Consider the following 144,179-nt stretch of genomic DNA (forward strand, 5'->3'; position numbering starts at 1 on the left):
CCTTTTAAAATTGAGGTAAAATATACCAATAACAGTTTGTTAAAGATCTGTTTTTTTGTGAAGCTGCCTTCACTCGAGTGATCACTTCATGCTTTAAGCCTGAGAAATCACCCCGTAAATGCACACGTTTAATTGCACATCTGTTAATATGTATGCTTACACAGTATTAAAAGACACTCAACAATTACACAATATTAAAAGACACTCAACAATTAACGTCACTTACCTTCGTTCCCGCGTTTGACTCGTGCTGTAAATCTCTTCCTTGTTTTCACTTCACGTGATTACGTAGGAGGCGTAATACGTGATGACGCGATACGTGACTCCGCCTCCTCCATTAGAGTATATGGACAAAAAACAGGTTCCAGTTATGACCATTACGCGTAGAATTTCGAAATGAAACCTGCCTAACTTTTGTAAGTAAGCTGTAAGGAATGAGCCTGCCAAATTTCAGCCTTCTACCTACACGGGAAGTTGGACAATTAGTGATGAGTGAGTCAGTCAGTCAGTGAGTCAGTCAGTCAGTGAGGGCTTTGCCTTTTGGTTGCTACAACCATTAGCACTTCTCTAGGAATCCATATTTTATTATTGATTTGCTTTTCCCCCAAAGCAATAACTTTATTTTAGTAGCAGTTGATACATTCTCATGCACAGTTTACCATCCAGTAAATCTGTTCCACCTTGGGAATAAAATCCATGGTAACAAGTACTTGACTTCTGAATATCATGAGAAGGAAAGGGTCAAACTGAAAGAACAACCAAGGAGGTGAAATGATACTTATGTTGTTTAGTTAGTGAATCTCAGTCTAACTGCAACACTTTACTTCAGTTGGCAGAATTTTCTCATAATGCCTGTAGATATAGTTACAGTACCTATAAAAATATTCACTCTCTCAGATGTTTTTGGATTCTGTTATTATACAATATTGAATTTAGGTGGATTTAATTTAGCTTTTTGACAGTGATCTAAAGAAAATGACTCTTTAATGCTAAAGTGAAAACAAATCTCTGCACAGTAAATGTATTACAAATTGTCACACATGTGTGCTTGAGAGGCAAGCTAAGGGCTTAACCAAGTGCAAAACCTAAAGGCAGGGATTGACGAAGTGCACTAACCTCTCTTCTCCCTCTTCTACAGATTACCTGAACAGAAGCCTGCTTAATCCTTGATCAGTTCCTGCATTCCCTTCCTAACCACACCCTCCTTCTGACCAAACTTTGGCTTGAACCCTTACGGAACCATCTCTACCTCTCCTACAACTATACAGCCAATCACCTTCCCTTACCACCCAGACACTTCTCTGGAGCTATTTAGTTTTCTTTTGCTGTTGTACGCAATATAAGGGGTGGATGCCCAACTCTTTCTCTGTTTATTGTCTCTTGTTTTACAAAATATAAAACACAAAATAATTCATCACATAAACATTCACCACCTTCAAGTGAGTATTTAGTAGCTGCACCTTTCACAGCAGTTATAACTTGGATATGTCTCTTTCAACTTTACACATCTGAATGCAGCTGTTTTTCGCATTCTTCTTTGCAAAACTGCTCAAACTTTGCCAAACTGAATGGGGGTTGTGAATGAACAGCCTCAAATTTTCAATTGGATTGATATCTGAACTTTGACTCTGCCACTGAAGGACGTTAACATTTTTGTATTAGCCATTGGGGTAGTCGTCTTGCTGGAAAACAAATCTTCTTCTAAGGCACATGTTTCTTATAGAGTGCATCAGGTTTTTCTACAGGATTTGCCTGTATTTTGTTGCATTCATTTAACCTTCTACCTCCACAAACCTTCCAGGGAAGTATCATCTGTGTTAGATAGATAGATACTTTATTAATCCCAAGGGGAAATTCACATACTCCAGCAGCAGCATACTGATAAAAACAATATTAAATTAAAGAGTAATAAAAATGCAGGTAAAAACAGACAATAACTTTGAATAATGTTAACGTTTAATCCCCCCGGGGTGGCCTTGAAGAGTCGCATAGTGTGGGGGAGGAATGATCTCCTCAGTCTGTCACTGAAGCTGCTCCTCTGTCTGGAGGTTATACTGTTTAGTGGATGTAGTGGATTCTCCATAATTGATAGGAGCCTGCTGAGCGCCCGTTTATGTACTGTAATAAAGAGACTCCATCATGGTGAAAGCACTTAAAATAGGAAGTGCATCTGTTTATATTACATATCTTATCATCTATGCAAAATATGCTTCTCCTTCTAGCTCTTCCCACCATTACCTAATGTCAATGCCCACCATTACCTAATGTTGTGATGTGAGATTTTACATATAACTTGATAAATGTTTTGTATGTCTTTTATTTCTAATTTGGGGAAAGCAATGTAATTTAGTGTTTACTCCCCCAAGGGGATGGGTCTGTTTGAATTTTACGACAGGATTTGGGGGATGTGTGTTTTAAACCAGTTTGGCAAGTGTTTCTTTGCTAAAGTCATTTCTACCCCCGCAAATGGGCTAAGGTGTACTTTAACATATGGTTTGGGGGCAGGTGTTAAGATGTTCTATTTCCCCCATTGGTCTGAAGTATGGCTGTTTAGAATGGGCTTGGTTCAGAAGCCTTTAAGTACTACATCACCCTATTGGCTGTAGGGGTTGGACAGAAAATCTATATATTTACTTGTTTAACCTCACACTCTCTCTCTTACTAACCAACATCTGAAGGAAGCATCTCTTGCTAACCTGTGATGATGAAGACAAAACAATGGAGAGCACAGCTCAGCAGCCATTTTGAACAGACATGTGGCTGAAAGCTGAGCACCTGCCTTAACTAGAGACATTTAAGTAACCACAAGTCTATGTGCTGCCTGAACTACATATCACCATTTAATCAGGTTGTATGGTTGCCAATATTCAAATGTACTTTGCATTTTGTTATTATTTATGAATATTATCAGTAATACATCATTTTATGTGTAACTTAACTTCTGCTTGTCTTTTTACTACATCTAATTGCCTGAGGTTATAGATATAGAAGGGAAGGTGGGGATAAGTTATATACAATAATACCTTATAAACAGTGGTAAGTCTGTGAGATTAGGCATTCTGACAAAGGCTACATGTTAATAATACAATAGGGGAAAGTAGAGCAATATATTACTCTACCAAGACAAAACACCTAATGTCCACCACCTGACTGAAATTGGCCATCATTACTTCATACCCTGTGCAGGCGTCTGAAACTTATGTACTGATCATTTCCCACCATTAGAGTTGAGATTAGGAGGTAAAGTTTTCTTAAGTGTTCTTATATTACACACTGTCTTTGACTTATCATCACTTCATGCTAATGTTCGGTCCAAACAAGCTGGCAAACAAGCCTTTAATAATTAACTCTTATATAACCTAAAGCTAGCTAATAAAACAGATTTGGTTTAACATGATTGAGAATGCATTGATACATAAGTTTAAATTCTCCATACAGGCTGCTTATCCAATACTAATAGATTCTAATCATCAATACTAAATTCAATCAATTAGGCTGATTCCGCACTCTACAACATGATGCGGTCACCATAATGCTTCATGATGGGGATAGTGCATTTTTGATGGTGTGCTGTGTTTAGTTTACACCAAACACTGTGTTTAGTCTAATGGCCAAAAAGCTACAGTTGTGGTCTAATAAGACAATAGAACCTTCTTCTAGCTGATTTCAGAGCCTATCATGTGGACTGTCTAGCATACTCTAGCCATGAAGTCATGTGCTTTTTAAAGAGGTGTTTTCTCTTGCCACTCTCCTGTAAAGTTGTGACTAGTTAAGAACATTTTGTATTCAAAATCTCTTCAGACTTACCCATTGTAGCTTGCAACTCTGTTTGAGATATCGTATGTTTAATGGTGGCTTCCCCCACTATAGACTTCTTCTTGCATGATTACACAGTTTTTGTGGAAATAGATTTATGGCTTTGACATACTCTTTCCATTTTTTAATGGTTGTTTTAACTGTACTCCAAGTGATGAGTTGCTTGGAGTGTTTTTTTATCTTCATTGTGTAGATTACGCCATGATACTGACTCAGCACAAGCTGGACCTACCAGATACAGATACGTTTACACTCCGATCAGTTGAAACCCCATGACCAATGTTCCCTCTAAGATGAGTGCATTAGCGATCACTCACACATTTTAAGAGTGGTGCTCACAGTTTTCTGGCATGGTCGCTCACAAAAGGACTCAACTTTCAAACAAAATTAAAGTATTAAAAGTTAAGTAAAATTATTTAAACCAAATTAATTACCAACACAATTTAAATGAGTTTCAAACATACAGTAATTGTGCTAAATGAAACAGTCAGGGGTGGCCAAATCCAATCTAGGACAGCCGCAGTGGCTGCAGGTTTTTCTTCCAACCCAGTTGCTTAATTAGAAGCCACTCCTCAACAATAACAGATCTTATTTATTTTCATGGCTTTTTAGTGTTTAAACATAGATTTTTTTTCCTTTCTAATGATACATGTGTCATCCAAGTGATTTGAAGCCTAAAACAGATGAGTAATTTTAAGTTCTTCACTTTCTCTTTAGTTTCCTTCCGAGTACTTAAATATTATTTTAGTTTAGTTTAAACAATGAATACTGCTGTTTAAGACTAAATAAACAATTAAGGGTTCAAAATCTTAACAACCAAGATAACTAACATGAAGCAGAAAAATGTCACTTGAGCAAAATGTGCTTCATCAGCAGCAAATGATTTCTCATGAAGCAATTGGGTTGGAACAAAAATCTGAAACCACTGCGGCCCCCCAGGACTGATGTTGCTGAGCCCCGATTTAAAGGGTTTGAGTCTTAAATAGCAAATGTTTTAAATGAAGTTAAGCAGTTATAATGAAAACCTGTAGCCACTGTGGCCCTCCAGGATCGGAGTTGGCCACCTCTGGTCTATATTGTCGTTTCTTTGTCTGTTGAACCATGTCTAAGCAAAAACCCAAAGAGAGTTCAAGTGGTACTTTCATGTTTGAAACAGAAAAACTGGCGGCGGAATGTTTTGTTAAAATGGACTTCTCACCAGGCAGCACCTGCTTCTAGGTGAACGTTTTAACTGCTTGGAGACCGATGGTGTCATTTGTAAAATATGTTTGAATGCAGGATCTTTTAACAAATGGACCTTAGTGAAAAAATGATGTGACAGGAAACCGGGCAATCTTAATTTGAACCAGAAATTGGAACTGTAAAGACATTTTCAGATATCGTTACATTTACTATATAACAGGATAACTTCAATGACTTATTTTCACTTTTGGACAATTGTGGCACATTCCAGGCCTCGATTTCTGACTGTGAAAAAGGTTTAGTCTAATAAACAATATTTAAAAAATCTAGAAATCACTTAGATGCCAAGCATTTGGAAAACATGATGAGAATTAAACTTTTTTGAAATTCTGCACAGACTGTTATTATTCATAGAGTTTATAACTTATGAAAGATAGAAAATATCAGAAGAGAAATGTTTTGAATATTCAGTAAAATTTTGAGTAGAAATAAACTTTTTATAATAAACACATATCAGTTCAATTTATGTTTCAATATTTAGCATTAAATTTGTGCTGTATACAGAAATTCATTGCTAATACTGGTGCTCAAATGGAAAATATTTGCATACACCAGGCCAGGCTTTTTAGAGGAACATTGCCCATGATTACAATCAGGTTACCTCCATTTAACTAATTATGTGATTTCTAAAACCAGTTTTCTGCAGCAGAGATGATGTGGGTGTGTCATACGTATGCAATGCATTATTTTTTGTTAAAATGTGTGATTAATTTAAACCAATTTGCAGAGATCTGTTTTCACTTTGTCATTGAAGATTCTTTTTGTGTTGATCAGTGGAAAATAGTCAAAATAAATCCACTGTAATTCAGTGTTGTATAAAAGTAAAATGAAAAGGATAAAATTAAAAATACAAGTGGGTGAATACTTTTAATAGGCACTGTAGGACATCTTATTTTGAATACCAGCTTAGTTTTAAAACACACCTGTTGAACCTTGCAAGTCCAGGTACTTCTGTACTTAGTGTGATTCATTTTTTGAAATGTTTAAAATCTGTTTTGGGTTAAAACTCATAGGAATATTTTAGTGTCACATTTGGAAATTAATATTTTGTAGCTTTTTTCTATGAGTGCCTTTTGAAGTCAAAAGTGGTGAAGGTGTGTGGTTACTCCACCAAGATAATAAAACATATTGATCTTATTGTGATGGTTTAACTATGGTTCTGTCCCTGAGCTCTGCTTTCTTTAATTAAGTTTGCTTATTTTGTTAAATTTATGATTACTTTAGGTTATTTCTCTATGTTAATATTTTGTTTATTCCTTTAGTCTGTCATTGATGTATCTTCCCATAGGAAAATTTTACTACTCAGATGCTGATCTTTAATGGCTCTTGAGACTTATAAAAGATTCTCATGTATGTTTCGTTTAAGAATCAGCTTTATCACAGATGTTTCTCAAAAGGGAAACATGAGATACAACTGATGTAAAAGGAGTCAAAATTGAGAATTTGGTTTAAAAAACATGTTATATTTTGCAGGATCTCTTTATAGCTTTGATTAACTCTCTTTCAGGACTTCATATTTTTTATTTGTTATTGCATAATGCCTTTAGCTAAGGTGTCTTACAACATTTCAGATAGGATTCGTTATATTTTATTTTTACAATTGGAGCATGGGCAGATGAAGTGACTTGCTCATGGTCACACAGTGGTGTCATCAGTGGGATTTGAATTCACATCCTCAGGATTTAAGTCCAAAGTCTTAACCCCTATGCCACAATGCATGCCTTTTCTTCCAGAATGAGTATGGTCTAATTGGAGCATAGGAATATAAATTAGAGCAACTAATAGTATTCAGAAGCAAGGACTACAGTTTTGTAATTATTATATCATTATATTATTTACTAGCAAAATACCCGCGCTTCGCAGCGGAGAAGTAGTGTGTTAAAGAGGTTATGAAAAAGTAAAGGAAACATTTTAAAAAGAACGTAACATGATTGTCAATGTAATTGTGTTGTCATTGTTATGAGTGTTGCTGTCATATATATATATACATATACACATATACACACACATATACAGATATATTATATATACATATATACATATATTTTTTTATTATATATATTTTTATATATATATATATATATATAGTACACACATACATACATACGATACATACATATACACACATAGATGCACTTACAATAACATAGAAATCAATATAAACAACATTAACATCATTATCATATGAGAATATGAAGTAATATATAAGAAGCACATTCATATAAATATAAATTATTAAACAGTAAAATCTTCTTCTATAAATTTGCTACCGTGGCTTTTCGTTGGTCTGTCCAGGATTTTAATCACCTGTAGCTTGCAAACCGTTTCACCTATTGACTTGAAATGTGGTACACATATAATACGTCACGTCTGCTAGCCGCTTTATGGGTGATGATTGTATTACTCTTTTTATGTTTATTTTATTTTAGAATCAACTCCTATCTGCGCACACCAGGGCGGCCGTGGGCAGATGCGTATGGTGTATTCACTCCATGTCATCGTGCATTGCGCTGTCACTGGTATTTTGATATAAGAATTTGAACAATATATAAGAAGCGTATAAATTATTAAACAGTAAAACATTAACATTTATGAAGTAAAGTAACATTGAGTACTACTGCAGTGCCTTCGGGTATACCTCATTTTTTCTTTGCCCATTACATGCTTAAATGTATAAATTTTTTGGTGTACCTACCCGAGAACACGCGACATATAACCGACCGTGGGAGAAGCATGGATTTTAAAACACGCGTTGAGTTCATCTGCTGGTCTCCCCTCGTGGAATAACTGGTAATGTTTGACTAAAATCTACAGCGAGTAAAACGACATTACCTCCTTTTTTTTTTTACGATCTCTGAGATCTTGCTTTTTTCGGTTCAAGGCTTCATAAGCTCTTTTATGTTCCATGGTGTACTTAATAAGTACTAATTATCCCAAACCATCATTTTGAATGTTGCAAGACTTTCGCCTTGTATGTAGATCGGGGTAATTATATTCATTGCATTCCTAGTGTGAATCACAATCTGATTGTATGGGTGGTTACCTGCACTGTAGGGTTGCCACCCGTCCTTTAAAATACGGAATCGTGCCGCGTTTGAGAATGAAATTGCGCGTCCGTTTTGAATCAATACTGGACGGATTTATCCCGTATTTTTTTATCATTTTTTTTTAAAGCAGCGTGTCATGCAAATCATCCCACACGCATTTTTATGAAGATGCCTCCTTTCCTACGTTTGATTGGGTAATACTTGATGTCATCGTTAGTTTGATTGGTCTTTTTAACTGTCCAGTGAGGAGGGCGTGTCTTTAAGTACAGTCTGCAAAGTGTTGGCACTGAGATGTGACGTCAGCGCCATAGTTGAAGCCCCTAACGTTGCGGTCAGCAAGTCGGCTAACATCCGCCATGTGCCGTCTTTCAGTTGCGAGAAGCAGATCATAGAATGGTTGAAACTGTTGCCCCTAACGTTGCGCCACGGCATGTGGTTCGTTTATACCTCGTGTCTTCTCATTAAACTTTTATCTCGCGAATATGTTATTGCAATCCGCAGCGGGAGCGTTTCTATAAACTTAATTTAAACTTACGTTTTACACCGTGCTTTGTTTCCCTTATGAACATGCTTGTATGCTTCACTCGCTCCGTTCTCAATTGTTTAATTAATTTTTTGCTCTTCGCTGTTTGCGGCTCTTCCTCCATTTCCCCCTACTTCGTTGTTTTATCTCACGAATATGTTATTGCAATCCTTAACGGGAGCGTTTCAATAAACTGATTGAAAATAGTTTTGCATTTACCTTTTTAGTAAAAGGCGAGCTTTTAAGCCTGAGAAATCACCCCGTAAATGCACACGTATAATTGCACATGTGGTTAATATGTATGCTTACACAGTATTAAAAGACAGTGAACAACGTCAGTTACCTTTGTTCCCGCGTTTGATAAAAGGTGAGCTTTTAAGCCTGAGAAATCACCCCGTAAATGCACACGTTTAATTGCACATGTGTTAATATGTATGCTTACACAGTATTAAAAGACAGTCAAAAATTAACGTCATTTACCTTTGTTCCGCGTGTGACTCGTGCTTGTAAATCTCTTCCTTGATTTTAGTTCACGTGATTACGTAGGAGGCGTGATGACGCGATACGTGACTCCGCCTCCTCCATTACAGTGTATGGACAAAAAATATGTTCCAGTTATGACTATTACGCTTTGAATTTCGAAATGAAACCTGCCTAACTTTTGTAAGTAAGCTGTAAGGAATGAGCCTGCCAAATTTCAGCCTTCCACCTACACGGGAAGTTGGAGAATTAGTGATGAGTGAGTCAGTCAGTGAGTGAGTGAGTGAGTGAGTGAGTGAGTGAGTGAGTGAGTGAGTGAGTGAGTGAGTGAGTGAGTGAGTGAGTGAGTGAGTCAGTGAGGGCTTTGCCTTTTATTAGTATAGATTACATCCAAACATTTTACCATATATTACTGAGCACAAAATCCAAATATTTTGAAACTACAAAAAAAAAAAAATATCAGCAAACACTACTTGGAAAATCTGAGCCCTTTGTGTGACTTTGCTGAGATCTCTGCTGAAAGTCAAGAGGAGACACTGGTGAGATTACCAAGGTAAAGTATTCAGCAGAAAATTCTGAGAAGCAGGAAACAAAAGAAATGTTTCCATCTTATTTCTTTTTGATCTCATTATTATCTAGGAGAAACCAAAAAGAGATATCTTTTTTGATTTTTCATTCCTATGGGTTTGGTTTTACAGTAGTTCCTATGGGTTTGGTTTTACAGTAGTTATCAATAAGATATTTATCATACTAACTATTATCTTTATATTGAGTGTAAACTATTGTTTTTCGGCTCTTCTTTGTATTTATGTTGTTTTTTTTTTCCATCTGTTTTGAGTTTTTGTTCTTTTTACTGGTTTTTGATCCCAGCTTTGTTCAACTTTTGTTTTGCATCTTTAGGCTACCTTTACATTCCCATTTGCTCTTACTTGATTTTTCTTGAACCCCTTGCTGTACCATGGCATTTTAAAAGTGAGGCCTACACTTCTTTTTTTTCTCACTTCTCCCCCTCCTGTCATCACTGCAAAAGGTGTCTGCAGATTATTCAAAAACCAATATATTAAAAAAGCTGCAGGCTTGGACCTTATTCCTCCTTGCACACTCAGGTACCATGCAGACCATTTGTCTACAGTATTTTCTGACGTTTTCCACCAATTCTTGGATTTGTGCACTGTTCCTACCTGCTTCAAGACCTCCATCATCAGTCTATCAGCAACTAAATCAAAGGACACTGGCCTGATTGACTACAGACCAGTAGCTGTAACCTCTGTGGTAATGAAGACCTTTGAATGCCTTACTCAAATTTCTTTAACGAATTTCCTCAAAAATTCTACAAAAGACTTCCTGGACCCATTTCTGTTTGCATACAGAGCCAACTGGCCTCTGTGGATGACACAACGAATTTAGGTCTGAGCATTATTTACCATCACCTTGATAAGCCAGGGGCATATGTGAGGATCAATACAATTATCCCAGAGCTCCTAGATATGAAATTCACTCAGTTCAACCTGCCCAGTTCAATTAACATTTGGATCACAGATTTTCAAGAACATGAAAATTAAGCAAGATTGTTGTTGTTGGAAAGGGTAATACAAGAGATTCAAAACTAAATTAACAAAATTATAATCCCTTTAATAGCTGAACTACCCTTATAAAAACTTGACAATATTGGGTACTTCTTGGGAAGAGGCATTCTCATGGAGTTACCAGCTCTTGTGTGGGATTCAGAATGACCTGGACACCTCTGTCAGTAGAATGGGTCCCCTTGCTCTGTGTCCCAGTTTCCTTCCCCACCCTGGCCTACACCATCTCAATAGTTGTCTCCCTAATGTGGCATTAAGGTGTGGCTAATTTCAATCATAAACTGAACAGCTGTAGGAACCCAAGCTGCTTGATTCCCTTCACTTATATCAGGGACCTCTTCAACTTTGTGTTCCTATATGATTTAATGTACAGTACTGGTGCTATCCGTCTGTCCAACCAAATCAGTTTTTCTCAGAACTCCAATGTCAACTCATCTTTGGGGGTGTCCACTGCTTCTATGGGTAATTTTGCAGTCTTTTCTATTACTTGAACAGTATTTTTCCATGTCTCCGGTTGAACTATCAGCAGATCTAGGTATTTTCCTGAAGTGGCCAGCATTTAACCTGAGGAAGGAGGGCTTTTGCACTTTTCATCTATTTTCTCTAAGTTGGAGGTCCGATCTCTTCTCTGGCCAATGCCTTTGGAGTGCATCAGAAAATTCTGGAACTTGAAGTCTGGGTGGTCATTATCAAGTCCGGCCTGGGTTGAAGGCTTTGGTTGACAGGTGAATATTAGACACAGTTCCCAGTCCAGCTTACTACTGGAACAATGGCAATGGCTGGAAGAAAAAGTATCACTCGCCACTTAGCATTTGAAATTTGCAGGTCAGGTCTTGGGTTGCCATACTGGCTTTCCCATTGAGTTTTGCAACTCTCCAGGTGACTTTTCTTGGCAAATGAACATTACTTCCAATCAGACCCTCCATTGTATCACAGCCATCTTGCCTTGGTATACAGACAAACACAACAACCCTTTTCTCTGTATTGTCTTGAAAAAGAGCCAATCGGCAGTTATAGTTGTCTGCTGAGTCTTGACCCCTTGTAAGGTGACATCAGGAGAAACCTTACAGGAGAAACTCCTCCGCAACAAACTCCAAACATTCTGGCTGGGGATGATATCCGGGATTTGTTTGTTTCCTGGGAACTTTTTATTCCTTTTGGAGTTCCTTCTTCCCATCTTCACCGTTTATTTATATGCAATTCTAAAATTTTTGCCACAATAAATTTTAAAATACAGATCTATCCCAAACTGATGGGCAGGAAATTCTGCCAACTATGCCAGTTGTGGCCACTAGAGCACCAAATCGCCAGACACAACTACACACAGATAGTTCGGGTACAAGTGAACATACATTTTGTAGAAAAAGTACCACAGGTCTTGTTTCCCCAATCACAATAATACAATCCTTCCTTCCTTCCTTTTTTACCCCTTTTTTACTTCTCCAGGAGAGTGTTGATTCCTTCCTCCAAACTCTGATTCCCAGTGTGAATGGAGGTGGTTCCTTTTATGCCGGACCCAGGAACACTTCTGGTGTGAGGACACTACAAACAGGAAGCACTACTGAGTCAGGTGGAGACCTCAAAAAGTAGAGACAACCCTTCCTTTCTGCTCTCTCTGGCTGCCTATGGAAGCCAGAAGGGCTGCCCTTTGCAAGTCCCTGCATAGATACATATATATATAAGTCACAACTTGGAAGCAGTTCAATCTCCCATACATTAGGTGGCAGTGGTACTCTCATGGGAAACTAGTTGGGCCACCCGAAGAGCTGCTTGGGAAATGGAGTCTGGAAGTGCAGCCCTGTTGGGGTCTCTACATTCCTATAGAGGGTACTGTCAGGTAAGGACCTTCTTACTTTCCTTATGACCTAGAAGTGCTTACCAGAAGATGCAGCGTGGACCCGGAAGCATTTTCAGGTCCGGCATTAAAGGAAGCATGCTACCACACATGGACGAATTAGGCAGCAGGCAACACTCAACTGGAGGAGAGAAGGAAGAAGAATTGTGCTTTATTATTCATTTATTGTATTATTGTGTCTTACTACTGGAAAGAGTATTGGGAAGAAGTGCCTGGAGAGAATAAAAAGTCTTCATTTGATCCTAATAATGTGTGGTGTTTCACTATCTATGGTTTGGGGCTCTCTGGTGTTCCCTTGTGGTTACAATAAATATTTGTGTGTGTGTGTGTGTGTGTGTGTGTGTGTGTATATGTGTATTGAGACACTGGACAAAAATGAATAACACAAATCATAAGTCTAATTTTTCCCTTCTGTAGAAAAAACAAAACTTATTAATTTTGTTCTCTTAATACTTATCTAAATAATTGATCCAGGAGGCATTCATATTCATAACGTTCCAGCTTTTAAATGTTGTTGTCATTAGCTCTTTATGAGGTTACTCTACACCTGCTCTTTGATCCTTCACAACTCAGCAATACTCATTCATACCCTCCACATACCTCCTCTGTGAGGATATGTGTGTGTGTGTGTTACACACTGAAACTCCTGTGTGTCTGAGGCTACTTTGAATTAATGGAAGGTTAAGTTAGTTTTACTATTGAATTTAGAAAGAGAAACCTACAGCAGGTAAAGATCTTCATACAGGTTATTTCTTTTTTTTTAGTACTACCAAGAAAATACATGCATTAAAACTTTTGCTTACTTTAATCTAGTCTTTAGGATACTTTCTCCTGATTGTTCCGGGGTTCTCACAAAGGTTCTCTGGTACACACGGAAGGGTGTCCAGTACACTTTCCTTTCTTTATCCCGATACTTTTCTTTCTATTGGCTTTTTGCTCCTGTTGTTGCTGGTTGGACTACAGTTAGAACCATTTTGAGTTTTCACATACAATGGTCCTTTTTTTAGTAAACAAAAATATTGCTACTGGTACGTCACTGATCAGTCCTCTCCTTACTGTAGCAAGACAGATATGTTGCTTCTGCATGTGGTCTCTATTACTTGTGAACCTTGCAGTCTTTTAGCAAGGACCTAATGTGGCACCCATGTTTGACTATGTTATGGACAATTTTCCATTCTTATTCCCTAGCACCAGATTACCGTTTGGACTAGAAAAGTTACTCCAGATTTTGTTACGGCCATATCCTAGACCATACAGGGGTCCTGCTACAGAACAAATGTTATAGTCAAGCAGTGAGTGGGCAGAGAGTGCAGAACTAATGTTTGCAATAGTTTATAAATGAAGGAGTGGACAATTTACTATTGGTTTCTTGTGTGCATATAAATCCAGCCCTTTGAATAATAATTTGTTCTAAATATTGTCCATCAAAATTGGCAAAAATCTGAGTTATGATCTTTGTTCACTGCGGTAAATAATGTAACACTCAGACATCTCTGAGGCAGTACCAGTGTCACTGCAATTGGCTGATGCAGTCTTGTTAGATAGTAGACTGAGAAAGCACACTCCAAAGATGGGCCCAGTACAGAATCTGTTACTCTTTCATTTTATCTGAACTAATGTTTGATGTTAAACGTCAGTTAAGAGACAGCTGTAAATGCAAATATCTCATGTAGTATGCTAAGGTAAAATGGGAAATGCTATTCTGTCTTGCATTGCTAAGTGATGTGTGTATTGCAAATTAAGCATTTTATACCAACCTGGTAACACCACACAAACTGCAATGACGCAAGGATGCTTCTTGGAATTGAAAAAAAAATAAAAAAAATAATGAGAAATAATTTATATAGCATACATGTGGTAGAAAACCAGTAACTGTTGAAGAAGTTTACCTTTGAATAGAAAATGATGTATAACAATACTGAAGTGACTTAAGCGTAGAAAAAAGATGTTGCTGAGTGTTCTGATGTAAATCCCACTGAAAAGGTTTAACAAGACCTCATTTACTTTTAGATGCTGACCTGGAAAGCCTACCCAAACTGTGAGGAGTAAAAACATCAATTAACCTACAACATTGTTCCATTGCAGTCACTACATAACAAGACAATTTCAACATATCAGTCAGCTTAACTGAGTAACTTTATAGTGTTGAAAATATTCCCAGAAGGAACCCCTGCCCAGAATGAAATCAAAATTGAATATCCATGCTCCAGTTTACCAGGTGATTAAGCAATTTTAGTTAACAGAACCTTATCAACCATTACATTAATATGTATATTTCTTTAACTTATTTTTTATCTGTGATTTTAACATTTATTAGAAATTCAATTCAATAAATGGAGAAGGAGCTGACAACCACTGTCTGTTTAAAGGTGGTTAGGGGATAAGTTGTTTTATTGTTGCACAGTGAAATATCCAGGGTACCAGCCTTATAATAATAATAATAATAATAATAATATATTTTATTTATATAGAGCCTTGGCCTTTGACTGTCATTTATTGTTACTTTTTCCTAATACTGTAACATTTTATTTTTATGTGTTATATTATATATTTGTAGACCAGACATTCTCTGCTGTTTTGTTTTCAATCCCTATTTTGTTTTTTCAGCTTGCACTTTTAAAAATTGCTTTATTAAAAAAAAAGGCACATCCCAAACATCCACATCCAGTTATGAACTGTACAACTCTAATGTCTCAAATTAACACTCAATTATTCACTGGTTTGAACAGTTTGAATTTTTCAAATTCAACAATGCCACATTTATAAACTCTACCACAATTATACATTTTTCAAGTAAACACACGTAGATACAAAATCTCAAACACCATCTGCCGATAAATGTAAATATACAGTAATTTAAACTTCAAATAGACAGCATAGTAGCATGAATACCGTCTCAGAATGTATCACAGGCATTAACCTAGTGGTTAGAAACACAATACTATGTGATTTTCTAGGTCAAAGTGTCTGAGACTTAGAAAGGTCACAATTTAAATCTGAATGATTCCAGATCCCATTTAAAGAAGATTACAACTAGAACCTTTGGGAAAAAGAATTAAAGAGACATTCACTGTAGCTCATTGTTGTATTCAAAACTGCACCACTAATTTACAAATTAAAGTCCCATACAAATAAACAAATATAATGTGGTTAACAGAGAGCTCAAAATAAAATCAGTGAAGTACAAAACACTACATAGATTAAACCAGTAGCATACAGTATGTGCATCTATTGACTTTTTATAAATTTACTTTTTGATGTAATCAAGTAGAATAAAAACTATAGTAGTAAATTAATTAAGTTTATTTATTTTTTAGTAAACTAATACTAGTATGTGATGTTCAGTTTGTCTTCAGTAATGCTAATATCTTTAGCATAATATGACTTACATCCTTCCTTCCATATACTATACCCAAAAAAATCTGAATTTTCTGATGTAAGGACTTGGATACTGAATAAGTAGCAAAAGGAATAAGGCAAGGAACAGCCCTGTCTGGAAGATGCCAGTGAATTGCAGGCTATTTATTCTAGTCAAATATTTATCAACCCATTTTCTGCAATTTATGATTTTAACTCAAAGTAGCCAAAACCCATTTAAAATAATGTATTTTTAAATGGTATGCTTCAACATCAGTGTGATGTATATGTTGATTGTAAAATCATGCAATTACAATAAAACAAAAAAATAACTGAACCAGTCATTTGGTATTTTAACATGCTTATTCCTAATCTGGATTACAGAGAACACCAAATTAAATTAAAATAAAAAATCTTTGCAATGTGTGCTTTGATATCACTACATACCATTTAAGTTCCCATGGAATTAAAAACAGCAAATGCTGGCTCATTACACACAAAAAAATAAAACCTTATCGAGACAACAGAAGAAAAAAGGAAGGACTGTGAACCAGCTGTTCAGTGTTTTAGCTGATTGTCAACATTAATGGGAGTTTGAGAACAGGGTGGGGTAACATTTACTAGTAGGATGGCACATTGCCAAGCTCCACCAGTCATGGGTTTGAATCCTGGCCAAGATAATTGAACGTTAGAACATTAGAACAATCTAGATGAGAACAGGCCATTCAACCCCACAAAGCTTGGTGTTCCTATACAATTCATTCTTCCAAAATAAAATCAAGTTGGGTTTTGAAAGTCCTACTGTCTACCACTCTACTTGGTAGCTTATTCCATTGTGTTTATGGTTCTCTGTTCAAAGAAAATGTTCCTAATGTGTGTGTGAAATTCATCCTTAACAAGTGTCCAACTGGGTCCCTGTGTTCTTGATGAACTCATTTTAAAATAACAGTCTGGATCCACTGTACCAATTCCCTTCATAATTTTAAACACTTCAGTCATGTCTCCTCCTAATTGTCTTTTGGTTAAACTGAAAAGGCTCCACTCTTTTAATCTTTCCTCAAAATTTATCCTCTGTAGGAATCCCCTGTAATCAGCCTAGTCACTCTTCTCTAGACCTTTTCTAGCGCTGCTATGTCCTTTTTGTAACCTGGAGAGCAAAACTGCACACAGTACTCCAGATGAGGCCTCATCAGTGTATTATAAAGCTTGAGTATAACCTCCTTGGTCTTATACTCTATCGTGCTACAGTGGTGTGAAAAACTATTTGCCCCCTTCCTGATTTCTTATTCTTTTGCATGTTTGTCACACAAAATGTTTCTGATCATCAAACACATTTAACCATTAGTCAAATATAACACAAGTAAACACAAAATGCAGTTTTTAAATGATGGTTTTTATTATTTAGGGAGAAAAAAAATCCAAACCTACATGGCCCTGTGTGAAAAAGTAATTGCCCCCTTGTTAAAAAATAACCTAACTGTGGTGTATCACACCGGAGTTCAATTTCCGTAGCCACCCCCAGGCCTGATTACTGCCACACCTGTTTCAATCAAGAAATCACTTAAATAGGAGCTGCCTGACACAGAGAAGTAGACCAAAAGCACCTCAAAAGCTAGACATCATGCCAAGATCCAAAGAAATTCAGGAACAAATGAGAACAGAAGTAATTGAGATCTATCAGTCTGGTAAAGGTTATAAAGCCACTTCTAAAGCTTTGGGACTCCAGCGAACCACAGTGAGAGCCATTATCCACAAATGGCAAAAACATGGAACAGTGGTGAACCTTCCCAGGAATGGCCAGCCGACCAAAATTACCCCAAGAGCGCAGAGACGACTCATCCGAGAGGTCACAAAAGACCCCAGGACAACGTCTAAAGAACTGCAGGCCTCACTTGCCTCAATTAAGGTCAGTGTTCACGACTCCACCACAAGAAAGAGACTGGGCAAAAACGGCCTGCATGGCAGATTTCCAAGACGCAAACCACTGTTAAGCAAAAAGAACATTAGGGCTCGTCTCAGTTTTGCTAAGAAACATCTCAATGATTGCCAAGACTTTTGGGAAAATACCTTGTGGACTGATGAGTCAAAAGTTGAACTTTTTGGAAGGCAAATGTCCCGTTACATCTGGCGTAAAAGGAACACAGCATTTCAGAAAAAGAACATCATACCAACAGTAAAATATGGTGGTGGTAGTGTGATGGTCTGGGGTTGTTTTGCTGCTTCAGGACCTGGAAGGCTTGCTGTGATAGATGGAACCATGAATTCTACTGTCTACCAAAAAATCTTGAAGGAGAATGTCCGGCCATCTGTTCGTCAACTCAAGCTGAAGCGATCTTGGGTGCTGCAACAGGACAATGACCCAAAACACACCAGCAAATCCACCTCTGAATGGCTGAAGAAAAACAAAATGAAGACTTTGGAGTGGCCTAGTCAAAGTCCTGACCTGAATCCAATTGAGATTCTATGGCATGACCTTAAAAAGGCGGTTCATGCTAGAAAACCCTCAAATAAAGCTGAATTACAACAATTTTGCAAAGATGAGTGGGCCAAAATTCCTCCAGAGCGCTGTAATAGACTCATTGCAAGTTATCGCAAACGCTTGATTGCAGTTATTGCTGCTAAGGGTGGCCCAACCAGTTATTAGGTTCAGGGGGCAATTACTTTTTCACACAGGGCCATGTGGGTTTGGATTTTTTTTTCTCCCTAAATAATAAAAACCACCATTTACAAACTGCATTTTGTGTTTACTTGTGTTATATTTGACTAATGGTTAAATGTGTTTGATGATCAGAAACATTTTGTGTGACAAACATGCAAAAGAATAAGAAATCAGGAAGGGGGCAAATAGTTTTTCACACCACTGTATATACAGTAATCTAACATTCTGTTAGCCTTCTTAATGGCTTCTGATTGCTATCTGGAAGTTGACAGCATCAAGTCCACTATGACTCCTAAATCCTTCTCATAAGGTGTATTTTCGATTTTCAGACTCTCATTGTATATTCAAACCTAACATTTTTATTTCCTACATATAATACTTTACATTTACTTACATTAAATTTCATCCGCCATAAATCTGCCTTAGCCTGCATGCTGTCCAAGTCCCTTTGTAATATTGGTAGCATGCAAATTGAATATTTTCTCTGTGTCTTTGTTTTATCCTCTGGATACTCCAGTTCTCCTCTCACATCGCAAAGATATTCAAGTTATGTTAAATAGCAACTCTAAACTGCCCCTGTGTGGTTGTGTGTTTAGCTCAATTACAGAATTTACAGTTTTTTATATGGGTGCTTAAAATTTTTAAAGGCACCAGTAAAATCACAACTTCATTTGCATTTTTTTCACACATGAATTAATAGTAATACATACCATCTTTCATAGTGGAGTCTGTCACAAAGAACTTTATGGTAACAATTCCCCTTGATAGTTCACTGTTAGTTTTGCATTGAAGCATTTATCAGATTATTTTAAATTAGGGTTGGGAGGAAATTAGCTAATAGGGAGTGGAAAAGCTTTCTCAGAAGGTAAAATGAAAAGCATCCCGGCATCTTCATTTTGTTTAGGACTCAAGAGGAAGGCTATAAACTATGTTTAAAAATACAGCTCCAATTATAAATCATTGTTATTAAAATAAAGTGATTACATCTGTTAAGATGTGTATGTGTTGTAATACACATATAAGGAATTTTTAAATACAAATGTCCCACATTCTAAATGCTTTCAGGTTAGGCTGATTTGCCGTTGTAAATTAACCCTCTCAAAATGTGTGTGCCTTGTGAGTGATCTGGCGCTCCGAACAGTAATGGTTAAGACCTCTCGCTAAGGCTCCCGGTACTGGCTTCGGCACTGTGTGACCTTGAAACAGAGTGACAGGATTAAAAAAACAATTCAGATACTATGATAGCTAAATGCTTTCAATACTGAAGGCACTCTGTTTAACGTGGGAAAAAATCCCTTCCAGATCCCTAGCCGTGCCAGCAAACCCGTTATCCTCGCTGCCCTGAACTGGATTTGAAAGAAGATCAACGGATGGGTGTGAACACGTGACATTCAGCATCAGGAGACATAAAATAAACCTTGATAGCTAAAGCTGACTTGTTTATGCAAAGTGCTATGGGGGTGTAGCCATATACAGTAAAATTTCAAGCAAATGTGTTCTCATTTTACGTACGTCCTATGAGCGAAGAGGTTGGGAAAGTCGTAAATGACAGCATACAGACTGATGAATTGAAAGCATAGTTATCATCAATATAATATGAAGAGATTACTTATGCGCAATGCGATACAAAAGGTTATTTCATCATTTTCAGGGTCGCGTACTGTACTGTAAAGTTTGGCTAACGGTGAAGGAAAATAGTGTCGCATTGGAAGTAAAAACAAAAAGCGTACCGTCATTTTAGCCTTAAAACTTGCCAAACATTAAATTGAGAGCAAATTCTGCTCATGAATTCTCCGGGAAGGTGAAAATAAAGTTTCTTTTGCGAAGCAGGGCGGCTCCATACACGCAGCCGACGAGAGAGAGAGAGAGAGAGAGAGAGAGAGAGACACCCAGAGGCTACCGATAGAAGAGCTGACGAGTACAGTTTCTTTGAGAAGGGGTGGGGACTGTTGACATGGGCTCATTAAGACTTTATACCGCTTTTCCCGTCAGAAACTCGATTGTTCTTAAGGGTCTGTAGAAAGACGGGCGGAAGAGCGGAATGGCAATCCAGACTACTGGGCCTCTTTTACAGAGTGGCCGTCTCTGGACTTAACAGGAATATGTTTTTATTTACTATTAGTTGGGCTTTTTAACAAGATTTTTCTTTATTTGAGAGTCGTCCCAGCGTGATGGAGGCCACAAGACGCTGTCTGGGCCACTGGAGACGGGAGTGGCAGGATAACACTCCCTAACTTTTTATTTTTAATTTATGTTGTATTTTACCATGTTTTTATTTTACTGTTTTAACTCATTTTGTTGGAAATCCCGGAAAATCATCATTTTCTTCAATCTGGTAATTTAGCATCTCATCACCTCACCTGCCCAGGTAAGGCAAAAACCAATGCGACGTTTGCTTCTCCTTTTTTCCTGTGTCTTATCTTGGCCATTGGTTTCATTGCTTTGTACTACGTTTTTCTTTTAAAAGACGGAGGCATTCTTCAAACAGGTTATCGAAAGTACACTTTTCTTTCGAATTTAACGCTACCGCACCTTTCATCTCGGCTCACTATGGCCAGTAACTGTTGACAAGCAGTCATTTTTTTACGCAATAGTGACTAATAATCTAATATTAATATTTTAATTAGCGTCGTGTGAACATTTTGGTTCACGTCACATCACCGTCAGTCATTCTGTAACATAGTACTCTAGTAGGTTAATAGTGTCAGACTTTTCAAACTTTAGTACGCAACGTTTTCGTTATTTGTCGACCTGACACGCATTAGTTACCTTACCGATTTTTTTATTTAGCAATACGGAGAATATTATGCGAGCAGTTAAGTCTAGAAAGTACAAGCGACCATGTAAATCGGTTTCGAATCTTCCTCGATGCCCTTTTGAAATTTCTTTATTTATTTTTGAAATGGTTCGCCGGAATAACAAGCACCTGGGCGGATCTTGCACGCGCTCATCCACAGATAATGAGATCAGCTTGGAATTGCAGTGTCACCCTAGTGGCTGCGCATTTTAAACACCGGCTCGACTGGAGACGTTTTCTTGGCCTGTGTTATTTTAAAGTTCTCTTTGCAGTACGACGCAACTTAAGTCTGTGAAAATAAACTAATAATTACAGATTTTCATATTAACCATAGGATCCACTAAATAGGCTGCATAGGATGTAGGATTATCCATTGTTATGTTGAATTATATTTTTTCCATCCTCCTAATCTCCGAGTCTTTCTTTGACATTTTCCAAACTATAGCGGAGTAAGTCTTTCAGGTGTGCTCCATTTCAACCAGTGATAAGCTGATTTAGTTAAACTTGTATCTCTTTGCATTTTGGGAGCCTTTACTTTTTTCAGTATTCTAACAATCAGTAGATTTTCTGTTTATTATCAGTTCTTATTTTTCTGTTCAATTGCCAGGTAGTTTTCTGCACCCAGTCCTTAAATACTTGCGTTGCGTATAAATGAGCATATAATAGCTACAACATGGTGACAGGAATCAGATCTGAATATACTGGGCACCACTCTAAAGATACGTGCACTCCATTATTAGTGGCCTTTTAAAATGGTCTTGTACGAGCGTGAGGGTGGAAGGGCTGGTACCACATCCAGTGTTGTTTCCTGTTTTGTGCAAGTTGTAGCTGAGATGAGTTTAATTCTCAGTCACCCTCTGTTGAATAAATAAGTGCACATAGAAAGGCTATGAGTGGCATTTAAAGTTAAACACTTATTGAATATATAATAGTAAACTGAGTTTGGACCAGCATCAATAAAGGAAGAACGTGTAAACTGAATCAAACCATTTCTTGGTAAAGGCAATCTATAACATAAACATTTGAGGAGTAGGTACTATTATGAATTGTAAAGAACAAGTCTGTGTTTTGAATATCAATAAAGAAGCTGACAAATTTGTTCCTAGTTGCAGTGAAGAAAACAACTACTTCATGCTGGTGCAGATTCCAAGTTTGCTCACCACTGCTCTAAAGAGAACGTTTCTTATGCCATCTTACTTACTGTACATTGCTTTTTCTTCAAAGTACTTGCAGACATCAAAATTATATATAAAACACATGACTAGTTATGTCTAAAAATAACTCGAGGAAAATTACAGCCCTTTTGTTTCTTGTAAAATCTGTATTATGCAATGCAATGCTCTTTCATTAACTTGCTAATAACATGTCTGTTCTTTGTCCTGGCATGCTTACTGAAATAAGCAGGTGGGTGGAGATATAAGAAGTATTTGAATATAGCAGCATTCAGGGTACCAAACAGCAGAATAACTGACCTTTGTCTTGTTGAGAATTTGGCTGCTTCAGTAAAATTGTGTTCATGAGAATTACTTATGAATGCTTTGAAATCACTTCACTTCAATAACACATTTCAAACATAAGGATGTGGGGTATCGTTTTAGACAATTTCAAGGTCGGTGATTACCAATATGGTATTTTTGATCCTTTATTAGGGTTCTAGCCCTGTATTGACTTCTATAAGAGGGTGAGAAATTACCATTTTCTTTTACAGTCAAGGATATACGACTTTAAACATTTAAATTGAAGCACAAAGTTTAATATTTCAAATATATGATGCAATTATTCTTGGTTATTATGTACCTTTTGTAGCAGTAGGTGTTCATGAGGATAGCAAGGCCTGGAGAAATGTAAAAGGGAGTGTTGGAATTTATAAACATGTAGTACAATAGCGATTGTCAACGCTGGTATTTGCAAAGCCTAAGTCTGGTGTGCACTTTTCAATAAAATTGGAGTAAGTCAAGGGATTGATGGCTTGAAAACTTCATAATATGAAAAGCATCAGTTTTTAGAACTTCATCTGTACATTTACTAAATCAATATATTGCAGTTGTAGTGGGTTTAAATAAGCTGAAATCCATTCTGGTGCTATTGCTGGGTGCAAGTCATAAACCATCCTTTGAGACACCATTTCCACCAAAATCACAATCACTCGGAAATCCAGTTTCAAATTGGCAGTCATCCTAACTTGTACTACTTTAGGACATAGGGCTAGAGACCATGCAGATCCTTTGAGAAGAGGAAGTGCTATCCAAACAGTAATCAACCTTAAATTTGAGCTCGGCCTTCTGAAGCTGCTGTTTTTTTCCCCACTTATTTATCACTTGTGAGTGCACTAAAGTAAAATAATGATTCAATATACAGGTTAACAGCTAATCTGTTAAAAGCATTTGCTAGCTTTATTTCAGGCATAATTGTATACTCGCCCATTGCCAGATATTTTTTGCCAGGGCTGGCAACTTGTGACTGCTTAACTGTCACCTTGTAGATCCGAAAGAAAACTTCAAATTGGCTGTAATGAAGTTCTAATATGTTTATACAGTATAGTGTTTTAAGTTATTTTCAGTCCAGGGATTAAAGTTAAACCAATCACATTCAATAAACAATTAGGCTTCCTCACAAGATATGTTTTTAAATCTAATGCTGTTGTCACAGCTGATACAAACCTGAAAGAAAGTTTGTGGTAGAACGGCTGCTGGAATCCTGGCTCTTTTAAAAAGAAACACAGTTTTCATATCAGTTTAAATTAGATCATCTGCACAGACCGCATGGCTCGATGAAATCCTGGAAGAGCAACCCAAGGATTTATACTGAATGCCACCTATGAAATGTTGCAACATGCAAAAATATTTTCACTCTTTACCCCCTCCCCTTATAAAAGTGAACATTTTTTTTAGCTGAAGATTTGTTCTGATTAAAGTAATTTCTGTTTCGTACAGAATCTCTTTTCACTACAATAGCAAATAACAGGATTTGTGTCAGTTCAGTAATGTTCGTGTTACATTGATGTTGTAAGCTACATTTTAAATTATCTGGTAAGCTAGTTTTTCAAAAAAGGGTCATTGCATAAGCATATCGATATTAAAGATGAAGTAACCCATTTAAGCACATACTGTACAGTGTATCAGCACTGTTTTGTTTAGTTTTTATATTTAATATGTATCAAGAAATTGTCAGACAGCAAGAAAACAAATTTAGAGAACAGTTCTGTGAAGAAACAACAAATAGAAGTTAGCAAGAAAACACTTGATAATTGCCTGGAATTGCTAGACAAGGGGACTAGGAATGCTACATTGTAGAGCTATAAATTTTGCTTCTACTGAGGCTTTTAAAGGCAATACATTCGGTGTTGTATTTATTTATTTTTTCTTAATTTGAATCTATAGGAAAAAATTAAATCGTGGAAGGCCTAGGACATCAGAGCTCGGTACCCACTGAGAGTTTGTAATATCCATGCAGTCCTGATACATCAAATTGCCTATTGCTGTTGTGCATCAGGGTCCCATTCATTCTGAAACATGCAGAGTTTTGTCAGCAATACAGTATATAATTATATGTACATAACATTATCAAACCTGCATAATTCAATTCAGAGTTTTAGGACTTGTAGTCTGTACCTGCAGCTCCATGTTCAAGTTCAGAAATGGCTTTGGACAGGGAACCTTTCCTGTGTGCACCCACACTCAAGTTCATCTAAGGCCAAGATGAGTCGTCATTTAAACTAACATCCACAACTTTACGATTGTGAAAGGAAAACTGGAATGACTGGAGGAAACACCATGGAAATGCCTTGAGAAATTTGAAGCTGCACGTGGACAAATACTTTTTAGCAGTCTGTCCATGTTATTCAGAAGACCTGCAGTTTAGTTGCTCTCCACCTGTGCTCTAGTTTTTGACATTCTAATTTAAGAGTGCAAGTAAACTCATTAAACCAGGTTGAGTTTCTATGTGCAGTAATTACTTTTGTTTTTAAAGGGAGCTACTGTATACAAGGCCTCTTTTAAAGTTCTCATTATATAATTTGATGTTAGTTGATCTAAATTGTTTTCTGCATTTATGCTTCCGTTTCTTAAAATATCTACACATTTTTGATGCAGAGGTACAATCTAAATGTTGCTCTGTCCTTATTTTAATCTGTGAGTATATTGGTAACAAATCAAGTGTAATTAATAGTGAAATCAGAAATAATTTAATGAAGTAATATTTAATTTTGAATCTCAACTGTAAGTAATAATTGGATCTAATGTGTAAATTTGACTGAGTTGGGTCATTGAATATCTGATAAAATCATACTGAGTTTAACAAATGCATAAAACAATGCAACTGAATTACACATCTGAAAATAACATTTGAAATCTGAGACTAGTAAGTCAGAAAAAGATAACCAGGTTTTGTTTTATATAGTTGTTTGTTTTGTGATAGGTACATTACTCTACCTTTGATTAAGACATTGTAAAAATGATTAAAGAATGTTTTAAACATTGTAGTCTTCTTACCTTTTTTCTGTTTTTAGATTTTTTTTTTTTTTGATGAAATGCACTATTATCATGTTTACTGTGAAAGTTACTATAAAATAAAAAATAACTATCATGTATTAAGTCATTCACCACCAGACCTCTGTCATCCCCAGTTACTTCCTATACCTTCATTACCTCCTTTTCCATTTTTAACTTTTAAACATGATTTAGCTTTAATCGTCATAATGTTCACTCAACAGATGTTGTTTTTTTTCCCCCCAAATTTGTATGTTTATTTTTAAGAAAGTCATGACTGTTGGATAAATAGAGCTTAATTTATTGCAGGTGGCACTGCAATGGCAGATATATCCTTAAGGGTAATGAGTGACTAAGTTTTAATCATTTACTTTGTGGTAACTGTTTTTACATTTTTTCCCTAATTTGTTTTTACCTTCAGTGCCTGACAAGAACATTTTAAGGGAGTGACAGAGAGCAAGTGAGTCTGGGGCAGCATATTTAAACGAAGGAATACAAGGAAAACATTTCTGGAGCACCGATGATAAAGATACAATAAATATTTTCACATGAGATGCAACCTATTCTTCTAATTGTGTGTTTTTGATTTGCCCAACATGGCAGATCAATGCAACATCCAGTCAGCAGCTTCAAAAAGCATCCGACCTTTTAAATCAAGTGAGGAGTATCTTTATGCTATGAAGGAGGACCTGGCTGAGTGGCTTAATACATTGTATGACCTGGATATCCAAGTGGATAACTTCCTAGAAGCTCTTGAGACTGGCTGTGCCCTTTGCCGCCATGCTAACAATGTGAACCGTGCAGCCCGTGACTTTGAGCTTGAATACCCAGAGGCTGCCCAGTTGAAAAAGCTGCCCCGGAGAGAAGTGCTATCTCAGTCTCGTAATGTTGTGCCAGGTTCCTTTGTGGCACGGGACAATGTGTCCAACTTTATTGCCTGGTGTCGACAGGAGCTGGGAATCCAGGATGTTCTAATGTTTGAGACCAATGACTTGGTGTTAAAAAGAAATGAGAAAAATGTTGTTCTTTGTCTGCTAGAGGTTGCCCGCAGAGGGGCAAAATTTGGCATGCTGGCCCCTATGCTTATTCAGCTGGAGGAAGAAATTGAAGAAGAGATTCGTGATCAAGAGAACCAGGAACGTTTTGAATTTCAACTGAACAGCCGAGAAGAGGCATATTCTTACAAAAATGACTACCCCAACAGGCTTCAGAAGAGGGTATTTTGTGATATGCGTAATTTGGATGAGTTGGTAAGTTTTTTTTTTTTTTTTTTTTTTTAAATAATGTTACTCATGTGTTAATGTTTTTTATTTTGCTTGATCAGCAGCTCATCTAGGTCTTAATAGTTCTGCCACATTGTATATTTACAAGTTCTGAATCTTGCAAATGTGCAACGCAAAAATGTCAGTTGCTTTAAACATGGTATTGATTTTTTCAAAAAAGGTAAGAAATGTTGTTGGTGTCCTAGTGCTTTAAAATGGCTTTCATGTTTTGTTTGCTACCTTTGCCTTAAATCCTTGAGGAAAATCAAATAATTTGCAAAGCATTTATTCAAATCCCTGACCTCTCCCCTTGATTAATTGACACAAAAGCTGTCTCCCCACTCTTAACAATCTGAATTAGATTAAAAGTACTTTACATTTTTTAAGAGAAACTGAACAGAAATGTGAATCTACCATTTCTTTTCTTTTAGTCCAAAAATGACCAACAGATGTAAACTGTCCAGATATTTGCTGATTTTTATGAAGTAATGAATTTGAACTAAGTTTATGCTTAGCTGTTACCCTTAACTATCCTGGGGACCTCATGTAGTGACAGGGTTTTGTTTTAACCAGTTTCACAATCTGTGAGCCCTTTTATCTTGAAATGATCCAATTTAATTAGATTTTTTTATTTCTGTTTGTTGTGTATTCACAAAGGCATAAAAGTGGAATTTTTACATTTAAAATACAGTTGAATTGTTTGTACATTTTCTATAGCTTTAAACGCTTAACTCTTTTGTTGTTGTCACATTTAATTTAACTTTTTTTTCTGTGTAGTTTGTGCCATTAATTGTCATGGGTGGAGTTGTGACATTTTCCACAGATACTTAATTGCCAGTTGTCTCAAACCTTGGGCTGCATATTTTAAATCTTTTTATCTATAATTTTGTTTCATCATCAGTTCTGCCATGACTTGTAACAAATGTTGCTCTGCATAAAAGCAGAGATGGGGTGATATATCTGCAACCATACTGTTATTGACCAGCATTGTTCCGATGTGTAGATATTGGCCAGTACTGTCAGCTGATGATTAAGGTTTTGCTAACATTACAGTTTGCTGAATAATTGTTATGCATTTTTCTATTAGGCAGACATTGAAAAATTGACATTAAGTTTAAGCCACTGCAGAAAAACACACACTATAAACAAAGGGGTTTCCCAGTTTTTATTCATTAGGCAGCTATCATTACTAAAGCAGCATGTCCGCCTGTGTGGTCATAGTTCTCTGTAAAAAAGGTTGACAACAGAGTTGATATCTGCTCTACCTGCAAAAGTTCGATAATATGAGGAGACTGCAGAAATGACTCATTCAACACCACACATTTAATTACCTATCTGAAGAACCACTGTAACGAATTATAAATTGAATTTCTAGCTGCTAGTACTCCCAAAATGAAAGATGACATTTGTTTTTTATAGTAAAGACATAACCACACATTCATCTGCAACTGTCTGGTTTTTTTTTCCCCCTGTTTTGAAGCACTCAAACTTATACTTGGCAAGAGTTGCAAGACAAATTGCAGAGTTCACTTTTCTAGGTTGTCATAAAATGACTCTGTGGCGGATTTTCAGAGCCACTACTGTATACCATCTATTTACTGTCCTTGATCCAAGTAATACATACAGTACTGTGCAAAAAGTTTTAGGCAGGTGTGAAAAAATGCTGTAAACAAGGAATGCTTTTCAAAAGTGGAAATGTTAATCATTTATTTTCATCAATCAACAAAATGCAGTGAATGAACATAAGAGAAATCTAAATCAAATAAATATTTGGTGTGACCACCCCTTTGCCTTCAAAACAGCATCAATTTCTTCTAGGTACACTTGCACACAGTTTTTGAAGGAACTCGGCTGGTAGGTTGTTCCAAACATCTTGGAGAACTAACCACAGATCTTCTGTGGATGTAGGCTTTCTCGCATCCTTCTGTCTCTTCATGTAATCCCAGACACAGTCTCGATGTTGAGATCAGGGCTCTGTGGGGGCCATACCATCACTTCCAGACTTCTTGTTCTTCTTTACACTGAAGATAGTTCTTGATGACTTTGGCTGTATGTTTGGGGTCGTTGTCCTGCTGCAGAATAAATTTGGGGCCAATCATACGCCTCCCTGATAGTATTGCATGATGGATAAGTATCTTCCTGTATTTCTCAGCATTGAGAACACCATTAATCCTGACCAAATCTCCAACTCCATTTGCAGAAATGCAGCCCCAAACGTTCAAGGAACCTCCACCATGCTTCACTGTTGCCTGCAGACACTCATTATTATACCACTCTCCAGCCCTTCGACGACCAAACTGCATTCTGCTACAGCCAAATATTTCAAATTTTGACTCCTCAGTCAGAGCACCTGCTGCCATTTTTCTGCACCCCAGTTCCTATGTTTTCGTGCATACTTGAGTCGCTTGGCCTTGTTTCCATGTCGGAGGTATGGCTTTTTGGCTGCAACTCCTCCATGAAGACCACTTCTGGCCAGACTTCTCCGGACAGTAGATGGGTGTACCTGGGTCTCACTGGTTTTTGCCAGTTCTGAGCTGATGGCACTGCTGGACATCTTCCGATTTCACAGGGTAATAAGCTTGATGTGTCTTTCATCTGCTGCACTAAGTTTCCTTGGCCAACCACTGCGTCTATGATCCTCAACGTTGCCCGTTTCTTTGTGGCTCTTCGAAAGAGCTTGAACGGCACATCTTGAAACCCCAGTCTGCTTTGAAATCTTTGTCTGGGAGAAACCTTGCTGATTCAGTATAACTACCTTGTGTCTTGTTGCTTTGCTCAATCTTGCCATGACATGAAACTGTCTTCCACAACTTCACCTTGGTAGCAGAGTTTGGCTGTTCCTCACCCAGTTTTAAGCCTCCTACACAGCTCTTTCTGTTTCAGTTAATGACTGTGTTTCAACCTACGTGTGACATTTATGATTATTAGCACCTGTTTGGTATAATTGGTTGATCATACACCTGACTATAATCCTACAAAATCCCTGACTTTGTGCAAGTGTACCTAGAAGAATTGATGCTGTTTGAAGGCAAAAGGTAGTAACACCAAATATTGATTTGATTTAGATTTTTCTTTTGTTCGCTCACTTTGCATTTTGTAAATTGATAACAATAAAAAAATCATTATATTTCTGAAAGCATTCTTTGTTTACAGCATTTTTTTCCACACCTGCCTAAAACTTTTCCACAGTACTGTGTGTGTGTGTGTGTGTGTATATGTATATGTGTGTATATATATATATGTATATATATATATGTGTGTATATAATATATATATATATATATAATATATATAATAAAATAATTTTTTTTTTTTTTTTTTTTTTTTTTTTTTTTTTTAACCAAGATAATGAAAGACAGGCAAAATTAGCAATGGAGAAACAACTAGTCGACATGTCAGCTGGTGACAGACATGCAGAGGGCAATAGCGAACCACAGGAGGGAAAGATTTGCACTCTTGAGTGATGTGGTTGCTGCCATGTTGTGGGAAATGTATGAAGAAATTCTTGAGGAAAATTAATCTGTGGCTGCAAAACCACATTCAACTGCTGCAGAAGTAAAATAACTGAACCATAAAAATAATACTCAATTTTCTGTGACAGTCTCGGATTTTAGGTTGTTAATAGGTGTCCTGACACTCATATCACAGATTTCAGGGATATTTTTTTTTTCAACCCACAAATCATATACTGCAACATCCAAATATCCAATTAGTCTTCTTGTGCAGGTGTCACTTTAACCACTGTCGGTATCATGTGGGGTCAGCAGGAGCCAGGCTGAAGAGTGCTGGGTAAACTCTGCTGCAAATATGCGCTGTGACAAAAAGGCTCACAATAAAGGCATCGCCTTGCATTTTCCTTCAAGTGTTTTCAATTCACATTTGCTACATTGCCTGCAAAACTGATGTTACGGCAGTGCAGCCTGTGGGATGTTTCATTTTGGATTGCCCAATTGCTTTGGGGGTGAAAAAATGTAGGAGTTTAATTAAATGGTCACTTAACCAAAAAGAACAGTTCCAAGTTAAAATGTGATTTAAGTTTTCTTCTTTGAGAAAAACATGTCCTCTGCATCCAACCTGTAAACGATTTTAAAAGAACTACTCCAGTTTTAATGCAGTGTAACTTTAATTCAAAATAATCCAGTAATAGCTCAAGCACTAGCGCATTTCTCAATATCAAAAGCCACACTTGCAGCACAAAATGTTACAGAATGGAACCGTGCATTATATGGCACAAACCAGTATACAGTGAGCTTATAATATCATAACTAGCACTTGTTGGTTGTTACATTTTTGTTGATGGCAGTGGTTGGTAGAGCGTGTTGTCCTGTTTTTATTCACCACAAATCTGGTCAGCATAATTATAATTTACTTTTTATTATTATACCAGGTAGGGCAACACAGTGGTGCAGTGTGTAGCTGTGCTGCCTCGCAGTAAGGAGACCAGGGTTCACATTCTTGGGTCCTCCTTGCTTGAAATTTGAATATTCTCCCTGTGTGTGTGTGTGTATGTCCTTTGGGTGTTCCAGTTTCCTTCCACTGTCCAAAGACATGAGGTTAGGTGAATTGATGATGCTAAATTGGCTTTAGTGTGTGTTTGTGTTCGCCTTGCAGTGGAGTGGTGTCCTGGTGTCCATTCTCTGCCTCAGGGTTTGTTCCCGCATTGTGCCCTGTGCTAGGTAGGATGACATGCCATTACTTAGGTATTTGTTTCTAAACATCATACAGCTGAAAACTATCTCCGTGAGCCCTCTAACCCCATAAATAATAGCATCACTCAGCATTTGAAAAGTAGTGCAGCTTATTTTCCCAAATTGTACCATTGTGGACAGTGAGAGTCTATTTTCAGCTGCGTCAAATGCAGTGAATGAAAGAGAAACAGATTTGCTGGGGAAAAGGCAGAAATGCTTCTTTTTGTTAAGAAAGACCTACCATTTGTGCTTTTAAAGAAGCTAACTTAAGCCCAGGGTGACTAGCCTAATTTGTAACTTCAGTTTTACTTAAAGTAGCATATGTCTGATAATGGCCAAACATATTTTTTATAGCACTCAGTTACAGTTTTCAGTTTAACATATAAGAATAGATATATACTAATTACTACATACAGAACTGGTACAACGCATAAATGCTAGAGTAACTGCCTGTCTCCTAGAATCTCCATCTCCTAAACCATTTCTGTTTTGGGGGTCGTCTCATTGTTGCCCCTCTAGTGCCACCTGTTGTTAATTAACACCAAAGCAGCTGAAACTGATTAACAGCAATTCTCTGCTACTTACCAGAACAATACAAGGGGGCTTCGCTCACCTACCCCCGGCGTTTTGAAACCCGTGCCGCGCCGGGGCAGCCACGTGGGAGGATGACGCACGTTTAATACGGAGCGTTCGCCCGTGTCACTCTGGGGCCCCCTACTGTTAATACGGAGCTCCATCTGTACTATTATGCGGTGCATTGTGGACTACTGCGGACCCCGTAGTGTTTCTCGTTTCAGTTTGTATCTCGGTCAGTCGAGCTTTTGCTTTTGAAGCTTTTGAATTCCGGTCTTCATTATCTGTAACTTGCTGTCCATGTGTTTGGCCCCCTCGTTTAACCTGTTCATGACGTTGTACTTTTCTTTCTACTCTGTCTGTCATTTGTGATCTTGCTGTATTCTGCTTTTGTTTTAATGACACCTGGTCCGCGGTGAACATATTTTCCCATTTTCGAGTAATAATTTTCATTTTTTGGCTATATTGTGATGTTTATCGTATTGTCAATAATGCATCACTGTAATGTGATTCACCTATGCGGTATAGTTCGTGCCTGCTTCGCTTCTGCAGTTTGAGACGTGCACTGCATGCATCCACGTTCATTGTATCTGTCCATTTGGGCTCGTTTCTGTACTTGTGTTAGTCGAGCTTTTTGTTTTTGGAGCCGAGACAGTTTTTCTTCTGCGGTTTCAGAAGCACGTTGTAGGCGCCTACGTTTATTGTTTTTTTTTCATGCGGGGGTCGTCTGTGTGGTTCCGTTACTCGAGCCGTATCGTTTTGCAGCCGTGATTGTGAATTCATGACTGCTCTGTTCTTTGTCCGTTAGTAATATGGATAAGTAATAAGGATGGTCACACTCACTGTTAATATGGAGCATTTTCTGTGGTTGTACGGTTAATAGTGCATCACTGTAATGAGATTCACCTATGATGTAAAGTTTCTACGTGCTCAGATGACGTATGTTTAATACGGAGCGTTTGTTTCTTCTTCTTATTATCCATCAGGTGTTGCGTCTGTGTTATCTGTGGGTGTCCTGTTAATATCGTATCACTGTAATGTGATTCTAATATGTATTTTGGTTCGTTTTCTTGTTGTTTATGTATGATGGCGGGTGTCTGCGTCTGGTTTTTTAGAAGTGCGTGGATTCTGATGTGTAGTGGGACTCCGTAGTCTGTCACGTTTTACTGTGGTGTGGGGGAGTGACAACTCTTTGTCCATACAATCTTGGGCGTGATTTGTGAACCTTTGTGGACTCCGAAGTATGTCCCGTTTCACTGTTAGGTGGGGATAATGTGATTCAAATATGTTGTTTTGTCCGTATTTGTGGCTTTTCTGTATGATGTCGAGTGTTTGGTTGCGGTCGCCGTTTCGTTTTTGAGCCGTAATCACGGTCTCGATGGGTGACCCTGTGTGGAGTCCATAGTCTGTCCCGTTTCACTTTCGGGCGTGTGTCTGACTCCTCTTTTTTGTGTGCTATAGGCTTTGTGTGGCGCATGCGTGTGACTCCTCTGTGTTGTGTGCTATGGGCGCGTTGCCTCATTTCTTATTTCTGTTAGTGGAGGGGTGCTTTGTGTCTCATTTCCTATTTAGGTTAGTGTGTGGACTCCGTAGTCTGTCCCATTTCACTGTGGGGCGTGGGTCTGAATCCTCTTTTTTTGTGTGCTATGGGCTTTGTGTGGAGCCTGCGCCCGTATGGGCTTTGTGTGGCGCCTGCGTCTAACTCCTTTTTTTTGTGTGTGCTATGGGCGCATTGCCTCATTTCTGTTAGTGGGCGCACCATATCTCGTGCGATTTTCGTTGGTTGGAGGGGGGCTTTGTGTGGCGCCTGCGCACTGTTTTTTGCGTCCACGGGCATGTCCCTGCGTCCATATCCGGTTTACCATTCTCGTTTAGTAATATGGATCCCAGAAGTTTCATTGACTTGATGGTATACTCTAATTAAAAAGTGTTCCTTTAATTCATCCCCTACAGATTGACTTGCCATTGTTGGGAGTGGATGTTTGACCCTGATCACCCTGCGAGGGCCCAAGTTTTTGACTTGTGGTTCCGACTGGCCAGATGGCTCTGGCTGGCAGAGAATACACCGAAGTGCATAGTGGATATGGTAACCAACTTTTTGGTTCTCACCCTACCACAACACCTGGGGCCTCATTTATAACGTTGTGCATAGAATTCACACAAAAACTTGGTGTGCGGACAAAAACAGAAATGTGCATACACACAAAAATATCAGATGCATAAAACTGTGCGTAAGCAAAGATCCATTCACTTCCCCATTATAAATTGCAATCAACTTGAGTTTTAATGCACATGCATGCGCCTACAACCCCACACCGACTCTTCCAAGAATTTTGCACATTTGAATATGCCAATCAATGTAAATAGCTCCTTCCATTCAGTGTTTTATTATTTTTTTTTTTTTAAAGACAGGGGGGGAAAAAAAAAAAAAAGAATTTCACTTCGAAGTGGATGTCCTACTCAGTGAAGTGGAAGCAACAAAAAATGTACTGTCTGGTGGCTTAGGCAGTGGTATGAGCATCAAAAGTAACTTGCCACTCAAATTCAACTTCAGATAGTCACATGGTGGCCCAAAAAAAAAAAAAAAAAAAAAAGTACTGCTATGTCAAACTGGAGTGTCTGAGTGTCCTATCGAAGCGTATTAGGGTCTCGGAGAAAAAAAAAAAAAAAAAAAAAAATAGGGACACAGTTAAGAAAACAAAAGGTAAATTTTGATTTTAAACTTGAAATGTTGATTTAAAAAAAAAAAATATATATATATAATATATATACATACACACACACAATATGAAAGCATAAGTACAATATACATTTACATATCATTGAGCGGCACTGCTCTGTAAGCCAGACATAGCACCCTGACACCTGGCGTTGGCCCCACTCTGGCCAGAGCGCCGAACCTGAGAACCTTGCCATAGACATCGAGATGCCTCTACAGAGGAGGGAGCGATTGCCCCTACCCCTGCAGTGCTACCAATGTGGCGAGCAAAGATACACCGTGGCAACCTGCCTTCAAGGAAACAACCCCATGGAATGCACTTGGACCTGAGCAGAAAGGTACTGTTACAGTCACATCTAACCCTGTTGTCATTCCTGGCAGCAACGTTATAATCATAGCTGGCCGTTCTGTCCCAACAGAACAATAATATTGAAAGCGGGCCAGTCTTAGCTGTATTCATGGTGATGCTAAAGACTAACTTACAGCCAACTGTTGGATAGTTGTACGGGACAACTCGGTCAAAAGCATATGGTGGTGGTGGTTCCAAGGCTCCCGTATGGGAAGAGTCAGGCCCGAGAGTATAACCACGTGGATTTGGAGCTGGAGGAGGAAATGCCGGGCCCACCGTTTAATCTGCTTTACCCACCTACAGATTCTGTGGGTTTGATAGAGGGTGCCCCTGATAACCTAACCTCTCTGATGGAAAACCGGGAAGGGACAAAGAACCAACTGCTTTTCCTCTGTCTGTTTTGTTAGGAGGTATGCAACCTGACCCATGCTCATTTACTAGGTGGCACTTGGACCGAGAAAAAAACCCTGGAGCGCATCACTGCATGCTTCTATTGGCCGGGAGTGCATGAGGAGGTACGGGGTTTTGGCAGATCCATTCTGGAATTCCAACTCTTCCAAATACCCTGGTGGGATCTCGCCGCTCTTATTCCCTTGCCCATCACTGATACAGTATACCCTTTGAATGACTGGCATGGACATTGTAGGGCTGCTCAAACCCTCTGCATACTCTCCACTCAGTATCCAAGGGCCATACCCCTCCGGGTGGCTACTTTGAATAATATTGCCCGGGAACTTATGGGGTATTATCGCATGTTGGCATCCCCAAAGAAATCTTCATGGATCAGGCATCACCTTTTATGTTGCACACCTTCAGGGAGGTCGCCAGGCTCCTCTGCATCTGAAACCTCAAGACATCCGTTTACCATCTCCAAAGTCTGGTTGTGAGCTTTAACCAAATGCTCAAGGAGATGCTGAGGAAAGTGGTGCAAAGAGACCGGAAGGACTGGGATCATTTCCTGCCCCTAGTCTTGATTGCCTTCTGGGAAGTAGCAAACCAAAAACAGGGTTTTCACCTTATGAGTTATTTTATGGCAGAAAGCTTAGAAGACTGCTCGACTTGGTGTGGAAGGCAGGGAGGAGTAACACCCTCCCCCGCCAACCCCCTCTTTCACAACATAGTCAAGTAGGTCACTGAACTTAGGGATTGCTTTGAGTAAATATGTCCCACTATGAAAGAGCATGCAGTGGGTGCTCCACATGCACAGGCCGAGTTGTACAACCGATAGTCCTACCTTTGTTAGTTCCAAACCCAATGGTTTGAGCTATGCTGTTTATTCCCACAAGCCACTCTAAGCTACTTGCACACTAGCAAGGGACATTTGAAATTATGGAGCGTAAAGGGCTGGTGGACTGCCTGATATACCACCAAACCGCCGTCTGAAAGCGCGGGTCTACCATGTTAATCTACCATGTCAAACTCTGGAGACTTGGCGGCTACTCCTGCTCCTTCACTTTTTTCAGACACCGAACAGTTAAATTGTGGGGACCAACTCAATCCCTGACAGGAGGAGGAGCTGAGTGCTGTGATTACCTCAGTCAAGGGGGGTTATCAATTCTCAACTAGGCCGCACAGTGCTGATCACCCATGACACCAGAAGTGGTCATCTGTGAGTGGCCTTACCACCTCTAAGGCTAAGAAGGCAGAGGAACTATAGACAAATGAATGCTGAAGATGGGCATGATAGAGGCCAGTCAGAGTCCATGGTCCAGTCTGATTTTTTGTAATGACTTCCACTGGCTTAAACCGGTTTCCCAATTCAATGCCATTCCTATGCTGAGGGTGGATGACCTCTTGGAGCGTCTTGGAAGTGCCCAGTGCTTGTCCACCATTGATATGACAAAGGCTACTGGCAGATCTCTCTGATGGACACAGCAAAAGAAAAAGACTGTGTTTAGTACCTAGCAGCCACTGGCAGTACAGTGTCCTACCCTTGCGGCTGCGTGGGGCTCCTGCGGCTTTTCAGTGTTTGGTGGACAGACTGCTCAGTGCATATAGTGCTGCCTGCATAGACGATGTCATCATCTATTCCATTACCTGGGAAGAACACCCACAACACATTAGAAACTTCCTCCGTGCTATGCCTGATGCCTCCAGATCAATCCCCAAAAATGTTATTTTAGATTGACCAAGGTTAAGCATTTAGGCTATATGGTGGGCGGGTCAAAGACAACTAAAACTGAGTAAATTTTTAAAGCCAAGTACCACATATAGTGTGTGTAAGTGAATAAGGGCATTTCTTTATACCCTCTTAACACAATCTTTTTTTGGCCTTTTCTTCTACTTTGATTTAACTGGCAATAACTTCCTCAATATTCATGTTCAATATGCTAAAATAAGGGGCAGACATTTCATATTTACATCAGTAGATGAAATTACAGTGTACTGTGTAAATTACAGGAGTATGATGCAAACTTCTAACACATTTTTTTCAACATTTTTACCAAAAATACACTTTGAAGTTCTTACTGTCATATGGCATAAAATGAACACAGCATGCGAAAAACAAAAATAACTTAGAAAATGTACATATGGCATAATATTCAGGGGTGTTCGAGGACTGTGCAACCTCTATAGCCCTGAATGAACCGAGTTTAGTGGGTAGGTTGTAGAACCTTCCTAATCCATTTCAAGGTTTTGTTGGCAAGAGAGTATTCCATTTAGGACTGGGCAAAAGGCTGAACACAAGACTGGGCTAGGCTCTAGTTTATCACAGGGCTCACTGTTTCTCACACACGTGCACATGCATGCACACACTGTTTTCATATATAGTGACAATTTGCAAGTGTCAATTACCATAACTGAGATAAGTAAATTAAAATAAAATTTTGTAATTCTTTCTGTGCTTTAGCATGTCTGGTCATAGTAATTTTAATTGAAATGCGACTACCAGAGTTGTTCAGTTATGACAAATGTTGGGGAATAACAGATGAGAAAGGCAAGCTTTATTACAACTACTGACCATTATGGATATCATGTGAATGTGACACATTGAAAATCTTGTCATCCTATAATTTACCATCAAAGTCCCAAACCAGGGCATTGTATCCTCGCGATGCCTGCTTTATCTCCTCAACAGAAAAGGATCAGGGCATAGGACAAAAAAAAACACAAGTCCTTCTTGGAGTTTCCTTTGAGCTGTTGTAGACATATTGTGATAATGGTTGTTTCAGCAAAGCCCTTTTTTTAATAGAGCCTCAAATTTTGTTAGATGGACAGCTTATTGGGACATTGGGGTGTTGCTCATTTATTTATTGAGACACATAGCATGAAATCAGTACTGTCCTCCTAGTATATTATAGTGTCAGTGAAATTGTCACACAACCATGTACTTCATTCATATCTAGATGACATTTTTTTATTGATTTGTATTGTATAACTTTATGGTTAGGAAGATCATTTATGTTAGTGGTTTTCAACCTTTTTGACTAGTGAATTTTTTTTAGTTAGAGAATCTCTTCCAAGACTTGGGTGGTTCTCAGAGGAGTTTTGAGTGGCTCAATTGATTAACATTTGATAGAATAGTCAGAGCCCTTTGTGTTGTTTTGAGCAGCTCAGTCAATTAATAAAAGATAAAGAGCAGGTTGCTTTAGTTTTACTAGCGGTGGAGCTCCAGTGACCAGTGACAATTCATAGTTAACTTTTTGTGAACCAGCAGTAGACAATGAAAGGGTTAGTATACTTGTCATTCATGCCATTTCCTGGACTGGCACAAAACGTCTACGAACTAGTCCCGGTCCATGGAAAGCATTGACCAAAAGTATATTGAAAGGAATGACATGCTGGTGCACTTGTTCTCTTCCATTTGTGGTCAAGCTGCTGAGAAGACTTCATAAAGCAGAAACATGCTGACGTAAATGTTTCCTCGTGTGCCAAGATGGACTCAACAAATGCTGGGTTGATCACCAGTCAAGATGCCTGTACTCAAGCAGCCAGTGATGGTGAGCAACTTTTTGTGCACGCAATATCCTGCCCTTTTTTTTTTTCACACAGAATGTTTCTTTGTTTTAAGGTAGACAATGTCACAGATTCACTAGTGGTTTTCAATGGGAAATGCATTGAACTTCGTTCAAGGCGAACTGTTTAAGATATCTAAATGGAAGTTGAACTGTCTTTTTTTTATAATAATAAAAAAAAAAATCTCTGAAGACTAAGTATGCTACATTTCATTAAAATTGGTCTACTGGGTGTCATGTTGTTTCATGTGGACAGACAGACATGGGTTATTGGAATTGGGTGCTTCTCAGATTACGTGCAAGCGCACCTAAAATGGTTATCAATGTCTACAGTTAATATGATTAATTTTACTGCATTGAAGTAATGCTTTTATGATCCTATAATTAAACTTTTTGTAAATAAGTAACTACAGTTTTGTTGTTGAGTGAGTTCTGCGTTCTTAAGTAATGGTCTGGAATTGTTCATTTAGAATGTATACATTTTTTTATTTAACTGTACAGTGTATAAACTTTACCACACAATAAGCTGCAATGTTTTTACAAAAAAACACACTATCAGATGAGTTGATTTCCTTTATTATGGAATGAAAATCTTTAATTTTTATTGGATAAAAGCTGTCTGCTGCAACAAAAGCAATTAGACATATACTGACAAACTACACAAACCCCAAACATCCCTACTTCTTGGTTTCAATGTGTACTGGCCAGTGATTCATACCAGCACTCAAAACTTAAACGAGTCTGTTGCTTATGTGAGTCATGTGTGAATACTAATTGGAAAGCTGATAGGCTGGTGATTACTGAAATCTTACTGGATAATGATCTGCACATCTCTCATAGTTGTCCCTTTTTTTAGAATAAGTATCTAAGATTTGAAACAAAGGTAATCGTAGATATTGAGCCATGATTTAGGATTTGGGGAAAGATCAAACTTAAAATGTACTCTTTGTCTCTCTATTATATAAAAAAATCCTGGGATGAGATGAGACTTTTCAGAGAGATAATTTCAAGTCCCAAGAGATGAGACTTTGTGCCAGGAGATTTAACCATGCCCACGATCTAATAATAATAATAATAATTCATTACATTTATATAGCGCTTTTCTCAATACTCAAAGCGCTATCCACACAGGGAGGAACCGGGAAGCGAACCCACAATCTTCCACAGTCTCCTTACTGCAAAGCAGTAGCACTACCACTGCGCCACCTGTGAGGACTACTCACCTCTCCTGTGCTCTCAACTCTTATAAATTTTTATGTTTTCCTCATTTTAATACAAGACACACAATCTATTAGTTTCCTTCTATGTAGTCCTTTTCTGGATAATAATTTTATACGTTCTAGATGAAACGTCAACAACTAAGTGAATAAGAAAGGGCAGTGCATCAAAAAGAGGCCCAAAAGCATTGGAAAGAAAAGAATTCAAAAAAGAGCAATAATAATCTTAAGTGCAAATTTGGAAAATAAGGAAAGTTATAATTAGCCCGGACCAAGTGGAACTGAAAACCTAATGGGTCCAAGTGGGGGGAGAGGAAAATAAGGAAAGTTATAATCGGCCTGGACCAAGTGGAATTGAAAACCTAACAGGTCCAAACAGGGCCGACAAAGACAAAGGGTAGAAGACAAAGCAGAACGTCGTAAAGAGGTTCAAAAACGTTGGCACAATACACATGCAGAGAAAGTTAGAGATTATGAAAGTACTAAAATTCGAAAGTCTCAAAAAACTGACTGTAAAGATCACATTAGTGCTAACAAACGGAAATTACTCGGTGAAATAACAGAACAGCGAAAAGAGAGAGAATATATGGACATAGGTGATATGACAGATGTATGTAGATATTGTTTGGCTTTAAAGTTTATGTCGGAGACTTGTAAATCGTCTAATTTGTGTTGCCATCAGGGAAAAGTAGTGTTTCTTCCCAATGAAGAGGCATATCCTTGAGAAATAAAAGATTTGTTGTTTGGTGAAAGTGAAATCCACAAACGCTACAGGCAAAATATCCGAATCTACAATAATTTGTTCACGTTTGCATCATTCAATGCTCAAAACGTAGATTTACATGATTCAGGACCGTACGCAATGAGAATCTGTGGTTCCGCAACAATTAAAGCTACTACAAGTTTAATTTCAAAGAAACCACAATTCGGTCAGGTTTATATTTATGATCATGGAGAAGCAATGCAACATAGAATAGAAAGAGTTAAACGATCAGACATATTAGAGAGTCTACAGCCAATAATGGATAGAAATTCATATGTCCAAAAGTATCGTGCATTACCCTAAATGTATGTGAAAAACATGAACAAAGAAGTTTTCTTGGCTTTCTATATGAATCTGAATCGCTCGCATATATAATAAACCAACATGAGACGAATTGTCCATGATAATAGTTTCGAAAGATGGAGATATCAAAGACAGAATAAATATTCATGTTTATCCAAAAGCACAGCATGATTCGTCACAAGTGGCAGATCGGGAAATGACTAGCGGCAACTAGGGTTGGCGAGCGAAGCGAGCAGGAGGCACAGCCTCCTAGTGTTTTTATTAAAAAAAAAAAAAATTACTAGCACAGTACACTGATACTTAAAAATTGAATGGGCTGGAGGAAAGTTTGACTTAGTAATTTTTTTTATTAATGTTTTTGGGAGTCAAGGATTGAGAATTGTGATTATATAACATAAGCAGAGTAAAACCGCAGTAATGTTTTAAATATTTCTGTGTTGACTTGATCTCATTAAAGAATTTAAACTGTTAATAAAATCTCATTTTTATTTTGAGTCAATGTAATTTTGTATTTTTTCAATGGTGGATAGGTTGAACAGTTTTAATAGTTATGGCATTATGCTTTTGGTAGTTGTTTTTTGGCCTTATCAAAGGCTTCACAATAAGTTTTGTACAACCAAGTGGTCCATTTTGTGAGTGAGAGAGTTTTTGCAGTCATGTGAAGAAGAATGCTAGAAAGCAAGACATTAGGTGAAATCGGAGTGACAAAACTGAGTTTTAGTGTAATACCTGTTAAATTACTACTATTACAGTAATCCCTCCTCCATCGCGGGGGTTGCTTTCCAGAGCCACCCGCGAAATAAGAAAATCCGCGAAGTAGAAACCATATGTTTATATGGTTATTTTTATATTGTCATGCTTGGGTCACAGATTTGCGCAGAAACACAGGAGGTTGTAGAGAGACAGGAACGTTATTCAAACACTGCAAACAAACATTTGTCTCTTTTTCAAAAGTTTAAACTGTGCTCCATGACGAGACAGAGATGACAGTTCTGTCTCACAATTAAAAGAATGCAAACGTATCTTCCTCTTCAAAGGAGTGCGTGTCAGGAGCACAGAATGTCACATAGATAGAGAAAACAATCTCTAGCAAACAAATCAATAGGGCTGTTTGGCTTTTAAGTATGCGAAGCACCGCGGCACAAAGCTGTTGAAGGCGGCAGCTCACACCCCCTCCGTCAGGAGCAGGGAGAGAGAGAGACAGACAGACAGAGTTTGTTTTTCAGTCAAAAATCAATACGTGCCCTTCGAGCTTTTAAGTATGCGAAGCACTGTGCAGCATGTCGTTTCAGGAAGCAGCTGCACAAAAGATAGCAACGTGAAGATAATCTTTCAGCATTTTTAGACGAGCGTCCGTATCGTCTAGGTGTGCGAACAGCCCCCCTGCTCAATCCCCATACGTCAGGATCACAGAGAGTCCGCGCAAGAGAGAGAAAAGTAAGCAATCTAGCTTCACAGCCATCTGCCAATAGCGTCCCTTGTATGAAATCAACTGGGCAAACCAACTGAGGAAGCATGTACCAGAAATTAAAAGACCCATTGTCCGTAGAAATCCGCGAACCAGCAAAAAATCCGCAATATATATTTAAATATGCTTACATATAAAATCCGCGATGGAGTGAAGCCGCGAAAGGTGAAGCGCGATATAGCGAGGGATCACTGTATTATGTATACTTTTAGGGACATTTTTGGCCCCATCCTCAGTTATTTCTGATGCTGATGGGACATCCATCTGTCAGTGGACCTACCTTGTTTGTGCCTCCCTAGTCACCAGATAACAGTTGAAATGAACATCATTCGAATGATAAAGTAAGGTGTTTTCTGTATTTTTTTTTTTCCTGCTATAGATATTAATATATACAATGCATATTTTTAAATTGGTTTAAAGTCTGTGTTAACTACAAAAGCCTTTTATAACTTAGGTCAACGAGTGTGTAGAATTTCAGCTACGTCAGTTGGGACCTTGTCATTCTTAAGGACATATGCCAGGTGATTAGGATGCTGAATTTTCAGTCACACTGTTTCATATTGTAAATATTATATTTGGAGTTCTTGTAACTGAACAGGCAAGCTATATATACAATTTTATTTTCTAATAAAATGCAGGTAAATTCTTTTCCAATTGAAACTTTAGTTTGATGCCTTGGTAACTTTTTGGTTGCTCAGTTTCCCCACTGGAATATTTGAGATGTCATGCTGTTTCTTTAGTTACCAGGAAAGGTGAAACAATATGCTGGCATCAAGAATTTTCTGGATGCATATCAAGTAGTCTGAGTCATGCAAACTGTGTTCAGCCTATTTCCCGTTGGAAAACTAAAATCAGCAAATGCAACAGATCTGATTTATTGTGTAATCTTTTCAGGTCAGTTATTTAAAAGGGTATTTATAGTTAGTGCTTCCAGACATTGTGTGAGTGATATGACATTAGCTGGCAAAGTACCTTGAAGATGAGTCACTGCAGTTTTACTTTTCTACATTGTCTCCTTGAATTAACCTGCTGAAAATAATATTTGCAGCACTTAGCTAATGGTTTCAGTTATAATTATGTTAATTAAAATTTGGGTGAAATTTTTAATGAAGTTAGTTTTTCATGGTCGTTATAGTCTTGTGTACAGAGTATAGTGATGTTTTTTTTTTTAGCACATGCTAATCAGCATGAAAGACTTTGCCATTGTCTGGTGCTATTATTAGTAAGTAAAGGTTTAGTATCCCAAATCTGGAATTCCAAAATCTGAAACTTTTGAGCTCAGATATGGCATCACAAATGGAAAATTCCACACTGGGGTATCTCTAACTCTCTCTCTCTTTAAATTTTATTTTATAAATACCTCCATGAAGCATCTGGCACCACTAAGCAACAAAACACAGTTGATGAGTTTTGTTCCTGGTGAAGTGATACATCACCATTTAAAACTGTGGCTTAGAGGAACAGACATAAGGCTATGCTTGACACAGCATTGAGTGTAATTGGATGTGATTATTATTTTTTTTAATTTGATGATGGCCATTTTTCCTCATTCTTCTAGAGAAACCATCTCAAAAGTCAAATCTGCCTATATAGGATTATTACTGTAAGTGAATAAGAACTGTAGTTTTTGGAATAGGCTGTTATGTTAATTAAGGTTAACTCTAAGGCTATTGACTACTACTGATGTAACTGCATTTGTCGAGTGTTACCAGTATTCCATGAGAAAAATGCACATTCCAAGTATCTTCATTACAGACGCTCTGGACTGCACAGTGAAAAAAATTATGGGATAACCCTTATCTCATATGTACGTGAAAATATCTTTTAATAAATAAAAGTCCACCCGTTTGCTTTTTAGATCACTGCGTTACAAGAGATGGAAGTGACGTCAAACTGAAGTGCCGTAGCCTTGGTAAAGGCATAATTAGGTAGCCCTGAAGTGTACTTTTTGTAATTTTTTAAATTTAACTTCATCTTGTATGAATGTGAAAACATCTTGTGCGTACGTGAAAGTATCCCATACGAGAAGGGTTATCCCATAATATTTAACTGCGATTCAGAGCTTCTGTACTTCATTTAAAGGTTTTAGTGAAATTCAGAGCAAACCGTTCCCACAAAAAATAAGGAAAAAAGTTGATAATACAAGTACAAAAAGGGGGGAAAGGAAATGTATTACCTATGGGTTTCTGCTTGAGGCTTAACTTTCTAGGTTACATTTCTTAAGATTTTAATCTGTTTTCACATACACTAACACCTATGTACAAAACGGTCTGAAAATTATATGTCCTTAATGCCCGTTTGTCTATCAGTTTGTATTTCTTTCTAGCTGTCTAACTTCAATGTAAGAGATAAAAACTGTTGTTACACAGAGCTAACATTAAGGACATTTTATAACCTCTATCTATAGGGAGTGGAACAAACTCTTCCATTAACAATGTTAAAGCTACTTTATAGTTCAAACTAAGCAATCATTAAGGCAAATTTACCATTAACATTAACTTAAAGTAGTCGGATCGTAAATTTGTAGTTAATTATTCCAGTGATCCAATGGCTAAAATTTATATTTTTATCAATGTAAAAGTTGTTATGCATATAGAATTGCAATAAAATGTTTTGTTGAACTACCATATATACTGTATTTGGTGTAAAAATTGATGTGTAGCGTGCAGCCGGAGCCCTTGCCCTGCCGGAACGCCTCCACACTGGGAGGACCAGGGGAGCAAGCGTGGCCAGAGCGTTACCTCCCCCGGGACGCTAGATGGCAATCCACCTGGGTTGCAGCGGTGCCTCGGACTCCCACAGGGCTTCATGGTAGTTGGAGTTTGGAGTAGCCTTGTTGGTATCTGCAGGCACTGCCAGGGGGTGCCGCAGCCAGAGCTGCTGAGCTCTTATAGGCAGTGCTGCCGGAAATGAGTCATCAAGCACCTGGAGTACTTCCAGGTGCCTTTATAAAAAGTGTCAGTAGCCACTGCTAGGAGGAGCCAGAGTCGGGAGGAGGAAGACGAAGCTTGCCCATAGGAGTGGAGGAGAAAAGAAAGAGCGAAGGAAGACTTATTGTATTATGCTGTGTTGATGCTTTGGGCTGTGCTAGGAGAAATGGGGACGGTGTTTCCCACGAGGTAAAAATAAAAAACATGTGTGCCTTGAACTTGTGTCCCACGCTTGTTTGTGTCAGGATCAGCTGGCAGTGCCAGCCTGGGTGGTCCATAGATGTCTAATTTCAATACTTAGCGTAGTATTGAATTTTCAAATTATGGTATTTTGATGAACCTAATGGGTACAACACCATAACAACTAATAAAAGTTTATGTAAAAAGCATGAATAATATAGTTTAACCCCTTAACCGCACTCTGCCAGATATATCCGGCATCGTTGCGTTATTGCTAACGCCTTACTGCCGGAATTATCTGGCACATTTGCCTGTGGTTATATGAATGCCTGGCGCATAGTATAACTGACAGTTTGGCGTGGGTATTATTACTACGTTGTATTTCGACAACTCTGCGGTTGTATTGGCCGCTCACGTGACATGATTCGAAAGTGAAAGCTGTGAATATGGCGAAACGTAAACTGACTTCAAGTGAGGTTTTGCAGGCGATTTTGGACAATAATTCTGATCATGATTGTAGCAGTTCTGAAGAAGATTTTAGCGACAATGATGATCAGCAACGTGCGCTGCATGATACTGTGAATGATGACGCATCGGATGAAGGTGATGAGTGGGTGTATCCCCAGCATCTCAACGGGACTGCTGCCCATTATCTGAGCCAGATAAGAAAGATCCAAACCGTGACTGCTTGTTCAAGCTACGTCCTTTGATTGACCATTTATTTGAAACATTTCAGCAGGTAAATACCGCTTGAATAAATGTAAAGTAAAAAAACGAAAATTGTTCAGATTTCTCCTGGCATGGGGAACATTTAGGGAGTTGGCGGTTAAAGGGTTAAGGAATAATGCCTGGTTGCAATGCATAAAGGGCAAAGATTATTTTTTTAATCCCTTAGGCTGCAATGCCAGGGTTTTTTCAAAGTTTAAGATGTATTAGCTGCTGAGATGCTACGCTTTTAAAGAGCTTGCTCGGATTTTCACACTGCCAGTTACGTAGCAGACTGATGTAACCAGTAGTGTGCTGCTACCTCTTGATGGCACAAGTTTAAAAAAAAAAAAGCAGAGCATGCTATAGCCAAGCACAGATTCAGTCTATATATAAACTGAACAACCAACTGTTTAAAGCATTATGATAGAGTGGTAATTAGGTAGGGAGCCAAGATGCTTTTGAGTTCAGAATTAGAAAGTGCTTAAATTGTTGTCAACCACAGAAAAATCTCTTGGTTGTTCCAGCCATTGACAAGGTAATAGTCATGAATTAACAGTGCATAATGCATAAGTGAGGTGAACTTAGCAAGTACAACAACTGCATTGTCTTAAAAGCAAATTTATTTTGACACCACATATAATCAGCAGCTTACACACAGCTTTGTATATATCTAAGCACATATTTTAAGTAATACTGACAAAATATACATTAAGCTGTAGACATACAGCAATAGTCAGTGGGCCTTTTTACTTGAGAAAATTTATGCTCCATGTACGGAATCCATTTCCGGGAATCCCGCATTTCATTCTCGGGAATCCCGGGCTCCCGGGGATGACACAGTGCACGGGCATCTCACATGTGAACGGTTTTAGAACGACCGACACCTATTTTTAATAAAACTACTGCAATATGTTGACACAAATAAAAGACTAGCCTTATCTACATGCAGTTCATGGTGTCATATAAGTACATTGATCTTTAGTTGCGGTAATAAGAGTGTAGAAAGCACAACGTCCTCACAGGTGGCGCAGTGGTAGTGCTGCTGCTTTGCAGTAAGGAGACTGTGGAAGATTGTGGGTTCGCTTCCCGGTTCCTCCCTGTGTGGATAGCACTTTGAGTACTGAGAAAAGCGCTATATAAATGAATTATTATTATTATTAACGTGTCCAGCGTGCGGTCATCCAGGCAAGAGCGCACCTTCGTGCAGAAGTACGCCAGCTGCTGAGAAAGCATGCTGTGCCTCCACTGAAGTGGGCGGCACAATCATCAGATGCTGATACACTTGTTCTAAACAATGCCCGCACTTGCTGTTGCTCTGAAACACTGCCATTTCAGCTTTTACTGATGCATCCAGTTTCTTGTCATCATTCTGTGATGGCAAGTTTCTTGGCACAGATAATGCGGATGCAACAGACTGACGCATTGCAATTTCAAGTTGCTGTTCAAAGCTGTTGTCTGATGAAGTGCAAGCTGCAGCAATGGCGCCACCTTAATTATTTTCAACTATAACTGTTATTTTTTGATTTTTTTTTTTTTTTTAAACACGAGCTTAAAAAATGCGAGCTTGGCCGTTCCGGGAATCCAGAACCCGGGAATGGATTCCCTAGCTCCAGGTGATTGAGGAGCGACAAACATTCCTGGAAGCAGCCAATAGTACAACAGGGTTAATCATTCCACAGAGTGGCATTGTGCTGGGTTGATCAAATGTGAATTTTTGACCTTCGTTCTACAGTGATGATCTCATTTTTTGACATTAATGGACTTGTCAATAAAGAGTTTTCTCTTAAACTGTTAATCAGCATTGTAAGAACCATTTGCTAGTTATTTAAGTTATATTAAATGTTTGCCTATATATTAGTGCATAGTTCATGGGAGGTTTTTATAACCCTCACAAGCTGACTATATATATTCTGGTATAATCTAACTCAGGGGTGCCCAATACGTCGATTGCGATCGACCAGTAGATCGCAAAGGTAGTGCAGGTAGATGGCGTTGCATTCAAAAAAAATTTTTTTTAAACATTAGTCTATCATATATCCTCCCTATGGCATTTGCCACTTGATTGACATACAGGGCGGCCAGTGTGAGATCTCTTTTCTTCTAACGCACTGGTCATCCCGCACGCACGATCAAACACGCGAGATACTGCAAAACTCCGGCTGTGATCTAGTTAGCCTTCCAATTTATATCGATTAAAGAAGGGATTTAAAAAAAAATAATAATTGTTTGGGGAGGGTATGGGCTGGATGTGGAATTGGAAGAGGATTTTTTTCTCACAATGTCACAATCAAAGTGCGTTTGTCTGATTTTTCAATCTATCATTGCTAGTCCAAAGAAGGAAAATGTGGAGAGGCGCTTTCGAACTGTTCATAAAAACTACAAAACTGACTTCCTTCCGAAAAACGATCTGAGAAAGAGAAAGGAGAGGAGAGGGAACTAAAATCGCAGTTAATTGGACAGCCGTCATTTTTCACTCGGCTGAATTCAAAAGCAAAGGCAGACACACCGAAGCATCGTTCCGGGTGAGTCACTCGATCATTAAGCATAAGAAGTCCTTCCAAGATGGAGAGATGATAAGAGGTCTTCGTTGAGACAGATGGCTAGGGAGAAATTCCTGCTGAGATTTCAAGACCCCTGGCTGGAGAACAAGGAGTTTCTCCTTGTCATTAAACATGCAGAATACAAGCAACTTAACGATCAATGGCCGCTAGACTTGGCATATTTTTTCCGATCTGACCAACATGTTGAATGAGCTTAATTTACAGCTGCAATGAAACGAGAACTCCATGGTCAATATGATTAGCTCAGTTAATGCTTTCAAACGAAAAATGCAACATCTGTCCTCAAAGCTGCAGTGCCTTGATTTGGGGAACATCCAAAACCTCGCATCAGAGCTGGAGACGCAATGGAAGGCGTGTGCGCAACGTGACAGCATACGCTACACAGAGCAGATTGAAAATTGCCTGTCAGACTTTGACAGACGGTTTCAAGACTCGGCTTTACTTGAGCCAATCGCTACATTTAAGTGCTATCCATTTAGGGAAGATGTTGAGGGTGATTCACCCGCATCAAAAATTGCAACACTGTTTCACCTAAAACTCCTCTACAGTTGAGGACGAGATTTTGACACCTACAGGATGACATTCAGCTGAAGTCTAGGGCTCTTGGACAGTTTAGGAACTTACTCACAGAGGAAAAGAACCCAAACATGAGGAAATGTGCTACCTCCTTGACTGCATTATTTGGCTCTACTTGTTTATGCGAGTCAGCCTTTTCCCACATGAAGATTATTAAGTCCAAATACTGGATATATGTATACAGTGATCCCTCGCTATATCGCGCTTCGCCTTTCGCGGCTTCACTCTATCGCGGATTTTATATGTAAGCATATTTAAATACATATCGCGGATTTTTTGCTGGTTCGCGGATTTCTGCGGACAATAGGTCTTTTAATTTCTGGTACATGCTTCCTCAGTTGGTTTGCCCAGTTGATTTCGTACAAGGGACGCTATTGGCAGATGGCTGAGAAGCTACCCAACTTACTTTTCTTTCTCTCTCTCTTGCGCTGACTATCTGTGATCCTGATGTAGGGGGTGTGAGCAGGGGGGCTGTTCGCACACCTAGATGATACGGATGCTCGTCTAAAAATGCTGAAAGATTATCTTCACGTTGCTACCTTCTGTGTGCAGCTTTTAAGTATGCTGCACGGTGCTTTGCATACTTAAAAGCTCAAAGGGCACGTATTGATTTTTGACTTTGTTTCTCTCTCTCTCTCTCCCTGCTCCTGACGGAGGGGGTGTGAGCTGCCGCCTTCAACAGCTTTGTACCGGCGGTGCTTTGCATACTTAAGAGCCAAACAGCCCTATTGATTTGTTTGCTTTACTCTCTGTTTCCTTTGAAGAGGAAGATATGTTTGCATTCTTTTAATTGTGAGACAGAACTGTCATCTCTGTCTTGTCATGGAGCACAGTTTAAACTTTTGAAAAAGAGACAAATGTTTGTTTGCAGTGTTTGAATAACGTTCCTGTCTCTCTACAACCTCCTGTGTTTCTGCGCAAATCTGTGACCCAAGCATGACAATATAAAAATAACCATATAAACATATGGTTTCTACTTCGCGGATTTTCTTATTTCGCGGGTGGCTCTGGAACGCAACCCCCGCGATGGAGGAGGGATTACTGTAGATACTTTATTATTCACAATTAATTATATTCATTTAATAATTATAATTCTTTATTATATATTGTTATGAGGGGCCGTTCAGGAAGAAAAGATTGGTTCGTAAATATATACATTGGTTAGGATATATATTGGTTTAAATAGATCGGTTTAGATATATACATCCGTTCAGATGTATATACAGGTGCTGGTCATAAAATTAGAATATCATGACAAAGTTGATTTATTTCAGTAATTCCATTCAAAAAGTGAAACTTGTATATTAGATTCATTCATTACACACAGACTGATGTATTTCAAATGTTTATTTCTTTTAATTTTGATGATTATAACTGACAACTAATGAAAGTCCCAAATACAGTATCTCGGAAAATTAGAATATCAATTAAGGCCAATGCAAAAAAAGGATTTTTAGACATGTTGGCCAACTGAAAGGTATGAACATGAAAAGTATGAGCATGTACAGCACTCAATATTTAGTTGGGGCTCCTTTGGCCTGGATTACTACAGCAATGCAGCGTGGCATGGAGTCGATCAGTCTGTGGCACTGCTCAGGTGTTATGAGAGCCCATGTTGCTCTGATAGTGGCCTTCAGCTCTTCTGAATTGTTGGGTCTGGCGTATTGCATCTTCCTCTTCACAATACCCCATAGATTACCTGTGGGGTTAAGGTCAGGCGAGTTTGCTGGCCAATCAAGAACAGGGATACCATGGTCCTTAAACCAGGTACTGGTAACTTTGGCACTGTGTGCAGGTGCCAGGTCCTGTTGGAAAATGAAATCTGCATCTCCATAATGTTCGTCAGCAGCAGGAAGCATGAAGTGCTCTAAAACTTCCTGGTAGACGGCTGCGTTGACCTTAGACCTCAGAAAACACAATGGACCAACACCAGCAGATGACATGGCACCCCAAACCATCACTAACTGTGAAAACTTTAAACTAGACCTCAAGCAACATGGATTCTGTGCCTCTCCTCTCTTCCTCCAGACTCTGGGACCTTGATTTCCAAAAGAAATGCAAAATTTACTTTCATCAGAGAACATAACTTTGGACCACTCAGCAGCAGTCCAAAGGCGAGACGCTTCTGACGTTGTCTGTTGTTCAAGAGTGGCTTGACACAAGGAATGCGACAGCTGAAACCCATGTCTTGCATATGTCTGTGCGTGGTGGTTCTTGAAGCACTGACTCCAGCTGCAGTCCACTCTTTGTGAATCTCCACCACATTTTTGAATGGGTTTTGTTTCACATTCCTCTCCAGGGTGCGGTTATCCCTATTGCTTGTACACTTTTTTCTACCACATCTTGTCCTTCCCTTCGCCTCTCTATTAATGTGCTTGGACACAGAGCTCTGTGAACAGCCAGCCTCTTTAGCAATGACCTTTTGTGTCTTGCCCTCCTTGTGCAAGGTGTCAGTGGTCGTCTTTTGGACAACTGTCAAGTCAGCAGTCTTCCCCATGATTGTGTAACCTACAGAACTAGACTGAGAGACCATTTAAAGGCTTTTGCAGGTGTTTTGAGTTAATTAGCTGATTAGAGTGTGGCACCAGGTGTCTTCAATATTGAATCTTTTCACAATATTCTAATTTTCCGAGATACTGAATTTGGGACTTTCATTAGTTGTCAGTTATAATCATCAAAATTAAAAGAAATAAACATTTGAAATACATCAGTCTGTGTGTAATGAATGAATCTAATATACAAGTTTCACTTTTTGAATGGAATTACTGAAATAAATCAACTTTGTCATGATATTCTAATTTTATGACCAGCACCTGTATATATTGGTTTGAATAGATCGGTTGGAATTTACTGTCAGGCACAGCGTGCGGCCACCTAAGTTTAGCATCTCCCCTTTGCTTCATCATTGCTTCAATATTGTTGTCATTATTGCATGTATTTTATACAAGTAGCATATGCCTGTCTGCCACGTTTTGTTTTGTACGCCGTCTTGGTTGGGGGTCCTCGATTTCAAAGCACTTTTTTTCCTTTCATTATTTAAAACACTCGCACAGATACCCGCCTCACTCGCTCCCTCTTGTCCCTCCCATGACAGATTCTTCTCAAAACCAGAGTTACCGGAAAGCATTGATCTCAACCGCAGTACGTCCCATTGTTTCACCTCATGATATGCTGGTTTATCATTGACATGAATGAGGTGGGCTGCTGCAAACTCTGCAACCAAAGAGTTGAATGCAGTTTAGGCCATCTTGGGGAATCTTCATACTGGTATTTAGGGTCAAGTAAGTGAGGAAAATTGGGGGAGAGTTGAAGGTTTATATCAGAGTTGGGAGGCAAGGAGAATAGACACAGTGGAATCTTGTTGATGGAAAATTAATTTGGATATAACTGTTGCCTTGAGATTTTGCTTGCAGCGCACTGCGCCTGCACTTGGTGGGGGGCACTGTGCAAGAACCAAGTATTTTGTACTCTTGAATTTCTGCGATGGCAATAATAGATTTTTTTATCTAGCTCTTTGAAGAGGATTACTTGTATTCTGTTTTGTGTGTTGTATTTACCCCATTGTTTGACATATATTACATATCTTCTTAGAAGGGAGTCTCTCTCTGAATTGCCCTGTCCAAGATTTGTTCGTTTTTTTTTGGGGGGGGGGGGGGGGATTTTCTTCTTGTTTTCTTAGACAATCAAAGCAGCAGCAGAAGGAGGCTGTCAAAAAATAGGGTCTGTTAAAGCCCATCAAGGCATTCGTTGTGGGATTTTTGGGCTATTCAAGAAATAAATTGTTGATGTTGTAGATGTTAGAACCCTATCGTATTTGTACACTTGTGGTAAATTTGAGACACCCTTCTATCTACAGACTGTTTCCACACTTAAAAACTTATCCGAGTTTACCCATGATAGACATTCCTGCATCTGCTCAAACATTTCCCTATGAAGGTTAAACGTAACAGTTTTTTGTGTTTTCATTCTGTCGAAACACTGAAGTACACTGTATTATGGTCAGTAGACCCTAATGTTCAATCGTCTTATTAAATTCAATCCTATTAAAAATGTTGAATACCAACAGAACTTGTTTTTGGTATTTTAATAAACTCTGTTAAATTGCTGCAGAGTGCATTTTAAAATTTTGTTTACTTTGCTTTTGTACAGTTAGTCCAGTTTCTCTCATTGCTATGACCTAATAATTACACTTTACTAAATACAACTTAAAGTAACTTGTTTAATTTTTGATACTTACAGTAGTAAAGCAAACAATGTATTACTTAATTTACTTAACTTTGGACTAGAAATTTCTAAGTTATCTTATGTATTTGTTTACATTACTGTTCCTTTTTTTCATGTGAAGTTCTAAACATGGCTTGTCCTAATCTCCCTGCCCCCATTCCCTAATTATAAACAATTCTCAACTAATCTATTCATAAATCTCCTCAATATACTGGTGCCCTTACAGTTCAAATGTAAAGTGTCATTGCAGAACAGATGCAATCTGTTCCAGGAGTCATCCCAATGCTCCATAAACCTATGGCCCTCTGTCCTACACCAAGATCTGAGCCTTGTATTAAACTTTCTAATCTCACTGGTCTTACCTGGGCTAGCATGTGGCACCGGCAGAACTTAAGAGAAGACTGCCTTGTCAATGCTGCTTCTCAACTTGGCATCTGACATGTTAAATTTGAATTGCAGCACTGACAACATTTGCTCTCAGATATATTATTTTTTCCAACACGAACAATGACTACTGGATCCAACCCTGCTCTGGCTATCTACCTTTCCAAGGAGGTCTCCCATCTCTGCACCCACAGAGCTACACACCATACGAGACTCTCTGACTCTGGGACAGACCTGCATCTCAGACCCTTAATCATAGAGTCCCCCCAGTGTTGCTGTCCAGCTGTTTCTAGGAACATGTTTTGAGAGGACTTTTTGGGGCCTCTTCTTGCCACCAGAGTCTCCATATATGTACTATTTATTTATGTGTGTGTGTATACTAATTAATATGCATTTCATTGATGCCTTTTTATACTAAATATTTGTTTTATTTATTTACATTTGCTTCAACAGGTGAGGGAAATCTTGGGACATTGTTCCTGCCCTTCTCAGTTTCCAATGATCAAGGTATCTGAAGGAAAGTACAAAGTGGGAGACTCCAGTGCACTAATTTTCATCAGGGTATGAACATATTTCCTTTTCTTTTGGTACCATAACAGGTTACTATTTTATTTTTGACAGATGTGGGAACACCTAATTGCAACAAATTGGGGAGGAGGTGGGTTTTAAGAGTTTGAATATTTTATCAAGGGTTTTAGAAATAGTTGTAATATCATTATGGTGTACCTGATATATCTTGCCATGTGCATTTGCACCATCTCATTTTATAACTTTTAAAGCTGCTTTTGTAACATAACATTTTTCAGATCAGTTGTGTGAACTGTATATTCAGGAAGCAATCTCTTGTTAATTAAAATTTCCAATGTTATAAAGTAAAGATGCTTTTATTTTTCTCATTCTCTTTTCTCTTTTGCATTTATCATTTATTTTGAGGATGTCTTTTTGAAATCTCTGTTGTTTGTATTTGTTGTCAAGGTTTCACACATTAAGTTCTCAAAACATATGTAACTTCTTATAATAATAATAATAATAATAATACCTATGGACTCGAACATTATTTACCATATAACTGGACTAACCAGTAACTTCAGCAATTACCTCATCTGTTGGTGTACTCATTAATGGATATTCGTCGCTCACATACAATTTAACTTTGTAAGAATTTTTTTTTTCTGTGTTCATTTTATTTTACTTTTTGTACTGGTTGACCCCACCTTTGCCAAAACCAAATGAGTGATACAAGGATAGCATTAATTATTTTTTCTGTAGTAAAGTAAGTGGTTTTAGCAGCACTCAATAACTGGGTGTCTCTGCAATTCAGAGCTGCTACAAATGTCTTGCATATCATATGATTAGAGTGGTATATATTAATCTTTAAGCACCCTTATGAGTTAAGCTACATGAATGTTTGCCCTGTTATGAAAGTTAACAACACTGACTCATACATTTTATTTGTGAATGAATATATAGAGCAGCTGTATAATCTCTCAATTTAGTATGTGTACACAGGCAGTGTCTACATATAGTCCATCTCTCACTATCAAAATACACAAATGTTAGATTGATGATTGGTGACATGATTTAAAGTCACTACACACATTTATTTACAAGTATATACAACGGTGAATACACACAACCTGGTGCTGCGGCACTGGGTTATTACCCTCAGTCCAGGTCCTCAAAACAATTCCTCGTCTCTCTTCTGGTCCGCCTCCACTCCTCTCCTCCGAGCTCTGTCCTCTTCCACCCGACTCCAGCCATCGAATAGAGGGAGGCGGCCCCTTTTATAATCACCCGGATGTGCTCCAGGTGCTTCCAAGCAATGTTCCACCGGCACTCCCCAGTGTGGCGGAAGTGCTGGCTGCGTACCCGGAAGCACTCCAGGTGTCCCCGCTTCTCTTTCCCCCCCCCTCCTTGCACTTCCAGGTGTGGCGGAAGTGCTGAGCTACAGGGCTCCAAAGTTATTAGGGCACCCCCTGGCGGTGACCACGGGCCCCTACCGGGTTGAGCTTCAAAGCTCTGTACCCGTGGTCCCCATAGGTACCAGGGCAGTCGCTCCCACGTGGTCTGGGGAAGGCGTAAGCCCTCTTCCGGTCCTCCAGGGTGTCCCTCCCGGGTTGCCCCCCCAACCGACTGCGACACTGCCCCACCGCCAGCGAAGACCTGTCAGTCGGAGCGACTCGTCCCGCAAGGGCAGCTCATCCCCGAAGTGGGTCCTACTGCTCATCCAGGGTCCGGTCCTGCAACACATACAGAAACGGGAGCAGAGATGCTGCTGCCTGGACACCACCACCTGGTGTCCTGTCATGCCTTACACAGGCAGCACTCCCCCCTCCTACCGGCACCCTGGAACTTGCCTTTTCGGCACCACCTCCGAGGTTTTCGTGCCCCTTTGGTTGGACCCACTTGCACTTCCATAGCCTCCGCCGGCTGGGACAATATATATGTATATATATTGCATAGTTTACTGTCAAATAATGCAAACAGTACGCAACACGTGTTTTGCCCTCATTTGGGCTCATCAGGTGTACACACTCACTGCACCCCTCTCGGGAATCGAACCTCGGATGTCAGTGTCAGAGATGAAGCCCCATTACACTGTGCCACGGCGTGTGGTTCGTTTATTTGACAGCCTGTAGGTCCGGAGTAATTACATTCATTGCATTTGTAGTCTGAGTCTCAACGACCTGAATTGTGTGGGTGGTTACCTACCAGGTAACGCTTGTGGTTGATCTGCCATTCCATGATCTGCTTCTCGCAACTGGAAGAGGGCACCGTGGCGGATATTTGCCGAATGGCAGACCAACCACAAGCGTTACCTGGTAGGTAACTATTGCGCCACGGTGTGTGGTTCATTCATTTGACAGCATCTAGATCGGGATAATTACATTCATGGCATTCATAGTCTGAATCACAATCTGATTGTATGGGTGGTTACCTACCAGGTAACGCTTGTGGTTGGTCAGCAAGTTGGCTAACATCCGCCACGGTGCCCTCTTTCAGTTACGAGAAGCAGATCATAGAATGGTTGAAATAGTTTTACTGTCAAATGATGCAAAGAGTATGCGACACGTGTTTCGCCCTAATTTTGGGCTCATCAGGAGATATATATATATATATTCTATTATTATAATAATAATAATAATAATAATATTAGAGAGAGAGGGATATATGTGGTAAAATTCAGTTACAAGGACTATCTTTACAAGAAATTTTCATTACAACAAAGTATTTTTATGGTCCCAACAGTTTCCCCATATGACACGAGTGTATAGAAATCTCGTTACTACGTTATAATGAATGTATCTGCTAAATGTATTTTGAAGTGCTGAAAAGACCTTGAAATGCCTGAATGAATCATCCACAGAGCAGTTAGCTCTGTGGTCGCATCTCAGTTGTGCACAATGATCCCCCAAACAGAAACACTGTCAATTTTTTTTTTTTTTTTTTTTTTTTTTTAACTTCGAACTTTCCTTGAACTGTTTTTTTTTTTTTTTTTTGTTTGTGTTTTTTTTTGTTTTCTGTAGTTTTCAGTGATACCTTTTGCTTATTGCTCATCAACATCTGAAAAACATCCACTGGAATTTAACTCAATGTCACCCTGTAGACATTATTCCTACTGATTACCCATTTCAATTCAAAGCAATAAACTTTCCTTTTAAATTGTTTTGCAGTGGCCAAAAGCAAATGCCAAGTCACTAAGAAACACAGACAAAACCCGGAATTGATTTAGTGCAGGAATGTTTCACTCCTGGACAATACTGTATAACATGCTCAACAGTAAGCAGCTCCAGTGATCTAATAAAACATATTTGACCAAATCCTTTCTCCAGGGTGACTTACAACATTTGAGATGAAAGTGGTTACATCTGGAGCATAGGCAGATGAAGTGACTTGCTCATGGTATCTGTGTCAACAGCAGTATTTGAACCTACAAGGTCATGGTTTAATTCCTAGTTCCAAAACCTTAAACACTATGCCACATTGCCTGCCAATAATATTATCCCTTTAAAAAAATATATCCTGATTAACTGCAGGCATTATAACTGACACACATTGTCTGAAATTTGAAGTGCGAAGCTGAGTCACACAGCTAGTAATGTAATATGGAAATATTAGAACAATAGATCAGCTTTTGACATAACAGGTCATTTAGCCAACAGAGCTCATCAATTCTATCTCAATCCTGTCACCACTCTCTACCACGTTACTTGGTAATTTCTAATGTTCAAATTCTACCCTTAACAAGTTTTCATCTGTGCCAACCCCCATTCCTGTTGACGAGCTTAATTTGAAGTAACAACTGACATCCTCTGCACTCATTTCTTTCATAATTTTAAAAACTTCAATCGTGTTATCTCATAATCTTCAGTTTGCTTAAACTCTTAAGTTTTCAACTTCTTTCTTCATAAACTCGCAGTCTTGAAATATACCTTGTTGCTCTTCTTTGGACTTTATCTAGCATTGCTTTTAGCATTGCCTTTTTTGTACTATGAAGACCCAATGTCCGCACATAGTACTCCAGATAAGCTCTCACTAACTAAAGAAACATTTTCTTTCACTTGTACACTACACCTTGTGCCACACAGCTTAATATCCTATTAACCTTCTTAACAGCTTCTCTGTGCTTTGTGTAGATAGTGACAAGATCCTTTTTATATAACTTATTAGAAGGACCTGTGACTACTAGGAACACAGCATGGCCCCAAAAACTATCAAAGTTGTCTATAACTGTTACATTAAATTTTTCACATGCAGGTTTTAGCCATGAATTTAAGGAGTAGAGGTGAATTATTTTTTATGCCCCTTTTGTAAGTCAGTAGTGTGCTTGAATTGCAGTAGTTTTTCGGTTTTATTTTTTAGGAGTAGTAAGAAATTTAAAGTCATTGCTGCTATTGTGTGCCACTGCAATACTCGCGTTAGCTTGTTTTCCAAACATGCCTGGAAACTATATATTCATAGGTCAGTGGTGGAAAATGCTGTTTGACCACTGTTTTCACACGTGGCTCTTGAACTGGGTGAGTTGATGCAAGGAGCACCAAGTTTGCATTCCTGTTTGAGCTGTTCCAAATAAAACTGTGGAGTTAAGTGTCCTGAAAAAACAGCATTTTGCTCTGTCATTAAACAGAATTTCATTTACAAATCAGTCAGTTTCTACTGAAATTCTTTTATTTCATCACATTTGGTGCAGATAAAATATTCCATAAAGACTTCAACAAAGATGATTACAGAGTTCACTTTTTTGGGCCCTTTTGCACTCAGCTGTAGTTAAACCCATAATTGAGCCCTCCATTTCCTTATAAAAAGCTAACCTTTTTATGTCATCCTTTTAACATTGCTTCCATCAGCTTGTCCTGTTCCAATATGGTCGAAGTATCTGAGGACCATCAAAATGCAATGAAACAGTTGAATTTGCTCAATAAAGAAAAGTTTTTTCTATCTAATGATAATGCCTAGTAGGGAGTAGAAAAAGATCACCACACATTTTTCTTGTCTTTTAAAAGGCTCGTTCATTGTTGTCATGCCTGATAGTTGATTGTTGGCAAAATGTCTCTTCCCTTCCCAGTGGCATCCTGGGAACTTATTTGATACTGTATGTTGAGAGCTGCTCTTTCATAGATGAGACAGCGTTAAGTGCATATGTCACCTTATGTTTTGGCTGTGGTAGCACTGCCCTGGTGGAATGGTTCATTAATAATATTAATTCATTACATTTATATAGCGCTTTTGTAGGACTTTTAATAGCTGGGAGCATTTTGCTGAGCATCAAGTGAATTGTGTTGATTGTTTTAACAGTTCTAAAGGAGCAGGGCGCACATAGGGACTGCTCATTCAACAGCTTCTCTTTAGCTTGTACACCTGTGATGATTATAGAATTCAGATGCATAGCTGACTGGCCTTGTTGCTTTACACTTGACTGACTACATAATGTGATCTTAAGGTTGAGCTGAAAAACAAAGGCATATACTGAAAAAAGGAATGGACACTCAAACCAACTAAGCAAACTACACACTGATCAGCTCATTAATGGCCATTACTAGTAGAGAGTTTGTGCCTTTAAAGGACATCACTATTGTGAAGATGGGCTTTCTAGACATTTGCATACTGTATGAATTTACCAATGAAGCTATTGAGTAACATTAACATTCTTTGGAATGTATTACATTTCATATAAACAACTAAATTTAGACTAATTGAGTACATTTTAAGGGTTATGCGGAGATGCACATTTTGCAGAGATATTGCTACAACTTTGACAAGATAACAGATATTGGTCTCCCATCTCAGCAAACCACAAGCCAAGATCTAAGCAAAGAAGAGAGAAAAGGCTGTGACACCTTCTGCATTTGAGTGTAAAACATTCATAGTGTTTGTAAGAATTGACATGAGAAATTTGGCTACTTTAACAAGATCAGTTTAATAAGAGAATATCTTTGTCTCTCTTTACTCTGTTCTCTCAGATAATGTGAGAGGTGCTTTCAGTACAAACAGTCATTCAAGTTAAAGGGTCCAAGAGGTGCTTACAGGTGTAAACACCAGGGGTCGCTGTTGTCCTTTAAGCCCAACAGACAGATGCACAGGACACAGGGTAAAAGCACTAGAAGTATTTTAATGTTTCTTCTTGAAAACCGTGCCTCCAAAGCACCCCAGCCACAAAAAACAGGCAATTAAATGAACAAAATACTCTCAATTCTCAATAATAATAATTCTCTCCTCCACACCTCCCAGCAAGCTCTGTCCTACACCTCCCGACTCTGGCTTGCTTGCTGGGTCTTAGTCCCTTATAAAGTCCTTGACCCGGAAGTGCTTCTGTCCTTCTGACCACGTGATGGGCTAGCACTTCCGGGTCTAATGAAGTACTGGTTTGTTCTTCAGCCCGGAAGTACTTTGGGGCTTCCATCCTCATGACGACCTTGTATTTCCAGGCTGTAGGGAATGACAGCTCCCCCTGGTGGCACCCACAGCACCTAACAGGGCTGAGAAACCGAACTCCAAGTCCCAGGATGCCGTACAGCAGGCATGTCAAACTCACTACCATTGGTGGGCCGCTTCGACTGCCATACGTGCGTTAGTGGGCCGCACTGTAACAAATACTATTATACAAAGTTACTGTAGCTTTCTTTCCAATACTGAAAACTTTAAAAAATGTAACACTTAAAGTTTAAAGAAAAGCAATTTATTTCCATACAGTCTCCATTCAACAGTGTAGAATTAGAGTCTTAGCCTCTTAGCTAGGTCCTTATTATATTATATTCATTATATTATATTCATTGCTTATATAGGAGCCTTACAGTGTGAGATTTATTTCTTTTGTCCCGACACTTGGCATCTCTTGTTAGTAACCAGTTCGTCAATATCAGGCTTGAAATCTTGTGCAGCTGCAACTTTTTATAAGGGATGAAAGGTGCTCGACGGTAAGTCTTGAGCGATGTGGGGTTTTGGTAGCTTTCATTAACGAAAACAATTGCTCATAAAGGTAAGTGCTTCCGAACATTGACAGTACTTGCGGATCTGCACATACGAGGGTGGCAGGTAAGCATACAAGCCTGGCACACCAACTTTGTTGTATTTTGCCTTCAGAATAGAATCTGACTGCACTTCAATCAATTCCATTTGGATATTCTCAGGCGCATTCTCAACGTTGTAAGAGAACAGCGCAATGCCCTGTTTGTGTGAACTGAAATCATGAAAATGCTCACTGAATTCATTGCTCAGTAATTTAAGTTGGAAAACAAATCCTCCAAAAATCAAATTTTACTTTACTAAGTTTACTTCAAAGTTTATATTGTAAAATAAGCCGATATGCAAAAAGCCACCTGACCTACAATAATTTTACAAACTCAAAATCACAAAAATATGTTAATAAACAACTCACCAACTTCTCGCGTCCACTTCAGATCTTCAGCTGTAGTCTGCACTAACTGTTCGTTACAATACTAGCACAAATTTACATGAAACTAGAGCAAAAAAACGTGAAAATATGCGGGCTATTACTACTCGTGATGCTCAGTTCTGCCCAGTGGCCAGTCTCAGCAGCCCAGTCAGTAGTGTAGCCTTAGCAGGGCCGGCTCTAGGCTCGTGGCAGCCGTGGCAGAGAAAGAATCGGTGGCCCCTTCACCTGGCAATGTCAGTATGGTATCTTATGCACAGCGGATGGCCACATCCGTTGCGGACACTGCATAGCCGCCTCGTGCTCATGACACGCTTCTATATACGTGTGTCCGTAACTTGAAAACCAAGTGGCGGCCCATGATATTCTCATTATGGCAGAACGTTATAATACTACATATAGCTTACTGCTCCGACTCTAGCAACATTTGTAAATACAGCATACTAATTAACAAGAAACACAATGTTTTTCGGCCACATTGCCGTCAGCTGTGTCGTTATTTTCTCTTTCTGTTTTATATTCAATATATATTGGCGTGGCGGCCCCTGGGATTTGGCGGCACTGTGCAGATGCACAGTTTGCACATGCCTAAGGCCGCCCCTGCTGCCCGCTGCTGCAGCCTAGCACTTCAGTTGTGACGCTGCGGCTCATTAACTTTGGTCAAGGCTCGTGGCTATACTAGCAGATGACGTTTCCGGTACCGTAATGCCTTGGGGGGAAAAAGCACTTTTGTCAGAAGGCAGAAGTAAGAAAAGTCTATAAGTAACACCGAAGATGCAGAATGATTCAGTCACAAACGATAGTAATCATTTTGTACAAGTTCAGTGCTAACTAGGATCTGTCATGCGGGCCGCACAGATTTTTGTTGCGGCCCGGGGGCCGCGTGTTTCACATGCCTGTCGTACAGGAATCCAGTGCACTGCTACACTACAGGTGAGCTGCCATCTAGTGTCCTTGAAAATCTGCCTTCCCACATCCTTCCATCGCAGGGGCATCCTAGCCGGGTTGAGCTGCAGGCCGTCTCTTACACAGGATAAAGGTGAGGTCATCTTGATTGTCTGGTTGAGGTCCTCTGAGATAAAGTGCTGTCCCTGGTATGCCGACCGGGCAGTTCTTAAGGGAGATAGCCTGAGAGAAAGTCATTGTTGTGACTTGTACTTTAAACAAAATATAAAAGCCAATTTCAAACCAAATTAACACCCCTCATGTTTCCCCATTATCACAGCATTTCACGATATAATCTTCGATTCTAATGACATTTTTGTTTAGTCATTCAAGCAACGATTCAGTGTTTCACCACTTGTAATTTACAATATTGAAGAAGCTCTTGTGTACTTCTGCATTTTCATCTGTTGTCACAGATAATGCTAGTGACAACTGCTGTTTTTGTGAAATGTCTAATGCACAGTTTACCATTATACAGTCTGTTTAATTATTTCATAAATGGCACATGATGCAATATTCTGTAAAGAGCAGCGTGCCAACATTGCCTTTCAGTCACCAGTTAAGCATGACCATGCATTGGAAGTGCTAGTCACTAGTGCACATTGTGGGGGCTTTAAATTTTCGAAAAACTGTGTTTTTGTGTTCATATACTGTTCATAAGCTGTCTTTGGGGCAGCTTGAAGTAATTAGAAAAGCCCTGAGTAAATGGCCACTTTTCAGTCTCTGATAACCTACCGCAAAAACGGAAAATACTCTCTTTACATCTGGAATAGGCTAACCATGATCTGAGCACAGTGTGAGTGCCCACCTTGTAAAAATAATTAGTCGGTGTGAGATGGTGGCAATTTTTTTGGGAAATGTGAAATATTTGCCGTTCACTGTATGTGTTCTGATACTATTAGTAATTATTTTCTGCCAAAGTACAGGGTTGTAAACATTCTCCTAAGAATTTAGTGTGCTGCCTTGTACTAAATCCTTAGCTTTTACAACTTGGTTCCCAATTGCCTCTGTGTATGATGAGCCAGTTTGAGTGTACAGAGTTGAGAGTTGCTGCCCTGGAAATCCTCTTCATCCTACGGGTTTTGGTGGAACATGCTACTTCTATATAAGAAAGCTTCAGTCAGAATGTGCACACATGCCATTTCTGGACTGCTTTTTTGTATTTTCTAATTATATTTAGTCATTCTGACCTACATACACACCTACTGCTGTACAGTAGCAGGCATAAAATGCAAGCTTGTCTGTATGGCGCTCAGGCCACCTGATGATACATTAATCAATATTACCTTTTTTAGATAAAATGTGTCTGTTGGGGTAGTGGTGTTTTATTTTAGAATGTGGAAATCTTATATTCCACTGAATAAAACCACATATTCCATGTTCCAACATACAAAGATACATTTTTTATGATTTTATAGATGTGCCTTTTTATTTATATAAAAAAAGACCTTATATGTGGGTGGCCCTCTTTATGTCTAGGCCCAGGTACAGTTACTGTACATTCATTTCACCCTCTCGTAGCACCAGTCCTGAAGATGTCACTATAATAGTATATAGGGATATCGTGATACATGAATTTCTGCATTTGATGTCAATACCAGTGAAAATTAACAATACTCGATAGTTTTAAAGACCCCGGCAAAAACAGAAATCCCGTTCAATGGCTTTTTTTTTTTTTTTAATGTACCTCAATTTATTGAAATGAACAATATTGTGCTTTTTATTCTGTAATAAAGTATACAATATGTACTGTAAATACTAACAGTAACATCTATTACATCTATTCTTTATCCTATCATGCTCACTCAAGGCCACACCTTGCTCATCTTTCTTCTGCTTTATCTTACTAAAATTCTTTACAGCCTTGTTGCTACTCTTCACTATTTTAATAAAAGTGATTCTCCCTCCCTCTTTTTGTCTCTAATTTTTCATACACCTCCTTCAAAGCTTGTGCCTTGTCTACCCACATCCCTTGGTCCTATATGCGTAACAGTGGATGTGTGTAGTCGCACAGCAGTGTGATCCTGAACCGTAAACACAGATTCGAAATTGGAGAGATGCTTGGACTGATGCACATCTGTAGAAGTGTTCATTACAATTGAAAGTTGAATGCAAAGCCTCCGTTTATTTATCAGGGCTGTGTAGGACACTATTTCAAAGCAATTCATCTTGCTCTCCTTTCACCTGCTCTTACAAATGTATGACAATACAAGTTAAACAACTACATCACGTTAGGTCATGTTAGTTTGCTCTCGGAGCATGCACAGATATACCCTCTGAATTAATTCCATAATTGACAAAAGTGTAAAACTTCAGTGTGTGGTGTTTGCTTTTTTTTTTTTTGGTTTTTAAATATGTGATTCCTGCACTTGCCTTCTGAAATTTTCAAACGCAAAAGCATCTTTTTAAAATGTGTTAATGCAGTGCAGTATTATTCCCACATGGATCAATTTTGTATGTAGTTTATACCCGAGGTACGCATGAGTGCTATACGGACTCTCTCGGCAGTATTGATACTGGTAAAAAAGCAAGTACTGAAACATTTTTCGTAACTTTAGTGTTGTGACATCCCTAATAGTGTATGCTTGCTTTCCTCCTAGCATGACCTGTTTATTGTGTACTTTAGTCTTTTAACAGATTACATTCCTGTTGTATGCAAAGGAGACAATGTTCCTTTTTTTTTCGCACTTCTTTATTCTTGACCAGTCTTGAAGCTTCAGTCTTTTGAAGTAATCTTTTCCAGGTTTTCTTTTGTGTCAGTGTTGATTGGCTTTGTGTTTGTTTAATTATGGTAATTTTGGCTTATCGTATGATTTTTCTGTGTCAACTTCAGGTTATTTCTTTTTTTTTATTTTTATTTTAAGCATTTGAAAAAGTGCTTATTAAATCAGTACACTTTTCAGTTTGCATTGTGTGATTGGCCATGTCTAATAAGAAATCGATGTTGTCTCATCTTCCTCCATTTGTAGTTAATAAATCTAAATGAGTTGAGAAGCTGCAGTCTTATAACAGTCTCTGAATTTTTAAATTCAGCAGTGGAAGAAGTTGATGTAAATGGCACTCTTCCAAAATTTCTAGTAAAAGTTTAAGTAAAACTCAATTTATAGTGTACTTTATTATTACATTTTTATTATCTTTTGTTCGTATTAATCACTTAATTGTAAAAAATATTCACAAATTCATGACCACAAAGCTACTGCAATGCAAAATTATGTTTAAAGAGGCATATGAATGGCAAAGGCGTTTTAAAATCTGGAATAGTTTTGTCTTTTTGCTATCTTTTTTCTGCATTAAGGAAAATAATTTAACATTTAATTGGACAATGGACATTGCCTGAGTAATCTCCTAAAGTACCCATACCCATTGTTGCTAAGTCAATGAATATAGACTGGACAAAAATATTCTTGGCTTAAATCTTCAAGTAGCCAGATTCACTTTTTGATTGTTTTTAGATATCTAGCATTGTACAATCATTAAGTAGTTATTACTGAATCTTTTCTTTAATAAGTTTTTCCATTAATTTTATCTGTGTTACACCTTTAAACTTCCTGGCCTATGAGATACTCCTCCTTTATGTAATGGAACATCATTTCCTATGTTAGAATCTTTAGAGATTTCCCGAGTGTTCAAAGATTTCTGAAAAATGCAGATTAGTGATTTATGCATTATAAACCTAAATATTTTAAGGTCTGTTAAAAAAAAAAAAAAAAAAGGAAGAAGGAAAAAATTAAATCCAACTCCACTTGTCTTAAATTTCAGAGAAATTTGATCTCCGTACTCACGCTTTCTTAAAAAAAAAAAAAAAAAGGCATATCACAGTCTATCTGTTCTAGGCCAAATAGCTACCCGGCCACCTTTCCAGCATTCTGCTATGTCAGTGGTGAAGTTCTAATGCTGGGTCTGTCATCATTTGTGATGCCAACATAAGACTGGATTTTATAAGATAATTACCAATCCAGTAGTCAATAGACTGTGTAATAAGCTGTGAAACCAAAACAGTAGTAGATTGTATTGAAGCCTGGGCATTTTTGTTCCATGTTTATCCTTTATCTGTGTCCTTAAGTTGGGGACAGTATTGACAGTTTTAGGTAAGCTATAACATTAAAACACAATTTGAACTGTAATACAGAATGAGTAATCTCTTGTTATGTCCTTAGCCAAAACATTATGTTGGAAACATTTTCACAAAATTAAATTACACATATCAGAAAAAAACATTAATATTAGACTGAAAAACAGTCTAATGGGCATTTCTTAGTATAAAATCACATATTGGGTGTGTAGGACACATTTTTAGAGTACCGCGTTTTTAATACAGTTTTAGTATGCAGGGAATCTCCTTTGGATTTACTTTCTTAAATAGTTTCCCTACAGGCATAAATGAAGTTTCAATTTTAGTTGCTTTTTGTGCGGTTTGTTTCCTGTGCTACGTATCAGTACTTTTGGTGACTTTGTACAGCCCTCACTTGTTGTAAGTAGTACCTATTGTGTGAGTGCTGACAACATGAGCTGTTTCTAGTAGCCAGTTTGCTTACATGTGGAGAATTATTTGCATTGATTTTAAGTTGAAGTTGCAATGCAATCTCAATTTTTTTTCCACATACCTTTTTTTTCATTAATCTTTTATTGTTTTTTTAATCATTCTGTATAGTTACCCTTATGAGACAATATTCTGTTTTTAGGATTAGTTTTATAGTATTTTCATTTCACTATTGCGAGTATTATAGCTTATAAAAGGAGGTACCAATATTTTCTTTCTTGTTTAGTTCTGTGCAGTTTGAGACTAATCTCAGCACATGCGTTTTTCTGTTGTTGGTGCCATAGGTAGCCTAACCTGTGGAGGATCTTCATGAATAAGGTAAATAGTCACCAACGTATGGTAAGGTTGCAATATTTTGTTACAACTGAGTTGCCTCGAAAGCTTGCATATTCTAATCGTTTAAGTGAGCTAATAAAAGGTGTCATTTTGCTTGACTTCTCACTACATTCATAATGGCTAACACAGTAAAGCACCTTAGTACTACAGAACACAGACAGAAATTCACATCAGGGCATCAACATTCAGTGTCAGTAACAGTGCTAGCGGATGATTTTGCTAGATGAATCCTCATTCCTGGTCCTGAAAGATGTTGTGGAAGAAGATGAGCAGTGGAGCAAAGTGTACTGACTTCTTTTAAAATGACTGAATCTCGCAGCAATGATTTGCTTTTTGCTTTTCTAGCTTCTTAAAAAACATGAATGGTGTTTTTTTTTTTTTTTTTTTTTTTTTATAAACAATATGCATGCAATCTTAGGTTCCGGATCAATGCTCAATAACATTTTTGCTTGAAAAATTGACATATTCAGTATCTTTTAAGGCTTTTTCTTTCACATGTGGACATGTGTTCCGTTAGTCCTATTGTTAACTCTACAGGCTACATTTTTTTTTAATTTCTAAGAATTGCTTCACTTCAGAACACATTTACATGTGACAAATTAATATACAGTATATTGTGAGAAAATAACTTTGACTTGGAAGAATACCAAAGTTATTGTTTAATAACCAAAACATATTGCATTGAAATAACTTTAAAACGCATGTTTTTGAAGCCTACCTATACAGTCAGCCGTTATTAGTTTCGAGTGAGTAATACCGGTCTCTCTCCATATCCCTATTTAGTCTTCCTATGCCTTGGGTTCCATCTTTAGTGTTTTGGATTTACAGTAGAACCATGATTATTTGTGCCCTGATTTACTGACATTCTGCATTATCTGAGGCAAATCTGCAAGTGTAGTACACTACGTTTCTTAGAATTCATGCAACCTTTGCTGTGATTACTGTACTGAGCATGTTGATACTATGCTTTTAACTGCAACTATACCAAGTGAGCAGTTGAGAGGCTGGTGAAAGTGGGAATGTGGGCATGACTAACTCACCCCTTTTCCAACTGCACCCCTCGACTATTTGGCAGTGTGTTGCCAGCATTGTCCATGTACACATGCACTACTGTTTCGTTCACGTAGGATTTTTATTTTTATACGTTTCAAAATACTGTGATGAACTGACAGTGGGACCTGCAAAGTTGTGTTCTCTGGCTCAGACTTGTGTGCTTTGCAGTGTGAATTAAATGGAGAGGTCCATCCAGCAGCCATGCAGAGCCCATCTCTGATCACTGTGAGTGGTGTGCTTCTGTGGTGATATCACCTAATCTCTCTGTGTCAGTCCCCACCTTCTCTACACAGTGTCACCAGTACTTTCTACCTGTTCATAGTGCTAATCACATCCTAACTGAATTGAATTGCTGTGGACTTAAACTACAAACCATCTCATTTTGAAGATTTAGCAGTGGAGTGAACTGCTGGTGGCGAGCTGTGAGCCAGCATTCCCTGGCTCAGAGGCGAGTGTTGTGGCATGAGCTAAATGGAGGTCTCTATCTGTCAGTCGTGCAGAGCCCGTGTCTCTGTGAATGGTGTGCTTCCCTGATGACGGTAGCTGATCTCTCTTTGTGTCAGTCCCCACCTTCTCTGCACTTGTAACATTGACCCAAATTACCATAGATAATTGAGGTTCTGTTTTATTTCTTTATTATTGTAATGCTTTTTTTCACTTTTTATTAGTATTTATGGGTTTATTTGTAAACAGAGTATTCTGTATATCTTAGCCGTATTTTTTCCACTTTTGTTATACAATTTTTGGTATCTTATTTTTTAAATTTTTTTATGCTGTTTTTTTATGAATATATTATAAAAATGTAAATACTTTGTTTCTGCCATCTAACTTGATTTTTTTCCCCATTATGTCTATTTCAATTTGTAATGTAGTAATTGTTATTATTTATATAGTTTTTTGTGTTATTAATATCAGTGCCTCAGTTTTTTGTTTTCTTTTTACTTCTATTTTATTTTATTTTTTTATTTTAATTTATGACATATATGGAAACCCTTTGTGAAAGTTTAGGAGTTTTTGATTTGTTTATTTGAATAAGTATGTTTAATTTTCATCTATATTTAGGATACATTTTCGTTTTTATAGAAGAACTGACAGCCCATTTGCTTGTTCTATAACAATACTTTGAGGGTTTCACCAAGTTTGCTCAGCTAATAAATGGTGATACTTTATACAAAGTACTTCAGTTCCAAGCCCTTAAAAACTGAGGACAGGACTTTTGGGAGAGGCAGGTCTTCAGTTCAAAAGTCTGACCCTGTATGGAGGAGTACTTCCATTTTCCAGAGTTATTTATTTACCAGTATATTAGCAAAAAATTAATGCATTTTGCACATCGTGAACATATGACTAGATGACTTCATGTGGATTATGTGACACAGGTAATGGGGATTTTTTCATGGATGTTTTTGATATTGTTTGTTGTTGTACAGCCCTGATCACCAAAGGCTCAAGTTCTATCAGTAGCATCTCTGTTCTTCATGAAAGCAAGAAAGTAATTTTTTTTTTTTTCCTATGTTTTCACTACAAACTGCACACGGTAAGCAACATATAAAAAATATATCATTTTTGGGTGGAGTATTCCTTTAAAGGGCTTTACACCCATAATATTTCCCAGACTCATTGCAGTTTATTATATGTACTGTACCTTTTAGAATTCATCTGCTGTACTCCCGCAAACATCCCAGTTTACTTTTTGTTAACATGGTAACACTAGATTTGATTTGAGAATATCTAATGCAGTTACTAATGTGGATTTTGGGTTATTTATCTAGGAATATAATTATCTGGTCAGACAACTTGTTACAATATACAGATTTGAGTATTAAAATTTATTTCAGCAATTAATTTGAAAAAGATTAAAAAACTACTAGTTTCATAGTGTAAAACCTATTATTCTGTAACTTTCTAGTCTGTCATTTGATCCTTCCATATACTTGTAATATATTTCTGTCTTGTGCCAGGTATTGAGAACACACGTGATGGTGAGGGTTGGTGGAGGATGGGATACACTGGAGCACTATCTTGACAAACATGACCCATGCCGCTGTGCAGCACTCTGTAAGTGCAAAGTGTGGAGATGAAAGTAATGCATCTTTGTAGAGTCTGCTTACTCCAATATTATCAGATATGCAATTTAATGCTTTTAGAAAGTAAATTTTGCAAATTTTCCAATACTTTAATGTTCTTTTTTTATTCTGATTAAATCTCATATGTTCTTTTTCTTCCAGATACCAGAAATAAAACGTTTACCCAGTATTTATAAGATTTTGGAAATATTCAAATTATATTAAAATGTTAATGAAATGGTATTAAGGGTTTATATCTCTTTCTCCTAGCTGAATCTGTAATTATTTATATTATTATTGTTATAAATGCTTTTGACAATTCAAAACATATAAACCTGTTTCTTAATTGACTCCAGTACCTTCTTTTGGAGTCTTCATTCTTCATTCTGCTTCTTCTACTGTCTCCTAACTTGAATCAAGAATTTGTGTCTCTCTTTGACAGTCCATTGTGGCCAGTTTTTACATTGCGTATAATTTCTGTTGCATCATGGGCATGTGTATTTGATAGTTGTTGAAGATGGCTCAGTCTTTCATCTTTTTAGACTGTAGCTTGTTATACTGTAGACTGCTTTAATGGACTGTTTTCCTTCAGTTACTACTGCTTGGTGTAACACCATTTTATTTTTTGAATTTGTAACAAGTAATTATAATAAATAACTTTCTTCAGGTAATCCTCTGCTTTAATAAGAGGGACTTCAGTATCTAGAAGATATGCCCCATACAGAAGTATTGATGATAGATTGTAATGGTTCTATTTATGAGTGTTTTTTTAGCTCTGCTTTGTGATACTGCTATAGGTACATAAGTATTATCTTTGATACATAGAAAACAAAATGAGAATGGCATTAACATAAGATGGGTTAGCAGAAAGGCATTACAGGAAGATTGCTCAGAGCAAAATTTACAGTTTATCTGCTGTAATATATATAATTGTTCAATATGAGAATAATCAGTTTATACTGTCAATAACTGGTCAAGGTTGTACTCTATGATGATACGGTACTGTGTTTTTATGAATCTGTATTTAAAAAAAAAAAAAAAAAGTATTCTTTTTATTTTATACGTTTTTTTGATACTTAATTGTTAATTCTGTGTATTTTTGCTTTGTTAATGTAAAATAATATAACCTAGTTGCTATTTCATTATTTAACTTGTTTTGTTTTAATAGTGTTGTGTAATTGGCCCTGAAGAATAACCTCTGTTTTCGTAATGCGTCATCCAATACACTACATTTGATTTGTATTACAATCTGTCATTTCTGGTCATTCAGAGAGGTTATTCTTGATGCTGTGAAATCTACTTTAACCTGCTTACACCAGGAGTGAAGTACTTGTTTACTTGCATTTCCGTATTGGACAGTAAAAAGTAGCCTATCTATACAGTTTTATAAGGCATGGAGGCCCACAAGCATGTTTTAGTTCATCCATTACTAACAGCTAACACAACACAGAAAACAAGCTCTCAGAATAAGTTACAAATTTATTCTAATAAATGTCATTCATTTTTACATATTACTTATTTCAGTTTACAGTACTTCTGTACAGTGCTGTTCAACGAGTGCAGGCACAGAGCACTGTGATGAGTTCCTAAGTAAAATGCAAAAAGTGAGTCTTAACAGTTAAAGTGAGTGGAACAGTAAGTAGTGTGAGTGTTTTTTTCTGGTTGTTTTAATTTTTTGAATAGGCCTACTATTTGTTTTTAATACATTTTATGTTATTTTGTTGATAAATATGCATTATGTGCATTGTGCCCTGACCTAGTAGCTAAAGCTATACATTCCATTGGTAAAACCAGCACTACACTGAGTGGCATATGCAGCATTACAAAATATGAACGTTTAAAATCTGAGCAATTTCATTTATTGTTTGTAGGGATTTCAACAAAGAAGTATATACCCCAAAATTGAGCCTGTCACCCACAGACCACACTTTTTTTTTTTTTTTTTTTTTTTTTTTCTTTATTTCGCCTTATACAATTTCTTGTATTAGGAATTTGGTAGTTTTCGTATACCCCTTGGGGTCAGAGCGCAGGGTCAGCCATTGTATAGCGCCCCTGGTGCAATTACAGGTTAAGGGCCTTGCTCAAGGGCCCAGCAGAGCAGTGGCCTTTTGGCAGTGACGGGGATTCGAACCGGCAACCTTCGGGATACCAGCGCAGATCCTTAGCCTCAGAGCCACCACTCCGCCCTATACACTCTAAAACATATGTACCACATGCTACACTGCCATTACTTTGGAAAATCAAAAATTGCTTCTCAGCAGACACTAAAAACAATGAAAACTATCTTATAATTCTTAATCAGAAACTGTTAATTACCATTGTTATCTATAATTTACTGAAGGTTTACATTCATTCCCTTAAGCCAAGCAACAAACCTAGGTAGGAGCTCATGAAAGCAAATAAATCTGATTAAACTCAATACTAGGAAAAATTGGAAACTGGGTACAGCAGGGCCAGCAGTGCTAGAATGTGATAGTGCACACAGATACATACAATATGAACTACAAACTGAAGTCCAATAAAATCGCATATTTTTCTCTCCTGGATGAAACAATAAATTTCTCCCTGCTGCCCAGGTTAATCCTGACTTTTCAGTTTCTGTTAATGACATCAGGAGAATCTTTTAACAAGAAATATCTGCAAAGATGGGAGTCAGTTGGCATTTTTACTTATACAGTGGAACCTCGAGATACGAGTTTAATTCGTTCCAGCACTGAGCTCGTGTAGCGAATTTCTCGTATCTAGAACAAACTTCCCCATTGAAAATAATGGAAATCCAGTTAATTCCTTCCGCACCCCAAAAATATTAACATAAAAATCAATTTTCCTAACAAATAACACTGATAAATAATATATACTGTAGTCTACCTTTAATAAATAACACTGGTAAATAATATAACTGATTATTAAAAGAATCAAAACAGGTGTCCAAAGTGCAGTAGAGCATTCAATAAATCTTTAAATAAATACAGTAATCCTTAAAACAGTTGTGAAGTGGAGGTTTAAAATACACAAGAATAACAATCCTTTAACACGAGGTTAAAACGTCAACAGGAAGCAGTCTTTAAAAAACAGATGACAATCCCCGGTGCTTCTTTTCTGTTAGCGTCAGCGTCTCACCTGCTTCTCCCATGCGGGCTCTGCAACAGGCGAGACACTCTTAATGCAGCTGACCTTCTCTACACCGTCCTGCTACAGCTGTTTGGCTCGCCTGTTCAGGTCACTGTTCAGCTACACGCGAGCCTGCACTCGCTCGCTCTCCCGCACCGACTTTCTCCTACTACTGCTGCTGCTGCTTCCTGCCTGCCTGCCTCCTGCAACCTCCGTTCTCTCTCCTCTCTTTTCTTTTACTTCTTCTCCCCCTTAACCGGCTCGCGCTTCTCTATATATGCGGGGAGGACATGGCAGCTGCAGCCCATCAGCCACAGGAACAATCATGGATGTGGGCACCTGTGCACTTAGGTGAGAAATGGCCACACTGCAGATCGCCTTGTAGCTCGCTACAGCCACCACGCCCCCTCGCTAAGCCACGAGCTATACCCACAGCCTGGCTTGTGGCTCGTTACGCGAGCCAATGCTCGTATTTAGATCTGAATTTTTCGCTCATATTTTCCTCGTATCTTGAATTTCTCGTATACAGAGGTGTTCGTATCTCGAGGTTCCACTGTATTTTTAAATCACTCATTAAGAAAATACATATTTCCCACCTTATTCAAAATGACAACCATTATACTCTGAAGTGGATTCTGTCAGACCACTGGCCCTCATTTCTGTTACAATGTAATGCTTTTAAAGTGTGGTGCAGACACACATTAAAAGTACCTCTTCCAGAAAAGTTGGAACACCTTCAGTTTATTCAGTTTATCCAACAACATCCAGAAGTTTCAAGAACTCTGGGCAAATATCTTCCCACTCCATCCTGCTCAAACCCAAGACCTTCCACCGAAGCGTTCATTTATTTATTTATTTTATTTTTTTAAACTACCTCCCACACCCAAGTTTGTACTTTCACAACCACAATTCCAGCGCTCAGCTTGGCCTGTTGGAACCTGTCAGCTGCCAACTCTTTCAGGGCTGATGTTGACTTTTGTCAAAATTCAGGAGTAGAGAACAGTAATCAGCTGTAAACTGCAACCAAACTCACCCTTACGTTTTAGTTTGGCTCTCTTTGCTAGAAGGAAAGATACATAGCTTTGTTGATTTAACCTCAATTCCCTACGCATGCATGAGTAGCGAAGAGCAAACAACCTCTAAAATGGCTCCGACATCTGGCGAGAGACCAAAGCAAAATATTCCATGGACATTGTACGTAATTTTGTTGAATAGGACTTGTGATTTGTCGGATTCCGAGATACTAGCATCATCTGATCGGTCCCCAGGTGATCGTGGTGCTGAACACTTTCATGTAGCTGATGCGCCTACAGCATTGTGTGCCTGGGAGGACCACCACTTATGATGACAAGAGGTATAAACCAGATTGCGTCACACTGCGACCGCCACCACCACCCACCTGCTGTGTGAAGATAGCCAGGCAGCTGGCCCACCATGCATTCCTGCTGACCATCGAGGTGCCCCCAATGCAGCCACTGCTGCCAGAGATGCTGAACATACACCAACAGCAGCCACAGCACATAGCAACAGACGTTTTATGTTGACTTATGTGTGAAACCATTGCTTTGTGTGGTTTTCAGAAAACTGAATTGTTTGGAAAAAATATTCAGCCCTGAAAGAGTTACATTTTCCACAAGCTAAACATGCTTGGTAGACACCGTTTCTCTGCCTGATGACTCCATTTACTGCTGGTGTCCACCGCTGGGTTTAGGGATTGCTGCCTCAACAGGCACCAACGACCTGCAGCTGCTTCATCAATGGAAGCAAGGAACATGGTCTATTCAGGTTCAATGCCCCATTCCTCCTTTGGAATTCAAGAATATTTTTTCCAGAAGCGCGAGTTGAAGATCTCCAAGGCAGACACTTCTTCCAAACATTTCAAGAACACCCTCGCAATATGTTTGGTCAGTCTGCCGTACATCTTTTCCAGCCATCTGATCCAACTCACAAACCAGGCAGAGATTCGGTGAATGCTATGCCTCTCTTTTCATCCAAGCATCCAAGACATATGGTCCCAGATCTGATGACATGACTACAAAATGTATCATCAAAATATGGCCTAGGATATTCTGTTCACAAGTGCACTTATGAACACCCTTATACTTGGACATGGTGTTCATTATGGACAAACTGTAACTAGCACAGAAGTGCAACAGCATGCCTGTTCAACATTGTGTTCAGGTTGGGGACAGTGCCTTTGGTTCTCCCAATCTTTAATAAAGGATACTAGAAGGTGTGTTCCTTAGTCTCCTTGCAAAGGCCTATGTCTGGATATTGGCTGCTGTTTAAACCTTGGATTGAAGAGGAACAATGCAGATTTTTGTATCGGTCACAGAAAACTGGGCCTGCATTTTACCCTGGCAAGGATTCTGTAGGGTTTATGGAAGTATTCTGAACCAGTCTGTGTGTTTTGTGGACTTGGAAAAAGCATACAACCACATCCCTTGGAGTTTCGAGTGGGGATGCTTCTGGAATATGGGGTACCAGTACCTGAAAGCTTGGTTTGCATTGCTAGCAGTAAGTCAGACTACTTCCCAGTGCGTGTCATACTCAACCAGGGCTCCCCTCTGTCAGCGATTCTGTTCATAATTTTTATGGACAGAATTTTTGGCACAGCAAAGGATTGGAGAATATCTAGTTTGGTGACATCCAGATCGCATCTCTAATTTTTGTAGCTGAAGTGGTCCTGCTAGCTTCACTGGGCTATGACCTCAGACATGCAATGGGGTGGTTTGCAGCAAACTGTTAAGTGGCTGGGATGAGGGTTAGCACCTCCAAGGGTGAAGTGCCCTCTCCAGGTTGGGGATGAGGTGCTGCCTCAAGCAGAGGAATTTAAGTGTCTCAGGGTTTTGCCCATTAGTGAGGGATGAAGGGAGCAGGAGATTAACAGGTGGATCAGAGCAGTGTCTGCAGCCCTGTGCAGTCATGTGGATGTTGTACTGGTCAGTAGTGGTGAAAAGAGAGTTAAGCAGAAAAACAAAGCCCTTGATTTACTGGTTGATCTACATTCCAGCTCCCACCTATGGGCATGAGATTTGGGTAGTGACCGAAAGAACTAGATTGCAAATACAAGTGGGAGAAATGAGCTTCCTTCACAAGGTTTTTGGGCTTAGAGATGGGGAAAGGAGTGCAGAATTCAGGAATAGCTTAAAGCACAGCTGCCAGTTGAGAATATCCGGGCATCGTATTAGGATGCCTCCCTGAGGAGGTGTTTCTGGCTTGTCAAACTTGGAGGAGACTTTGTGGTAAACCCAGGACACACTGAAGAGATTCTCTCAGCTAGAATGGGAATGCTTCTGGTATCCCCCAGAGCAGTTGGATGAGGTGGCAGGGAAAAGTGACGTCTGGGCATCATTACTCCTACTGCTTCCCCCTCAACCTGGTACTAGATAAATGACAAAAAATGGATGGATAGATAGACTTTAAGGTCCCCAGAGATTGCCATATTCTTGTGCTTGATACCATTCTGGTATATGCTGGTATACCTGGGTCATAAATACTGTTATGCCAGAGTGTTATTTATAGTCTACAACTCGGCACTTAACATTGTTACATCATCAAAACTTCTCACCAAGCTCTAGATACAGCTCTAACTCTAATTTGCCAAAGACATGAGCTTTCTCATGCCTGGTTACAAATAATAATAATGAGACAACTTATTGAAAGGATGGTTTTCTTTCTGAATGGTTTGGTGCAAAGACAATAATCACTACAATAATGCCAACAAAGCCAACTAACTAATTATAAACTTAAGGAAGTGGGACGCAGACACTGTCACTTTTCTGTTATTCCTGTTCTTGCAAATGTTAAAGGATCATTACCAGTTGCACCTATAAATTCAAGGGTGGTTTTTACCCTTGTATCATAATACTATAAGGGTAAATCAAAAAGTAAAGGCAATTGAAAAATTATACGGTAACCGCAACAGACAGAAGCTGATGCAATATAACATGTTCACGATGACTTGTGGGTAGTTTGAATACGTACAGTGTAGCACAGTGCTCTGACATTGTTTTAGTTTTCTTTGGACAGAGGGTGTGAAAATTGTGTTGATGTTTTATTCAGTAAGGAAGTGAAAATGGCATGACTCAAAGAAACCTTTATGAATGGGTAGAAAGGTATAAAGCAGGAAGAAAATGTGTATCTGATGAAGCTTGATCTGGTTAACCATCAACATATATCTCTCTCTCTCTCTCTCTCTCACACACACAAAAGCCCTCATCGACTTGAATTCCTTCATCAGAGAAGACAGACAGATTAAGTTGTCCACTGTTGCTGCGCATTTGGATATTAGCTATGGATTTGCACATGTCATAGTACATGATAATTTTAACTTTGCACAAGATGTGTACACAAGCAGCTTACTGATTAGCACAAGCCAACATCTTTTGGTCAGTTTCAGCAGATTTCACTCCCTCTGTCTAAAGAAAACTCACTAGGGTACATTGTTCAACAACATTCTTTTGACCTTGGCTTCAAATGACTAACAACGGAGAGCTGCTTTTTTTATTGTATATGTAACTTTTGAAATAATGTTCACTTTTTGCTTTTTATTTTATTTATAATTTGACCCATCATATTACTGTGAACTAGTCTGTTGGAGATGTGCAAATAAGAATATTATTATATTATTTGTAAGTTTGTTACTTTCACTTAAACATTTAAAAACTGTTTTTTGGTTTAATTAGTATGAAGTCAAGTGAAGAGGTTGGGTAATGAGAATATTTTTCATTTAATTTATTTATTTATTTTTTTTATGTATATCCCACTGTTCAGCTCATCGTTACCAGCAAACAAAATTAAGTGCCTTTACAACTCATAGAATAAGCAACTCCTCAACACCTAATGCTGGCTTCAACTGGAGACCTGATGGTATGCCGGACAGACGTTCTCTAGACCCATCTGTCATGAGCCCCGCCCAGCGAGTAAACAAATCTAAGGAGCCGGATATGAATGTGGGATCTGGAGAACGCAGTAGACGTAGAGGACTGACATCTTTATGTCGGAGGTCACAGCGTGACAGATCAGAGCCCCGGGTGTTAACATTTCACAGGTTTGTTTATATATATTAAAAAAAAGAAAAAAGAAACAAAGTATTATTTTAATGTTATTTTTCTAAATGCTCCATAGGTTAGCAAAGAATTATTTGAAAAAAATCATTGAGCATAAATAACTGCAAGTAACAATTATGAATTGTAAGGACTCGGTTTGTTTCATTAATAATGCATCTTTTGGTGGACTGGCTAAATAAGTATCTTCTTTGAAGACCGGTTTTCAAATTTCACAATGCCCTAATTAGTCAATTAATTTTACTCTATGTAGAGTCCAATAATATGCATTTTATAATATTGTTATATAATATATAATAATAAATATATATATATATATATATATATATATATAATATATATATATATATATAATATATTTTATAATATTGTTTTGAACAGCCAGATAAATGGATGCACCAAAGTATTAAGTGTTTTTTTTTTCCCCTCTTCCTTTTGAAAAACAAATATAAAGTAAAATTAAAATGAAAATCAGCTAGTTCATACCTTTATTAAAAAGGTGTTTTTATGAACCTACTTTTAAATAAAAATGTACAGAAAATCTAGTTTTAAGAGAATTATTTCCTTTGTTCCTGAATGCTGTGTATATATGCAGTATGTATAGACAAAGACTGAAAAATGAGTGATGATGTAAAGAGTTTTCTGTTTGCAAAAGCAGTACAAGTTTATCTTCAGAGTGTGGCATATCAATCCTGCAGTTCAGAGTTAATATATTTAAAATGTAATAAGCTACATATACTGGAAAGTATAATTAAGGCAAAGAAAAATTACTTAAAGTTGGGAAGTCCCATCCTTTTTCCAATATTGGCTTATCATGACATACACCATAGACTGTGCGGATGCCCTTAACCATTTATAAATTGAAAAGTGTAAGCTGTTTCCCCTTCAGACCATAGAAGCACATTAAAAGTCAAAATAAATTGTACTTCTTATAGAACTACTATGCTCTTTGATGTGAGAACAAAACCTATTGTACACTGATTATTTTTATAAATTATTTTTAAAATGAAGTACTGTACATTTTCTGTTTTATACACTTTAAAGTTAAAAATGTAAACAATGTGCAAGTTTGAATGATTTCAGAGTTTTGTAAATAAACCAATTATGTTGCAATCCTGATATTTTTTTTTGTACTTTTTTTTATGATCAATAGTAAATGAGTCAAGGACTTTTCTTACACATGTTATAACGGGCCTTACAAAAATCATATGGTTTGTAGTACGATTAGCCAAAAATTAAGCTTCTGTTATTCATATTAAAAATAAGTATACAGGTGGGTACACCTTATCCACAAGTATATGATTCCAGGATGCCCCGTGGATGTCTAAAAACTGCAGATGACTTCTATAAAAGCAGAAAGACTATTGCGCACATAAGTAAATTTTAATAGTGCAAAAGTATCAATTTTATTAATGATGAGATAACTGTACAAAAATCCATATAGGCTGATCCTGGGTTTAAATTGCAAAAAAAACATTTGTAAAATTCCATAACACTAGAATGTCTGAAATGACACAGTAGTGAAATTAGTGTGAGGACATACAATTGACATTGTTTTACATTCAAACTTGTGTGTGTGTGTGAATTATATTCAAACTAGCGACTTGGCGCGCGCTACGCTGGGCGTTGGATGACCACAGTTGAAGGACTCCCTGTTTAAACGCGGCTGCCAGTCGTGAACTGGGTCCTTTATCGCACCGCATTTGATTTTTGCATTAGAAACAAAATTTCAAAACAAAACCCATGATTCACGAAGTGTGGGATGCAGACTAATCAGAATCGTATACGTTGTGTAAATGGTTGTAAGGAAGAGGAGGATCATACCGTTGAGGACGTCCTGTGCTTGTCGAGGGGGCATGTAGTGGTAATTTATTCTGAAGAGCAAAGCGATGTAGGTCATTTGAGTGGTCTTCATGTTTGCTTCAAGTAAGTGGTCATGCGTAATGTGTCCTCTCTCTCTGTAGGGGTTTGTCTATTACGGTTGTTTTGCAATCGTAAGGACCTGTCGTCGGGTGTCTCATTGGCATGCTTTTGCCTCTTTCTTTCGCAATCACGGCGTAATCTGTCTTCTCTCTCTATAGGGGTTTCAGTTGCCTTTCGTTGTGTGGCAGAGACGCGTTGTTGAGCTAATCTGTGTGAATGCTGAGTGTCCGTTTGTTGCGAGCGACTGGCACGCCTTTGCCTCTTTTCTTCGTGATCACGCTGTAATGTGTACTCTCTCGCAGCAGCAGGTTCAGTTGCAGATGCGGGGCTCGAAATACTCAAGTGCACATGTAGCAAAGTGTAAATGTTATTTTTAATTTTATTTTTTTTTTTGTTATGAACTTCCCCAAAAGAGTTGATCCCTGTAAATAGTTAATAGTATATCAACAATATAATCTGTTGTAGTACGGGTGTTAGTTAGCATCACACCTCATAACCTGCATGCACCACGTTTTTGGCTCTAACGCCAGAAGCGCGGTGGACGCTGTAAGGGTAGGTTGTGGTTTCTGTTTCTTTCCTGATTTTTTTATTTCATTTACTTTGTGTTAATAATTTATGATCGATTTCGTTTATTATTTAATAGGCAGAGGGGAGAAGACGTTAATGTGACGCTCTGTCTATTTTCTTTACTTTTGTTTTGAAAAGGTATGCTATATATATATATATATATATATTTTCTTTCACTTGTTGAGAATATATAATTAGGATTTTTTTTGTATAAAGTCTATGTGTATTGTAAATAGTTCTCTTTGGAAAATTGGATTCATTTTTTTTTTTTGTAAATAGTTTTTATATGTAATGTGTTTGTGTAAATAAAAACGCGAGAAGCGCGGTGGACGCTGTAGGGGCAGAGGGGAGAAGACGTTAATGTGACGCTCTGTCTATTTCTTTACTTTTCTTTTGTAAAGATTTTCGGGAACAGGAAAAATAAAAGCAAAGGGGAAAGAACGGAGGGGGGTAAGCAGGAATTCTCAGAGGGGAAGGACTGGGGCTTTTCTACGGGGGCGGCTATACAGCCAAAAGGAACCCGGACACGGACATGGACGCCGTGCTGGGCTTTTATTATATAGATACTCTATAAAGGACTCACAAGTAGTACTTAATAATTTTAATTATGACTGTCACCTTTGTGTTGTTTGTGTAAACCTGCAGCTTCCAAAGCACAGAGGTTTAAATACCTATGCAAACACTAACATTTGAGTTTTTCTCCTACAGTTAAATATGTACAGAAAATTGTTTATTTTGACTTCGGTAATGTATTGTTACAGCATAACTGTTCACATTGAAAATACTGAATTGATAAATATGTGTACAAATCTTCTGTCATGCATAAAATTATAATGACTTTCAAGGGGATTAAATATTTTTGCACACCGCTTATAGTGATGTGTTCTAATAGCCCAGTTTTATAGGTGGTATTACAAAGATGGACATCAGGAGCATAGAGTAAAGCAATCAGAAAGGTTCATATAATAAATAGAACTACTTTGTGGCTTGCTATGGTATATACGGGACAATCCATGTAAAATTGTAATTTATTGTTTTGTTTTCACTGTTTTTGGTAATTTATGCAAGAAATAAAGCCCTTATAAAAACCATTTTCCTTGCCAGAATCACTGTATTTACCAGTCTTTCCTCCATGTTTTTAGGCTCCACATAGAAATATTTCTGTGAAAGGCAGCAGCGTTTCTTTTCTAGGCTTTGTGATACTGTTTTTTTTAAATACTGATTCTATAACATATTCACTATAAAACACTTTAAAATCAGCTATTTGTTCTTGTATCTTCTGCAGAACTGAAAGTTACTCTGAAAGTTCTGTTTTTCATAGTTTGCGACACTGTAGCAACTTTAGAATTAAATATACTAAAAGTAAAGCAAAAACTACACTTGATTTATATTTTTCCAAGTTGTCTTCTGGTTAGTACAATATTCATTTATCAGTAGCTACAACGGATATTAAGCATATATGAAAAGGTTTTACTATTTTAAAGAGAGAATTTTATTAGAAAAATAGAAAAATCAAGTAAAACCCAGGGTCCAGACATTTACCAAAGAGCTTTCAAAGGGAGTAGTGTGTTTTCCCTGTGAATAAATGTTGTTCTATTTAGCAGTAGTTTGTGTTTACTGTCTAATTAAGATACAATACCTGTACAGTAAAAACCTGTATTTTACTAAATAGGTTAAAATACTAGGGAGTTGTACCATATTAGTCATTATGAATGTGGTGAGAATTTAAGCAAAATAACACTCTTTATTGGCTAACTAGAAAGATTGCAAAAAAACCTTGCCTGAAGAAGGGGCCTGAGTTGTCTCGAACGCTTGCATTTTGTAATCTTTCCAGTTAGCCATAAAAGGGTGTCATTTTGCTTAACTTCTCACTAAATAGGTTAAATAACTGAATATGTAGATTAATAGATTTCTTTGAAGGCTGTAAGTAGGTTGTAATTTGCAGATTAGCTAGAATTGTAGAGATGGTTCGGTTCTGGGTATTTGCAGATGATGATGCATATTGAGTTTTCCATTAAAAATGTAGTTAATAAAAGTAATAATAATAGATTATGTAGCTGGAGCTTATATTGTATAATGCACCAAAGTGGCTACAGTTTTGGTAGTTTTTGTTCTGCATATTACAAGAACAGTGTAACAGTGATGGAAAACTAATTGCAGGCCTGTAGATTTATGAACGTTGAAAAGGAAACGAGGGGGTTGAATATGTTCAGCAGATACAAATGAAGATAAATATATAGCATAGTTAGATCATTAAAAATTAAGGGACCCAGTCCTGTAGGTGCCAAATTCGTGTTAACAGTATTTTCATGTCAGCATATTTAGCCTTTTCAATATTAACTAATCCTGTTTCTGTAAGTGTCTGTTTTTAACAGACTAAGCACTGAAATGATTTGCTATTCTGCATGCTGTATGAAAGGCTAGTCATATACTGGGGGAATCTCCAACAGTACAGTGCTCTTTTAAAACTTATAAGTATCTGAATTTCTGCCTTATCCTCTTAGGAGGGTACAGCTGTATGATTGAAACCTCTGCCAGTGGAAGCCTGTTTCTGAAGACCAAACTGATGAATTTGGTGTAATTGTCAATTCTTTTTTTTTTTTTTATTAATAATACAGAGTTTAGTTATGAAAAACTAACTTTAAGGGAGTGTATTACCCAAATGAGTCCTACACGTGCCTGCCACCTGAAACCTATCCTTAAATCTTTGTACTGTACCAGGTTGCCATCTTTTTTCTGTATTAGTTAAATCACCCTTCCTCAGAATCCCTTGTGGGTCACTGATCCAGAGAGATGTATTTCTTTTTCTGAATCATCATGGAGCTCTGTTTTGTCTAAAGTGGTACTGTTCTAACTCCAAAACTCTTCCTTCTATCATTGGATTTTTTAAATTTATTTTTTAAGTTGTTTAACTAAAGCATATCTTGAAATATTTCAAATAAATTTTGTAAAAATCATTTCTAAGTGGGACATTATATGTTTTTAAATCTTGCAGGTCGAAAGAGCCTTCAACTCCAGCTCCACGGAAACTGTCATTGGAAAATGAATCCTCCTTTCCCTCTTTAAGAGTCACTGGGGATCCACCATGCAGTGTTACACCTAAGAAGAAAGGTGAAGCAGTAATTCTTATGGTGAACAGAAAAGAAGGAAAACATGTCATCGAAAGGGCAGGGGCAGCACAGACTGCCATTCCACATCGAGCTCACAGCAAAAACCGTAGCCAGTCTCAAGATTGTAACTTGGTATCTTGTCCCAACATGTCTTTAGATACTATGGCCTCAAATGGAAATTCAACATACTTGGAAAGAGGAAGATCTACAGTTATTACTAGGCCTAAAAGATCATTAACATCTGGTTTTCAGAATACTCCTAAACTAAACATTATGAATAAAGCTAAACCCAATAGTGAGATTATATTACCAAAAGGTACAGACATGAAACAGAGTGAAGCCAATGGCATCTGTATTGAAAGTAAACGAAAAGCTGATATTAAATCAAAACACAATACACAGGTTGCAGTAGATAAGTCTTATGTCTCTCCAGGAAAGCAAATGCAGGCAAGTTTAAATCAAAGTGACATGCACTCTAAAAGCTTAGAAGCAACACCAAAATTAATAAAAAGCAAGCAGATTGTTTTGAAAATAAATGAACCATCATCTAGAAGAATAACTGGCAGCAGTGACCGAAAATTACAGAGTAACTTGGTCAATGCAAGCTCCAAAGGTTTGGATATAACTGTTCAAATTCCACCTACTTTAGACACCTGTAATAAGAATGACCTGCACCAAAGTCTTGAAGCAGAGATTTTAGCAAATACTCAGGCTGGGACGTGCTCGTTGACTGGTTTTTCAGCAAAGCACTCCCAACATCATGTGACTGATCACAATGTGACAGATTCTGCTTACTCTTCTTCAAGTTCTTCCACATCCTCCTTAAATATTTCTAGCAAAAGGAGTACAGTTCTGGACCCTTATGATCCAAAGGGTACATCCCTTGTATCACATGCTCCCTTAGCTGAATATAGTATAGATCAAACAGAACAGATTGATAATCCTAGTTATTACAGTTCTTCTTCGACACAGTTGGGTCAAGTTACTGGCCCTATTGAAAGCAAGAGTTTACTACTAAAAAGTAATTTGAAGGGTAACAATATATTAAGCCACAAGGAGAAACTAAAAAAAGATGAGAAAAATTTAAAATCGGCTGAATTGGGATATCTTAAATCTGATAGATCTTTGTATGATGGGGACTGCCATAATAAGTATATGACATACAAAATAAATTCAAGAATCTGCCTAGATTCTGACCACCTTCAACAAAACATTCAAATGATTAGTTGTGAGAACAAGGAGTCAATTTCAGAACCTCAAGATGAGTTTGCAGTCATCCAGCAGGAGGAGGACTTTCAGTTGTCTGTTTCAGAAGATGGCTTATACCCTGACTCTTCAAGTGAAGATGACTCCAGTTCTTGTATGAGTGTAACTAATTCACATTGTGAAAGCAACTCTGTTGAGGACCTTGACACTAAATCAACGGTGGTTTTACGGGCTAAAAAGTCTTTAAAGAAGCCTGAAAGAGTTCCATCAATGTACAAGATGAAGTTGCGTCCTAAAATTCGCCCGCGTACTGACAATCGGCCAGAAAAAGGCCCCTCTCGAATTCCTACACCAGTTAGCCACCACTAGGTTTTCTGTCTATTTATTCAAAACTGAGCACAAGAATTAATTATTTTAATTGAAAACTTCAGAAAAATCACAGAAAGACCCAATAAGAATTGTTTTGCTCCAACCCCCTATGTTTTAGCATTTGGTCAGATGTTAAATACATTATTTTCTGTGATGCTGCCTAGTAACATCTAACCAGACAGCAGATAAATAGGTTTAGAATAAGATTTTGATTACAGTACATTTCCTACTTTTTGCCTTTGAGACTGGGTGCAATATATACATGTGCTTTTATCATATTTAAATGTTTAGGGAGCTGGGTATTTTTAATTTTTTCCCCCCAGAACAGAATTCAGGAGAATTGCCTTTCAGAGTGGCTTAACTTACATTAAACCATCTTGCTCAAACATATATTTGGTTTGATAGGTTTACCTGCTTGTAGGAACACAATTTGGTAAATTCATATGCTGAGGAACAAAAATAAATGTTTGGTTTTTCATTTTTTAGTTCAGTAATCTCATGTGGTTTTAAAATATCAGTTAAACCTATACTCTGGAGCAGGTAATGTGTGATACCTTTCTTTGCATGCACTTTACATATAATGTATTGATCACAGATATGCTGTGACTTGTTGTAAATAATGTTTTTTTTATTTTAAAAAATTATGTTCCTCAATCTAGAATGATTTTGAAATGAAAATGGATATTTTAAAGCAAATTTTTCTGTCCAATACACATATTCACAAAAGACTACTACTATGTTATAAAACTACTAAGGATTTCAGCAATTAAAATCTGAGCCATTCAAGCTTTCATTAAAGGCTAGTTGCTCTAGGTTTAAGTAACCATTTGGTAACTAGAATGAAATTTGTCTTTCCTCCAGCTGAAATCAGGATTTTTAGGTATATTATTGTGTAGTGCAAGCTAGAGAGAGCTTGAACCTATGGCTTTCAAACAGAAAAATATGAGATCTTGACAGTTTTTGCAATAGCTCTGCCATGTATACAGTAGATTCAGAACGTTTTGAATGTTCTATGTCTGTTGGGGGTGGAGGCAGAATTTGCTGTGTATGCTTTGGTCATCAAACTGGCACTACTTTAGAGTGTTTAAAAGTATGTATTTAGGGTGTGGGTGAAGTAACTTGTTTGTTTTCTTTATTAATTTAAATGCTCTCCCCATCATTCACTGTAACTATTGCTGGCCAAGGAAACCATCAGTAGCCTTTCTAATGGTTTCTCCGAACCTTTAGCTTTGTTATGGCATTTCTGCTAATTAACACAATTATAGGGGAAAAATTAAAACTTTCATACAGTGCAGTATCCCTCTTTATGAAGCCTTGTGCAATTTAAACCCATCAGCATAATCTTAAAGGATAATAGGGACACAGTTTTATAGAAATTGATTTGTTGCTGCTATCCATTAGTAGTAAAAAGAAAATGTAAATTTTTATGTGTTTATAATCAGTGTTTAACATTTTGTGACATAAAGTCATCTTAGCATATTAGCAACAGAGCACTGCTGAAGGACACAGGTTGTGTAAAAAGTAAGTCAGATGAATCCTCATTTCATTCTTTGCTGTAGGAAAGGGCACGGAGAAGCATTCCAGCTCACGAAGCTGTGTTACTGAGGATGCAATATGCATATGAGGTTTGATCAGATGATCATTGAAAAGTAGTGGAAAATCTTTCAACAATATGCTGAAAAAGGTTGTAGCAAGCTGTGGCTACACATCCAGCACCATTCGAAACCCACTGCCTGCCTGGTGTTAACTACACAATCATATTTTTCAGTTTGGAAATAGGATGGTTGGGAAACAAAACGTCTTAGGGCAACTTCAGGCCTAACATTGTATGTTGCTGTATACAAAAGATCTGACACTATTCTTTCATGAAAAAATTAACCATTTGGTGTGTGCATAGTCCTTGTGGAAAATGCTGTTCTAATATCTCTCAGAAGCAATAATTTATTATGAGAGCTGGCAATAATGACCGTCATAGTAGGTTGTTTACATAGCCAATAATCTCTTTAAACCATTCTTTGACCATTTGAGCCCCACAGATAGGGACCTAATTATCTGAAAGAGTCCATTACCATCTGAACATAAATACCATAAATTGGAGACTGCACTATCCTGGTTTTAAATTGAAAATATGGATGGTTTGTGTGGATTTAATAAACCAAATTTGGTCCACCCTCTTTAAATCTTATGGATGGTGGTCAAAATATTTTACATAAACTTTGGTCAGGCCTTGGAATGACAGATACTAATAAATCACTTATACTGTATAAGCCTTTTCATTGAATTAACTCTGAAAAACTTTTTTAAATCTAGGCATACCTATAGACCAGTGCTTCCCAAACTCGGTCCTGGGGGACCCACCGTGGCTGCAGGTTTTTGTTGCAACAACTTTGTTTTTAATTGGAGTCCTTGCCTAATTAAGTGAACTTTTATTTCCCAAGTTCTGTGTTTTGGGAACAATATAGAAATTAGAAAACTAAGTTTGGTAAATATATACATACACACACATCAAGGAGTTGTATGGAAATGTATTTTTTTCATTTGAGCAATATTTTCATCTTGATTTTCATTCTACTTTTCCAGTTCTAATTGTTTAATTAATCCATTATTTACTAATTAGTGGGTCGGACCCTAAAGTAGTTGCAGTCTTTGATTACTCAGTTTTGTTTGCCTGGGTGTCTGCTCTGCTCATTTTTGTCATTAATAAGGTACAAAGAAGGAGGAAAACTGCACAGAAAAAGGGCAAAATATAATGAAATCAACAGAAGAGAGTTAAGCATTTAAATCTATAGCAAAAGCAGAAATATTTCTAAATGTCTTATAAATGTAAAAATCATGCTGCTGTGCTTTTCTGAATGTAGAATAACAGAGAAAAAAATATCAGCTGATTAAATGAGATCAGTACTATCAGGTGTTGTCACTGATTATGAAGCTGGTTGGAACCAAAACCTGCAGCCACAGGGTGTCCCCAAGACCAAGTTTGAGAATCCCTGCCATAGACTGATACAACAACAGCAACATACAAATGATGTGGCTCAAAGTGCTTTACATGATGAAGAAAGTGAAAAAAGACAAAATAAATAAGATTTTAAATAAGGGAACACTAATTACCATATAATAAAAGTAAGGTCCGATGGCCAGGGAGGACAGAAAAAACAAACAAAAAAAAAAAACTCCATACGGCTGGAGAAAAAAATAAAATACGAAGGGGTTCCGAGGCCACGAGACCTGCTAGTCCCCTCTAGGTATTCTACCTAACATAAATGACCTCAATCAGTCCTCATTGTATTCAGGGATCACATGGAAGATGATGATGATGACGGTCATGTGGACTTCTGGCCTTTAATCCATCAATGTAGGGACATCATGGTGCTTTGATCAGGTGGAGGCGGCACCACCACAGAAAACTGTAAACAAAATACAGAAGAGAAAGTAGGGGTTAGTATGGATTTTGGAGCCACCATGAATGATGATGATAATTAATTGATATACAGAGCATCAGGATTAAACAAAAATGAAGCTATGAGAGAGCCATTTTAAAGTAATGTGTTTTCAGCAGTGTTTTAAAGTGCTCCACCTTATTAACCTGGTGAATTCCTATTGGCAAGCTATTCCAGATTTTAGGTGCATAACAGCAGAAGGCCGCCTCACCACTTCTTTCAAGTTTAGCTCTTGGAATAATAAGCAGACACTCATTTGAACATCTAAGGTTACAATTTGGAGTGTAAGGTGAAAAATTATTTAAGGCTTTGTAAACCATAAGCAGTATTTTAAAGTCAATTCTAAATGACACAGGTAACCAATGTAGTGACATCAAAACTGGAGAAATGTGTTTGGATTTTTTTTTTTCCTAGTTAAGATTCTAGCAGCTGCATTCTGCACTAGTTGCAATCGATTGATGTCTTTTTTGGGTAGTCCTGAGAGGAGTGCGTTATAGTTATCTAGTTGACTGAAAACAAAAGCGTGAACTAATTTCTCAGTATCTTGAACTGTTATAAGAGGTCTAAGTTTTGCTATATTTCTTAAGTGAAAAAATGCTGTCCTAGTAATCTGATTAATATGTAATTTGAAATTCAGGTCAGAGTCAACAGTTACCCCTAAGTTCTTTACCTCCGTCTCGACTTTTATTCCTAATGCATCAAATTTATTTCTAATAACTTCATTGTATCCGTTTTTGCCAGTCACTAAAATTTGTTTTCTCCTTATTTAATTCAAGAAAATTACTACTCATCCACTCAGAAACACAAGTAAGACATTGTGTCAGTGAATCAAGAGTGTCAGGGGCGTCAGGTGCTATTGATAAATACAGTTGTGTGTCATCAGCATAGCTGTGGTAGCTCACGTTATGCCCAGATATAATCTGACCTAATGGAAGCGTGTAAATCAAAAAGAGCAGCAGACCCAGGATAGAGCCTTGTGGAACACCATATAGAATATCATGCATCTTTGAAGTATAATTACCACAACTAACAAAGAATTTCTACATGCCAGGTAGAACTCAAACCAATTTAAGACACTGCCAGAAAGGCCCACCCACTGACTGATGATTTCTAAGAATATTATGATCAATGGTATCAGATACGGCCCTCAGATCTTAGAGGATGAGAACAGATAAACGGCCTCTGTCTGCATTTACCTGCAAGTCATTTACTACTTTAACGAGTGCAGTTTTTGTGCTGTGATTTCTTCTGAAACTTATCAAGAATAGCATGTTTATTGAGGTGGTCATTTAGCTGCATAATGACTGCCTCTCTAGGATTTTACTTAAGAAAGGCAGGTTAGAAATAGGTCCAAAACTTTCAAAAGCAGAGGAGTCAAGATTATTTTTCTTGACCAGGGGTTTAACTACAGCAGTCTTAAGACAGTCTGGGAAGACCCCTGTATCTAATGAAAAGTTTACTATGTCAAAAAACCTGGATACTTTGAAAAAACTTGTTGGTATTGGGTCAAGGATGCAGGTGGAGGGTCTCAGTTGAGAAATTATTTTATATAAATCTGGTAAATCTATCCTGGTGAAAGAATTTAATTTGTTTATAATGGAGTAGCAGGGTTTAAGAGTACTATATTATTTATAATATCAATTTTTGATTAAAAAATACAGCAAAAGCCTGAAGTTTCACTGGAGTTTTTTGGAGGCATTCCATTGAGTTACCTGGGTTTAGCAGACCATCGATTGTAGAAAATAAGACTCTGGGATTACTAGGATTGTTTATAATTCTAGAGAAATAACACTGCCTCTCAAGACGGACTATATTGTTGTATTCTATTATTTTAACTTTTATCTGGATAATCAGTTTAGTTTTTCTCCATTTACGCTCAGCTCTCTGGCATGTTCTCTTTAGATCAGACACTCTTTGAGTCTTCCATGGTATAACAGTGCTAGAAGATTTTTTAACATTTCTTTCAGGAATGACTATGTCAGCAGCAGCTCTCACTTTAGTATTAAAATTTTCCACCTTACCATTTACGTTATCCTTGCTATTGTAGTAAGAAATACGAGTTTTTTCATAAATAGCAAACACAATTAGTATACTCTAATTAATGAAGAACTAGAACCTAGTCATTTTGTTTATAGATTTACAACCCGCAATTCTGGGCAATATAAAATGACATCTAAGCTTGCAGCAACCATTCATCACTTCAAGTAAGACATTGGACTTTAAAGCTCAAGGCTGCTGGTTTTAAACCTAAGGATTGACTGTGGAACCCCTTCAGTCATTTCACCTGCCTGCATGCTATCCATGAGGTTTTTTGAACAAGATATTTCCAATATGTGGTCCATTGGAACCATGTCTGAACAGAATAGTATTACACAAAAAGACAGTAAAAACTGCAGGATAACAGGCCAGTTCATTAAGGAGTTTACTCACCTACACATCCACACCTGCTCCTACTAGACGAATTCAATGTCATTAATTACAGTCTTTAGAGTGTGAAAGGACACCCATACAAAGAGTGGCTGATCTAGTAAACCGTACACAGCAAGTGACAAGGCTCGAGAAAACACTATAGTCCCTGGAACTGTAGAGAAACTGGTGATGGCATTGCTTTGCTTGTTTTCATATTTGGGAAACGTGACAGTAAGTGTAACACCTGTGAATTGTCTTGGTTTGGTGCTTGCTTTAGAAAGGCATATTACAAAATCACAATATCACAAGTAAGTAGCCACAGATGCTATTGCTGATACAAATCATGGATATAAGTAAAATTACTAATTTTTACAGAGCCTTGGGACATTGTTTATTTTTATTGTGAGTAGGGTCTATATAAAAATAAGAGGCAGCTCTTTATGCCTGTCTGGACTCTGGCTCTTACAGAATGTAATATGTTCATTTTGACTTTTCACTACAATATCATATCCTTCTTCAATGTTGTAATTATGAGAGTGCTCAATAGGATGTTCACTTTTCCTTTGGGTAGATTGCTAATGGGAATTAGCATACAAGACAACCTTTTTGTAATGGTGGTGAATGAAAATGTATTTGTTCTTTCCTTGAGCCATTACTTTTTCTGATTTATATTAATTATATGGATTCTGCTATCGTTAGTAAACTTGCAAAATTCACAGATGACATGAAAGCTGAAAGAACAGAAAATACTGAGGAGACGGCAAAAACACTTAGCACAAGTTTCAGAACTGGGTGAATACTTGGACAATGCAGTTTAATGCATTAAAGTGTAAAGGGCTTAATGTGGGACATGAATGTCAATTATAAATACAAGGTGGGAGATACAACCAAATGGATCTCAGGACATGTCATACTCAGAGAATTCAACCTGTTTTAGGCTTGAGCAGTGGAAGGCTGCATAGAAGCCTAGAAGCGTTTTTTTAAAATTTGCAAAGGCATTGTTAAGGTAGATCTCGCAGAATTCTCTCAGATTATAAGTGAATCACAAACTTGAGGACACATTGGAAATGAAAGGGAAGTTCAATTAAGAATGTAGCCAGGAAGCACTTTATTACACAAAGAGTTATGAAAATCTGTAACAAATTCCAGAGTCATGTAGTTGAAGCAGAACCCTTGACAACTTTTGAGAAGGATTTGGATGAAATACTTGGACAGCTTACCTATTAGCTAAACAAAAGAGTTTGATGGACTCAATGGTCTTCTCTTGTTTGTCAAATTTCTTATGTTCCAAAATGAGCATGAGTACTCAGAAGGGTATTTTTGCATTTTCCTTGCCATTTGGGAACAAGGGGACCTAAACTGTAGCAAGAAAGTACACCTCATACTATACCAAATTCTTTCACTTTTAAATAAGTTCAAGAGCCATTGTTGAAACATCTGCTCCCAACTTGGAAGCACATCTGGTAATGATCTGACTGAAAATGTCATTCTATAAATTATTATTACTTTTTGTGTGATTTTGTTAAGTGCACTTAGAGTGGGTTCCAGTACCCCAGTCACAGATCTCATTTTTGAGATCTTTACAGTCCTGCGTGGATGAAGAAGAGACCAGTGTAAGTGTGGTAAGATGGACAGAAAGAAATGTATGAAAATGGGGAGAGTTTCATAGTTATTTAAGATTTTATTTATCACATGAAATTGATGGAATTTTCATTTGAATCTTTAGTAAGAATTAAATTTGAGCAGGTAGAAACCACTTAGCAACACACCAAAATGATAGCCTGACCCAAAACTTCACAGGCACATTTTGGCCTATACAGGGCCAAACAAATGTATCTTTAAATACACATAAATTTCCCTGAATGGACAGGTACCATGAAAACCTCTGGCTTGAGAGAGAAGAGAGAGGTTGGGGAGCCATGTGTTAATAGTGCATTGCCGCTCCCACCACACAACGAACTACCTGGAATTGGACCAGAGTGCAACGGGTGACACCTCGGCACCACACTGGAACAGTGCAAGGTTTTTTTTTTCTGGTGGCTGGAGTGTTAATCATCCCACCAACCCCCATGTTTTCTTTGTAAATTGGAGGATCTGCTTGCAAGGCTGGATGCAGATTAACTTCATACCCAGGGCAAAGCAATTGCAGGTTAAGAGCCTTGCTCAAGGGCCCAACGGAGTAGAGTCACTTATGCTGTTTGTGGGACTCAAACCAGCAACCTTCGATTACTGGTGCAGACCCCTAGCCTCATAGCCCAGTCCAAAAATCAAATGAATGTATATTGAAATGGAAGAACAAAACATGTACTTGTAAAGCACGAATAGCTCGCAACAAATCTACTGTAACTACATAATTCTGAAGCAAAAGCAAAAAAAAACAAAGCTAGAAAATCAATACTCATAATAGGGGCACTTTCCAAGTAATAATGATTCACTAAATGATCTGCCCTCCAGCCTCAAATATATAGGTTGAAGGCGCTCTTTCAGTTGCGACATCAAGGTCTTCCCACCTCTTGTTGTTTTACCCAAAAAGCATAAGGAATGGAGAACAGCACAAACTCATACTATAGACACAAAACAGTAAATAAATGGAATAGTAACAAAATTTGAATAATTAATTAAAATATAAAATATATCAAAATTAAAAAAGACAAAAATGAAAATAAATGTAAGCCAGGGAACATACCCTGGCTAAAACAAAATACTCCCTGTAGACTCCAAACCATCAGTGCTATTCTGGAAAATCGGGTAAAGCAGCAAAAAGACAAGAAAACGTGGACCAGCAGTGAAAACTAAATGGCAAGAGGACTGAGAGACCACTTCCTGAGAAGGAAGATGAAAGGAAGACCAGCTGCCAGCAGGGTTGACTGTTCTAGGAAAAAAAAAAAGTTATACTTTCCTCAACTGTCTTGTGGTCCAATGCCACTTTGGCATTAAAGCAGTGGCAACCCCCAGGCTTTCAGAGAGTGAGACAAGCTGCATCTTGGGTGAAAAGGTGGGCAGCTCAGAACACTCGGCCGGACAATTGCGCTCCCTCCTGGGTGAAAGATGCTGTTTTGCCCCCACTGGGACAATGGGGCAAGTAAAAAATGAAGGCCTAAGTAGAGCAATTGATGCAAACACTAGAGATTCAGTTGAGGAGCAGACGCCAAAACAGGACGACTAGGCCAAGTGGGAGTATGCCAACATAGTTGAAGTCCATCACTTAACCAGGATTGATTTAGACGTGGGATCCTCATCACCTTGCAGTGAAACAAGCAAGTTTAGTAACTAAATATATTGTTTATTGCATCTGACACAATCAGTTGTTAATGATTTAAGTCTGCTTATATCTAATGTGTAAAGTGACGTGTTTCTTTCTTTCTCACATAATTTCAAAAATCTTAAGTCACAAAATAAATTGGATATATTATATAGTAGTAAGTGGTTTTAGAAAATGGATTGGTTGATGAGCCCATCAACCCATTTTCTAAACCCACTTATCCAGAACCTATCCCAGTAATCATCCGGTTAAATTTACGAAGAAGCCCTGGATAAGGGTGTCGGCGCATCACAGAGTAAAAACATAAGCATCCTATCGGGGCCAGTTTTAGCATCACCAATCCACCCAAGCTGCATGTTCTTAGGAGGAAACCAGAGCACCTGAAGGAAACCCATATGGACATGCAAGCTCCATCGATGGAATACCCAGGACTTAAACCCGTCTCCTTCTTGCAAGGCAGAAGTGCTACCTCTGTGCCACGTGACTGATAGATAATATGAATATATTCAGGTCACTTGGACTGAGAGTAAGCAGTCTAATGGGACATGATTTTACATTATTTGAGGAAGGAGGAACATTTGCATACATGGAAAGGACATGCAAAAAGTTTTTTATCTTTGGTTTCTAGAACTGTTAAAATAAACGCAATACTCAGTGTCACTAGGCTGGTGGATGATGCACTAATTCAATAAGAGGTTTCTTGAAATGTGTATTCTGCGAAAGCTATAACATCACCTCTACAGTGACGTGCCCTTTGCAGTGAGTAGTGACTCAAAAGAAAGTCTAGCTTTGTGATGTTTACAATATAAAATCTTCAGTTTTGTTTTGATTATGCAGCCATTCTTCAATAGCTGATGCCTTCATCATTTGCATAGCATTTCAGATTTTCAGAGAAAAGAGGTCAAATAAATTAATAAATAATGAATAAATTAATGGAAAGGTGGTTGAGTTTATAATTGTAATGTGAAAAAATTAACATATAGTTATGGAATTCAGGCATTGAATGAGGGTGTGGATGGAAGAGCAGAGGCACCTTTAACATTCAGAGATTGAAATGGTTAAAAAATCATGAAAAATCATCTCAGTATGTGATGTGACATTAGGGATAGAATGTCAGGAAAATGGAGATTTTATCTTAACAGACAGGAGCTAGAATGCTGATCAAAACAAATCTGAGCATACTGGATAACAAATAAAATACCAAAACACATAATCAAAGACAAAACTATACTGAAGAAATAGATAATGAAATAATAGCAATAGGAAAAAATTGTCTGCCCATTGCACAATGCCAGATGTGGAGTTTTAAACGAACTTCTACAACTTGTAGTTGGCAACCAACACAATTTGGGCAGATTGCTTGTGTAGGTCCATTTTAATTTGAACACTGCAGAAAGCCAATAAGTAAAAGTCTTGAGCCTGTTTTTACTACTCTGTAATTCTTGTTACATCTGTCAAAAGGGCACTTTTGGATAAAAATGGGACTTTTATGGTAAATATGACAGCTTAATATTTACCTACAGTAACTAGTTGCTGTTTTCTTCTTTTTCCTGTTTTTTTTTTTTAACTATATCTGCAAAAGATGCATGTAACAGAAGAGAGAGCGATTGTGTACAGTGGACTTTCAAATTGTGTTTGTTTATAGATCCATCCATCCATTTTCCAACCCGCTGAATCCAAACACAGGGTCACGGGGGTCTGCTGGAGCCAATCCCAGCCAACACAGGGCACAAGGCAGGGAACCAATCCCGGGAAGGGTGCCAACCCACCACAGGACACACACAAACACACCCACACACCAAGCACACACTAGGGCCAATTTAGAATCACCAATCCACCTAACCTGCATGTCTTTGGACAGTGGTTGGAAACCGGAGCGCCCGGAGGAAACCCACGCAGACACGGGGAGAACATGCAAACTCCACGCAGGGTGGACCCGGGAAGCGAACCCGGGTCTCCTAACTGCGAGGCAGCAGCGCTACCACAGATGTTTTTTTTTTAATTTTACATTATTTTACAAGGTCGGCATGGTGGCATAGTGGGTAGCGCTGCTGCCTCGCAGTTGGGGGACCTGGGTTCACTTTCCGGGTCCTCTCTGCGTGGAGTTTGCATGTTCTCCCCATGTCTGCGTGGGTTTCCTCCCACAGTCCAAAGACATGCAGGTTAGGTGGATTGGCGATTCTAAATTGGCCCTAGTGTGTGCTTGGTGTGTGGGTGTGTTTGTGTGTGTCCTGTGGTGGGTTGGCACTCTGCCCGGGATTGGTTCCTGCCTTGTTCCCTGTGTTGGCTGGGATTGGCTCCAGCAGACCCCCGTGACCCTGTGTTCGGATTCAGCGGGTTGGAAAATGGATGGATTATTTTACAATTAATACCATGTACCCTTAGTATCTTACATTAGAAATATCATATCAGTTGATTTATTATGTAGTATTAAATTATTTTAGAATTCATTTCGTTAATCTAAGTTGCAGTCTCAAGCCTGCTTAATGCAATTCATGGTCATGAATGGCAGAGCCTTCCCTTGCAACACTGGGAACAAGGCAGGAAACAGCTGCAGACAATTACATAAATAAATAAAATGTAAACTTCATTCAACATAGTAGCGGTCACAATATCTCACAGCCCCATTTTGGAATTAGTTTAACATCACCATCATTACAGCCCAAAGCATCCTTTAGCAAACCCGTACTTTTAAACCATTGAGCCTTACTGCTAAAACTATGGGGTATTTTTGTTACTTTACAGCAAGTTGTTTTTAGCAGAAATTCAGGTTGTTGAACCTGAAACATGGCAAAGGTTTTACAGAAACTCTGGCACGTCATGATGTTATGTTCAAAAACTCACTGGTCAGTGTTTGTGTGGAGTGTATTTATTCTCCATTTGTCCATGTTATTTTTTTCCTGGTATTCCACATTTCCTCCGCATTCCAAAAATAGAATTGTGCTTTTTTGAGAGAATATAGGTATGTATGAGATTTCTTTAAAATCCATTGGCATCCCATCCAGGTTAACAGTGGCAACATACTGAGTTGGACTGACTGGGCCACTTTCTCTCCAACACCTTTATCCAGATGTAATCCAGTGTATCCTCAGTTTGCACCACTTTGTTATCCCAGTGGGCAATATTCCAATGAAAGGTGCCCAGGAGCCATCTTAACTATATGCCCAACCCACCTCAATTTGCATCTCTTGATCCAAAGCAGGAGCCTCTCAGCTTTGAGGCCTTCTGGTACTGCTATGCTCTTTACTATTACATTATTATTATGTAGTACTGTGTGTGTAGCTTCAAGTGTTGGTGGTAGTGATGTTCAACTCTCAAAAAAAAAAACTTCAATGGCAGTGTGTTATGTTCAGCTCTTGACAGTCAAGCCTCTCCCAGCTTTGTTCTATCAACACTGCTTCATGTGACTGGAATTTAAAAGGGTGAAAGTTGTGCAATTGGCACCTGAAAACCAGTACTCCAGGCAGAGGGATCCCATCAGCCTTGGCAGGCTGTCCTTATAGCAGAGTGAAACTTTGATTATAAACCCACGGTGGCAGGTGTCCTAGACAACCAAAGAGAGCAAAGATCCCGGGTTCATGGTCATATCTGCATGTCCTGTAGCCATGCCCTCAAATATGAAGAAATAATTCATGTGCCTCCAACAGTGTCTGTTGACGTAGAAGCTAGGAGATAAGACAGTCTTGACACAAAACCTCATTGTTGCAACAGCTGTTTTATTCTGTTGAAACAATGTGGAGTCTCCCTTGACCTAAAGAATGTAGTTTACTCAAACTGATCTTCACTTTTAACAACCTGTGAAGGCAAGAACATCCCTCAATGTTATACTCATGTACCATTTTTGTTATTTAGATAGTTTGGGAGCATGAACTGATGCGGATTGCCACACTCACCACATGATAAACTACCTGGATTGGGACCCAAGTGCAGCAGGTGACACCTCAGCACCACAAAAGTTCAAATGGAGTGGAACAGTGTAAGTTTTTTTTACAGTGGCTGGAGTGCCAATCCTGCCACCAACCCCCAAGTTCTCCCTGTAAGTTGGAGGACCTGCTCTTACAGGACTGGATGCAAATTAATGTGATACCCAAGATAAAGAAATTACAGGTTAAGGGTCTTGCTCAAGGGCCCAATGGAGTAGAGCCACTTGTGGCATTTATGGCTTTTGAACCGGCAACCTTCTGATTGCCGGCGCAAAGCCCTAGCCTCAGAGCCACCACTCCACCGCCATGTTATTTAGCCATGTATAATATCATAATTATGCTCAGCCACATTTTTGTATTTTTGATACTTCTAGCATTAATACAAGCTATTTTTAATGTGTTACTTATTTTGCACTCAAACTTTTAAGTTAGAATTTATGTTACTATGCATATTTATTTTTACATTGTTGTTTCTTCCTTCATGAACAATTCTAAACCTGACCAGTCCTAAACTACCTACCCCCCATTCCCTAGTTTAAACAATCCTTGACTAACCTAATCATACACCTTCCCAATACATTGGTGCCCCTCCACTTCAAATATAACCCATCACAGCAGAACAAGTCCCATTTGTTCAAAAATGAGCCCCATAAACCTATACCTTTCTATCATTCACTTCTGTCCTGCAAGATATGAGCCATGCATTACACCTTCTAATCTTCTCAATCTTACCTGCATTTGTATGTGGCACAGGCAGATCTTCAGAAAAGACTACCTTCTCAGTTCTTCTCTTCAACCTGGCACTCTTTAAATTTATATTGCAGAACTGACAGACTACCCTTATGTATGCCATTTGTTCCAACATACAGTAGACAATGACAGCTGGACCCATCCTTGTTTTGTCCAAGAGGCTATCCACCCTTCCGGGGAGATCTCTCACCTCCGCACCTGCAAGGCAACACACCGTGTGAGACTCTCTAACTCTGGAGCAAACCTGTGGTTCAAACCCCCTAATGATCGAGTCTGCTATCACAACCTCGCTGTTTCTGGAGACTGGTTTTAAGATGTCTTATTGGGGCCCCTCATGTCTGCCTATCACCTCAGAATCTTCAGAGACGTCATCCGGCTCAGCAGGGCTAGAAGTTATTAAATAGACATTCAAAAACAAAGTTCTATAATTTCACAAATGACAATTCCCATGGACAAAATAATGTGCCTATGAAGAGACACTGACTCTGTAACTAGAAGTGACTTTGATCAAATATGAAAGATTGAAAATCCAATCAAAAAACTAGCTGCATGTTTTTTTATTTCTTTTGGCCTTCTGTAAACACTAAAACAATTTCAAAATCACCCTCCAAAGTGTGTAAATTTGAAAACACTAGGTCAGCATGGATGGAGAAAATGGAGCGAACCACTTGAGATTTTATTGTTATTGTGGAGTTAGTCCTTTGCTAACTTCTTTGCATCAAACGATGGGTACTTCTTCTTGAGACACTCATATACATAAATGCATTTACATTGAAAGCACCCCAGTCTGTATTTTCTAAGGATTTGGTAACCTTGTGTTCTCTCATAACCTTTAAAAGCAGTTGTATTTCATTGTCAGTCTAGTCAAAGATCCGTTTTATTTATTCTTTATGCATTTCGATTTACTTCAAGTGTATTCCATAAACAAACAGTGCACTTGGCTGATTAACCACATGAGAACATGTACAATAGGGATGATTTATGGAGTTTCGGCATTTTAGTGTGAATGACAAATTTTAAGAAAACAATCTGAAAATGAAAGTGTGGATAGAATACAATTTTTAAAACATGGATGTTAGTGTGGACTAAGCCTCAGTCCTCTGACAAGAAGCATGGCGTGCCTGAAACATGTAAATTAGTCCTTTTCTACTAAAAGAAAAAAAAATCCCATCAATCAGAAGTTATTCCAGGCCATTTGTCCAGCACTTCTGGGACAGACAAGATGGCTGCTTCGAGCTCCTGTCGTTATTTGGGTGTCAAATTGGAGTCAAGGTTAAGGTATTTAGACTGAGTGAAGAAGGAGTGAGTTTGTCCAGAGTGGAGATTTAGCTTCTTTTACTTCTATGGTTTCATCAAATTCACATGGTATACACACACTCAGCTGGTCAGCAATTTGGTTCTTAACCAAATAATCTATAAGACCCTTCCTCTCCTTAACCTCATATGTGCCTTTCCAAAGAGCCAATAATAAAAGTGGGAAGTGGAAACATGAACCATGACACAATCTCTGGGCTGTAATTCACAGAGAGATGTCCCATGATTATAGTGGTGAGCCTGTGCTGATTGTGCACCCTTAATATTTTCTTTTAAAATAAGTCTAATCTTAGCTAATCTATCACGTAATCATTCAAAATATTGATGGAAGGGAGTACCTCTTCTTCCCAACCTTCTTTCAGTATATCCAGAACCCTCAAAGGTTGTCGTCCATACAGTGATTCAAATGGGGAGAAGCCCGTGGAGGCTTGGGGAACCTCCTGGTAGGCAAACAATATGACGTGGAATAAATGATCCCAGTTCCTCCCATCCTCACTGATCACCTTGTGTGGCATTTGCTTGAGAGTCTGACCACTCTACTAAACTGTCAGTCTGAGGATGGTATATACTGAGGTTTTTAGTTACTTAATCATGAGTAATTTGGCTACTGTTTTGAATGTTTCCCTTGGTCCGTTAGGACTTCTTTAGAGATGTTAACATGTGCAAAAACCCGTACAAGTTCCCATGTGATATTTTTAGAATTAGCTAATCTCATGGGAATAGCTTTGGGATAATGTGTAGCATAATCCACAATCACAAGAATGTACTTGTGACCATGTGCAGAGGGTTCATGGGTCCTACCATATCAACTCCTATGTACTTAAAAGGTATATCAGTGAGCGGTATGGGAATGAGAGGAGCACAGTCCTTTCGATGAATCTGTCTCAATTGTCACTCAGTGTAGGAAGCAGAAAAGCGACAGACCTTATCATTAATTCCTGGCCAAAAAAAATCAGAATTCCATCTACTCTAACATCTTCTCTGTTCCCAAGTGGGCACCTAGGAGATGGGTATGTGTCAGTAAACATACCTGCCTCCAGTAAGTTCGTAAAACTTAGTGTTATTGTCCGTCAATCAAACAACTGCATTCATGGCAAACTTGAGGGAATCATCATTCCATTGTTCTCTTTTAAATAATACCGGCGTTTGCCTAATTGAAAGTGTGATTCCGAGTCGGGACCTGGAAAAACCTCATAGGGCAGAGCATATCTCTACAACACTTTGCCTTCTATCTCCATATAGATGTCCGTGTTTGATGCTGTTACATCATTCAAATCCCATTGAGTAGTCACATGACCTTGCTTGGAAGCCGGCAGATAACACAGTGTGGAGACACTTTGTGATGGGTTATCACCATCAATAGTGAGGCCCAGTGTTTTAGTAGAGCTGGTATGTGTTTTACTCCTTTTGCTGTGCTCCATTTGAATGACAGAAGAACACAAATCTCTGCAATGGCTCGTCAGAACTGCCCAAAACATCATTAGCACACAGTTCCCAGCAGGACATTTACCCAGACGTCAAGGCAAGTCCTTCAACAATATTGGAGACCCATCATTTCTTTAACCTATTCCCTTGGAACTCTGTGATCGTGATGATATATATTTTTTTATACTTATTGCTAGTCACTGGCCATTTGATGGTTGCAGCATCAGTACAGCATGGGAGACAGCTGAGACACTGCTGCCTCTGTACCTCCACCACTGCTCCTCCATCTCCCATGTAACTTTGGTCCAAGTGCATGGTTGCAGGTGGAGCTTCGGTGGCTCACAGGTCTGGGGAAAAGTGTGGCAGATTGTGTTGTCACTGACACCAGGTGAGCAGTGTGAAGCAGGGCCAGGGAAAAGACTGGGCAAGCAAAGGACGAAACAGATTGCAAAGACGTTCTTGTGTCCCTCAGCTGTAAGTATGAATGGCCTCAATTCGGTTGGCCGTTAGTTGGCACATGACTGTATATCTACAGTATATCTCTCTGGATATACACCAATCAACCACAACATTAAAACCACCTGACTAATATTGTGTTAAGCTACACCATCTTCCCTCCAAAAGATCTCTGACCTGTCGAGGCATGGATTCCACAAGACCGCTGAATGTGTCCTTTGGTGTCTGGCAGCAAGACATCAGCAGCAGATCATTTAAGACCTGTAAGTTATGAGGTGTGGCCTCCATGGATCGGACCTGTTTTTGAGATACATCCGACAGATGCATGGTCAGAATGAGATATGGGGAAATTGGAGACCAAGTCAACAACTTGAACTCTGTCATTTTTCACAAATCATTCCTGAATAATTTTTGCAATGAGGCAATGTGCAGAATCCTGCTGATAGAGGCCACTGCCCTCAAGGAATACCATTTCCAAGATGGAATGTGCATTCTCTACAACAATCTTCAGGTATGTGATACGTGTCAAAACAGTGTCCACATGAATGCCAGGACCCAAGGTTTCCCAGCAGAATATTGCTCAGAGCATCTCACTGCTGCAGTTGGTTTGCCTTCTTCTCATAGTGCACCCTGATGACATTGCTTCCCCAAGTAAATGGCACACATGCACCCAGCTGTCCACATCATCTAAAAGAAACATGATTCATGAGGCTAGGCCACCTTCTTCCATTGGTCCAGTTCTGAAGTTCACATGCCCATTGTAGGTGTTTTTAGAAATTTGCTGGAGTCAGCATGAGCACTCTGACCCCAAACACAGCATTGTAGGGATTGAAAAACTTCTGAGGTGTTAAACTCTTGAAGGCCAAGTAATAAGAGTAACATTGCCTTTCTAACCATGCAGTACTCTTGCCTTATATTTTATCTAAGCTCATATATGTATCAGAGGCTACGATTCAAACAGGATAACCAATATTGGACAACAGAAGATTGGAAAATATAGTCTACTCCTATGAGGCTTGATTTCTGCTATGACATTCAGATGGTAGGGTCAGAATTTGTCATGAACAACATGAAAGCGTGATTAATTCTGCCTTGTGTCAGTGGTTCACGCTGGTGGTAGTGGTGTAATGGCGTGGGCGATATTTTCTTGGCACACTTTGGGTCCCTTAGTACCAATTGAGCATCATTTAAATGCCACAGCCTACCTGAGTTTTGTTGCTGTCCATGCCCATCCCTTTATGATCACAGTGTGCTTATCTTCTGATGGCTACTTCCAGCAGGATAACACACAGTGTCACAAAGCTCAAATCATCTGAAACTGGTTTCTTGAACATGACAATGAATTCACTGTACTCAAATGACCTCCACAGTCACCAATTCTCAATCTAATAGAGCGTCTTTGGGATGTGGTGGAACAGGAGATTCACATCATGGATTTGCAGATGACAAATCTGCAGCAACTGCATGATGCTACCATGTCAATATGGACCAAAGTCTATAAGGAATGTTTTCAGCACCTTGTTGAATCTGTGCCATGATGAATTATGGAGGGGGTCTAACCAGGTACTGGCAAGGTGTACCTAATAAAGTGGCCGGTGTATGTATATTGATTTTAATGACAAATAATGCAGCAGCAATGTTAAAACTTTTAAGTCTCTTCCTGTGGTTTGTATGAGCAAAAGCTGCCAATGGAGGCTCGCCTCAAAAGATCAAAGACAAAAGAACAGCATAGGTGTTGGTGTTTTATTTATAAATTAGACTTACCATTAGCTTTTACAATTGTTTTGTTCTTTCTTAGAATAAATGATGACATACTGTATGTGTGAACACATAAAGGCAGCCTGTTCAATGCACTGACCACACACATCACAGGAGCTGAAGCAGGGCATGGGGCATTTGTGTGTGTCTAGCAATACATTGGTACTTCAGACTGATCAATGCTTAAACTGCTTGATTTTTTTTTTCATTAAGTTAATAATTTGGGGTAAAGCCTCTACAAAATTAAACAAGTCAGGAAGTCCACTAAAGATAAACTGAATCTCTAAAAAATGAGTCTTTTCATGACTGTTATGTCCTTAATTCTAAGGACAATGTATGGAGAAAGAAAAGCAAAATAACTGAGAACCCTCTCACAGCTGTGAAACATAGTGGTGAGAGCACCATGCCATGCAAGTATCAAGACAAGTAAAGCATATGTACATTGAAGGCAAAAATTGATCAATCTGGAGACTTAGAAGAATTCTAACCATCCATTATGATCATTTTCCATAAATATTAGCCAAAGCAGCTCAGGGTTACTTAGCTATAAAATCGGTAATGTTCCACATTGGTCAAGGTAAATTCAAAAATTTACTGGAAAACGTATTATTTAGAAGCAATTCCCATTTATTTTAAAGAAATGGAACAATGTGCCAAAGAAGATTGGGTAAAAATTGTTTTATTTAGTTAAGTATGTACTGTAAAGCCTTTTGAAGCATAAGAGCATAGAGTATGTGACTAATCGACAAATGAGAGAAAAACACTCAGTCCATCAACCTCGTTAGATTAGCTAATTGCTACGCTGTCTCAATATCTCATTTAGATACTTCTTTAAGGTTGTAAAGGTTTCTTTATCAACTGAATGACTCTGCAATTTGTTCCAGTTTGTCACATCTCTTTGAGTAGAGAATTTAATGGCTTCGGTCTTAAGTGCACTTCCCCTTAATTTCCACTCTTGTACACATATACATGCTTTCCCATTTAGTCAAAAGTTTGAACCAAAATAGCTGCTACTGCACTGGGATACAGCTGTCATGTCATTGCTTCTAAAACTGGCCATTATACACCACCATTGAAATCAATCACATTAGATCATATTCCATTCCGCTTTGCCCAAAGTTTTATTGCTTTGAGAATTAATATGGAATTCTCCTTGTTTGGCACTGAATATAAAATTTCATCAGTCTTGCAATTTCTTAAGTGTGAATCTCCCCAAAGGTGCAAATAATCAGGAATAGATTATAAAGCAGCTAGATATCCAAACAATAGGTCAATCTCAATGCTCTCAAATTTGAATTTAACAACGGGAACAAAAGAAATTTCAACAGCTTGTAAATCTTAGATACCATCATGTCTCTCTATTATAAAAAAAATCTTGCGACGAGATGTGATCTTTGGAAAAGAGATAGAGAGACAGAGAGACACTTTCATGTCCCGCAAGATGGACAGGTCACATCATACTTACAGCCTTAGGAAGCAAGTCCCGTGATACTCATGCAGAGCAGGTTAGAGATAATGGAAGTAGGAAAATTTGAAAGTCTCAAAAAAATGAGAGTAAAGATCGCATTAGCGAAAACAATCTGAAAATATTACTTGGTGAAATAACGGAACAGCAAAAAGAGATCGAATAGTGTTTGAAGATGTCTGGGGGCAAGAGGCATTGAGGCAAAAGGATGAAATGCAGATCACGCTGCGCAGCAGCAGCATTCCAGCAGCTGATCGAGCAAAGATGAGGTTAATAAAATTAATGTTATTTGTTTCCCATTGCATCACCATTTAAGAGGGATTTTGGAGGAGTGGCCACGTCTCCTCGGGGTGCGTTCATCCCCCCTCTTCACAACGGTGCATAGTACTGGTGGGGTGGGAAAGGGGCTGGCGAGCGAAACAAGCAGGGGGCAAAGCCCCCTAGTTCTTTTAATTTTCAAAGAATGACTGGAAAAAGTCTGATCTTTCTATATGGCATGGTGTGAATTAAAAAGCATCAATATCAGGTCCTTTGTATGCACTCCAAGCCAAAATTTAAAAAAAAAATCTCCATCAGCATTGGCTATACCTGAAGGTTCTATGACTCAGTAACTTCTGCAACCCATTCTTTTACCAGTTCATTCAGTTTTATTTAAACCACCAACCTGTGACTTAGCTCTTCTTTATCTTCAAAACAAAGCCAAAAGGTCTCAATGCTTCAATTCATTTTTGTGTATACAGGTCATCAATCTCTCTCTGAAAAAAAACTGCCAAATAGACAAAGCAATTCCATCCATCCATCCATTATCAAACTCGCTATATCCTAACTACAGGGTCACGGGGGTCTGCTCAAGCCAATCCCAGCCAACACAGGGCGCAAGGCAGGAAACAAACCCCAGGCAGGGCGCCAGCCCACCGCAGAGCGACAAAGAAATTCCAATATGCTTTTAAAGGCCATGTGCCTCAGGAAATATTAGTTATTGACATCTCTCTAATTGCATCGTTTGGTGTTTTCTCTGTCAATGATATGTATCTGTTTCTGCAAATCATGTAAATACCTGTACAACCAGATAGCCAGACACCTAACAACCAATAGCTGTAATAGCTTCCAAAAAATGCTCTTACCACAAACTAATATTTGGGGGATTTTTTTTTTTAAACTTGGAGAATTTACTGTTTTTATTTATGATCAAATCAGTCATATTTATAATCAGTAAAATGTTGAGTATTTGTATTGATCAAACGCAAAAAAATCTGAGTTAAATACATTAAAATATTGTAATGCAGCACAAAAATATTAAACAAAATTTAAAAAAAAGGGCTGGATACACATTAGTGTCATTTAATTTGGTGGGCTGTTGCCCAGTCACTGAGTAGATTCACTTTTCTTATAAGCATGCCAACAATATTCTTGGTGTAAGATTATGAAGGCCTCTCCTCATTTCCCCAGGTTTCCCCACCTCCTTCTTTCACCACCTCAGTGAGGGTGTGGCTTGTTTGAATGCTTATGAAAGATCAAGTAAGACAGTGACACCCAACAGTTCTGATTATTTCAGGCCCTGGAGGAGCAGGTAATCAAGTGAATCAGATATAATCTTTCTTATTTCTCATACTGTAAGATCCTACTAATTTGTGGAATACAGGTTCTAGCTATACATTAGTTAAGGAGTTTTACTCACAGCATGTGCAGGTTACGGACATATTCTTGCCTAAATCTGATAGGACCATAGTTGTAAAGTATTTGATTTTGTATCTACTGTGGAAAAGAGGCTCTTCTACCTCATTTAAGGTCGACCAGATTTCAGAATACTACCGTTCTGTAGAATTCACTCCAGGGAATAGGCTCCTATATCTGTTTTTTCATTTCATTTCTGCTAATGCCTTGATTAATTGTGTTTTTAATTAATTATTTGCCCTTAGTTCTTTAGTTAATGCCCTTTTGTTGGCATACCTTCTCAGGATTAATTACCATTAATTAGAAACAGGGTGACTGAAGCTCATATTTACCTACCAGAAAAGCATAAACTTTGGTTTACCGTCAGAGGTAGTTTGTTGAGTTCTTTTTACAATTTTTGTCACGGTGCGGTCATTTCTTTTAATATTTTGATCTGACTACTTGACTTGATTTTTGATCTTTGCTTTGCCAGCTACCTACTCATTCCCCTTGTTGATGTGCTAACTAATCTATTTTTTTATTCCTGAACCTAAAAGTTTCTATCCTCAGATCCAACTTAAACAATGCCAAAGGTGGCATTTGTCTTTCCTGTTTCTCAGTTTGAGCCACTTGTAATGGTACGTGAGGACTAATGAAATGCTAAAACATCATGATGCCCTCCAGCTTCGCAAGAGAAAAGGTCTAAGATACTTAAATTCCTTTAAGACCAGCCCAACTTTATGCCACATGACCTTCTGCCTTCTCTATAAAAATTAGTGACCATCCTATCTGAATCACAATCAGCAGAAGAATGATAGATAGATAGATAGATAGATAGATAGATAGATAGATAGATAGATAGATAGATAGATAGATAGATAGATAGATAGATAGATAGATAGATAGATAGATAGATAGATAGATAGATAGATAGTGTTAATGTTAATAGTTACACAAAAATAGTTTGCTTGAATATTAACATTAACACTATCTATCTATCTATCTATCTATCTATCTATCTATGAGTTTTCTTTGTTTATAAAAAAAATAGTTTGATAGAATATTAACATTTTCCGGATGATTCGGGGCAGACAACAGACCTGGCATCAGGCTATTAGTTGATTCATAAAGGCAACAAAAACTAATCTGACCTTCCATGTACACTAAATTTCTTTCCACTTATTTTCTGTATAGCACACTTCACTGAGTGCAGGCACAGAGAGCTGTGATCAATTCTCAGTTAAAATAATAGATCGTAATTACTGAATGCAGATCTGGTACAAATTTAGATGCAGATTTGTTAAAACTCACAAAGAATAAGGTAGAATATCATTAAACATAAATGGAAACCATCAATATCTGTCCATTAATTAATTAATGAACTATGTACAGTTAACAATGGTGGAGATTAAAACTGTAAAAGAAAAAGTTAAAAATAGTGTCATAGTCCTAGAGACCTTGGCCAACTGGCCACCTACCCACTCCTGGGTTTTCTAGAGTGGGGTCTGTTTCGGCCATCCAATGTGATGAGAGGGTTTTTCCCATTCAATGATTCCAATGCTCCTTTATCTGTAATGACTTTCTATATGCAGGAGAGCAGCCTGGCAATAGAGCAGTGGCACCAAGTGCCACATCCAGGTACTGGGAAGAGAAACCGAATACAGGATGGTTAGAAACAGTTTAAAATATTTTAATACTTATACTTCTGTACAAATGACTAATCAGCAGCTCTAGTCAGTGTATGCTAGACTAAAGTAATAGGTCTTCAGCCTGGATTTAAAAGCCAAGACTGAAGGGGCACCTCTTATATTAGCAGGCAGACCATACCACAGCTTTGGGGCCTTGTAACTAAAAGCTCGACCTTCCACTGTTCTTTTATTAATCCTTGGAATCTTAAATAGGCTGGCATCTTGAGATCTTAAAGTGGACATGGGTTTGTAAGTAATAATAAGCTCCAATAAATAAAAAGGGCCTTGGCCATTTAAGGTTTTATAAGAAGGATTTTGAAATTAGCCCTAAGCTTAACTTAATAATACTTTCAGCAGCATTTTGAATTATCCGAAAGCTGTATAAAGAAAATTTGAACAGCCAGTGAATGCTGCATTGCAGTAGTCAATCCTACTAGAAATAAATGCATGAATAAATTTCTCAGTACCCTGCATATTTAGAAAACATCTTAATCTTCCAACATTTTTATGGAAAAAACATTTTTTGGATAGTTTTGTAATGTGTGTTTTAAATGACATTCTAGTGTCAAAGATAACTCCTAAATTGTGTGCTGATTCAGTAAAACTAATGGTAGTTCCACTCCTTTAATTCACTGACATAATTTATAAAGGGAAGCATTAGAGAAATGTCATTTGTTGTAAAATAAAAGTGTAATTGGGTGTCATCTGCATAAAAGTGATAATTCATGTTACATTTTCTAATGAGGCAGCACAGCGGCGCAGTGGGTAGTGCTGCTGCCTTGCAGTTAGGAGACCCGGGTTTGCTTCCCGGGTCCTTCCTGCATGGAGTTTGCATGTTCTCCCCGTGTCTGCGTGGGTTTCCTCCCACGGTCTAAAGACATGCAGGTTAGGTGCACTGGCGATTCTAAATTGTCCTTAATGTGTGCTTGTGTGTGTGTGTGTGTGTTTGTGCGCGCCCTGCAGTGGGCTGGCATCCTGCCCGGGGTTTGTTTCCTGCCTTGCGCCCTGTGTTGGCTGGGATTGGCTCCATCAGACTCCCGTGACCCTGTAGTTAAGATATGGTGGGTTGGATAATGGATGGGTGGATGGATTTTCTAATGATACCTCCTAATGGAAGAATGTAAAGTCAAAACAGTAAAGGTCCCTATACTGAGCCCATTGGCACACCATATTTAGCTTTTCAGTATACTGGTGGAGTACTGTCGACACATTTCTGCACATATTGATAACGATTTGATAAATAAGATTTAAACCAGGCAAGCACAATGCCTGTGAGCACGAAATAGAATGGTCATTTTTGTCAAACAACATAATTGCTGTGGAATGTCCTTCATCAGAGGATATCAGAGTGTCATTTACTGTACAACACAGGTTAGTGCTGTTCCCTGTACAATAACTGGAACTTCTCAAATAATTTATGATGTGTAAGGTGAGACTGAAGCTGCGTGGTGACTACTTTTTCAAGTATTTTAGTGAGAAAGGGTAAATTTGAAACAAGTCTGTAATTATTAAGCATATGTGGGTCTAGCTCTGGCTTTTTAAGTAACGGTCTGATAAAAACTGCCAGTTTTAGTTTTTTGGGAAATTATTGATAATGCCAGGAATGGGTGCTGCCAGGACATCTGTTGAGCATTTTGCTAGTTTAGTTTGTACTGGTTCTAAGGAAAATGTAGCAGGTTTCATTTTAGAAATGAAAAGTTATAACTTCTTGTTCTGTTACCAGAATAAATTTACTGAATTGGTGCATGCAAGACGAGACAGGGTTTGTTAATCTAATATTAAATTTGTGAGGTGATGCTAAAATCAGGGATCTTATATTATCGATTTTATCATTAATGAAGTTCTCAAAGTCTGCACTGCTAACATCTGTAGTTATTTTGTGTTGTAGTTTAGAATTTCCATTTGTTAGATTAGCCACAGTTCTAAACATGTCACAAGGATTATTACTGTTGTTATCTATTAATCTAGAACAGCGGCCCATGTGGGCTATACAGCTTTGTTATTCTCCATCTATGCTCCACTTAGAGCTTGAGCTCCCTCATTAAACCAGTCTGAGTTTCTATGTACTTTATCCACTTTTTATAGGAACTACTGTATCCAAAGCATCTTTAAAGTCTTATTATAATTTGTTATTAGTTGATCCAAATTGTTTTTAGTTTGAGTTTCTCAAAATATCTACAAATTTGGATGCAGAGTTATAATCCACTGTAGATGTTGAACTGTCCTTGTTTAAATCTGTGAGTATACAAGTAAGGGCAGAACCAAGTAAAATATAATTAAGAAGTAATCAGAAAGAACTTAATCTAAAAGTAATATTTAAAGTCTTAAGTCTCAACTCTGTTAGTAATAATTAGATCTAATGTGTGTTATGACTATGAGAGGGCCATTGACAATTTGGCAAAATCCTACTGAATTTATTAAATAAGTAAAAACATTTGCTGAAAGTTCAGTTTCCACATAAATGTGTATATTAAAAAGCCCATGTCAACCCCACATGATCATGATTTATGGCTGAACTGGATAAAATTCTGCTAAATTCAGTCATGAATATTGAGTATGGTCACTGAGGTCACAACTACATTTGTCCTGGAATGTGTTTTAGTATCTAACACAAGTTCCTCAAAGGATGTTTATTCACCTAAATTTCAATGGCAGTTTGCAGTTCGTCATTTACAGTATAATTATCCCAAGGCCACATCCTTAATGAGTATCTCCTGATTTTGGAAGGAATGTATAACCATTTGGTGATACCTCAGCTAAAGGAATAGTGTCATGTTTATTAAATGAGTTTTCAGTGTTAAAACACAAATCGCATTTCGTACTCAATATAATGTCATTTACCAAGGCAGATTTGTTTTTAATAGAGCAAATATTTAGGAAGCAGCATTTTAAACTGCAAGGATGTTTCTGTACTGGTGTTATATTTATTGTTTTCATTTAAATTTAGTTGCCAACACAGGTGCACTTAATGGAGGATCTGATTTTAACTTGTGGTCTAATTATGTTCTTTATCATTTGGTTATCAAGTAATTCAGATGTTGCTTTAGTACTAAATTTATAGGCTCACCCACAAAAGGGATTAGTGACAAGAGGGATAAACAATAGCCTGCAATTTAAGATCACAAGGCTGCAGCCTCAGATTGTACTCTGATCCATCAGTCAGTCATTTTTGCTACCATATACTGGGATGAAACAAAAGATCTGATCCAATTAGGATGAAGACCATCTCTTGAAAAATCTAAGCATTTCCCAAAAATCATCTCAGTTGCCTCACACCAGGCTAAGCTTTTATTTGCACACCTGGCTTCTGCCCAGCAGCGAAGGAATGCACGCTGCTATAAATCACATCCTCTCTACTATAATCTTGGAAAGGGTCAGGAACAATTAAATTCTAACATTTTCGTTTAGCTTTGGAATATAAAGATATGAAGTGCATCTGTAATAACTCAGATTGCTGCAAATGAATATCACTTAGTGCTGACATGCAAAACTAATGTCAACACTTCATTGTCTGTCCAGAAGGTTCAGCTTAGCCAATATTGGATATCTTTGCCCCACAGAGGCTTTTAACTTCAAGCTGTTGGATTGATGTAGTTTGGAAATTAAAAATTCTGCACTATGGACTCACCAATTCTGAACAGTTTATTATTCTCAGTCTCGACAGACTACTTAGTGCCGAGTATGTAATCTGGGACCAAATTGGTCACCTGGGTGCCAAGCGACTAAGGTTGGACTTTTTAGACCTCTGCCTCACTGTTACTCACTCGCCCTGTGGCTGAATTTGCTGCTGATTTTGGCTACACACTGACTACATTGGGGCCTGGTGAGACTTGAAGCCGAATAAAAAATGGTGGAGATTGGTCTAACCATACAGTACCAGGTCAATCCAGTTTTTGGTTGACGTAATGCTATCAGGTTCCTAACGTGGTCCTCCTAAACCATGCAGTTTCCTGAACAACTTGTAAGTTAACTAGACATTTCTTGGCATGTGAAGCTGTGTGTATTGCTAGCTAGAATACCTAAGCTTTATATAAAGCAGGACACACGATACACAAACCTGCCCTCAACAGACAGAGAACAAACTGGACTTATGTTAAGTCCTGAGTTCATCTTTATCGTTGTGTTTGTAGTAACTTCTGATTAACTTCTAATTTTCTTCATTTAGGTTTTTACCAACTCATTCGCAATGAAATTCACACTATTGGTTTCTTCTCCTCGTCGGAGGTGGCTTTATTCCGGTTGTAATTTTTCTTTAGTAACAGATTAGAATATTTTTTTTCTCAATGCTGTAGAACAGTCGGTGCCTAAGTAAGTCAACTCAGTGCTTCGCTTCCGTAGCTGCTTGTGCTTTGCTTCTGCTGCTTATATGATTACTAATCATATAAATAAAAAAGGATTAAAAAGAATATTACTGTGCATTTATGTCTACAAGCATTACATAGCCTAGCGCCAGGCTTTTAGAAGGTATAGTAGCAATGAAAATCTAGGGAGGGTTAAGAATGGTAGTAAGTTGAAATAGTAGAAATTAAAAAATGTTGTTTCCTTGCACTGCGTGCTGCCATGTGGATATATCAACAGTAATATATGAAATTACTTTTGCCAATGATGTCATTAGAGAATGAAATCACAAGCTGAAAGGCCTCCCACCATATCAGAGGTCTTCACATTCATTTCATCTTGATTTTATAAGCACTCTGCCATGTTTCTTAACAAGGGCAACGACCATTTATGCCTAGTTGATGATTGTGCAAACCTGCTGCTGAGACTTGTATGCTGGCTCCACAAAATGTTGGACTGCCTCATGAACATCAGGGACCACTTAGTGTTCTCCAGACCAAGTGCTTTACCGAGGTAGGTCCCATCTCTAAGATGGTTGAGATCAGATCACCAGGGATGTGTGTTAAGCCTAGAGGTAAGATCAGCAGATACAGCATATTAAGACCACTCAGATAGTTAAGGAGGATGTGTAAGGTGGGCGTAAGAGAAAAGGATTAAAGGTGAAACAAAGCACCACAAGAGAAAAGTGTAAGCATATGTTGGATGTATGGAAAGAGGGAAGAAAGGAAGAAAGATATTAAAGGTAGTAGTAGGATGCATAAGGGCAGGGCATGAACTCACAGGGAGTTCATCGGTGGTAATAAAAAAAATAGCCATATAACCATACTTGCCAGTCTTGTATTCAAATTAAATGTGAGGCTGCAGGATATACAGAAGAATCATGTTCTTCCTGTTGAGGGAATTAATCTCTGAGCACTGGTGAAACTGCAACAAGCTCTGACACTGTTAGTAAACCTATAGATAAAGTGCAAAATCCAGAAACAAATGTCTGGAAATGTTATGTAAATATAAGTTCATGAGATCATCTGCTAGGACAGTGAGGTGTCTACAAGCATTACATAGCCTCAACTTTGCTAACTATTTATTTGCATTATTTGCATCCCAACCACTTCTCTTTTGAATTGGAAAAACCTGAAAGGAAGTTAAACAGGTTCAACATTTTGTCATTTTTTTTCAAACTACTATATAGGTGGTGTTTATAAAAAACTTTAATTCCATAAATTCATCTATTATTCATTAACCAAGAAATCTTCCAAAATGTTCTTAAACTAGGAAACAGAATCTTCTTGATAATAAGGAGATTTTTACTTTAGCCTCAATTTTATTTCAGCTATATACCTTTGTTCAATTTCAAGTTTAGGGTGCTGCATACAATATTTCGGTGGGGCTGTTTGCCTCTGCATATTCCAAATACTATTAGATTGCCAACAGTGTGCTATTTATTCTAAAAAATTAACACCAGTGAACAAAACTATGATGTAGATAATAGTTTTTTTTTGGCAATAAAACTGGCTCTAGAGGAATTTAACCATTAGCTGGAGATTGCAGAGCATCCCTTACACTGACCATAAAACCTGAAAACCTAAACCTTAGTCCTTGTTTATTTAAAAACAGTCAAATGGCTAAATAGGCTAGATAGACATCTTGAATCTAAGAACATTTTACCCTAGAAATTTTTTTGACTAACTATTATACTATTGTTGAACTGACTTGGTGATAAAGTGTGTGTCTACTTGCACTCCTCAAGAGACTTATATTGAAGTGATATTAAAATCGATGCTTCTTTTCAATATAGAGGTGATATTCTTGACTGGCATCACTCCTCGTCTATAATTGTTGATCCAGGAATTTCACAAATGTTAAAACTAGTCAAACATTTCTTTTGGTGGACAAACATGCATTCAAGAAGTAAAAGAATATGTCTTAGCCTTAGAAATGTGTAACTGAGCAAAACCTACCCAGGGCTTTCCCTTGAGATTATTGCAATTTATACTTTCCTCTAATTTTCCTTGGGATGAAATGGCCATATATTTTATAGCTGATTTCCTACACACACTCAGGGATATACTACAATTTTAGTTATTGTGCAAAGGTTGTCTAAGAATGTTTAAAAAGCTCGTTACTTCAGATCAGAAAATTTAGTTTTTTTACAGAGGCAAACAAAGAAATAAATATTATAACAAAACAACAACAACCCCCATCCCTCCACTCTGGAAATTCACACCAGAATTATGCAAATAAGAAAAAACTTCTAAGTTGGCTAACGATAAAGAGAGCAATCACAGTGAGGAATTATAAAGGCAGATTGCCGTTGGTATAAAGGAGCCGTAATGTTTTTTGATGCATTTCTGATGAATAATTATTGGCTGAAAGTGTTAATGATAGTGTGTCAAATAGAAGTTATGGAGGTTTCTTCATAATGACCATCAGTTTTTGTTTATCATTTTCTCCTTTTCTACTGATTTCGTTGGATTTAAAAAAGCATTCCATATCTGAACTTCCTTTTTAATTAGCTTGTCAATTCAGTGGGCCTCTCTTGAAGTGATGCTACTATCCCAGCATACCCCAAGGTAGAAAATCAAACCAACCAACACAGATTTGTGGAACACATAAATGATGTCACTGCCTCTTAAATGAGCTGAATCTCCTTAGAAAAAAACAGTTGGTCTACCATTTCTTATGTAGCCCTTTCTTTGTGTTACGAGACACATCCAGTGTGGAGACCGGCTCAGACACAGACAGGCAGACACACTCATGTCACCCAACACACGTTTATTTACAATACTATTTACAAAGTCCAAGTGCACAAACCCCAATCTTCCCCAAAGTCCAGGCCATCCACTCTGCCTCTTCGGACCGCCTCCTTCTCTCTAACACCTTGTCCTGCTTCCACCCGACCTCAGCCTCGAATGAAGGGAGGCGGGCCCCTTTTTATTCATACCTGGATGTGCTCCAGGTGTGCACCGGCAATCTTCCACCCAACACGCCCCAGTGTGGCGGAAGTGCTGGCTGTCTCCCCAGATGCACTCCAGGAGTTCCCTCTCTTCTTCCCCCCCAGCACTTCTGGTGTGGCGGAAGTGCTGGGGTTCAGGGTCCATCAGACATGGAGACGCCCCCTGGCGGTGGCCACGGGCCCCTACAGGGTTGGGCTTCCAAGCCCTGTACCCATGGCCCCAACACAACCAGGGGAGGAATGAACCCTCCTCCTATCTTCTGGGCGTCCCGGCCGGGCCCAGTCTGTCATTATTGTTGATGCTCAGGTATTTGTTGCAGTGCACCACCTTCATAGCCACTCCCAGAATACTGACATCGAGTCTGTTTGATGCAGCAAAGTCAATAACCAGTTCCTTGGTTTTGGTGCAGTCAAGCTGAAGACACTTCTTTCTGTACCAATAATAAAGTTATCCATCTGACTCCTGTACTCTGTCTTATCCCCTTTGTCAATACTCCCCATCAGTGCACAGTCATTTGAGATATCTGTAAATGACATGACCTGGTGTTAAATTGTAGTCTGAGGTGTACAGGGTGAAGAGAGCTTCATTTATAAAGCTTTTGTATGCAGAAGATGAGGCTTGAAGTGTGCATACACAACTTCCCAAGCAAATTGTGGATTTGTAAGAGTAAATATGATGGGGAAACATGTATATTTATGGCAACTCCACCATGTGTATGCAACATTTCGGAGAAGCTGAGAAATGATGACATACTTAAAATAGGTAGAGAAACACAGCCCAACCAGCTAATAATGACTCACATGCATAACAGTACATATCACCAAGCTGTTATGTACATTGAGATGACAAACATACTACGCCTCAAAAGTGATGTAATATACTTGTGCAGACTGTATTTTAGTTCCCTTTAAGAATGGCCAATGTTGCATATTTGCACTGAAAACTTTTTTGACTTTTCATCAGTTTATATCAGCTATAAACTTGAGCAGTGACATTCCATGTAACGCACAAGACATCCTTGCCAAAAAGAGACTGATAACGTAGTAGCTCAGTGACCTGGGTGAACCCATGATTCGTCTTATTTTGAGGCAAACTAATAAATTTTATTTATATAGCACCATTCCCATGCAATTCCATTGAATTGAATTGTCAATGTCAATTTATTTATATAGCACATTTAAACAAACATAGTCATTCTGTGGCCAAGTGCTTTACAAAAATAGAACAAAATTAACATAAAACATAAATAGAAATAAAATAAATGAAACATAAAATAAAATACATAATAAATAGAAGTAATGTTATATACATAAAAAATATACATAAAAAGTAGAAGTAATGTAATATAATCACTAAGAGGAAGCCATCAGTATTACTGAAGGTAACTGAATGCAAGTGAGTAGAAATGAGTCTTTAATCATGTTTTAAACAGTTAAATTGTAGACGTCTCCTTTATATAATGAGGTAAAGAGTTCCACAGGCGAGGCGCAGCAGCTGCAAAAGACCTGTCCCCCTTGGTTTTACACTTGGTACGAGGGACAACCAGAGACAGCTGACCAGAAGATCTAACCACTCTAGATGGCTGGTGTAAAACACACAGTTCAGATAAATAGGCAGGAGCAAGCCCATGTAAAGATTTAAAAAACTAGCAGCAGGATTTTAAAATCAATTCGAAAACTGACAGGCAGCCAATGTAAAGAAGCTAAAATAGGAGAAAAAGAGTCATACTTCCTTGCCCCAACCAGAAAGCGAGCGGCAGCATTATGTACCAACTGTAACCTGTGTATCAAGGATTTGTTAATCCAGAATACAGCGAGTTGCAGTAATCGAGGCGAGAAAAAATAAACGCATGAGTAGCTATCTCAAGATCCCTAGAAGATAAAAAAGGGCTTTATCTTACCTAATAGACGAAGTTGGAAAAAGCAACTCTTGACTACAGAATTTGTTTCTCAAAAGAGAGGTTACTGTCAAAGGTAACACCAAGATTGCGACTTGAGGTTTTGGAAAAGACAGAGAAAGAGCTGAGAAGACCAAGACCAATTTGGGCTTTAGCTGATGGACCCACTATAAGCACCTCCGTTTTATTTTGATTTAGATCAAGAAAATTATTAGCCATCCAGGATCTTAGTTCAGACAGACATTTGTGGAGTTGATTTGTTGTAGAGTTGCAGACAGGAATATAAACCTGAGTATCATCAGCATAGCAGTGAAAAGAAATGTTAAATTTCCTAAAAATTGCTCCAATAGGGTGAAGGTATATGGAGAATAAAATAGGACCCAAAATGGATCCATGAGGAACACCATATTTAAGAGGAGCAGTAGATGAAGAAGAGGAATTAAAAGTCACTGAAAAGTGTCTACCAGTTAAATATGACCTGAACCAGTTAAGAGCAGCCCCTTTAAGCCCAACTAGATGTTCAAGCCGCAACAGCAATATTTCATGGTCAATAGTGTCAAAGGCAGTGGACAGGTCAAGGAGGAGAAGGACTGCCTCATCACCTGAGTCAGTAATAAGAGAGATTCGTTGAACACTTTCAGGAGTGCCATTTCAACACTATGATAACGCCTAAAACCAGATTGGTAGATCTCAAATAAATTATTAGAGTTAAGGTGATCAACCAATTGATTATAAATAATTCTTTCTAGGATTTTAGCCAGAAAATGGCAGTTGGGAAATTGGACGAAAATTAGCTAAAACTCCAGGGTCTAATTCTGCCTTTTTAAGACAGGGGCGGACTGCAGCATGTTTAAAAAATGAGGGCACAACACCCGAAGTAATAGAATCATTGATGATGGCTAATAAGGGTGGGCCCAACAAATCAAAGGCTTCCACTAGGAGACGTGGTGGAACAATATCCAGAGGACTGGGGGCTGGTTTAAGGGTGTCAATAGTTCTTTTTAGCTGTGAAAGTGAAACTAGATCAAAGGATTCTAAGACAATGTCATGATTAACAGTAGAAAGTTCGTAGCCCGTTTGAACAATGCCACGGCGGATAGTATCAATTTTGCTGACAAAGAATGATAGAAACTGGTCACATGAATGAACAATGCTATTTGATCCCATCGCAGAGTGGGGGTGAATGGCCGCATTAATTGAATTAAATAAGACCCTAGGATTCTTTGAATGACAGGAAACTAAATCGGCAAAGAAATTTTGTTTTGTTTTCTTAACTTCAGCCTGGAAATTGAAAAGAGAAGTCCTAAAAATCTGTTTAGAGACAATCAGTCCATCTTTTTTCCAACGCCGTTCAGCAGTTCGACAGGCACGGCGCAGTGATCGTGTATTTTCATTTAGCCAGGGAGCAGGTCTACCCTTATTACTACGTATCTTGAGCGGAGCAATTGAGTCTAAAATCATTTTACAGGAGGAATTAAATTTTACGACAGAATCATCGATATTATTATTTTGGTCATGCACATAAAGACTAGAGAAAATGGTTTTAAAATCAGATATAATAGAAGAATTTAAAAAGTGCAAGCAGCGTGGGGGACAGCTATTAGTAGGGACATCGACAGTAATATTCAGGTCCATCATTATAGAAAAATGATCAGTAAAAGAAACATCACATAAATCAATATTATTCACTGAAATATCACGAGTAAGGATGAGATCGAGGGTGTGACCGAGAGAGTGGGTTGGCATATTAATATGCTGTATAAAATCAAATGATATGCTGTATAAAATCAAATGAGTTCAAAAGTGATAAAAAGTCGTTGACCAAAGGTTTCGATTGACAACAAACGTGAATGTTGAAATCACCAACAATAAGAACTTTGTCATGAGAGAGGGTGATATCAGCCAAGAGATCAGAGAATTCAGAGATGAAAGTATCATTAATTACAGGAGGTCTATAAACCACGGCAAACAGTAGAGAAGGGGAGCTGCACACTTCGAAAAGTTGGAGTTCAAAGCAGCTAAATGGACCCCTTGTAAGGCTCCGACACAAGAACATACTTTTAAAAATAGTGGCAATGCCCCCCCCCCCCCACGAGTCAGGTGAGGAGAGTTTAAAAATGAGTAACCTGGTGGAGTCAAGTCAGTAAACAAGAAGAGTCACCATTTAAAATCCAAGTCTCAGTGATGAAGAAGAAATCCAGATTATTTGAGGTAATAAAGTCTTGCAGAATAAAAGTTTTATTAGACACTGATCTCACGTTCAAGAGAGCAGCCTTGATAGATGAAGAGCTCGCTGCAGGATGAGCACAGGTGAGCATGCGAAGATTAGCAGTGTTTACTACTCGATTGCAGGCCGAGGAAAAGTGATGCTGTCTTGAAATGGAGAGATTAAATCCGGTGTCCAGCGCCCATGAACCAGTGATGGAGTCCTGAGCAGGAGAAGATGGGTCATAAACGACTCGCAGGCATCGGGAAACAAAGCTCTGGGACTTGAGTCGGCGTTGTTTAACGGCAATTCCTGCTCTTTTCCCACGACGGCGGTGGGTGCGTTTGCGTCTCTGAGGGGCATTCAATTCACTGATACAGGTGAACACCGGCATCCAGGTGAAGAAGTCAGGAGATGAATAAAACAAAGGTGGAGGTTCACAAAAAATCCAACCAGGAGATGAAAATTGAGAGGAAAATTCCTTTATTGTCATTGTATGGTACAAAGCGATTCAATGTGCAACTCCTCTGCAAACTAATTTTCCCATAAATGATAAAAAATAATAATAATAATGCAATAAAAATAATGAAAAATAACAATATGAAAGCATAAGTACAATATACATGTACATATAGTGAAAATAGTGAAAGTGATTTATAAAGTGGCTCAGGTTGTCCAGTATTACAGTTGTAGTACAAGTTTATAGTGACATAATTGTAAATATAAGTACAAACAGTTCTGAGTGAACTTATAGCTGTTGAGATGAAACTGTTTTTTAGCCTCAAAGTTCATTCAGGAAGCAAATGCCAGATGGGAGAAGTTCAAATAGACTGTGACATGGGTGAGTGGAATCCATGCAGATGCTGGTGGCTTTCTGAGGCAGAGTGTGCTATACAGTAAATGTCCACCAGGGCTGTAGTGGAAGCTGTATCCTGATAATCCTCTGTGCTCTCGACACATCCCGCTGTACAACTTTCCGATCAGCTGCTGTGCAGCTGTGATACCACTACCATACACAGATAGAATGGGTTAAAATACTCTCAGCAGCAATGCTATTTAGAATAGTTTGTTATATTGTTACAGAATGATTACAATCAAGTACCTTAAATTTGTAAATGATATGCAATAAATTTTAGTGTATTTGATACAACTCATGGACGTGAATCTAAAGAAGAAAGGGAAATGACACAGAAACAATAGCACTGCTTTGACACTCGGTGCTACCAGTTTGCAAAATCAAGCAGAAAAGTGCATACACATGGCGTTAGGCTGCCATAAAAATGTGTGTGGCATTATGCCAAGTTTAGTTTTTATACATATCAAAGTGAATGTGGAAATAGGCACACACAACATTTTTCTGCGTTCGCACCATTTATACATGAAGCCCATGGTGACCTTGGCCAACTAGTTACCTCTCCTCTACTGGCCATTCTACAGCTGAGTCAGTGCTGGGCCGGCCAATATGATGAAAGGACCCTTCTACCTGATAATTCCAGCTCTCCTTTATATGATATGACTTTTCTATAGGCAGGCAAACAACTTGGCAGAAGAGCAGTGGCACCAAGTGGCACGTGAGGATACCAGAAGAGAAAAAGAATAGGGGAGGGTTAGTAAACACTTTATAAATATTATTATTACTTATATTTTAGTACTAATGACTAACAACAGAATTGTGGTATGCACAGCTAATCAGCAGCTCTACTCAGGGTATGCTAAACTGAAGTAGTGAGTCTTCAGCTGGGATTTAAAAGCTGAGTCTAAAGGAGCATCTTTATATATAATAAGCTACCGTGGCTGCCCGTTTGTCTGTCCAGGATTTTAAATCACCTGTAGCTCGCAAACCATATGACCTATTGACCTGAAATTTGGTACACATATACTAAGTGACGTCTACTATCTGCTTTCAGGGTGATGATTGACCTCCAAGATTATTCCTATTTTTATTTTATTTTATTGTAGAATCAACTCTCAGCAGCGGCCAGCAGGGCGGCCGTGCAGCGCATGTGTTTGGGCACCATTCTCATCCCTACCACCTTTGCTGTCACTTCCCCTGCCTCTTCATATCTTACATCATTCTTGAGGCAGATCGAACACTTAAGTGCCAGGTTAAGTGAAAAATTAAGGAAAACGTACTAAGTAATTGCAACACAAATACTGACTTAATCAGTTTTAATGCAAAAAGATGCTGACGAAGGAAGAGAAGAAGCGGGCCGCTAGGATAGAGAAAAGAAGAGCTGCTCAGGAAGCAGCAAGCACATCAACCTCTGAGCAAATGAATGCTAAATGTACAGAGAAAGAGTATGAAATCTATGAATGCTCAAGTCAAGTGTACGTGCAGTGCGCCGTTACTGGTCTCTTATAGTAGTATACAGATTATTCCAGTTTCAGAGCCCTGTAACTAAAAGCTCAACCTCCCACTTATTTTATTAATCCTTGGAATCATAAGCAGGCTGGCATCTTGAAATCTTAATGTACAATCAGGTTTGTAAGTAATGATAAGCTCAGATAAGTAAGCAGGGCCATAGCCATTTAAGGGTTTATTTATTAACAGGACTTTGAAGTCTGCCATAAACTTACCCAGGAGGCACTGTAAGGATTTAAGAACTGGGGGTATCTGTTCATACTTTCTTGTTCTTGTAATAATTCCTGAAGGAACATTTTGAATGAAGTGAAAGTTGTATAAAGAATGATTTGAGCAGTCAGTGAACACCTGCATTGCAGCAGACACTCCTACTAGAAATAAATACATGAATTAATTTTTCATTATACTGTATATTTAGAAAATGCCTTAATTTCCTGAAGTTTTTAAGATGGAGAAAACATGTTTTATATAGTTTCGTAATGTGTTTTAATTGACATGCTAGTTTCAAAGTAAAGCCTAGATTGTGGGCTGATTCACTAAAACTAATGTTGATTTAAACTGAGTTAAATGTAATCAGCATCATGTTTTCTAATGGTAGTTCCCAATGGAAGTATGTAAAGTGAAAACATTTAAGGTCCCAGTACTGAGCCTTGCGGGACAACATATCTCACTTTTGTGTATAATTGTGGAGTACTGTCGGCACATTTATGTATGGTACTGGAATGAATTTGATGAATAAGAACTAAACTAGGCAAGGGCATTCTCTGTAAGCCCAATGTCAGTTTCCATCCTGTGCAGAAAAATAGAATGGTCAGTTGTATCAAATGCTACGTTCAAATCTAGCCATACAATTACAGTTTAATTTCCTTCAGCAGAGGATATCAGAATGTCGTTTACATTGCGTTAGAGCCGTTTGTGTACTATGACTGGTGCGGAAGCCAGACTGGAATTTGTCAGTTAAATTGTGATGTGTAAGGTGAGACTGAAGCTGATTGGCAACTCCTTTTTGAAGTATTTAAGAGGGGAAGGGTAAATATGAAATTAAGTATATTAAGAAATTAATTAAGTATATGTGGGTCTAGGTCTTGCCAAGCTAGTATTAGGTTTGCACTGTGATGTTGAGATCTGGAATCTTAAATTTTCGATTTTCTCATTAAAGAAGTTCATAAAGTCTGTACTGCTAATGTTTCTTGATATTTTGCACTGCACTTCTGATTAGCCATTGTTGTAAACAGTACACAAGGATTATTATTGTTGTTAAACTACTATTTTAGAATAGTAGTCCAAGCAAGCTTTAAAGAGAGTTTTTTTTATACTTTTTAACATTCTCTGTCAGTGCAATTCGATAGACCTGCAGCTCTGTTGCTCTCCATATATACTTTGACACACTAATTTAAGAGCTTGGGTGCTTTCATTAAACCAGGGTAGTGACTATGTGCTGAGAATCTATTCTAGTTCCGAACTGGTAATCCAGATGCCACGGGAGTAAATTTTGACCCCCATCTCACTTTTCCCCACTTACCCTGCAGTTGAATTGGTTCTTCTGATTTTGGCCATGCACTGACTGTGGTGAGACCTAGAGAGATTGAAACCAAATCAGAAAGAGCTGAATTGTCTAAACCAACTGAGTGAATCCAATTTTTCATTTGCCTAATCTCTATCACATTCCTAACGTGGTCCTCCAAAGCACATATTTTTCCAAACCACTCTAAATTAAGCATTTTTGGCAAGTGATACTGTCTGCGTTGTCAGCCAGAAAACCAGAACAGTACATGCTGTGAGACACACAACATATATACGTGCTTTTGATGGGCAGAGAATAAATGCAAGGAGTCAGTCAACTTTTATGCTTTCACCATCCGCTGAGCAATCAACTTTGCACTGTTGGTTATTTCTCCTTGTCGAATGTCAGCTTCTACTCCAGATGAACTTTACTGATGAATTTGAATAGTTTTTTTTTATTTTAGATAAGTTTTTCTGATTTTTTTTCCTTGTGCTTGTAAAACACTATGTACGTATGTGAGACTCCGCTCGTGCTTCCATTTACTATTGCTATTGTGCTTCTCTGCAGTGATTTGGTCTCTATAATATTGTCCCCATGTGATTCGCATATCATTTCCCATTTATTCAGAGCCATTTTAGCCTCCTAGCTCCACTTCTTCACTACCCTAATGGCATAAAGTTGCCATCTAATAAAAAGCTTGTAGGTGGGAGTAAGATGGATCAGATTTTAACCAGATCTGCCCAATGGTTCAACAGATTTATATTTAAAGACATCTTTAACATCTGAATGCAGCTGGTCCAGCTTGTTGTTTCCTTGAGTAGATGGAGGTTTGTCATTGTTCCTTCCAATCATTTTTCCGTCACATGCTTAAACTCACCACATTTTATAACTGCAGGGTCAGAATGATTCATCATGAGTACTGGTAACAGAGTAAATCATGTCTGTTGCTGAGTCCCCATTTGAAGAGAGAGGAATACAAACATTGATAAGGATGATGTCACTAATCTCCCTTGGCAAGTAATGTGGATGGATTTTGACAGCCAGAATTTCAATGTCTGTATTACAAATTTTAGTGTTAATTGTAATAGGCTCTCTTTTACACCATTCACAGTGGTGACTAGACACCCTCCTGCCTTTCTTCAGGCCACACTTGGATCTCTGCCTGCTTGAATAAGATGAAATCCTTCCTTAGTAATGTCAAGTTTAAGACAGCTTTCCATTATAAACAAAATGCCAGGGTATATGTACCTACCATGACACACTATGAGAGAAGACAGAAGAGAGAAGACATTTTATCTGAGAGTGATCACATATTGCCTATTACAACGGATGGCAGATGAATTCCGAATACTTTCAGTTTTGCTTTTATTCTTGCTCTGGACCTCCACCCTGTGTTTATGGATGAACAATTCCTGCTGTAGCATGAAATGGAGCTGATTAGCTGTTTGCGATTGCAGAGCTAATTATTATGGAATATTTAGTACACTCTACTTGTACAGGGTGGTCCAGATCTAATTATGCAATTACTGCATTGCATTAAAAGTTGCATTGTTAGATCTGGACCACCCTATAGTTTTTCAGTGTCTCTTACATTTTCAAGTCTTGTAGAGATAAGGTAGCTTTCAAATCTTCTTTCTTCCAGTAACTTCACCTGAGTTCATAGCTTGTCTGAAAGGCAGTTGAGACGAGCAGGCTTTCTGGTTTGTGATGACAGTGGCAGCTCATTGGTAAATTTAAAATCCATTTATATGATTTCTAGTGGCTACTATCAGTGACACGCCAGAGGCTTGATCAAATATAATCCTGAAATGAATAAAAACTGTTACTTAGTAAAATAACTTCTAATACACAAAGAAAAACAATACAGTTCTACTGTAAAAGCTGTGGCCTGCACAGCTCCCGGAAGGAAGGATTTCACAGTTTTAGTGATTCTTATGATCTAAGTTGGGTTGCCAAGTTATTTTTATTCTCTGAACGTCATCCTAAACATAACATATAAATGGAATTGATTCATCATAATTTGTATAATCTTTTGTAGTGTACTCTATTTGTGTGGTTCACTATGCTGGGGTTTCTGTCCCATACATTAGCTTCCAGGTTCTTATAGGTGCCTACGCAGCGCTAGAATGGACTGGCCTTTCAAACATGTTCTACCTTTTAAAATTCTTTCCACTTTTCTGTTTTCATATTGAATCTAGTTAATTTGAGTCTATAATGTAAATAATTCATAGAATTTTGGATTTCCTATCTTGTTCATTGGAAGGGCCATGTACTCTAGGACTACTCTTTGGTTCTTTTTAATAATTTTCATGCCCCATGATTATTGTGTCAATTCCTCCAGTATTATTCTGGAAAACCAGACAGACGATGGGTTTCTGTTGTGATTTCTTGGTTCTGAAATATGTTTGTTAAAATTTCATGTTGATTTTTTAACGTTACAATGGTATTACCATTGTTTCTACACATTTCAATGCTACTTTGTGAGTTGTTTAACTAGGATGGCTCTCGTTACTGTAGTGTGGCAAATTAAATTGGCGAGGCACTATTTGCAATATTCAAGTTTTCTGGTTAAAACCAAAACCTTCCCATTGTTAATTAATGTGTCAATAAAGCTTCAAGGATACTAGGACTGTCATGAAGTTTTTGACTACAATTCTTTGGCTTTCATTTAGGGAGTTGGATTTTGGTTCAGTTTAGATAATCTGGCTTTTGACCATATGTTTTTTGACTTCGAATTCAGTTTAAAATTTGGCAGAACATATGCAAGGTTGCAAAGAGTGTTGCCTTTTCCAATATTTTGGTTAACAAAGAAGTATCTTTAGAGTTTCCTGGTTGCTGCAAAGGTACATTTTTAGGGAACCAGAACTAGAAGTAGAAGTGGCAGTGGCCCGAAAAGTGGACCATGCCATTTGGAGGTCATGGAGCTTCATATGGGTCAGGTACATCATAATTCAAAAGGCAGCTATTTTCAGAACTGTCTCCTGTGTTTTCCATTAATTAGTCCAGCAAGTTCAAACAGCTCATCACATCTCAGAGAATGATTTCTTTATACCTGGTATTTGAAAAGTTTCATTATTTAGACTGGTGTGCCCTTGAAAATCACAGGAAAATCCCCAAAAATCAAAATCAATAAGGACTTAGATTTTGTTAGATAAATCAGCACTTGATCAAAAATATTTTTGAAGTTGTTAATTACCCTAGAGAAATGTTTACCTGTTTTGACTATTCTAACTTAGCAGAGGGCAATGTCAGTACTTCTGGTTAAGCATTAAACTAAATTATTTACTATTTTTTCATTTTCTTGTTCACAGTTCGTAAAAGATGATTGTTGTTGTAAGTCATAAACAATGATCACTTTCTTATTAAGATATTTGAAACCAACATTTGCTATTCCAGTTTGCCCTTTTTTATTGTTAAAATAGCTTCTAATGCTGTATGACGACTTTCCATCTACCTTGGTTTATACTGACCCAGTACACTGGGAAAGAGTTAATATAAGATGGAAACTAACAAGATCTAAGATATAGCCCTGGGGTATTTGTATCATTTTGTCATATAATTTAACAGTACGGTAGTGCAGTGATTGATGCTACTTCCTCAGAGATCCAGCATCCTAGATTAAATTCCCACATCTGATCTCTCTCTCTGTGTTGAATTTGCACATTCTCCCAATTTCTGTATGGGCAAGCTCAAACCGGTTACTAAACAAACTGGAGATAATATGTTATGACCTTATTGTTGTGTGTGAGTGGACACTGAAATAGACACATGGCTAATGCAATTGTGGTACTTGCCTTATACCTGATACCGCTGACATCTGATTCTAATCTCCTGAATTGGATTAAATGTGTTTGAGAATTTTGTATGTTATGATTTAATCATAGGCAATGTTTTTATTTTTAATACTGTTAAAGTAAATACTACCCAAGAATCATAAAGCAGAACACAGTTGTATACTTTTAGTGATTTGCTTAGGGTCACAAACAGAGAAGATGATTGATTTTAACTCTGGCTTTCTAGGTTGTCTCTGAAATTTCATTATTTGTAAAAAAAAAAATACAATAAATCTCTATATATCATCAGTCAATGACCTTTGATATGCATACAGTTAAACAATAAAACACCCAGAATTTTAACATAGTTTAAAATTCTAAAAAATGCCTTTCTGGAATCTAGTTTAGCGTCACGGGTTTGGCCTGACCCTATCCTCATATCAATAGACCCTTCTCACACAAGGCTAATTTGGAATCGCTAACCTGCAGATCTTTGACGATGTGGTAGAAGAAGCAGAGTATCTAGAAGAAAATCAACCTACACTAAAGAAGAAAATGCACATTTTACATAGATAATATCTGACTGTGAGATCCTAAACCCAAGTACTGTTGCCCACTGTGCCACATATTTGGAAAAATTGCCTATTAAAATTTTTATTGCATTTTTACTTTACATGTACAGTATACATTACTCAACAGTCTCAAAGCCAGTCGGTCCATTTCAGGGTCACGAAGAACCCAAGGCATTACTGTGGGAGCACTGAGCATTAGGCAGGAGCCAACTCTGTACAGGCCGTCAGTTCCATTGTAATACACACCTCACGCTGGACCAATTTAAAATCTAAACAAACTTACACAGAAATTTTGTGGTAGGTAAGAAATTGGGACAGATTTTGAATAGCAATATGGTGTGTGTGTGTGTGTGTGTGTGTGTGTGTGTGTGTGTGTGTGTGTGTGTGTGTGTGTGTGTGTGTGTATGCCCTATGTTGGCAGGGATTTCTTCCTGCCTTGTGCCCTGTGTTGGCTGGGATTGGCTCCAGCAGACCCCCGTGATCCTTTGGTAGGATATAGCGGGTTGGAAAATGACTGACTGACTGAATATGCTTCAATTTCAAAAAAACAAGGAGAAAAAATGCCAAACATTACACACACATACAGTAAGTGGCAAAAGGGTGACAGAATAAATATGAAAAGAATGTGTAAAACTGTCCATATGTTTGAGAAACCCACTTACATCAGCTTTTGGCTAACCTTGGGATTTGAGATTTGGCCCACACTTTTCCTGGCAGCATCGGGTTAGAAGACAGTACACATTCATGCACACTGAACCATTTTAAAGTCACCTAGAAAACAAAACTAGAATACCCAGGGTAAATGGTATTTCTACATTTTCTGACTAAGCCTGCAATTACTAATTATACTATTTTAGGAAATGAATATTACATTTATAAGAATAAGATACATATAGAGTATTGCATTCTTTAATGTGAAAGTTGCACTTTATTGTAAAAACACCTGTTTTGTAATAGTTTGTTAATGACATCTTGGTTTTCTGTGGCATTATCTGGCCTTACATTATTAAAAATATGATTTCAGGAATTATTTTTTTTTTTGCCAAATAACCAATTTGAATGATAAATCAGAGGCTACTAAATTAGAATGGAGCCTAATTCTATGGAAGTGCTTGAAGAACTGGTGGAAAAAGGAGTCCGTCTGTTAATGGAAAGAGACCACCTAAAAGAACAGGACAAACAGCTGTGAAAAGAAGAGCATCTAAGAGAGAAGGACCTGGCAACTCTGGGAAAAAAACAAGGAGCTGAAAGAAGATGACCAGCTGATGTTTGAAAAAGACCGGCATCGTTGCCAAAAGGATCGGCAACTTTGTCAGGAAGAGCGGCAGCTGTTGGAGATGAACTGGCAGCGGTGGGAAGAGAACTGGCAGCAGTGGGTGACAGACCGGCAACAGTGGGAGATGGAAATGCAGCTGAGGGAAAAGGACCTAATAATTTTATGATACAAGTCAATAGTAAATGGGTAGAAGACAAAATCTCAGACCAGTTGCTTAAGGTGAACATTTCAATTAAGGGCTTGGGTTACATCTATTCACTTAATCTTTTTGATAAATTGAGAATCTACAGTATTTTTAATTATTAGGTTGTGAGTTTGCATACCATATTGTCAATATTGCAATGCAAAACTAGAAATTGATTTTTTTTTTTCATCAAGATTTTTGAATTTGCACAGTTTAAAAACTTCATTATTTTATGATACCTACAGTACTTATAGTTTCCCAGACATAAAAATGCAACTTGTTGAAACTGTTATCAATTCCAAGGCCTGTCAGTGTCCCTGCCATAGAGAATGTGCATTCTCTTTGTGTCTTTACAACATTGAGTTATGTTGTAATGAGTCCGATACACTTTAGAATAGAGCCCTTGCACGTCCAGCAAATTTTAATGAAGTATTTTACCTTGGAGTATATTCCACTAAAACTGATTAGTAGAAATCATAAGGATACAATATTAACAAATTTAGCAGTAAAAATGGGAAACAGAGGAGTATACCAGCTGAAATAGGGAACAGGATTAAAAAGGTTATAATATTGGCTCAAATCTTCATGCATATTTCCTGTATGTTTCAAAAGTTTCCTGTTAAATACTCTATAAGGTAATACTATATATGACTGAATCTTAATTTTCATTAACAATTTGGAAAGTCTTCACTTCAACTGGCACAGCTCAAGGTATATGCTGCTTCTTTATCTTTAATATAAATGCTAAGAATATGTAGTCGAGTACAATATACAGTCTGTGTTAATAGGTCTTGTAAGGCGTTTATGGTCATAATTATGGGTCACAAACCTGGGCGTCATGGCGGGGGGATAAAGGGTAATGATTACCCAGAACCCACCCTTGGACCTTAACGCATGGAATGAAAGGTTTGCTTTCGAGTGGAAGGGTCCCACATAGACTGCTTATGTACAGGACCCAGAGACTTGGTCACAAGTATCCTTACTGTAAATTTATTAATTAAATCTAGGATGAAAATATAAAAATTTTATTTCCATGACCATAAATAATTGCAGTATTCAAATATTCTCAGTATTATTTAGTTCCAGTCTTAATTGTACTCTTTTACTTGTCTTGAAAAAGTAAAAAATAGGTACATCTTCCAGAGAAAAATGTAAGGATTTAAGGTAAGATTCATTAACCACCTAAGAAGAGTGTTAGTTGAACAAATTTGTCAATAAATCGCCTGTGTGATAAAATGATGTAAACAATCATGTCAAAAGCAGCTCTCAAGTATATCATTTTAAAGAGAGTAGTACTTCTCGCAAAATGTATATTAGAACATAATTACAATTAATTAAGATTGTTTCTATGCTAAGGCCAAGGCAAGGATGATACATTATGAACAGTTTGTGATAATGAAAATATTTTTAAAAGAAACAGGAGCGAAAAAGAGTATAATACCTTTGTTAGACTCTCATCACATCCTGGACCTGTCACAGTGTTTATGCAATGCATAAATATTCCCTTAGTTTTTCTACAAGTACTCTGGTTTGTAGATATTTGGTTAATCTGTGTTTCTAGAGGGTTTAGCTGTAGGTATATGCGTTAATGTGTCTTGTTATAAAATTATATGCACTTTGTCTGGTCCTGAAAGAAGAAGCACCAGCTCTGTGTGACACTAAATTAGATCAAGCAGGCTGAGTGAATTAGCAGATGAATGTTTGAGATTCGAGATGTTTTGTGAATGCAGGATTTATGTGAAAATGGTTCATTGAAAAATAAAATCTTACAATTTTAATTTTTTAATCTCTTATATTAGAATTGGATCCATGAAATTGATTCTTGATGACATTTTACAAACCACCTTTACAATTTCCTGGTCAATTCAAAATTAGTATGGTGGTATGCATAAGGAGTAAAATGTTCAGTAATTTTAGATGTAGAAACTGCTCAATTTGCCACATCAAAATTTGTTTTAGTGAAATCATCTGTGCTCAAATTTTTTGATATTTTAATTAGATAATAAAATATTGTATCATTTAAATTTGAAATGCGTTGCATCACATACTATAAATTCTCTCTCACTAATGAATTGTATATATTTGTAAGATAATATACTAATCATGTCACATTGGTTTCATAATCGATTTTCTCTATTTGTTATGTGTCATTGTTTTGTTTTTGGCCTGTCTATTTTTTAATGAGGGCAGGATCAAAACTAGGACTTATATTTGATCTCCATAAGAGGTTGAATTATGGCGGGTGTAATGCCTGAACCTCATCTTGGATACAGTGATGCTCTTCAACATGTTCAAATTCAGATTAGAAAGAGTGCGATTATATTCCCATCTGCAAGTAAATTATGGTACAGTCTGAACAGACATTGATTCTATTTGTCTGAGTTACAAATGCAGTTCTTTATGACATAATGAAATGAAATAAAGTAAAAAAAAAAAAAAAAGCTTATGAACCTTTTTATTTTTCTGATCAAACTGGGGTTTTCTAATCTGAAAAAGCACCTGCAAATAAAGTGAAGGCACAACCTTCCATTCCTACAAGGTCAATGTTTGCCTCTCTTTGATGGACGACTGCACCTCCAATGACAACATTATGTACTGTAAAAGTGATTTGAATATCAGTAATTAACATAATCTGCCGGGAGTAAAATGCCAGTGGAAAGGTTTTACTGGAGATGCAGTATTTACACCACTAAAGCCATCAGCGCATTATACAATTCTTGTCTGTGGGGATATCAAACTTAGTACTGAATGACAAATTACATGACTCCATGATGAATTTCCTGCACAGTTTACATTTTTCAAAGTACTGCGAGTTTGTTGGATCCTGACAGACAGGTAATGTACAGCCTGAAGGTACTGGTGCCTGTTTGAAGACTCTCCAAGTATGATGAATGCAATCTCGACCGTTTCATTCACCTCTTTCATTTCTGTTGTGGTTTGACAAAACATGAAACATCAGACAAACAATACTCTTGTACTACCTTTTTAGACATGCTAGAAAACTGAAATTTATATGGATTCCAATTTCATCAAAAAATGTCAGACTTGATGTGTAGGAAGGCAGACTTGACCAGTTGAGGAAATGTCAAAAAATGGAGCCAAACAGTTCATTAACAGAGGGTCCATCCTTTCTTTCTTTAGTCCTAAATGCTAAGCCAAAAATCATACTCGGAAGCCATAAGAAGACGTCTGAATTTTAAATGCAGTTCCTAAAGATTTCTTATAATTTATCTGCAAACTTGGATGACCATGAAGTACACAGTGCCAACCCTTTACCTGGTTGCAGTGATGATGTCAGACCTAAAAACCTATGAGAGTAAATAATTTGTTAAGGACAAAGTTCAGAGAAGTGGGAAAGTTCATAATTTGTGACTGTGGAGACCAAGGATTCAGTTGAATTCATTATGGGCAAACTCATCCATGAGTAATAGATCCTTCCCATTCGACTGACTAATTAATTGTGCACTGGAGAAACTTCTTCAAATCTTGATTGATTCATTCAGTTTCTCGATCAGATTCAGAGTGACATCTTCAGTTTAAATTTGTATCACAACCAATTTTGTTAGAGAAAAAAATGACAAAACAGTGACACAAATTGTGGGCTCTGATCTGAAATTACAGATAAATGGAATTATTTAATGGCACGATTTCATTCAAAAAGAAATATCAGCCAACTCACATGCAATTGGTAATTACTTTAAAGCTATATAAAGTAAGTGGACTCAGAAAATTGATCCAAGACCACTAATAACACAAATCTTTAAAAGAGAGTAAAATGGTTATAAAATCCATAGATATGGATTCCCATGGCCAGGAAAAGGAATGATATGTAACAATCCAAGTGGCACACCATGAGCCATTTCACAGACTAACACAAAATTAATTTTCATTTTTTCCTTCATTTTTCCAAAACCAAGTTCTAACTTATTTTGCAAATCCATTATGGTTTCTGCAAGTAATTTCTCTAAAGGTATAATAAGTTCAGGTCTGTGGGAAATTTCATTAGGGTCATGGTGCTGGAGTAAAGCATCAGCTTTCCTGTTCTTATTACATACAAAGTATGTAGTAATCAATGTTGTGATCAAAATATATGGTGCCTCAAGCCAATGTCTCCATTCTTCCAAGTCTAATTTAATAGCCAGTAATTTCTATTTCCAGCACCATAATTCTGCTCAGCAGAAGTACATTTTTTACAGAAGTTTGCACACAGATGTGTATTTTCAATATCTGGGAATTTTTGGGAAAGAATAACACCTATATTAATACTGGTGGTATCAACCTCCATAATAAATTTGTAGGTGGTTATCAGGATGTCCAAAATAGCTGCAGAAGTAAAGATCTTAAGTTTTTCAAATGCTTTCATCCAAATGAATTTCCTATGGGTTTTATAACTTAATGACATAGTAGGGAAACTTAATGGATTTACATGCACTTCAATAACTCAAGTATTCACAGAAACCTGATTTCTAAAATTCCATGTAAATGATTAAAAAATTGAGATACTGGCCTCTGAGAAACCTGCTTAACAGAGGAAGATTTCTCCATGAATAATAATTATCCATGTAAATCTGTTACTGGTTTTCTGTTGAGGATTTTGTATTCTTAGCATGTCAGTTGCTCTCTGTCATCCTGCACATGTATTTGGTTCGCACACGCTCATAGCAGCCATGAGCAGAATCGTCCACAAAATGCATTTCCAGAGGCAAATGTTCAAACTCTAGTATTATTACTTGTGATAATCTCTCTCACAATTACAGAAATCACTAAATGTGTGTTCAAGACACCTAATGCAATACTTATCTTATGAAGTAAAAAATACCTTCATTATAATTATTTCAGTATCACTGGCTGTAAGGCAAGAAGCACACATTCCGGGTCCTTTGCAGGGCTCAGTTACACAGCCAAGCAGAAAAGAGTTTGCTGCATGCGATTCAGTAACAGAAACTGATAAATAAAGCGTCAGTTTGAATAAACAATCCAATTATAAATTACACACAACAGTTAATCACACACCTCAGATAAAAATAAAAACAAAAAACAAGGTAGGATCTAGTATGAGTCAAATGCATAATAAAAGAAATTCCACAGTCCAATAAAGTTTGCTTTGCAAGTGTTTAGTGAGAATTTAAAAAGAACAAATCACAAAAAAATCAGAAAAAGTTATTACACAGAAAGAGAAACAAGGTTTCTTCTCTGTTTTATTATAATCTTAGCTTTCTCACATTAAACTTCAGTTATTTTCTGTACATTAAAGGTGTGTTACTTTCCATGGCAAACTTACAAAGGCTTCACTTCAACATATTCAGTACGTACATTTATATTCTGTACATTAAATACAGTTTGAAATTGTTTGCCCTCCATGCCTTACCAATTACAAGACAGATCATAAACTGAACTAGAGAATATTCAATCCACAAATTAGCATGTAGGGGTTATAATAGAACCTTACATTGACTATGTACTTATGTAACTACTGTACTTATTTTATGTATTACTGTAATTTATGTACTTATGTAACATAACCTAATTACTGTAACTTAACAAATGGCTCTTGCACTAGAAAATGAACTTGGTCTTGATGGAACTCACATTTTTCAAATGTTATGTAGAGATGATTATCTTTAAACCATTGAAGTATTTCTCAAACATGTTTGAAATGGTTGCTTAGGTCTTTCGAAAAGATTAGGTTGTCAATTATGTTCATCAACACAAACACACATCATTTACAAATAACTAAAAACTGCAGGCTCATTGGCCAATCTATAGGCCATTACCCTGTACTAATAACGTCTATTAGCTATACTGAATGACATTTTCATTTTGTTTCCATCTCAAATTTGAATTAGGTTGTACATACTCTGCGGGTCGAACTTTGTGAATATGATAGATCATATAATTAGTTTAAGTATGGACAAAATGACATCCATCTTTTCGAACTCCATTGGTTCTTGAGATGTCCTTTTTTTAGCTGGGCACACAGAAAAACTTATTTTGTGCTTTCTTTCTGTTCAACATGCCCCTATTTTTTGTGCTGAATTAATAATCTCATCTAAAGTGCCTTTTCCATTAATGACTAGACATCTCATGCTTTATATCAGGAGGCAATGCTTTTTTTAAACAGAGAAATTAAGTGTTTCCTCCCAACCCACATCTGCCATTAGCATTCCATAAGTGACAATATAGTCCCCTACAGATTTGTTCCCATGTTTGAATTCTAATAGTCTGTTTACAGCCTCTTCAGAAATTACAGAGACATGAAAAATTTTCCTAAATTCTTGCACAAATAAATATGCAGGGATTATCAGTATCAAGCATTGTGGAACCTATTCTAAGATCTTATCATCAAACAAAGAGATTATAAAACCATTTTCGCTCTGTCAGAGGGATATATCTTCAGTTGGAGATCAAATGCCCCTACACTTATTATGATCCCCCACAAAAAGAACTGGATAGGGAATTGACAGTTCCTTTACATGACAGCATGAGGCAGACAGTTGCCCTGTCATGTGGTAATGTAATTTTTGTAAGATGTTATTTAATTTCCCAACAATCTGTTAGAGTGAAAACTTTATTTCTGCTATTGGTTTGCTGACCTTTCCTTGAAGGAGTTGAAAATAGCAATACGCACGTCAGAGCTCTGGCTGTGGGTCACTTATGTTGATCTCAGTTGTTGTTGTGTTTGCCGTGAGGAGTTGACCAGGAATGAAAATATCAAAAAATCAAGCGGATTAATTTCTGAACAGAGGGTCTGTCCTACCTTTCATCAATCCTAAATGCTAAACCAAAAATCCAAGTAGAAAGTCAGAAGAAGGGGTCTGAATGCTAAAAGTAATTTTTAAACACTAACACAAAACATGAGTATAGTGCTGACATCCTGTCGCAGTGATGATGAACTCCTCCAAAAAGGATTTTGCATAGTTACATTGTGGAAACTGCTGGCCACAATGGTGATACACTTGAAAAACCAGGATGAGTCCTACACAGACTTTTTTGGCTACTTCAGGCAGCATGACAATGAACTGAACAGGAAATCTTGTTTCACTGTGCATTTCAATGATGTGTCAGGCACATTCTGATTTTCTTGAACTAATTATATCACAATTGATTGGGTTGTGTGGTGGGTGTGGCACCGAGCTGCATCAGTGCATGCTCCCAACCTCTCTTCTCTCTCTCCTGACAACCTTAATGAGACACATGTCAGCATCACATATTAGTTGTTTAATAATTAAATAACAGTGCTTTCTGTTTACAAAAGTAAATTCATATTGTGATATCACAACATGCACACAGTCAATTGTGCTAGTTACATTTAATTGCCTTTTGATCTCGGCCTTCTGACCATAAGGAAATTGGATGTATCTGGGTAGCATCTTAATTATACCATCCCGCACAGATGGCAACATATGGCTCAAGGATGACTGAAAAATTCCTAACCGGTCAGCCATTTCATGCTATAAAGCATCGGTCACCAAATCCCCTAAGGTTGTTAAAACCTGTAACAAAACGAGGATTATATGATTTCTATGTGATAGTGTCTGTAATGTAGGCTCCAATTAAGCACAAAACTCCAACAGGATGACTCTAGGAATTTAAATTGGCTTATAAACCATTCATCATCATCATTCAAAAAATTGCTGCAATGCCTAATAACTTGCTCCTGTTGCAGTGTGCCATTGCTAATATCCTCCAAAGTGATAATTCTGCCATTGCCAGTTATTTTGTATAATCTTTCTTTCAGGTGAAAGTGGGTACCCTGTCACGGCTTGGGTCCTCACACCACTCACCGACCTACAAATATGAAAAGAGAGGATATATCCTGTTCAAAAACTCAAGGGAACAACTAATTAAGTGTCAGGGATATCAGTCTGTCCAGTGAGAAAGCATAAGTGATTGTGAATCAACTTCACCTGCTTTGGTGTAAATGAAAATGACAATAGGTGCACTGGAGAGGCAACAGCAAGACAAACCCCAAAAAGGGAATGGTTTTGCAGGTGGTGGCCACAGATTATTGCTCTATCCTTATCCTTCCTGACTGATTCTTCTCCAGTTTCCATTTTGCTAGTGTCCTTGTTACTACTAGTAGCATGTGGCAGTACCTGAAGCCGATTCAGTTTGCACAGGTAGCCCAGCTCCTCCAGAAGGGCACATCCATATGTGCCGTTACAAGGTGGTTTGCTGTGTCTCCCAGGACAGTCTCAAGAGCACAGAGCTACCAGGAGATGGGTCGTTACATGAGGAGAGCTGGTCAGGGCTGTAGAAGAACATCAACCCAGCAGCAGGATCAGTATCTACTCTTTTGTGCATGGAGGAATAGGATAAGCACTACCATAACCCCACAAAGTGGCTACTGGTGTGTATGTTTCTGACCAAATCATCATAAACAAACTCCATGAGGGCCTGACTTCCTCTACTGGGACATGTGCTCACAGCCCATCACCATGCAGCTCAATTGGCATTCACCAGAGAATACAAAATTGGCAGCTCTGCTATTGGTGCCCCATTCTCTTTACAGATTAGAGCAGATTCATATTAAGCACAGATGTGAAAGAGTCTGGAGACACCATGGTGAACCTTAAGCACATTGCAACATCATCCAGCATGATTGGTTTAGTGGTGGGTCAGTGATGGTCTGGGGCCGACTAACTTGGAGAGTTGCATAGACCTCCAAGTGCTAGTCTATTAGGATGGAACCATTAGAACCCTTGTCAGACCTTATGCTGGAGCAATGTGCCCTGGTCCCTCCTGGTGCAAAACAATTCCAGGCCTGATGTAGCCAGAGTGTGTAGGCAGTTCCTGGATTACAAAGGCATTGATGCCATTGCCTGGCCCACATATTCCTCAGACCTGAATCCAACTGAGAACCTCAGGGATGTTATGTATTGGTGCATCCAATGCTTCCAATTACTGCCACAGACTGTCCAGCAGCTCACTGATCCTGGTCCGGGGGGAAGATGTGTCGTGTCATCAGGAGCATGCCCAGATGTTGTCGAGAGTGCATACAGGCACGTATTGGCCATACACACTACTGAGTCACATTATGAGTTGCCATGCTGAAATTCTTGACTTTGATTTTCAGTGTGATGTTGAATCCAGCCCTCAACGGGTTGGTAATTTTTATTCCATTGACCGTTGTTACATTTGTTCCCAATGAACTACACAGTATCACTCAGTAAATATTTTCCACTTGAATATTTTGTTCATCAAGATCCAATGTGTGTTTTAAGTCTTTCTGAGCAGTGTATAATAAAAAAGCATTCCCATATACAGTCAGTGATAGAACTATTGGTTCATTAAGTCGGACAGCACACTTCTATACAGCCTCACAAGGGTTTACTACATTGGGATGACTTGTTCAATAATGCACAACCTAGAACAGAAACATGGGCTGACTCTGCCATCCGAGAAAGACCAAGATGAGTGCGTGGATGATCCAGATCCTGTCCCTTAGGACATCAACACAATTCCAGTTTAAAGACGTTTGGATGTTGGATGTCAAATGTTAAGAGATGTGTATGTGTTGCAAAATTGACATTTACTCTGTAGAATTATATTACTGTACTTTAGAATTTCAATCTGAATGTTCTTCATATTTCAAAGACACAACCTGTGTATTCACACTGCATTTCCTTTTTGTCTGCAGCACCTTGTCAGTCAACACACGTCTTGTGGGTCCCACGGCACTGGCAGCACTGCATGATGGAACATTGCTATTGCTCTCTCCACTCACCTGCTGTCACTTACTCCCACTTTTATTTTTTTCTTTCATTTGTGACTCACGCAGAAAGATCAGCAAAACATTTCTTGCAGTTCTCCACTTCAGTGAGTAATAACTCAAATTCACATTCACTGAAGTTTCATTTTCTATAGTTTGTAATAAAGACATCACTCAGAAACATGTCCAAATTTATATGGTGATTAGATCATGAATATTCAAAATTATTTTTTAAGATATACATGGTTACTGGCAGGAGGTGATGGGTGGTGGCTGAAAGCTTGTGCACTTGTGCATAGTGGGGCAGATGGCTGGGGCCTCGACAATGGAAGGAACGGGGGAGACAGTTTGTCCAGGACATTATCTCCCCTGGAACGATAGAGGGCAGCCCCCCTGGCTTACAGCTGGTCCACAGGTTTGGAGCATAGAAGCTCAACCCTGCTGGGGCCCATGGCCACCGTCAGTAGGTGCCTGGACATTTACTGAGCCCTGTTTGGCAGCATTTCCGCAACCACTATTATTCAGAGGCCAGAGCTGGGAGGAAGAAGGATGAAGCTGGTTAGGAGGAGTGGAGGTGGAAGGACTGGCAAAAGGAAAGAAAGAAAAGGACTGTCTTAGTCTATTTTGGTGCTATATTGTGCTGTGCACTGGAGAACAAGAAATAGCGTTTCCCAGCTCAAAATTAAGAGTGGTGTGTGTTGCACCTGCATCTCTGCCTGTCTGTGTCAGGGTGGAGGCTGCTGTATGCACCCTGGGTTTCCACAATAGTTTTAAGCTGATTTGAGATTTATAAAAGAACTTGGCATGGCACGTGGCATATATATGGTTTAATAAAAGCATTTTTTGAGTGAGGGCGGCATGGTGGCGCAGTGGTTGCGCGGCAGCCTCGCAGTTAGACCTGGGTTCGCTTCCCGGGTCCTCCCTGCGTGGAGTTTGCATGTTCTCCCCGTGTCTGCGTGGGTTTCCTCCGGGCGCTCCGGTTTCCTCCCACAGTCCAAAGACATGCAGGTTAGGTGGATTGGCAATTCTAAATTGGCCCTAGTGTGTGCTTGGTGTGTTTGTGTGTGTCCTGCGGTGGGTTGGCACCCTGCCCAGGATTGTTTCCTGCCTTGTGCTCTGTGTTGGCTGGGATTGGCTCCAGCAGACCCTCGTGACCCTGTGTTTGGATTCAGCGGGTTGGTAAATGGATGGATTTTTTGAGTGTGCACCATTTTTGTATTTAAAGCATAGGCAAGGTTTTATACACAAGCCTCGGGAGTGTAGAACCAAAAGTCATTGAAAAGTAGATTTATAGTGTGGTAGGCACTAGTTCAAGACTTGGAATGACTAAGGGTTTGTATTAGTTTTGTCTGTACTTTCTGTTCTTTGGTACTTCTATGCAGGCAGTCACACAAGGGGGAGAATGTTACAGGAGTTTAAGGGGACAGCAGAAGTAAAAAAAATCTGTAACAGTTTGTTAATCTAACATTTTTGCTTCAGATGTTTAGTTTTGCCGTTTACGTTACATTATTTAATTTAATTTTAAAAAAGGTTAGCAGTCCCATAATCCAAAGTCAAATTTTAATAATGAAGCCAATGCCTTGGTCAACATGGCCCAGTAGATATAGCCCTTTAGAAAGATAGTGTGCACCCCTCAGGAGGTACAAACAGGTAGAGATAGGTTGGTCATGGTCACAAGGCACACGGTAAAAGGTGCACACTGTCCGGGGGCATCAACCCCAAAACTAGAAGTGTCAAACCATTTTCAGGCCCTTGCAGAGCTTGATGGTATTTTTGAATATTCTGAGGTGGTAGGTACATATGAGGAGCCCCAATTCGCCGCCTCAAAACCATGTCCCAGAAAAAGAGAGCTAGTGATAGTTGGGAACTCAGTCATTAGGGGAATGAAGTGCAGGTTTGTTTCAGAGACAGGCATTCTTGAATGGCGTGTTACTTTTGAGGTGCACAGGTATGAGCCCTCCCGTGAAGGGTTGATAGGTTCTTGGCCAGAGTGAGGCTAGATTCAGTTGTCATTGTCCATATTGGAACAAATGACATACCCTAAGGGTAGTCTGTCAGTTCTGCCAAATTTACTGGAGAGTAGAACTGACAAAGTACTCTTCTCCTAGGTTTTGTCTGTGCCATGTGCCAATCCAGGTAAGAATGAGTAGATTAGAAGGCTCTGAGTAGATTAGAAGGCTCTAAGCATGGCTCAAATCTTGGTGTAGAGTAGAAGGGTATAGGTTTATGAGGCATTTGGACTCCTTTTGTAACAGAAGGGACCTATTCTGCCCAACAGCTTACAGTACATCTGAAAAGGAGGGGCACCAGTGAGTTGGGGAGGCATATGAGTAAATTAGTCGAGGATTGTTTAAACTAGGGAATGGGGCCAGGGAATTTAGGACAGGCCAGGTTTAGAACTATGCATGAATGAAGAAACTATAGTGTAAAAATAAAATGCACAGTAACGTAATTTCTAACCATAGAATGAGTAACACATTAAAAATGCCTTAATGCTAGAATTATCAAAAATAAAACAAAGAGGGATACACATTTTTTAGATAGGATAGACACAATAGAAGTGGTGGCGGTGTTGCTGTTTATGTCAAACAGAATTTAAAAGCAAGTCCTCTTCAATTGGATGATGAGCCACATCTTAGTGAGGACATCTATCTTCATCTGGAAAGCATTAGGGAAAGAGGCCTTATTTTAGAAGCATGTTATAGACTGCCCAATGCAGTCAATAATTTCAATTTGTATCTTTTTAGTACTGTACTAATTTCCTTCATAATTTTAAACATTTGTCTCCTCTTAACCTTCTTTTGCTTAAACTGTAAAGTCTTAGGTCTTTTAGTCTTTCGTCATAATTCATCCCCTGTAGCCCTGGATTTTCTACTGCCGTTATGTCATTTTTGTAGCATGGAGACCAAAAATGCACACAATACTCCATTTGAGCCCTCACCAGTGCATTACAAAGCTTGAACATAACTTC

The 144,179-nt window shown here is 38.1% G+C and overlaps 1 protein-coding gene and 1 pseudogene across 1 annotated transcript; one reads left to right on the plus strand and one right to left on the minus strand.

The window, feature by feature from the left end:
• The first annotated feature begins 20,486 nt into the window (after positions 1-20,486).
• Positions 20,487-87,456, plus strand: gas2l1 (growth arrest-specific 2 like 1). Its single transcript, XM_028808455.2, has 6 exons — positions 20,487-20,930; positions 26,268-27,096; positions 55,161-55,268; positions 71,431-71,527; positions 79,423-79,699; positions 85,201-87,456. The coding sequence occupies exons 2-6, from the start codon at positions 26,443-26,445 to the stop codon at positions 86,888-86,890; spliced, it is 2,826 nt and encodes a 941-aa protein (XP_028664288.1). The 5' UTR covers positions 20,487-20,930; positions 26,268-26,442; the 3' UTR covers positions 86,891-87,456.
• Positions 87,457-106,465: 19,009 nt separating this feature from the next.
• On the minus strand, positions 106,466-126,543 carry LOC114653598 (poly(A) polymerase gamma-like; annotated as a pseudogene).
• Between the last annotated feature and the right edge of the window lie 17,636 nt (positions 126,544-144,179).

Source organism: Erpetoichthys calabaricus, chromosome 1, assembly GCF_900747795.2.
Source record: "Erpetoichthys calabaricus chromosome 1, fErpCal1.3, whole genome shotgun sequence".
NCBI lineage: Eukaryota > Metazoa > Chordata > Cladistia > Polypteriformes > Polypteridae > Erpetoichthys > Erpetoichthys calabaricus.

Coding starts and splice junctions, on each gene's coding strand:
- gas2l1 (XM_028808455.2), top strand. CDS start 26,443: ATGGCAGATCAATGCAACATCCAGTCAGCAGCTTCAAAAAGCATCCGA. Junction 55,269..71,430: donor GTGCACTAATTTTCATCAGG/GTATGAACATAT, acceptor GTCTTGTGCCAG/GTATTGAGAACACACGTGAT. Junction 79,700..85,200: donor CGGGTGTTAACATTTCACAG/GTTTGTTTATAT, acceptor TAAATCTTGCAG/GTCGAAAGAGCCTTCAACTC.